This window comes from Chanodichthys erythropterus, chromosome 20 (genome assembly GCF_024489055.1).
Source record: "Chanodichthys erythropterus isolate Z2021 chromosome 20, ASM2448905v1, whole genome shotgun sequence".
NCBI classification, from domain to species: domain Eukaryota; kingdom Metazoa; phylum Chordata; class Actinopteri; order Cypriniformes; family Xenocyprididae; genus Chanodichthys; species Chanodichthys erythropterus.
Window position 1 is genome coordinate 9,276,859 of NC_090240.1, and position 144,179 is coordinate 9,421,037.

Genomic DNA, 144,179 nt, shown 5'->3' on the forward strand with positions numbered 1-144,179 from the left:
TGTAATACTACAACAACAATAGCAGCACATTATATGGTGATTAATGCTGTGAGTCACTACTTTTTAGACAGTGCTACAGTATGGCTGCCAAAAGAAGTCTTTTTGGGGTACAAAACACACCTGCTGTCAAGAGGTGAGAGAATCCAAAGATTTTTTTTTTTTTCCTTTTTAAAAATCAAGCATTTGTGGATCAGATTTCTTAAAACTTGTTTACTATGATTCACCTGATTCACTATTGCTGTTGCTACTTATAATCAGATGTGTGTGGTTGGTTGCATTGCTTATTTGCTGCAATAAACATGTTTTTCTGCATTGGGAATTAATTCAGTCAGAATGCTGTAATCAACTTTTTTTTTTCTTTTTTTTTTTTTTTTTTTTGCAATTCAGTAATTGTGGCAGCTGTAATTATAATCATAGATACATCATAAAATATGATGTTATAAACTTTATTTTTGTACAATTTGTGAGTATCTTCATTTTTAATTTTGCATAAGGAGAGCCTGATTGTGTCTAACTTCTGCCACGTTTTAGTCCAATTCAGGGAGAATATTCTGAACCCCGCTGTGTGTCCATGAAGAGCGCTGAATCAATGGATAAACCAGTTAACTTCAGGGAACCTTCTACTGATGTGAGGTGAGGACAGTTTAAGGGTTTAGAGTATTGTTTTTTTTTTATCATAATTTTAATAAAAGTTTTATACATTATGTGAAACAAATAAAAAGAATACATTTTAAGAACCTGGCACTTGTGCTACAAAAATTTTAAAACTTTTTTTTTTTTTTACCATTGAAACAATTTTTATTAGGGCTGCCCCCGACTAAAGATTTTTCTAGTCGACTAGTAGTTGTTCATTTAAGCCATTAGTTGACTAATCGCATATTTATATTAATTTAATATAAAGCTTCCTGCAAAACACTGTCAAAAGTAATAATTATGAATGTATCGTAAAAAATAGCAAATTTATATAGGTTTTTATTACAAAAATAACATTTTAATTTTTTATAAACTAGTGTTTTCTGAATCAGTGTCGGCTGCAAAGATGAAGTTGACAATACTGACTCTGCAGTAACGTGCCTATAGAGAAAATGCACATTTCATATGGATTACATAATCATTGAGCTTTTTTTTTTTCGATTCAAATTGGTTAGTTTAAAGGTGTGTTGTGTTGTGTTCTACCACTAGGTTTTTGGGGTTACGTGGGGGTTATGTTTTTGTCTGCTGTGCGTGCATGCGTTGTGGTGTGTGTGGCACAGAACTAGTAAAGTGGTTATCCATTCAGCTGTGTGTGCTTCATGTTATATAGCTAACTGAACTACTGCAACATAACATTGGCGACGAGGATGTCTGAGTTTAGCTTGCCACCGCCGGCCCCTTTTCTTCCCATGCCTGGTGAACCACCTATTCCTTCACAGTGTATCTCGAGGCCATGGACTATAATGATATACCAGATCGAAGGAAAATCGCTCTGCTTTGTCACTGCCTCAGGGCTGAGGGGCAGAGAATATATCGTGCCCTCGGGGAAGCTGAGACGTATGAGGAAGTGGTCGCTATTCTCACACACCACTTTACGGGCCAACAGCAAGTCATACTCCGCCAATATAAACTACTCAAGCGCCTTCAGTGACAGGGTAAGTCCGTGTAAGTTTATGTGACTAATCTGCGTGACATGGCGCACTCATGCAATTATGGGACACTTCAAGATCAGATTGTTTGTGATCAGTTTATTGAAGGAATACTATGTGAGAAGACTCGGGAAAAACTGTTGTTAGAACCTTACAATTTGACACTAAACCAAGCAGTTGTAATTGCACTGCAAGTGGAAGCCGCTCTCGAATGCTCCATGCTGCTCGCTGATGCACGGCCCCCTGTGGACGTTCCTATGCAACAGCTCCGATCTTCCTGCCATTTACCCACAGAAAAGACAAGATAACAGTGCAGGTTTTCCAGTGCAGTTTGCACAGTTACAGAGAAACCAACGCAGTTTGAGCTTTTGTGGCAAATGTTGCTCCAGTTCACCAAAAATTGTGGACAGACATGCAGGAAGTGTTTAAAAAAAATCACTTTGCTAAAGTTTGCCGGTCGGCTCCCGCTACACAAGCAGCACGGAGGAGACCCTCACCTGTCCGTAATGACTACATTGAGATCAGGCATGTATCAGTTGGCCAGGCAGCTTTTAGAACATGTACTGTGCTGATGGAAGAGGTGAGCCTTCCACTCCTGATGGATACGGGAGCAGCGACATCATTGCTTAATGCCAGTACATATCACAAGTTTTTCTCACATCTGCCATTACAGCAGCCCTGCACCTCCCTCTGTGGTTATGACCGCTCCAAGATTGTCCAAGACTGCCATCATTTCCTTTCTACATTACTGAGCGGGGAGCCAACCTTCTGAGACTTGATCTATTTACAAGCTTGGGATTCACACTTCGAGATGAAAAGGGCTCTGATATCCATCATGTCACCTCCACCTGGCAACAGAGATGGCCATCGCTGTTCGATGGACTGGGCTGCCTTAAAACATTCACCCATAGGCCTTTGGTTGTCCCTGGTGTGCCGCCGGTCATACAGCCCCTGCGCAGAATTCCCCTAGCCCTGTGGGAGGAAGTTACTGCGGAGCTTTAAATGATACTGGACATGGGAGTTATTGAGCCAGTCAATGCAACACTGAGGTTATCTGCAGGTGCCGCTTCGCCCTTCTAGCAGAGACCTTATAGCATTCATCACACACGCTGGGGTATTTCGATATACTCGTATGCCATTTGGCCTAAGCTCCGCCCCCAGTTGCTTTCAAAAGGTAATGACCACCATTTTGGCTGGAATTCCTGCAGTATTCCTTGATGACATAGTAGTCCATGCGCCAGATGTCCAGACCCATAACAACCATCTCAGCAGGGTGGCCAGTGCTCTTATGGCACATAACCTTACGTTGAATGGAGAGAAATGCACTTTTGCAGCCTCAGCCATAGACTTCGTGGGGTACCGCCTCACGTCTAGGGGCATCGCCCCTCTTCAGTCAAATATTGAGGTGATACACAAAATCCCAGGGCCCACCTCCACCTCCCAGGTGGCATCATTTCTGGGCATGCCGGCCTATTACCTGTATTTCCTGCCTCAGTACTCCCAAACCACGGCACCCCTTCACCAATTACTAAAGAAAGAAAAGCCATGGAACTGGACTAGTGCGTGCTCCGAGGCCGTTTGAACACTGGAGTCCCAGCTTACCACACCTCCTGTCCTAGCTCACTTCGATCCCGACAGTCAGCCTATCGCCACCTGTGATACCTCCACACAGGCACTGGGAGCAGTGCTATCGCAGATGCAGGACGGAGTGAAAAGACCTGTAGCATTTGCCGCCAGAGCTTTGACCCCCACGGAACAGCACTACTCTGTAGGTGAATGCGAGGCCCTTGCTTGTGTCTGGGCAACTGAAAGATGGCATCTCTTCCTCTATGGTCGGCATTTCACCTTCCGCATGGACCATCATGCTCTGACCACGCTCTTGTCAGCCTCTGGCTCAGGTCATAAACCCCTGCGTCTGCACAGATGGGGTGAGCGTCTAAGGCAGTATGACTACCAAACTCAAGTTCACGCCAGGGAGGGACAATGTGGTAGCTGATCTCTTATCTCGATCAATTGATGCACCCACACCAGCAGCCTCACCAGGCAATGATGACATGGAGCCAGACCTCATTCAGGTGCTCCATACACCTCTGTGAGAATCAGTCTCCCTGGAGCAGCTGCAAAGGGAGTCCAAGTGTGACCCCACACTGACAATCCAATCCACTTTATTTCTATAGCACATTTTACCAACCACAAACAGTCTCCAAAGTGCTGCACAAAATTAAAACAATACAATAAAAAGGCACATAAATGCATTAATAAAATCAATAAAATAAAACAAACCAATAAAAGACACATGAATGCATTAATAAAATCAATAAAATAAATAAAACAAACCAATAAAAGACACAGGACCACACAACTCACGCAGAGTTAAAAGCCAAGGAATAAAAGTAGGTCTTAAGACGAGACTTAAAACATTCAACTGTGGGAGCCATTCTGACCTGGGAGGCAGAGCGTTCCACAGTCTGGGGACAGCCACAGAGAAGGCCCGGTCCCCCCTGGTTTTAAGTCTGGTCTTAGGAACCATGAGTTGGTGCTGGCCCTCAGACCTCAGTGAACGCGCCGGTGTGTAAATTTGGATGAGGTCCGTGATGTACTGTGGGGCCAGTCCATTCAGAGCTTTAAAAACAAACAATAAAATCTTAAAATTTAAGTGTGCAAATTTTAACACTGCACACATATATACACTCGGGATGGCCAGCACGGGTGCCTGAGGAGCTAAAACCTTTTGCTAAGGTACAAAATGAACTGTCATGTTGGGGCAATGTTTGTGTCTCTAGAGGCCTTTGTACAAGTGGTGCCGGGCAGCCTGCGTGCACGCGTCTTATCAATGGCGCATGAGGGGCATTTGTGTATTGTAAAGCTCAAGCAAAGATGCTGGGACCTGGTCTGGTGGCCAGGCATTGATCACGACATTGAAGGACTGGTCAGAGAATGTGAACCGTGTCTACTCAGTGGAAAGACTGGACAACCGGTCTCACCCCCTTTGCAGCCTGTTCCATGGCCATCTCATTTATGGGAGCACCTTCAACTAGACATTTGTGGGGAAATTCATGGCCATGGCATTCCCCACCTTCAGCGCTTTCTGGCCTTAAGAACGGCATTCGTGCACACCAGGCCCAGGGGTAAACATTCCAAACAGCACTCAACTTAACACTGATGCATTACAGAGCTAGCCAGCACACCACCACTCAGGCCTCTCCTGCTCTGCTCATGCTTGGCCGAGAGATGGAATTGCTGTTAGACAGACTCAGACCACAAGAATTTTCAGCGGCAGGTGGCACCTGGGCAGCAGCCAAAGCTGCCATGACTTCAAACCAGAGGTGAATGAAGGCCAACTTTGGCAAAAGACATAAGGCCAACCTAGTAAGATAACAGTTCTAGACTGGGTTTGGGTCCAGAGACCCCACCGTAGCAACAAAATGGCTTCATGTTGTGTTCTACCACTATGTTTTTGGGGTTACGAGGGGGTTATGTTTTTGTCTGCTGTGCGCGAATGCATTGTGGTGTGAGTGGCATAGAACTAGTAAAGTGATTATCTGTTCAGCCATGTGTGCTTCATGTTAAATAGCTAACTGAACTACTGCAACATAACAGATGTTTCATGCTTTCTATAGATACATTTCTCATGTCTGTGAGGCAAGTAGCCTATATGTTGAGTTTTGGTTCATTTATTTTCATCTTGTTTGCTTTCTTTATTTTACAAGCACAACATTTTGTTGTTATTATGAGTTTACACTAATAAAAACAGAACCTTCACAGTTGATGTATTACTCTTATCTGTATGTCAAAAAATGCTAGAGTATATTAACTCCCTCGGGTCGGCGGTCACACTGGCGTGATCACCGCGTTTTTTTTTTTTTCTAACCAGTGTGAAAGAGACTCAAAATACTCTGTCAATGTTGCTCATACAATTAAGAGTTATACACCATTTTAATCTGTGGAATATCTTCTTTTATTTGTGTACACTCAGAGTAACAACAAAATGTTGTGCTTTTTGTAAAATAATGAAAACTAACATGATGCGTGATCTCTCGTCTCCCTCTGAACGAACTCCAATCTGATAGTTCTTAGAAAATTAACTAACTTAGTGAATACTAATCACAAAAAAATTAGACTTATGTCTAAAAAAATTTTGAAATGTCAGGTTTTAAATCGTCAAATCAAAAACAAATATTCTGTGTTTATGTAATCTGTATGAAAAGAGAGCCATGTCAGAAGTCGGTGATTCAGCTCATTATCCGCCCACGGAGGGAGCGCTATTCAGACGCAAATTCAGTCAATACATGCATACATCATCTCAATTGTGTATTTATTGTCTTGAAAAGTGTTTTGAATAGCCATAGTTAGCGATCTCTGGCCTCTGTTAGTTCGGTTAGTTCCTGGATTGCCTATTCTTCTTTAGCAGGCATTTGTGGACAAAAGGGGCAGAGCGCCCTCCGGCTGCAAGTATGAATTGAAAACACAGTATCCAGCGCTCATAGTAATGACAATAAATCCAGAATAAATATTACTCCTCTGTATAGAAAATTGACAAACATATGAGAATCCATCAATATTTTAAGCTAAAAGCCTATATGAAATGCCATAGAGGTAATATAATTGTTTAGACACTTTGCATCACAGAAAAAACATTATATTTTAAAGAATATAATAGAATATCATTGTTTTAAATTGTAATCATATTTCACAGTATTGCTGTTTTTTCTGTATGTTTGATTTACACCATGATGAGATTTGAGACATGATCAACAGAGGGTTTTTTCACAGCCTACCTGTCTGAAAGAGCTCATTATTTATGCAGGCCATTAGAGCTCTTTATGCAATTCTTTTGTCTTCTCAGGTGAGAATCATCCATTATTCATGATGATTCACGCCTCCACGCATACTGTGTTTCTTGATCAAAGATGTTTTAGAAAATTTAAATCTCTCTATTGTTTTATATGAACAAGCAGGCAGCATAATTTTTACCTCATTTTGAAGCAAAAACTCTAGTCTGCAACCTCAAATACCCAGAAGTCTTGTGAACAAAGATTTAATATATATTTTTTGGCTTTATTTCGGGTGACTTAAGTTTTTTGTTTTTTTAATAACCATGCATAAACGTTATTCCTTCAAAAACACAAACATGTACATACATGTTCCTCGCATATTATTATAGCCTAGTTTGTGCTGAATACAGTGTAATGACACTTTTTCCATTAATATGTTTATGAACAACTGAAAAAAGCACAAATGTCAGGGCATGTCAAAACTTCTCCAGGGCCCCAAAAATCCTCAGACCCCTGAGGGTTAAGGCAAGACACCCTAGGTGAATAGGGTAAAAAAAAATAACTAATAGGTATCACCATACTACCCTAGGTGATTGATTACACTAAAAATTGCAAACAGTTTTTGTATTACAAGTTTTCTAAAATGTAATGTTTAAATATGCAAATGAGCCGTTATCTAATTAAATATGCAATAATTTGCATACATTTCTAGAACAAAAATCTGAATATTGGATGACGTCAGGTTCACAGTTCTCATTTAATTTTTTGGACATATTACATTCAAAGGTTTTTACAGAGGGAATTTTGGCTATCTCTTTTTATCACTCCATAATTCAGAAAATACTATCAACAGCCAGAAAAAAAAAAAAAAAAAAAAAAAAAATTCACCATTTTTTTTAGGAATAAAATGTTGTATAAAATCAGGCAAATTATATATCAACAAATCCCTCTGTAAAAATTTTCAGAATATAGATAGGAATTAAACTGTAAAGTTTGGTGTAAATAAGTTCTGCTGAAGTGGAGATTTCTGACTTGGAGCAGGAGAAAAAACTCATTTTGAGAAAACGGCCTTGCAAAATCTCAAAATTGACTGTAAAATTTTGCCTGTAGTGTCTCCCCTTAAGTTGAAAAAATGCAAGTGTTGGGCCGGCATCTCCATGTCGTGCACTTTAGCTGCCTTCCACACTCCACACAAACACTTGGATATATAATAGAGCACATTTATCTAGGTTAGAGCAAGCAGACATGTAAAGTTGCTACTTGCATGTTTCAAATGTTAAGCCATTCTTGAGGTCGATGAATGACAGGTGAACATTTGGATTTCCTGCCCGACATACTGTAATTACCACAAGGACCCACCGTTAACCCTCTGGAGTCTGGGGCTGATTTGGGGCTTGGAGAAGTTTTGACATGCCCTGACATTTGTGCTTTTTTCAGTTGTTCATAAACATATTAATGGAAAAAGTGTCATTACACTGTATTCAGCACAAACTAGGCTACAATAATATGTGAGGAACATGTATGTACATGTTTGTATTTTTGAAGGAATAATGTTTATGTGTGGTTATTGAAAAAACAAAAAACTTAAGTCACTGAAATAAGGCCAAAAAAGGTATATTAAATCTGTGTTCACAAGACTTCTGGGTATTGGAGGTTGTAGACTAGAGTTTCTGCTTCAGAATTATGTAAAAAATTATGCTGCCTGCTCCTTCATATAAAACAATATATTGATTTAGTTTTTGTAAGACACTTTTTGTCAAGAAACACAGTATGCGTGGAGGCATGAATCTGCATGAATAATGGGCCATTTACACCCGAGAAGACAAAATAATCACATAATAATGACCTGAAATTACTTGCATATTAATGAGGTCTTTCAGTCAGGTAGGCTGTGAAAAAAAAACCTCTGTAATAATGTCTCAGCTCATCATAAACAGCAATACTGTGAAATATTATTACAATTTAAATAATGGTATTCTATTCTTTAAAATATAATGTATTTCTGTGATGCAAAGTGTCTGAACAATTATGTTACCTCTATGGCATTTCATATAGGCTTTTAGCTTAAAAGCATGCACATTTGGAGAAATATTGATGGATTCTTATATATTTATGTCAATTTTCTATACTGAGAAGTTATATTTATTGTCATCACTATGAGTGCTGGATACTGTGTTTTTAATTCATACTTGCAGCCGGAGGGCGCTCTGTGTGCACATTTAGTCAACAAATTATTCTAAAGAAGAAGAGGACATTTCAGGAATGGTGTTTTTTAGTTCATACTTGCAACCTGAGGGTGCTCTCTGTACACCTTTAGGCCACAAATTCATATAAAGAAGAAAAGGAACTAGGAACTATCGGCATGTCTTCTAGAGATTGCTAACCACTGCTTTAACATCCAAATAAACACTTTTCAAGACAATAAATACACGATTGAGACGATGAATGCACGTATTGCCTCTGAATTTGCCTCTGAATAGCGCTGGCTCCGTGGGCGTGGCCGCATTAGCGGGTAATGAACTGAATCTCGGACTTCTGACATGGCTCTCTTCTCTCTCATACAGTTTACATAAACACAGAATGTTTGTTTTCGATTTGACTTGCACGATTTAAAACCTGACATTTCAACGTTTTTTGTTATTAGTATTCATAAGTTACTGTTCATTTTCTGAGAACTATCAGATTGGACTTCGTTCAGAGGGAGAGGAGAGATCACGCATCATGTTAGTTTTCTTTATTTTACAAAAAGCACAACATTGTGTTTTTACTCTGAGTGTACACAAAAAAAGAGGACATTCTATAGTTTCAATTGATATATTACTTATGTCTCCATGACAAGAAATGACGGAGTATTTTAAGTCTGTTTTGCTGCAATGTGAAAAAAATCCCGCAAAACGCGCCGCCGCGTTTTCAGACCTAAGGGAGTTAATGATCTGTCCCTTATGGATTGTGTTATTTCTCCACTTCCATTTTTTAATGCCACTAACTGACTAATAAAATCTTGGTTGACTAAGCCTCTTGTAGTTGATTAGAGTTTAGTCGACTATTTGGGGGCAGCCATATTATTTTTATTGTGAAGCCCTGCTATGGATCAGTCCTTTCTGGCACTGAACCTCCAACTTCGGGTTATCAACCCAAATCTTGACACCAGAGTGTCTACTCTTTCAAGTTAAGAATGTTAAATACATTTTTAGTATATTGTATGATTATTATTATTATTATTATGTATAATTAACCCTGTGGTTTTAATATTGATTTTTGACTATTTATTTGAAGCATTGATTGTTTGTGGATTATTTTATTTTGGTTACACCTGGCCTTATCACTTATCGCTTGCTGTACATGTTTTCGAGAATGAGAATGGGGGAGGGGGTGTGGAGACTAAGAACAAACAAGTTTTCCATATTTACTCAAATGCACACAGGGAAAAACAGTTTTGGTTAAAACCTAACTTGCATTATCCCCTCACCATGTGGATTGGTTCATTTTTAATTTTGCATAATTTCTATTCTTTTAGTCTAATTCAGGGACAATCTCCTGAACCCAGCTGTGTGTCCATGAAGAGTGTTGAATCAATGGATAAACCAGTTAACTTCAGGGAACCTTCTGCTGATATGAGGTGAGGACAGTTTCATGGTTTAGTGTTTGTTTATCATAATTTTAATAAAAGTAGTCTACATTATATGTGGGCTTGAGACTTTTTTTTTTTTTTTTTACTTGAAGATAGACAACAAAAGCTTCCCAATTCTAATGAGATAGGAGTTTTTTGTATCAATCTTAAAAATAAAAAGTTAGAGTAATTTACATTTCTGGAATGTGGAAGAACAGTATATGTCAAATTAATCATATCAATTTAAACCACTGGAGATTTGATTCCTTTATCTTAGTTTTAATACAGTAACAGAACTTTAAAGAAAATATTAAGCATTTCTTTCTTTCAATTTTTTTTATTTTTTGCCAACGTAAATCACAGAACAAAAATGCGGACAATACGGTACGTACAATGAACAATACATAGGCCTACTTATAGTACAGAAAATACAAGTACAAACAAACCGTACATACTTACAATAAACAATACATACAAACAATAAACAGTAATAACGGTAAACAATACATATTTACAATACAGACATACATCATCTTCATTCCATGCTGGTTCCATATGCTAGTTTACTATATACGTCTTCTTTTTTTGGTTCTAAATAAAATAAAATAAATACCTATATATTCCTATTATACAACATAAGATAAGGCATACAAGATAAGCTTCAACTACTTTTATGGTTAATTTCACACAATATACACAATATATCCCACCTTACCCTCCACATGACTTACACATACCAGGCTACTCTTCACATTCTAATGTCCCATAAAATGCTTGGGCCTCCGCTGGCATGTAGGCTAGCATTTTCATAAGGTCACGGTGCTTCTCCTTCTTGATGGGCAGAGGGTCCTCGTAAGCACGAGCATACATGGTGGAGAAAAAGGGAGCTGGAGGTGGTTGATTCATCCTCTGTTTGGTGATCAGCCAATGCTTCCATCCCTCATAGAGGCTGTGGCTCCCTTTTGTGTGGACACACCATGGATCAGTAGCTGAAATCATGATTCAACAAGAAATTCAATAAAGATTCTTCCTTCACGCACATATCCCCAACACTGTTAATCTCAGAAAACCAGTTTAGTTTTAGTCTAGTTCTTTAGTTCTTTAGTTTTTTACCTGTCACTTTCAACCACATCATGGATGTGATTAGGAAGCCAGGTGGATGCCTTAATGTTGCATCAGGGAGCTGCCTGAAGTCCGCACATTTCATCTCAATTACTTTAAATGGATGCAGCTGCCTGGCTCCACGGATCATCTCGGCGACATCGCTGGGGGTGTGGAGTGTGGACACCTTACCCCTCTTGTCCAGCGTGGCAAATGAATGGTCACAGGGAAGGAAGGAGTGACCAGACACCATGAACTTCTGCTCTATCTGACTGAAGTACCCTCTAGATACGAGTAGGGCCATGAGGTTTAGGACTCGCCAGTTGTTGTTCTGCCCACAGCATCGGTCACTATAGATGATGAGCTTCCATTCCTTTGCCTGGACTAGGGGAGCGAAAGATGTTTCTGCCCACTTAAAAAGACAGCTTGCCACCTCGATGGAACCTCTGTGAGCGATGCCCTCATGCCAGAGGCACATTGTAGGAGGTTTGTCAGTGCCCATCTCCTGGATACAGAGGTTGTAGTTGGCCAGCTGCCGTTGATAGTACACGTTGGAGTGTGTCAGGTTTGGCGTGAACACTACCCCCTGCATGTCGATACAAATGACATGGCAGTCATCATTGGCTTTGAGCCACTCTGTGTCAGCCTGCAACTGGGTGTACGCTTTTTCGGCTTTCCGGTGGTGAAGCTCACTCTCAGTTGTGATCTTCAACCTTTCTCAGGTTGCATTGTTTCTGTGACAATAAAATTTAATATAATTGTAAACTTTTCTCTAAACTATAGGATTTTGTTTTTCACAAACAATCATTAAAAGGGATACTTCAGGATTTAGCATTAAGCTTTGTATTAGTAGAAAACCAGTAGTATTTTCGAATTACCATGCTTTCCTCCTTCATATCCCCCTGAGATGAGAGATTTTTGTATTTTTTTTGTCTGGAAAAAAATCCTCAGATTACACAAAAATCGTCATTGTTTACATGCACACCTTTTGTTTCAATCTAACTGAATTCATTCCGATTGGTGAATCTGAATGTAGTGTTTACATGAACGCTAAACAAGTGATCGGTTGATGTGCGTTTTAACATTGCTAAGAAAATTCCCGCTCCTCCGTGAGAGATACGAGACCGGTGCGTCTCACAGGTGTCGCTCATCAGTAATCATGCCACCGGCCTCGCGCCGTTCTCCAGCAGCCCTCAGTCTCGTCCTGCTCGCCACAGTAAACACAATGAATGGCAACTGTAGAACGCAAAAGCCGAATCCCAGACATTTTGGCCGATCTCGAAATCCCGGGATCATACATTACATTTGCATAGCACTTTACCTCTGATATTGAGCTCAAAGTGCAAAAATATGTTTCCTGACTGGGCAACAACAGTGAGCTGAATCCTAACCATTACAGTTTGTGCATGCTGGCGTTATAGGGTGGCAAGGCACCCAACGCCCTATAATGCCAGCGTCCAGTGCACCATTAGATCAGGGAATGTTGTAGGGCAACTGATACTGATATTCTCAACATATTTCCGGTGAGGGAGGACGCTGGCGCAGTTGGCTGCCGCTTCTCTACTGTGTTATTTTGTGAGTTTGTTATTTTAGTAATCTTAAGTTGATTTTATTATTTGTTATTTTATGTCTTATTTTACTAACTAATTATATACAGTTTTTGAGATTGGATGCTGGCTGCATTTTAATCTTCATCGACTTTTCTACTGCCTTGGCATGGCCGATGTCCCCGTTCATGCCTGTCTGCAGTGATCTTTGTGCGCACCTCAATGTCCCTGTTTATCTGAGGCCGGTGTCGATGTGCGAAATTGCTCCTGGCCTGGTGGTGCTATTATCTCCTGTGATTGTGAATCGCTGAATTATATCTGTCACTTGGGATTCGTCAAGGATTCTCTACTGGATTGGACATCAGTATGCTGTTTTCATTCGCGATACTCATTATCTTGGTCTACACTCTAATTGGATTCACTAGAATACAGGAATTCAAACCGTGGAACACCAGTATGATAAGGTACTCATTCTCTGAACTTTTTTCATTGGATCATCACCTGCTCCCCAGTGAGTGTACTCAAAGTGCCCTGCGAGCACATCAACTGTTGCGACGGCCAAGTTATATACATCGTGGCTCTCATCGGGGTTTATATGTGTCGTCGACTGGTATAAATGTCATTTGCTCCTATTCTCGGGGATCAGGAAAAAATACCATTCCCATGGTATTTGTATGTCCAACCAAACTTATCCACAAGTGTCTTCGGCAAATAAGCGCGATAAGAGTGAAACTTCTAAAATTAGACTCGCTCAGTTGAATGTGCGGTCCACGAACAAGAAAGCTGCACTGCTTCATGATATTATCCTTGATGGGAAACTTGACTTTCTCTGTCTTTGCGAGACATGGCATCATCAAAATGACTGTTACAACCTTAACCAGGCCTCGCCACCTGGATATACATACATTGATAAACCTAGACTTACAGCTAAAGGTGGTGGTCTTGCAATCTTATATAAATCTGAACTGTCTGTTGCTTTAATCACTACACCTGAAATGTCTTCCTTTGAGTGTTTGGTCGTGAAAATGAATGGCAAGTCTCCTGTATTACTCATACGTATCTATCGTCCTCCTAAAGATAATTCTGGGTTTTTCTCAGAACTTGCTGAATTATTGACTTTGTTGAGTTCAAATTGTTCAGATATGTTGCAAGTAGGTGACATTAACATCCATGTTGATAACCCCGATTGTTCTCAAGCAACTAATTTTATGCATGTATTGGATTGTTTTAACTTTACTCAGCATGTTGATTTTCCCACTCACAAATCTGGTCATATTTTGGACTTAGTCTGCACTGTGAACATAGATATAGATCAACTTAGAAATGAAGAAGTATATTTCAGTGATCATAAATTACTGACCTGTACATTTACCATCTCTACCTCTTTTAAATCTTCCACGGATCGTATCATAACTTTTAGGAATATAAAAAACATTGATTCTCAATTGCTCTCTAGTTCTATTGCTGAGCTTCCTGTTACTGATTCTGTGGACTGTTACAACTCTGCTCTTTCCTCTATTCTTGATGTTGTGGCACCTTTGAAAGAACAAGTTGTTTCTTTTACCAGGTCATCCCCTTGTGTTACGTCCCCAGCTAGTCTAGGGTTTAGGGGACAAGTAACAGAATAAATATGGTGTGATGTGTGGAGGCAGCAAGGTGCAATTCCCAACCCAAGGGCTTTAACAAAGACCAAAGGCAACTCAATATCAAAAACAAGTTCATTTATTATACAAGTGTGGGAGGGTTAAAGCTTCAAGAGGGGGCAAGGCCAAAATAACAAACATAAACCCTCTAACTATTTAGGAAGAAACTAACTAATCTACAAGATAAAAGAAGCCAAAATACAATAATACGCTAACTCCCTAACTAGTTTAAACGAGAAAACAAATTATAAAGAAATTGGCACCCACCTCTCTACTAACCCTTTCCCAAATGATTAACAAAATAAACTTAGATAAAGGAAAACAATAACAAAAGTATACACAAAAAAGAATAACTTACAAAACATAAGGGTTTTCTGTTAGCACCAAGATACAACAAAAAGTGTCAACACAATGACACTAAAGGGGGGAAAAAAAACAATTCAATCAACGAGATATAAATAATAAAAAATAAAAAAAACTAATATGGCTTTCTGGGTGGAAAAAGAAGCCTCACGAACAAAAACAAAAACATACGTCCTTGGACGTAACACCTTGGTACACTAAGAAATTGCGGGCTCTCAAAGCCGAGGGAAGGAGAACTGAACGCTTGTACAAAAAATCTGGTCTTACTGTCCATAAATTGATGTTCGAAGAGCAGCAAATGAAGTATCATCTTGCTCTTATATCCACCAGAGAGGCTCATTATTCACATTTGATTAATAATGGTGCAGAAAATCCAAGATTGCTGTTTAAAACAATTAACAAACTTCTTAAACCCCATAATCAAGATATTTGCTCTTCTGTTGAGATGTGTAACAAATTCCATAAATATTTTACAGAGAAAGTTCAAAATATTTATATTTATTAATATTTGTTGTATAACACAATCAATGAATGGTAAAAAACCAACAAACATTCAAGCCTAACATTAGACGCAGCTGGGCTGGTGTTAGAGGCGAACCTAAAGCGTTTCGATTCATTTCTCCATGTTTATAAGGAGTTTAAAATGTCCCCTGAATCCTAATTTTCTCAGCTTTCATTTCGACCCATTCATGACTTGAACCTTTAAACAGAGTGGGCTATATGAATGAACTGTGGTAGACGACGCCCAGTTAGCCTACACGCCCATCTGACTGTAACCGCTAACTTTATGTAGATACTTTGTATATGGTTTTTCACTCACCTCTTTTGGTGGACTTTTTCCTCATTTTTGCTCTCCTCTCCGGTTCACATATGGTTTCCCAGCATCCCTCAAAGACTTCCTTGCTCTGTCCTTCCATTCATTCATGTTCGCTCTCCTTTTTTTGCCGACGTTTTGACTATTAATGTCCGCAGCGGACATGAAAGCAACCGGCGTCTCCATTTTTCGTTAGTGGACATAAACGGTTTTTCCGCGTGAGACTATTTTAAAATTTTAAATTCAGAGGTTTGGTCCCGCGAACACCCCCCAAAGTGATTCTGTATACAAAGTGGCACACATACATTGAAGTCACATGGTTATCTCAATTTTTTGCTTTTTTGGACTTATACGGTTGTTCGTCGCATGATCACATATGAAACAAACACAAATACTTAGAGTATATTATTATAAGAACCTGGCACATGTGCTTTAAACAAGATTTGTAAAACATTTATTTATTTTCTTTAGATAGATTTAGATGTTCATTTTTAAATCACTGTGCTATGGGGAACAAAATACCCATGCTGCCATGCTGAAGGGATGAATGCCTCAATGGAGTCCTCATCCCTAAGGTATAGTCCAGCATTGCGAATAATTCCCTGCAGCCAGAGCCCGAACTACAAAGATCCTTTACAGGCAAAGCTCAAGACCTTGGTATTCCTACGAATACCTTTAAGGGAATAACGTCATAGATCAAAGTTTCTCAAGAACGGAGACATCAACAGAATCTCTAACTAACTGACTACATTCTCTATTCAGGCCAGCATCCAAGGAGGCTCACAGAGAGCCTAAACACTCTGAACTTCTATACAGACAGAGTCCTGTAGTGTACTCTAACCAAAAGGCAGCAGCCAAAAAAGCTCACAAAGAGCTAGCAATTTGATCTAACTGGCTGGCAAAGCTCTGCAGAGTGGAAGCCTCAGTAAAATTACTATCATAAGTACAGGAGTCCTAGCAACACTCCACACTAATGTCAGTAACCAATGAGGCTCACAGAGAGCCTAAAAAACCTGACATACTACCTCACCGTCTCAAGCTCTAGGAACGGAGGCATCAGCATGACGTCTCTAAATAGAGAGGAGGCATAGCAAAGCTCACAGTAGCCAAGGAGTCTCACAGAGACCATAACCACTTAGCCCATGGCTGAGCACATGGGACAGAGCACTACGTCCTACACCTGTCAAGGAGGCTACATAATAGGGCCAGCAGCTTGACACGATATCAGGCGGAGCTCAGGGGAGCGGAGGCCTCTAATAGAACAACTCTCTATAGCGAGAGGAGGCCTAGCAGCATTGCTGGTTCAAGCACAGTAGCCAAGGAAGCTCACAGAAAGCCTAGCAACTTAACCCCTGGCTGAGCTTCAAAGATGGGGGCCTTGGCATAACAGAGGCCTAGCTACATCCAACGTTGACTGTCTAAAGCTGACTCTCTAAAGAGAGAGGAGGCCTTACTATGTTCTATGCTCAGGGTAGCTTCCAAGGAATCTCAAAGAGAGCCTAAATTCGGAATTGCTTATACAATTGGAGCTGTGTTCAATAATCCTCTATAAAGGTAATAGCCAAGGAGGCTCAAAGGAAGCCTAACAACTTGGCACTACTGCCTGCCATCTTAGGGCAGAGGCCTCAACATGACGACTCTGATATGAGAGGAGGCCTAATTACACCCTATGTCTCAGAACATTTCCAAGGACGCTCACAGAGAGCCTCCTGCTGCTGCTATTGCTGCTGTTGTTAATGATTGCAAAATGCATGTTCTCTCTCTAGTTTGCTTATAAACTTAATTATTTCAATCCTTGCATCATACGCAACTTGTAAAACATTAAACATGATTTGAACATGTATTTTTGTTTCATTCATAAATGGATAAATGTAGACAAGCAACACTGTTTAGTGATTTGGAATAGTAATAGACTGTTCACTTATCTTGAGTTTGAATTTCAGATTAAATCTGATTTATCAGGACTAGCCAACAGTGAACACTGAACTGAATTTTAAAATGTAAAAAATGAATAAGCAATCTCACTGGCTGCAGGATCAGCAGAAACCACTCAGCTTGTGCCATGCAGTAATGAAATTGAATCTAAAACATTTTCAATTAAAAACAGAAACCTTATGTATTTTGGTTGTTCATTTACATGACATTAGCGTCTTTGGGAGGTTGAAAATGTGGACTTTTGAAAATGGGTTTAAAAATGCATCTTTAATGATACCGCTATCATCTCCATGTAAACTACAAAAATGTGAATTTGAAAAAATGGTGACATCATGCGCATGTGTATTACATGTTCAGGCTACTGGCCTGGAAGCATAACACTGTACAGCGTTTTTATTCGTTTCTGCAGGTCTGTGTGAACTGGGATCGTTTTGACAACGTTGTACATGAAACTTGTCAAAAAAATGCAAATGAAAAAGTTTCCCATTTTTAGTACATCTGTGTTATGTAAACGTATCCTTAAGGGATTCACTTTCAAATGAAAATTACCCCAAGTTTTACTCACCTTCAAGCCATCCTCTGTGTATATGACTTTCTTCTTTCTGATGAACACAATCTGAAAATTATGAATAAATATCCTGATGCATCCGAGCTTTATAATGGCAGTATGCGTTAGCAAACGAATATTAGCTGAAGAAAGCGTCTCCATCCACATCCATCCATCATAAACTTATTCCACATGGCCCCGGGGGGTTAATAAAGGCATTCTGAAGTGAAGCAATGCATTTGTGTAAGAAAAATATCCATATTTAACAAGTTATGAAGTAAAATATCTAGCTTCTGCCAGACAAAGTATTTAAAAAACGGAACTGGCATCGCGTCAGTTTCATAAGTTGAAGAGGGAAGGCGTAGGACGTACAGTGTAAGCTTTTTAAAGAATACAGAAGGCGGTCTGGCAGAAGCTAGATATTTTACTTCATAACTTGTTAAATACAGATTTTTTATTTTTTTTTTTTACACAAATGCAACACCACTTCAGAAGGCCTTTATCCCTCTGGAGCTGTGGGGAATAAGTTTATGATGGTTGGATGTGGATGGAAACACTTTCTTCAGCTCATATTCATTTGGTAACGCATACTGCCATTATAAAGCTTAGTATGGAGCTGTTTTATTATTTAAACCCCTTTTGTACTTATGAATTTGTTTTATGCACCATTCTATATGCTTATAAGTTGTTAGAGAAAATATATAAAATCTTACAGGTATATGTTGGAGAAAAATAAAATTACACAAATAAAACAGCTATAATATAAACTTTGACTGTGAACATAAGGTAGTTTCAAGTATCTCAACATAATAATATAGACTATGCGATTAAATCTCCCATCATCCCCCCTGGCCTTCACCTGCACTCACTCCACCATCAGTTAATCACACACATCTCTTTCCAATCAGCACCCAATCACCTCAGATACTTAAGCACACCACTCACCTCAATAATAATAATAATTAATAATAATAATTCCTTACATTTATATAGCGCTTTTCTGGACACTCAAAGCACTTTACATATTAAGGGGGAATCTCCTCAACCACCACCAATGAGCAACATCCACCTGGATGATGCGATGGCAGCCACATTGCGCCAGAAAGCCCACCACACACCCACTTATTGGTGGAGAAGTGACAGGGTGATGAAGCCAATCAGGACCTCGGTTTAATGTCTAATCCGAAGGATGGTGCTTATCCACGAAGCGGACCTGTATCGGCATCCACTTGCGTGCAGTGACGGATCTGCAATGAAGGTGGATCATAGACTGCTGTGGCTCCGCGCTGCATCCACGATTAAAACCTTACCTCCACGGCGGTTCCATTTGGGACCCGCAAATTGATACAACCATTACAGTGAAGGCGTGTGCGCGTCCACGGATCCAACATGGGGCCGCTCAGGATCCACTGATTGACAGTAGAATTTACGGCGCCACCTGGAGGTGGAGCTGATCCTCTGGGCGGCGGCAAAACGAATGTGACAGTCACGCGGGTCACGCTTCGTCTGTGTGTGAGTTTACCAATAGTTGTCATTCCTTCATCCAGCACCTCAACCAGCAATCATCCACGATCCATAATCCTGCAAAGCAAAGGACAGTATCAGTCTTCCTATTATCACTGATCAAAGACTATATCTGATATTCACTCACCTGCTTCACTGTCATTTACTGCTGTCTGTCAATAAAACACCACCTACTTGTATTCCTGTTGTCTCCGATCCTTCTGTCCGTAACAACACTTCAGTTAAGCGCAATCTGCTGTGGTATATTGTGGGATATAGAGCTGCTTGAAGTGTACATAAGAGTAGACTCGCTCCCTTTGTCAAAATCAAGGGGATGAGGGTCTGTCCATATAAACTTCCCTTGACCACTTCATGAAGTGGAACGCACTTAAAAATGACAGGGATTCCCCCCCGAGGGGAAGTGCTTAGGGAAGTTTACGAGTGCATGTCTAAAATTGGAGTGGAACACTGCCTTGGAGTCTCTGCTAATTAGCTGATCAGTTGAATCAGGTGTATTTGATCAGGAAGAGATTGAAAATGTATACTGTTGGTGTGCCTCCAGGAACAGTGTTGGGAAACACTGAAAAATACATATGCACTCACAGATGTAGTGTTCTGTATTAAAGGATTAGTCCACTTTTAAATAAACTTTTGCTGATAATTTACTCACCCCCATGTCATCCAAGATATCCATGTCTTTCTTTCTTCAGTCGAAAAGAAATTAAGGTTTTTGATGAAAACATTTCAGGATTTTTCTCCATATAATGGACTTCAATGGGCACCAAACGGTTCAAGAACAAAATGACAGTTACAGTGCAGCTTCAAAGGGCTTTAAAGGTGCCCTTGAACTTTTTTTAAAAAGATGTAATATAAGTATAAGATGTCCCCTGAATGTGTCTGTGAAGTTTCAGCTCAAAATATCCCATAGATTTTTTTAAATAAATTTAATAAAACTGCCTATTTTGGGTCATCATTATAAATGAGCCGATTCAGGGCTACTGGCCCTTTAATTCTCTTGCTCTCCGCCCACGGAGCTCGCGCTTGCTTTGAACAGTGCATAAACAAAGTTTACACAGCTAATATAACCCTCAAATGGATCTTTACAAAGTGTTCGTCATGCATGCGGCATGTATGCGTCGGATTATGTGAGTATTGTATACTGTTATATTGTTTACATTTGATTCTGAATGAATTTGTGAATCTGTGCTCTGTGGCTAACGGCTAATGCTACACTGTTGGAGAGATTTATAAAGAATGAAGTTGTGTTTATGCATTATACAGACTGCAAGTGTTTAATAATGAAAATAGCGACGGCTCTTGTCTCTGTGAATACAGTAAGAAACAATGGTAACTTTAACCACATTTAACAGTACATTAGTACATTTTACTAAAAATCACTAAAATATCATGTTCCCTTTCAGTCGGTCACGTTCGACGTACGTCAGTAGTGACCGACGAATTGGGATATCGCTTAGAGAGCCCTATCATCTTCGTGTAAACTAAAACAAGCCAATGGAATTGGCGTGCGATATTTGCATAATGCGCACCGCCCCCGACAGGTGTATATAAATAGGAAGCAGATGCAATCGCACTCTGTCTTTCGCTTCGGAGCCATTCACTGGTGTCCTGTTTTAGAAGACTCCTTTCTTCGTTTGTTTTATTCTAAAACATTGCCTCAGAAGAGGATTTACAGCGAGCTTTCAGTGCTGGTGAAAGGGCACGTTCAGCGAGGTCGCGAGTCTCCGAGGAGCTGAGCTATAAGCTCGAAAACTGCTGTTTTCACAGCAACACAAAGAGTGTGTGCGTGTGTAGCGATTTGGGCCGGTTCCTCGGTGTGTCAGGGAGTGGTGTACCTGACACATCGCGTCGCTCCCTGGGTGCTTCAGCACGAGTGAGTTGACTTCCCCTTCTAAAAGAGTTTTACAGACGAACCCTGACAGTATGTCATTTCGTCTGTGCGTTAATGGGTGCGGTCGTTCCCTGGTCCCTGCTGATGGGCACAATCGTTGCATCTCGTGTTTGGGCATTCTGCACGCTGAAGCAGCTTTTGTGGATGGTTCATGTTCCCATTGTGGGAACATGACTATCGCGATGCTGAGGTCGAGACTCTCCTTCCTGAAGTCTCAGGAAGCGGGGGTCCCCTCTCCTATGCCGCGTACGACCGTTTTTTCCGGCCCCGGGAACCGGAATGACGGTACGGCGCTGTATAGGAAGGGTGACCGGAGGATTACGGTCAGGGCTTCCCCGCCGAGCGGAAACGCTCCTCGGGCCCCTGCCGCCTCATCAGCACCGCAACCCATCGTGCCACCGTTGGTTTCCGCTGGGCCCTCTACGGACTGTCCAGCCGTTACCTTTGGTGTGCTGGCGGCGGATCGGATGTCGATCGCTGCATCGGAAGGTGAGCCTGAGTCCTCGGGGGAGGATTCGGACGCGCTGCCGCCCGGGACGGTAGCGTTGCCCGAGTCGGATCCCGAGCTCACGGCTGTGCTCTCCCGGGCCGCCTTGTGCGTCGGGCTTGAGTGGAACCCTCCACCCTGTCCCGGCCCATCTCGGTTGGACGATTGGTACTTGGCGGGGGGTCCCGCTGGTCAAATCCAGCGTCCCGCCCCAATGCCTTTCTTCCCGGAAGTACACGATGAGGTGACCAGGTCTTGGCAAGCTCCGCATGGGGCTCGTACAGGGCCTGGTCCCTCGTCCGCCTTCACCTCCCTGGACGGCGGGCTAGCCAGGGGGTACGCGAAGATCCCGCCAGTCGAGCGGTCTGTTGCGACGCAGTTGTGTCCAACGGCCGCTGGCTGGCGCGGTGAGCCGCGTCTCCCGTCCCAGGCCTGTGAATTCTCAGCCGGTCTGACTGAGAAAGCTTACAGTGCCTGTGGGCAGGCTGCCTCTGCCCTGCACGCGATGGCCCTTTTGCAGGTCTATCAGGCAAAAGCGCTGTCGCAGATGCCCCAGGAAGGTCCTGACCAACAGCTGCTTGGGGAGCTGCGCGCTGCCACTGACCTTGCCCTCCGGGCAACGAAGGTGACAGCGCGTTCTGTTGGCCAGGCGATGTCTACTCTGGTAGCCCAGCAACGCCACCTCTGGCTGACCTTGGCAGACATGAGGGAGACCGACAAACATCGGTTCCTGGATTCCCCCGTGTCTCCGGTCGGCCTTTTCGGCGACGCGGTGGAGAGCTGTGCCCAACAGTCCTCCGCTGCACAGAAGCAGGCTGAGGATATCAGACATGTCATGCCACGGCGGTCCGCTGCTGCCTCCACCCAGCCGCCCGTGGCTCAGCCTCAGCCCGCTCGTCGCCGAGGGCGCCCGCCTGCGTCTTCCTCCGCCCCTGCTAAGTTGGCAAAGCAGCAGCCTACACCAGCCAAACAGCAGGGTGCCGGGCGCGGACGTGGTGCCCAGCCCTGGATGACCTGGAGCGGAAGGTTCCTGCCCTTTGGGAGAGTATTCCATCTGCTCTCCCACCCCCGGAGGAGGGCCGGGGGGGATTTTGTGGCGGCTGTCCATCTACCGCCGCTGGCTCTCCGGAGTCCAGCGGTACCCACTTTGCCACAAAAAGAGCAGTTTCCTCAAACTCCAGGTCACAACAAGGGGTGTCTGCCAGTGTGCCAGGCTCCGCCTCGCTGCTGTCAGCTCCCTCCCCATTCGCCAGCAGGTGGCAGTGTGTTGGTGCAGACCGCGTCCCGTGCGCCGTCTCCCATGCACACTGCTGCCTCGCAGAGTCCGACCCCACTCCGGGCCGCCCTCAAGCCGTCCGAGTCGGGTCCCTCTCTGCCTTGCTGCCCCACCCCCCGTGCGTCTGTGGTGCCTTTGGTCCCGCTGGCTCAGTGTCTGGAAGCGTGGATAGCGCTCCCCAGCCTGTCCAGTTGGCTCATTCGTACTATCAGACTCGGCTATGCGATTCAGTTCGCCCGGCGTCCCCCGGTCTTCAGGGCTGTCCACTTCACTCAGGTGTCGTTGGACAGTGCTCCTGTTCTCCGGGTGGAGATTGCTGTCCTCCTGGCGAAGGGTACAATCAAGCCGGTCCCTCCAGCCGATATGAAGTCGGGGTTTTACAGCCCCTACTTCATTGTACCGTAAAAGGGCGGTGGGCTACGGCCAATCCTGGACCGTCCCCAGGATTGGTTTGCAGCAATAGACCTGAAGGACGCATACTTTCATGTCTCGATTCTGCCTCGACACAGACCCTTCCTAGGTCGGTCTGCGTTCGAGGGTCGGGCATGTCAGTACAAAGTCCTACCCGACATGGTTGTAGCTCCCAACCGGTTGGGTCTTCAGGTCAACTGGGACAAGAGCAAACTCGCCCCCGGGTAGAGGATCTCTTGTTTCGGTCTCGAGCTAGACTCGGTCGCACGGACTGCGCGTCTCACCGAGGTGCGCGTCCAGTCGGTGTTGAACTGCCTGAGCTCGCTCAAGTGCAGGACAGCGGCTCCAATGGAAGATTTTCAGAGGCTCCTGGGGCATATGGCATCTGCAGCCGCGGTAACGCCGCTCGGATTGCTTCATATGAGACCGCTTCAACACTGGCTCCGCGGCCGGGTCCCGAGATGGGCGTGGCAGTGCGGCACGCTCCGTGTCCCCATGACACCGAGCTGCCGTCGCACCCTTGTCCGGTGGTTGGACCCTTCGTTCCTGTGGGCCGGAGTACCCCTCGAACGAGTGTCCAGGCACGCTGTGGTCTCCACAGATGTCTCTGCCACGGGATGGGGGGCCACGTACAACGGGCATGCAGTGACAGGTCTTTGGACGGGGCCTCAGCTGCATTGGCATACCAATTGCCTCGAGTTGCTAGCGGTTCGTCTTGCGCTGGCCCACTTCAAGGAGCTGTTGTCAGGCAAGCACGCTCTAGTCCGCTCACTAAGCACTGCGGCCGTTGCGTACACCTACCGTCAAGGTGGTCTACGCTTCCGTCGCATGTTGCAACTCGCCCGCCATCTCTTGTTGTGGAGTCAGAAGGATCTGAGGTCCCTTCGGGCCACTCGTGTCTCAGGTGTGCTCAACCGTGCAGCCGACGAGCTGTCACGGCAGCATCTACTTGCGGGCGAGTGGCGGCTCCACCCCCAGGCGGTCCAGCTGATTTGGCAGCGTTTCGGCGAGGCCCAGGTAGTCCTGCTTGCCTCCCCAGAAACTGCCCTCCGCCAGTGGTTTTATTCCCTGACCGGCGGCACGCTCGGCACGGATGCCCTGGCACACAGCTGGCCCCCGGGTCTGCGCAAACATGCGCTTCCCCCAGTGAGCCTTCTCGCACTATTCATGTGCAAGGTCAGGGAGGACGGGGAGCAGGTTCTGTTAGTGGCTCCGTACTGGCCCACTCGGACCTGATTCTCAGACCTCATTCTCCTCGTGACAGCACCTCCCTGGCCGATTCCTCTGAGGAAGGACACCCTGACTCAGAGACGGGGCACCCTGTGGCACCCGCCTCCCGATCTGTGGAACCTCCACGTGTGGTCCCTGGACGGGATGCGGAGGTTCTGAGTGATCTCCCGCAAGCGGTCGTAGACACCATCACTTCCGCTAGAGCTCCTTCTACTAGGAATCTCTACGCGCTGAAGTGGAACCTGTTCGTCGAATGGTGCGCCTCTCGCCGAGAGGACCCCCGATCATGTTCGGTCGGATCCGTGCTTTCCTTTCTGCAAGATGGGTTGGAGCGAAGGCTGTCTCCCTCCACCCTCAAGGTGTATGTTGCCGCCATTGCCGCACATCACCATGCAGTTGAGGGTAAGTCCCTGGGGAAACACGATCTGATCGTCAGATTCCTGAGGGGGCCAGGAGACTGAATCCTCCTCGCCCTTCCTCCGTACCCTCTTGGGATTTGACCCTGGTTCTCACAGCTCTCCGGGGTCATCCCTTCGAACCTTTGCAATCAGTCGACCTGAAACTAATGTCTCTTAAGACGGTTCTTCTGGTTGCATTGGCTTCCCTGAAGAGGGTAGGGGATCTGCATGCATTTTCGGTCGACGAAACGTGCCTAGAATTCGGGCCCGGTGCTTCTCACGTCATCCTGAGACCCCGGCCTGGATACGTGCCCAAGGTTCCTACCACTCCCTTCAGAGATCAGGTAGTGAACCTGCAAGCGCTGCCCTCGGAGGAGGCAGACCCAGCCCTAGCTTTGCTCTGTCCCGTCCGCGCTCTGCGCGTTTACGTGGACAGAACGCGAAGCTTTAGGACCTCAGATCAGCTCTTCATCTGTTACGGAGGCCAGCAGAAGGGAAAGGCTGTCTCCAAGCAGAGGATGGCCCACTGGATAGTGGATGCCATCGCCTTGGCGTACGAATCCCAGGGCGTGCCTTGCCCGCTCGGGTTGAGAGCCCACTCCACCAGAGGGGTGGCCTCTTCCTGGGCGCTGGCTCATGGCGCCTCGCTGACAGATATCTGTAGAGCTGCGGGCTGGGCGACACCTAACACATTCGCTAGGTTTTATAGCCTACGTGTAGAGCCGGTATCCTCGCGTGTACTCGCATCCACTAGTCGGTAGACGTGTTGTACCCACTCTAAGTGTCGGCTTGCAATGCCATTCCCGCCACTGGCTGGATACGTGCATACTTTCACTCCAGTCGCGTTCCCCGCTTGGCGAACCCTGTCGAGTTCCTCCGCCTCCCCCTTCGGCTCGGACATTGCGGAGTGTCTGATGCCAGGCCTACATCCGTCGCTGACGCTGTCTGTTGGCTGGGGCCCATATGTCGTGACCCCTCTACGTGAGCGGTCCCATATGTGTATTTTCCACGGTTTAAAACTCCCTACGGGCCGAGTCCGTGTCTTTCCCTTAGCAGAGCCAGCTCTGCTGTCACCTGTCAGATGAGTCTCCCCCTAACCAGGTGGAGCCATCCCAGGGACTCCATATGCGTACTGCCCCCCCGGGCCAGTCCATGTGTGTATTCCCACGTAAACTCCTCCCCCATTGGGTAGGTAGTGGTTTCCGCAGCGTCCCTTACGGGTTCGCTTCCCCAGTGTGTCTAGTTTACTTAGTGGGTAGTGGTTAGACAGCAGTAGACTCTCTCGGTGTAAGCTCGCCCCCTTCACCGCCAGCCGGTGCTATGGGCGGCTGAGCTTGTGCTGGGCACTGGAAGGGGTTTCGTAACTGTGGCGCTTTAGTTGGGATCCCAATTCGTCGGTCACTACTGACGTACGTCGAACGTGACCGACTGAAAGGGAACGTCTCGGTTACGTATGTAACCCTCGTTCCCTGAAGGAGGGAACGGAGACGTACGTCCCGTCGCCACAGTTTCTGTACCCTCGCTGTAGTGCGGACACCAGTTGTCTCCTCAGCGAAAAACAGAGTGCGATTGCATCTGCTTCCTATTTATATACACCTGTCGGGGGCGGTGCGCATTATGCAAATATCGCACGCCAATTCCATTGGCTTGTTTTAGTTTACACGAAGATGATAGGGCTCTCTAAGCGATATCCCAATTCGTCGGTCACTACTGACGTACGTCTCCGTTCCCTCCTTCAGGGAACGAGGGTTACATACGTAACCGAGACGATATCATGGATCATGTCTGTTATTATTGCTCCATCTGCCATTTTTCGCTATTGTTCTTGCTTGCTTACCTAGTCTGTTGATTCACCTGTGCAGATCCAGACGTTACTGGCTGCCCTTGTGTAATATGCCTTTCATAATGTTGGGAACATGGGCTGGCATATGCAAATATTGGGGGCGTACAACCCGACTGTTACATAACAGTCGGTGTTATGTTGAGATTCGCCTGTTCTTTGGAGGTCTTTTAAACAAATGAGATTTATATAAGAAGGAGGAAACAATGGAGTTTGAGACTTACTGTATGTCATTTCCATGTACTGAACTCTTGTTATTTGACTTTGCCAAAATAAATTCAATTTTTCATTCGAGGGCACCTTTAAACGATACTAGACGATACCAGACGATGAATAAGGGTCTTATCTAGCGAAACGATCGGTCATAAAAAAAATAAATAAGGAAGTTCAAGTTTTATAAGCACAAATGTTCTGCGATGCGTGTTCGTGACGTCACGTAATACGCAATTACGTTGAAAAGGTCACGCTTGACGTAGGCAGAAGTACCGACTCAGCGTTTACAAGTTGAACATGCAAATACTAAGTCAAACGCCGTTTACAAAAAAAGGTCAAACAACTAATGGTTCTTCCATCCTGTGTTGTCAGTGCCATCAGACTGTCATACCCTTCTCCATCAGAACAAAAACACCTCTAAAGGGGGTCGCACACAGGACGCGAAGCTCAGCACCACATCTCTGACAACTCACAGGTATCGCACACCGGCCACGCACAGTATATATGCGCAAGCTAAATTTTGACTCGACTCCTGATAGAAGAGCTGCACAATGGGAGTGTTTTAGGTCAACAGGGGAACGTTACATATGCCTATGCTTTAATATTTCGCACTGAGGTTAGTGTACATGGAAAAATGGCACAACAGAGCAAAATGAAAGAAAAGGCTACGTTTATTATACATTTTTAGACTTTAGTCAAGCTGTTAATCTAAGAATGTAAAACTAACGTATCTTGCAGCACAGGGTGAAGTCAGTATGTACATTAACAATGATTTGAGCGAAATATAATATACATTTAATGTAAAACAATGTACATGGCGCTCTGTGGCGTGGCAGGATTTTGAACAATTTCCTGAGTCATAGCTGGGTGCCGCGGACAGGCACCGAATGTCGCCGCTGGTGTGTGTACACTCATAGAAAACAATGCGTTCGAATTTTAAAGACATGGCGCGGCACTGAGCTTCGCGCCTGGTGTGTGACCCCCTTAAAATGCTGTTGCTCAGTAATGGTGGAAATCCATTTTGTAATGCAGCGAGATGGAAACAAGGACTCACCGACTGATTCTAATGGCGGGATTGAAATGGTCCAGCCGTGGCAGCATTGAGATTCTTCCTCTGTTGGCAATGGTTGGCATTTGCCACATGTGCACCACCACGTCTTGTTAGATCTTCGTCTGCCCCATGCTTGAGAGGTGTATGTCGCCGCAGCAGTCTCTTCCATCTGTCTAATTTCTTCCTCTGTGTATTCCGGTTCAAAAAGGTTGGGCAGGGCGAAAAACTCATCTTCTCCTCGAAGTTCAAAATTGTCTGACATTGTTGTTTTACCTTTTTTTTGTAAATGGCGTTTGACTTAGTATTTGCACATTCAACTTGTAAACACTGAGTCGGTACGTCCGCCTACGTCAAGCGTGACCTTTTCAACGTAATTGTGTATTACGTGACATCATGAACATGCATCGCAGAACAGAGCATTTGGCTTATAAAACTTAAACTTTTTTTTTTTTTTTTAAATGACTGATCGTTTCGCTAGATAAGACCCTTATTCATCATCTGGTATAGTTTAAAGCCCTTTGAAGCTGCACTGAAACCTCATTTGGACCTCGAACCATTTGGTGCCCATTGAATTCCATTATATGGAGAAAAATCCTGGAATGGTTTAATCAGAAACCTTAATTTCTTTTCGACTAAAGAAAGAAAGACATGGACATCTTGGATGACATGGGGGTAAATTATCAGCAAAAGTTTATTTAAAAGTGAACTAATCCTTTAAATGCTTGAATAAATATTAAAATGTTCTGAAAAATAATTTCCAATGTTCTAATCAGTATTAAACAGGATGGATCAAAGAAAAGAAGCCTTGAAAATAAGCAGTTGGACTCAATTTTTAAGGTAGGAGTGTTTTTTGTTTGTTTGTTTTGTGTGTGTGTGTGTGTGTGTGTGTGTGTGTGTGTGTGTGTGTGTGTGTGTGTGTGTGTGTGTATGTGTGTGTGTGTGTGTGTGTTTTCTGGGTGGGACATTAAAATGTAATTTTATTTTATTTCAATTTATCATTATTATTATTTTTTATTTGTATATGTGTTTGTGGTGATTTCATAACAACACACAATGCATGCACATACAAACATGTATTTCTACATTATGTAGACCTCCCATCCATTCCAAATGTTCTTAAATTAAGCTAATAATGATTACTCCATCCTGCTCTTTAGGCCACTGTGGAAGCTGATTTCCACCACAGTATGATAACAGCATGAAGAACAAATAGACACAGACAATGGATTCATTTCGATTAAAGACTCAAACTTTCTCAGATACAAAGTTCTTGTATTTAATGATGATAACGAGCAAGAATGCAATTGTTCCCAAATATCCACATGACAACAGGTCAAAAAAACTAAACTAAAATTTTAAACAGAGTACTGTCAGTATTTACTCTATTTTATAATTAAATAGTTCTAAAGAAAACCACAGCAGAACTACAACACACGTCTGTGTTTTGCGAACAATTCTGTGGCTTTGAGCGATTCGTGAGATTCAATGATTCATTCACAGCCACTTGCTTCATTACTGAATGAATGACTCGCTGACTCACTCATAAAAGCTGTGACTTGCTGCCACCTACTGGCAGTTTTAGTTTAGTATTTCAAAGTTTTACTTAGTTTTACCATCATTGCATATTTCTCTATTGAACATTTTTATTTAAAACATTATTTATTTATAGTTATTCATAAAGGTAAAAATATGCACTGGAAAATCAATTTAGGGGCCAAATATTGAATCTCACGAATCTCACATTGAATCTCACGAATCCAGCTAGGCACATCCTCAATTACCCCATCAAATTCAGCCAGAAATCTTGGAGTAATCCTTGATGATCAACTGACCTTCAAAGACCACATTGCAATGACAGCTCGGTCATGCAGATTTGCACTATACAACATCAGGAAAATCAGGCCCTTTCTAACAGAACATGCAACACAACTTCTGGTCCAGGCTCTGGTCATTTCTAGGCTTGATTACTGCAATGCACTTCTGGCTGGACTGCCATCATGCACAATCAAGCCTCTACAAATGATTCAGAACGCAGCAGCACGTCTCGTCTTCAACGAGCCCAAAAGAGCCCACGTTTCGCCTCTCTTCATCTCTCTGCATTGGCTACCACTTGCTGCGCGCATCAAATTCAAGGCGCTGACGCTTGCTTACAGATCTACCACAGGCTCAGCACCCTCCTACTTCCACTCACTCTTACGAGTCTACACTCCTACCAGAAACATGCGTTCATTAAAGGAGCGAAGGCTTGTGGTACCATCACAGAGAGGCACGAAATCACTTTCTAGAACATTCTCATTCACTGTCCCTTGCTGGTGGAATGATCTTCCTGCCTTCATCCGGAATGCGGAATCCCTGGCAATATTCAAAAGACAGCTGAAATCCCATCTCTTTAACCTCATCTTAAAAAAAAAAAAAAAAAAAAAAAACTTATTCCTATCCTTTCACTTCCTCTAATCCCTCTCTATTGTATCTTAGGATAATCTGACCACTGCCTATAACTTGTATTATGAGCACTTCTTGTCTATTTGCCTCGTCATGACGACTCGCTTGTTGTATTCCTCACTTGTAAGTCGCTTTGGATAAAAGCGTCTGCCAAATGAATAAATGTAAATGTAAATGTAAATATTGCCCCTTAATGGTAAAGGTGTGACTGCAGTCTAAGTGGAAAAGAGGGGGTATGCAGAAGGATGGTAATCCCTTCAGGGGGTACTCCACACTAAAAAGTTTGGGAACCACTGCAGTACCTACAGTAGGAAATTTCAGATGCAGCTATAGTGCCCTATAGTGCTTGTCAAAATTACAAACGTCCCTCCGTCAATTTGAGGCACGCTTTCGGAGTATCCTGTGTTGACAGGACCGTTGCTAGCAATGTACTCTTTTGGTAGACTACTAAAATATAAAGTAAAATACACAAATAATAAGTTACTTCTGTTTCTAAATAAATATAGCAATATTTGATGAAAAAAATGTTTTTTTTAATACTTTGTCAGTGACTTGTGTACACTGATGATTTTGTTGAGCCAATCTGTTACTGAATGGAGATTCATTTTAAAAAATAATAATAATAAATTAAAAAAAATATGCACTGTGATTACACACTGATTTCAGGTGCTTAAGCCCAAAATCATCTCTTTGATGAAGAAAGAGCTAAAGAGGTTCAAGAGATTACTGAGCCCAGATTACCCAGCATCCTCTGAGAGCAAGCAGGAAGATGATGGTGAAGGTCAGGACAGAGTCAAAGAGGGGATTCTGAAAATCACACTGTACTTGTTGAGGGAGATGAATCAGACAGACCTCGCAAACACTCTGCAAACCAGTAAGAGCTTAATCTCATGTCTATTTCATCACATTCAATTTTGAAAATGCTTACTGTATTTAATGGTCACTTAAAAAAACAAAATCAACATTTCGATAAAGGCATATTTTTTGTGTTATACCAGTAATATAACACAAGCATTTGAAAATGAATATTAGTTTCATGAAAATAATTAGATATAATTGAGATTGAGGATTTTCTATATTTATCAATGACTTTATTTTGAGTTTTGTATTTGTATTTAAAAAGAATATACATTTTGCCATTTGCTCTTTCAGAATGTGCCCCTGTATGTCAACAAAAACTTAAATCCATACTTAAAGAAAAATTTCAGAGAATTAATGAAGGAATTTCCAATCAAATGAGCTCAACACTTCTTAATGAGATCTACACAGAGCTCTACATCACAGAAGGAGGGATTGGAGAAGTCAATAATGAGCATGAGGTGAGACAGATTGAAAAAACATCCAGGAGACCAGAGATACAGGAAACGCCAATAAAATGCAATGACATCTTTAAAGCCTTGCCTGGACAAAATAAACCCATCAGAACTGTGCTGACTAAAGGAGTTGCTGGAATTGGAAAAACAGTCTCTGTACAGAAGTTCATTCTGGACTGGTCAGAAGGAAACAATAATCAGGATTTTCACTTCATATTTCCATTTCCTTTCAGAGAGCTCAATTTGATGAAAGAGAAAAACATCAGTCTCATGGAGCTTCTTAATCTTTTTTTCAAAGACACCAAAGAACTGAGACCAAGAGACTATGAGGATTCCAAAATTTTGTTCATATTTGATGGAATGGATGAAAGTCGACTTCCATTAGATTTCACAAACAATCATAACTTGTTTGATGCAACAGAATCAGCCTCAGTGGATGTGCTTCTGACCAATCTCATCAAGGGCAACCTGCTTCCTACTGCTCTCATCTGGATCACCTCTCGACCAGCAGCAACCAGTCAGATCCCTCCTGAGTGTGTTGACCAGGTCACAGAGGTCCGAGGGTTCAATGACCCTCAGAAGGCAGAGTATTTCAAGAAGAAAATACATGATCCTAGTCTGGCAAACAGAATCATCTCACACGTGAAATCATCAAGAAGTCTGTACATCATGTGTCACATCCCAGTATTCTGCTGGATTTCAGCAACTGTTCTGAAGAGAATGTTGGGTGAAGCAGAGAGTACAGAGATTCCCAAGACTCTCACTCAAATGTTCACTCACTTCCTAATTTTTCAGACGAAACTGAAGACTGAAAAGTATGATGAGAAATGTGAAGTAGATCTTCAGCTGACACAGAATAATATTCTGTCACTAGGAAAGCTTGCTTTTGAGCAGCTAGAAAAAGGGAACCTGATCTTCTATGAGGAGGATTTAAGAGAGTGTGGCATTGATGTCAAAGAAGCATCAGTGTACTCAGGAATCTGCACTCAGATCTTCAGAGAGGAATTTGAATTGTACCTGGGGAAGGTGTACAGCTTTGTGCATTTGAGCATTCAGGAGTTTCTTGCAGCCCTATTCAAGCTCATTTCCTTTATTGGAAACAAGGAACACAACTCAAAAATAACTGAGTTTCTTAAGAGTGAAGTGAACCGGGCCATACAAAGTGAGAGTGGACACCTGGATCTTTTCCTCAGATTTCTTCTGGGTCTCTCGTCGATGTCCAGTCAGGCTCTTCTGCGAGGCCTGATGGCACAGATAGAAACCATCTCCTCCAGCCAAGAGGAAATAGTTGAGTACATCAAGATGAAGATCAGGGAGAATTCCTCTCTAGAGAAATCCATAAATCTGTTCCACTGTCTGAATGAACTGAATGATCATTCACTAGTACAGGAAGTCCAGACATACCTGAGCAGAACAGGTGCAAGCCGACTGTCTGGAGCCCAACTCTCTCCTTCTCAGTGGTCAGCTCTGGTGTTTGTGTTGCTAAACTCAGACGAGGAGCTGGATGAGTTTAATCTAAGCGAATATGATCAATCAGAGGAATGTCTTTTAAGGTTGCTGCCAGTAATGAAAACATCTAGAAAAGCAGAGTCAGTATATTACTTTTTTTGTGTAATTAAGTACAATAGACAAACACAGTACAATACAGAATACATTACAATGATCTAAATGTGGAAATATAAAGAATAGGCACTACAGGTATATAAACAATTTATAGATGTTAACACAATAACACAGTAAACAGATAAAAGTGTGTATTGCATAACACAAAGATAGTATTTATCTCCACATCACACACCACATCTCCACATCATATGATCAGAAAACTTGTATACTTCTGTGGAATGTGGTGGTGGATAATTTGCTTTAAGTATATAGTTTATTTGAAAAAAAAAAAAATCTACACAGTTTTGTGCTGCTTACATATTTAATTTGAATACATGGTTATTTCTTTCCTAGTCTGAGTGACTGTGGTCTCACAGAAAAAAGTTGTTTGGCACTGGCCTCAGCTCTCAGCTCGAACTCTGCAAGTCTGAAAGAGCTGAACCTGAGTAACAACAACCTAGAAGATTCAGGACAGAAGCACCTCTCTGCTGGACTGAAGAATCCTCAATGTAAACTGGAGACATTAAAGTAAGAGCAGTCACAATAAGTTTTACTGGCCTCAGTTAACACGAATTTAACACTTCTGGATTTACTGCCTAATATAGATAAAATAAAATATAAAGGTGTTAAATAATCATTTGTAAGAATTGTTTGACAATATTCATAAGATGTAAACACCCAAACAATAATGGAAGCAGTGATGCCGTTTATGAAGCTTAAGTGCAAAAAGACATTGCATCTGAACTACTGTACAAGTAATAACTTCCTTGGGAACAGCACAGAAACTGTATTACTCATTAGTCAAGCCAAGGGAGCTAGATGTCAAAACAGAAGTTCAATCCCAAAACTAAACTTGAGTCCTCTTCCTTCCTAGGTTATATAAAAACTCCACATTACTTTCAGGCTACTCCTTGGAGTAGTTTATTAGAATGTTTTTATTATTATTATTATTTTTTTTTTTTTGAAAGAAAAAGAACCATTTTTGCACTAGTAAAACTATTAGAGTTAGCTGTCAGGTTAAAAAAATAAGACTCAGTTGTAAAGAAAACTCAGGCAATGAAAAGAAAAAATAACCTGAAGGGTGCAGTGAGATTAACAGCTAATTACGGGCAGAGCCAGGTAGACTGTACAATTTGTCCAACAAGAGATTAGAAGTACTCAGTTACACATGTGCCTGTTTAGCAAACCAAAAATAATGCAAGGCAGGACATGCATGGTAAATTCAACACCAGATTGCTCACACGACCACATGAAACGTAAACATTAATTATCTCAAACTTAGAGGATTTTGTGTATTTTCTTTATATGATGCACCCAATTTAAGTCTTGCAGTATCTGCTAATGAGCTAATTAGTTGAATCAGGTGTGTTAAATCAGGAAGACATACAAAATGTGCATTGTTGTGGTCCTCTAGGACAGCACAAATTGTGAATGTCTCTCTAATATGGCACAACCATTTTGGGTCTTGAAGTCTCTACTAACAAGCTTATTATTTAAATCAGGTGTGTTTGATTAGGGAGACATAAAATGTGCAGAGTTGAGGATACTCCAGGTTGGCAACAACTACCTTAGATGATATGTGATCAAAACGCAAATAAATAAAAAATAAATAAATATATTTGCCTCCACACTAATCTCTCAGAAGATTTCTTTTCCCCGCTGATTATGTGTGATTGTGTGATAGATGTTTTTTTTTCTCTCAACAGGCTTTTTGAAAGCAGGCTAGTTACAAATAGCTAAGAACTGTTACTATTTTTCTCTGCAGGCTGTCTGGGTGCCTAATTAGAGAGGAAGGTTGTTCTGCTCTGGCTTCAGCTCTGAGATTAAACCCCTCACACCTGAGAGAACTGGATCTAAATTGGAACAAACCAGGAGACAGAGGAGTGAAGCTTCTTTCTGTTGTACTGAAGGATCCACAATGTAAACTGGAGAAATTGCAGTAAGGTTTTTTTTTTCTTTTTCATGTTATCAAATAACAGAGACAAAGATTACACAATTCTGTTAACACAAATGCATAAATGAAAAGTTATAAAGTAACTTTTTATGTAGCAAGTATTAAGCAACTGATTGTTTTGGGGATTCACAGACAAAGATGTATGTGGGTTGTCAGAAAAACCCAATATCACTGCATTTCAGCACTCAAAATGTAAGTTTCTTGGGAAACGCAAAAGCATTGAAATGTAATTTTTCCTCCCATCTCCTTTTTTCATCACCACGTCTCTTTAGGGGATCTATAATATCCTGTTCTGTGTTCACAGATTGCAAATGGTTTCTCTCTCATGCAGTGGGTCTGTGTGAGTGAATGTGTTTGAAAGAACTTCTAAATGTTACTTCTTGTTTCTTCTACTTTCTCTTTATTTCTGAAGCATATTGAGAGTGTGTATATATTTCTCTTTTGTTGTTTTCCTTTGTTTGTTTGTTTAGGAGAGTTTAGGTTAATTTAACTCCCTCGGGTCGGCGGTCACGCCGGCGATACAACCTCGTTTTTTTTCTTACCAGTGTGAAAGAGGCTCAAAATCCTCCTTCAATATTGCAAATACAATTAAGAGTTATACACCATTTCAGTCTGTGGAATATCTTCTTTTATTTGTGTACACTCAGAGGAAAAACAAAATTATGTGCTTTTTGCAAAATAAAGAAAACTAACATGATGCATGATCTCTTGTCTCCCTCTGAACAAAGTCCAATCTGATCGTTCTCATATGAACTATAACTCAGTGAATACTAATCACATAAAAATTATACTTATGTCTAAAGAAATGTTGAAATGTCAGGTTTTAAATCGTGTAAGTCAAATCAAAAACAAAAATTCTCTGTTTGTGTAATCTGTATGAAAAGAAACACATGTCAGATGCCCGTGATTCAGCTCATTATCCGTTAATACAGCCATGACCCCAGAGCAAGCGCTATTCAGATGCAAATTCTGAGGCAATACATGTATACATCATCTCAATCGTGTATTTATTGTCTTCAAAAGTGTCTATCTGCATGTTACAGCCATGGTTAGCGATCTCTGGAAGATTCTGTTAGTTCCTGGAAAGTCACATGGCCTGTTCTTCTTTAGATTAATTTGTGGACTAAAGGTGCACAGGGCGCCCACCAGCTGCAAGTGAAGAGTTCATTTGCAAAAACCGATAAACGGCATTTTTAAAAAAAAAAATGAACTAAGTGCTGTGCATTATTCTCCATATATAGCACGTTCTGTACCCTAAATCCATTTTGTCAGAAGAGCCGGTTTTGCCCACTTTCAGGCATCGCAAGTTCACGTTTTACAGCAGAAGCCGACAAGCGCCCTTGTTTGTGTACAGACAGAAACCAATAAGTCCGTTTTAGCGAATCAGCGCGCAGTATTCAGGTCAGGTGACAAGGCTTCTAGTCACTTCAAAAAGACGCGCTAGCTGAGGGAAGTTTTATCAAAGCTCACTAAAAGTGATCGAGGATTTATGATTTCGACTCCTGTAAGTCCTTGTACACCATACACGACTTACATGCTGAAAAATTGGTTGTCCTTTTGCTTGTGTGTGTGTGCGCGCGCGCACGTGCGTGTGTGGATTAGTGCGTGTGTGTGTACTTGTGTGCCGATCTGTGTGTGTGTGTGTGTTTGAGAGAGAGAGAGCGTGCGCGTGTGTGTGTGTGTGTATGTGTGTGCCGATCTGTTTGTGTGTGTGTGTGTGTGTGTGCGCGCGTGGGTGGGTGGGTGTGTGTGTGCGTTTGTGTGCACATGTGTGTTTGAGAGTGTTTTAAATGCAATTACTTGGGTTTTGTTTAACTATGAAACATGAAATGTGGAGTTATCTGCTTTTGCCAAAAAAACGACTGTTGGAGTTATCTGCTTTTGCTAAAAAACAAACTTTTAATATATATATATAAAACATACTTTCAATGAATTTTAATTTTTTAATTTACCTGTATTTTTTAGAGTTATCATTACTTAATCAAAACAGCCCAACTGCAGTTTGATTGTTATTACTTGGAATGCACAATAAAAAAAAAAACATGATTTGTGAGAATTCATAAAAATGGAGTTATCTGTTTTTGCAAATAAACTCTTCAAGTATTAATTGAAAACACAGTATCCAGTGCTCATAGTGATGACAATAAGTATTACTCCTCTGTATAGAAAGCTGACAAAACATATGAGAATTCATCAATATTTCTCCAAATGTGCATGCTTCCTAAGCTTTTGTAAACTAAAAGGCTATATGAAATGCCATAGAGGTAACATAATTATTCAGACACTTTGCATTACAGAAATACATTATATTTTAAAGTATATAATAGAATACTATTATTTTAAATTGGAATAATATTTCACAGTATTGCTGTTTTTTCTGTATGTTTGATGTATGTTTTTTCAGAGGGATTTTTCACAGCCTACCTGACTGAAAGAGCTAATTATTATGCAAGTCATTACAGCTCATTATGTGAATCTTTTGTCGTCTCGGGTGTGAATCACAACATTATTCATGAATATTCACTGTGTTTCTCGACAAAAAGTGTCTTGCAAAAATATATTGTTTTATATGAAAGGGTAGGCAGGATAATTTTTACATCATTTTGAAGCAACAACTCTAGTCTACAACCTCCAATACCCAGAGGTCTTGTGAATACAGATTTAATATTTTCTTTGGCCTTATTTCAGTGACTTAAGTTTTTTGTTTTTTCAATAACCACGCATAAACGTTATTCCTTGTACATACTTGTTCCTCATATATTATTGTAGCCTATTTTGTGCTGAATACAGTGTAATGACACTTTTCCCATTAATATGTTTATGAACAACTGAAAAAAGCACAAATGTCAGGGCATGTCAAAACTTCTCCAGGGCCCCAAAAATCCTCAGATCTCAGAGGGTTAAAAGAAGTCTCAAGTCTCTAACTAAATAATGGTTTTCCATTTTAATATACTTTAAAATACAATGTATTTCTGTGATGCAAAGCGTCTGAACATTCCTACCTCTATGGCATTTCATATAGGCTACTATATTTGTTATATTATATAGCCTGAATGTTAATGTGCAGTTGACAAACTATACATCTTTAAAAAGATCTAAGACTCAAGCTTCACATTTTGACCTCTGTTTTACTCTTAAATTCTTATATTAACCATAATTTCTTAATATGCTTAAAAGCATGCACATTTGGCGAAATATTGATGGATTCTCATATGTTTATGTCAGTTTTCTAAACAGATGAGTAATATTTATTCAATATTTCTTGTCATCACTATAAGTGTTGGATACTGTGTTTTCAATTCATACTTGCAGCCGGAGGGTGCTCTGTTCACATTTAGTCCACAAATGCCTCCTAATGAAGAACAGGCATACCATGTGACATTCCAGGAACTAACAGAGGCTTCCAGAGATTGCTAACCATGGCTATAACATACAGATAGACACTTTTTAATACAATAAATACACGTTTGCGATGATGTATACATGTATTGCCTCAGAATTTGTGTCTGAAGTGCTCGCTCGCTCCATGGGCGTGGCCGCATTAGCAGATAATGAGCTGAATCACGGGCGTCTGACATGGCTCTTTTTTCATACAGATTACATAAACAGAGAATTTTTGTTTTTGATTTTACTGACACGATTTAAAACCTGACATTTCAACATTTCTTTAGATGTAAGTCTAATTTTTTTGTGATTAGTATTCACTAAGTTAAACTTCATTTTCTGAGAACTCAGATTGGACTTCGTTCAGAGGGAGACGAGAGATCACGCATCATGTTAGTTTTCTTTATTTTACAAAAATCAATTTTGTTTTTACTCTGAGTGTACACAAATAAAAGAAGATATTTCACAGATGGTGTATAACTCTTAATTGTATTTTGAGTCTCTTTCACACTGGTAAGAAAAAAACGAGTTGGTATCGCTGGCGATACCTCCGACTCCAGAGTGTTAATATCCTTACAAATACCATACAAATTCATATATGTCATCTCTGTGAAAAATTAAGAAAAGAGAAATGGGTCCTAGCGATTTGTATATAATAAATAAATAAATTAATAAAAAAACCTTTCTGAACCTTACATCTCTCACATCTATCGTGTGTCATTGGGACGCTTCTGTTGAGGTTTATTTAGATTCTAATGATCCAAGTTTTCTTTTCGTTTTTAAGTAATGCATATTTGTTCCTATAGTTACTTATTTACTTTTCCATTGTTTTTGTTTACTTCCAAACTGTTTCTAGTTTAGTTTTCTCTATCCCTGCATATTTATAGACCTGTATTTGTTCATTTTTGACAGTTGTTGTCTTAGTTTTATTACTGAGCATTTGTGGTTTCTATTTTTTTAATTGTCTTATTTTGATTCCTGTGTTATTTCCATAAAGTCTTTGATGTAGATCCTTGCCACCTCAACTCCTAGCAAGCCATGACAATATATATATATATATATATATATATATATATATATATATATATATATATATATATATATATATATTTGTTTCTATAAATTGAGTATTATTTTAAGTGGTAATCAACAACATGCCAGAGATGCTGCTGACAGATCTTAGGATGTATAAAATATATTTGAATTAATATATACCTGGAATTCCATTTCATGTACAAGAAACATCTCGGTTACAAAGGTAACCCTCGTTCCCTAAAGGAGGGAATGGAAGCGTACGTCGGACACCAACATAATCTTGCTAGAGAGGCAAATCTGCTTTGAGTGTAACTAAAACGAGCTAATGCACATTGGCATGCAATTATATGCAGCAGCTGCTCTGCCTTGCAGCGCAGGTATTTAATGAGCAGCAGATGCGTTGCATCTTCAGGTTTGTGCTGAGGAGTCGATTAGGTGAGGCGGCAACTTTAGCGGGGTACAGCGACTGTGGCAATGGGATGTATATCTCCATTCCCTCCTTCAGGGAACGAGGGTTACCTTTGTAATAAAGACATTTCTTGTACATGAAATGGAATTCCAGGTATATATATTGCTGTATGTTGGACAGACTGATGAATAGGAATCCCTACCAAAGTGCTACAGACACCTGCCCCCTTCCAGTGCTCTGTGCAAGCCTTCTGCACCCCCTTGCCTAAAGGACGGTGGGACAGGGCTAACACAGAGAGTGTCGATCACTGCTGTTCCACACAACCCATTCAGTGAGACTATTGGATAACACTGGGAAAGCATGCCCTTTCAATGGGAGAGGAATGCTGCGGAAGCCACATCCTTCCCCAAAGGACTTATGTGGAGATGTACATCTGAACTAACCCCGTAGGGCTGTACTACATATGGAAGTTACTGGAGTGACTCCAGCCTGATAAGAGGTGGGTTCTCCCAAAGGGAAAGACACTGGCTTTGTTTAGGAGCAACTGTGGAATCACACATATGGTACCCAGCCTAAACCTGGTTCTCAAGAATACAACGGAATATAGGCCTGGCGCCAGATGCACGTCCGGCTGCCAAAGGGTGATTGGAGGACTCAACAGGGTCTGCCTTGTAGGGACTCTCTGGAGCAATAAGCTCATATAAGCACAGAAAGCCGACACTAAGCCAGGGCCTCTCCATTTCTCTGACCGGTTGAGGTGAGAACACAGGAGTAGACATGAAGGCTATAGAATCTAGCAAACGTGTTAGGTGTCATCCAGCCCACAACTCTACAAATATCTGTTAGCGAGGTGTCACGAGTCAGCGCCCAAGACCTTAGTGGGCTGGGCATGCCTTTTGCTTGGTGATGGCATCCACTATCCAGTGGGCTATCCTCTACTTGGAGACAGCCTTTCCCTTTTGCTTTCCGAAGGAGGCAACACCGCTGAATCATCCTTTCCCTAGAAGTTTGGCTCACCCTCTGATGCAGCCGTAGGGATACGGATGCTGCACACCTCAGAGATGTCAGATCACCAGCACCACTATCCGAAGCAACCCTCTGAGGAGGATTGGATTGACGCAGCGGCACCAGGCCTCTGCCCCTTTGCAGGAACTGAAGTCTCGATAGCAACTCCGAGATGGTCATTTCCCACAATGGGTACATGACTCATCCATGAATGCTGCCTCAGTTGCCTCAGTATGCTTTAAGCCCAGACACATGATACAGTGATCGTGACCATCCCTCAGTGCCATGTAACAACCACATCCAGAAACACACAATTAAAAAGATGCAAGCTCTACTTGCGTAAGCTCTTTTAGGGACTTGCTCTTTAAAAGTGCTGAAGCATGCAGGGGAATGGCTGAGCGACACAGACAGGGATGTGTGCAGCCTGTCATGTGCTTTCCTCTCTTAGAAGGCACTCACTTCTTATCAGCCATAAAAAAAACAGCTTTTAAGTGCTCAAAAGCGCACCATTACCAGCCATGGGAACAGCCTTTTTATAGCTTTTAAAAGAAGAGAAGTTCGTCCTGAGAGCTTAACTCGTCTTGAAGAACACTTGCTTGCAGAGAACATAGACCGCTCAGCTCTGAAGCGAAAAGCTGAATATGCAACACACCTGCTGCTCATTAAATACCTGCGCTGCAAGGCAGCTGCATATGATTGCATGCCAATGTGCATTGGCTCATTTTAGTTACAACCTAAGCAGATTGGCCTCTCTAGCGAGATTCCTATTCATCTGTCTGTCTGACATACATTGAACGTTACTGACTGATTGGGAACAATTTATACTCAAGGGCACATAAGGGGTGAGGATAATTGTAAAATAAGTGTGTGAATATTTTATCTTCCTTTCTGCAGACTGTGGGACTGTAATATTGGAGAGGAAGGCTGTACTGCTCTGGCTTCAGCTCTAAGATCAAACCCCTCACACCTGAAAGAACTCAATCTGAGCTATAATAAACCAGGATGTTCAGGAATAAAGCAACTCTCAGCTCTACTAAGGGATCAGCGTTGTAAACTGATGAAATTAATGTTAGTGCAGATGATTATATTTTCTCATCACTTTATATATGTCACTGGCATACAGCCACACATTTTATTATTTTTTTTTACTTGAACAACTATTTATTAATATTTATTACTTTGTTCTTATTCATTACTTTGGGTGGATAATGATTGATAAGAATTGTTCAGGAGTGACAGAAGTTTTTTTTTCCAGGCTGTATGACTGCAATATTAGAGAGGAAGATTGTGCTGCTCTGATTTCAGCTCTAAGATCAAACCCTTCACACCTGGTAACATTGAATCTTAACTACAATGAACTAGGGGAGTCAGGAGAAAAGCTGCTCTCTACTCTACTGAAGGATCCACAATGTAAACTAGAGAAACTAAAGTCAGTATTCATTATTTCTTTTTCTTATTTTTGCAGAATAAGACAAATGTATTTACATATACAAAAACTTGGAGACAAGGATTGCTTTTTCTGTGTATTATTTGTGTAACTAAAGCACTAAAAGTCATACTTTAATTGTGAATGAGATACAAATGAGAAAAGTGAGAAACTTTTTTTTAATATTAAAAACAAAAGAAAAGTATGCCAAATACTTTGGGCTGCCCTTGAGATGTTGGGATAGGCTCTAGCAAACCTTGGTTTGGAAAATGTATGAATAAATGTTTGATGCCACTAATGCCAAAATTACATATATTATTAGACAAATGGTTTTTGGCCCAACTGTAAGCATGCAGTTTCAAAGATTTTGTTCTATGAGGAATTTTGAAAGGTTTCGTCATTTTAATAATGGCTACTTCAATGAAAATATTAAGTGATTAGTAAATTAAATGACCAAATTTCATGATAAATGTTTGTGTTAGGCTGTATGTGTGAGATGTTTTCTCTATGCTGTAGGCTGTCTAATTGCAGTATTAAAGAGAAAGGCTGTACTGCTCTGGCTTCAGCACTGAGATCAAACCCCTCGCAAATGAGAAATCTGGATCTGAGCTGTAATAAACCAGGAGATTCAGGAGTGAAGCAACTACATGCTTTACTGAAAGATCCACACTGTAAACTGGAGAAACTCAAGTGAGTGTAATAATTTATTAATTAATAATGAGTGTATTATATATATATATATATATATATATATATATATATATATATATATATAAAATACAAATATCAGCCAGCCATTAACATGAAGCCATGGTGAGCAAAGATCATTTATGGCACAGATAAATTTATGGAATTATAAGGAATGATACAATATGATGACTCAGAAGCTAGAAGCTATTTATGTCAAAAAAGCTATGTCAAAAACAACTTATATTGTACAACAGTGTACGATCAAATTCAAAATGTTGTTGAAACAGTATGGCTGATCTTAAAGACCCCCTGTGGTGAAAATCAAGTTTTTAATGTTGTTTATATGTCTATGTAGTGTTTTAATATGCTTTAAGACAAACCATGTGCAAATTCATAAGTCAGCACCATTGCTGAGTATTTTATGTTTGAAACTGCAGTAAACCAAAGGCAGTCTAAAACCCGTGGTTTGAAATCGTTGGTGTATGTGACATCACAGTACCTTGTAATCAATCACAAAAACATGCCGGCAGGCTTTAGCATATAATTTTTTTTTAATAATAACAATTTCTTACTTTTTTTATTATAATTATTATTATTATTATTATTATTATTAGGAGTGCAAAACATACAACATAAAGTGAACACAAAACACACACAAAAAAAAAACAATAACACAGCAATGATAGTAACAGCAATGAAAAGTAAGCAAAAAATGACAAACGGGTAATAGAAGTATTTAAATAGTAATAGCATGTATAATAATAATAATAATGATAATAATATTTTGTGATGACGACAACAGTAATATCAGTAATAATAATAACAGTAATAATAATGATAGTAATACTAAAGATGGTGTTGATAATAAGTTTTGTTGATGGCAATAGTAAAATAAATAATAATAATAACAATGATAACAGTAGTGATACTAATACAAAAAATGGTGATGATAATATTCTGTGTTGACGGCAATAGTAATATCATTAATAATAATAACATTTATATCAATAATAATAGTAACAGTAATAATAATAATAACAATAGTAATACTAAATATGGTGATGATGATGATATTTTGTATTGACAGCAATAGTAATATCAATAATAATATAATAACATTAATAACAACAATAATAATAATAACAATAGTTATGCTAAAGATGATGATGATGATAATATTTTGTGATGACGGCAACAGTAATATCAATAATAATAACAGTAATAATAATAATAATAATAATAATAATGATATAATGACAGTAGTAATAATAATAAAGAAATAAGGAAATAATGACACATACCTAACACATACCACACCTCTCCTAGCTTCTGTGTCAGTGTGCATGTTTTTTTGGTTTTGTTTTGTTTTTTCTCCCCCTCCTTCTCATTCACAGTACAATTACTATTTGTATGTATGCCTAAGCTTAGCTGGTGCATTAAAAGAAGGGTGTGGTGCATTAAAATCAGCATTCGGTACATTAAAATTATGTGCGGTATATGTTAGGTGTAGATTTGATTTAGTTATATTTATATATTTTAAATATATATATATATATATATATATATATATATATATATATATATATATATATATATATATTTTTTTTTTTTTTAATTATTAAAGATATTCATTATACCGTTACTGTGTTTATATCAAGCAAAATATCATCCCATCAACATCATCCTATTACTGCTCAATGTTTCTATAATATTGATGATAATAATAATAATAATAATAATAATGTCAATAATAATAATAATGAAAATACTCATAATATTACTAAAACCTTGTATAAATATGTATGTTAATAAATGAATACATAATTAATTAGGATGAGTGTGTCAGATTTGTAATAGTTGAATGAGGTCTGATCTTGAGTGTTGTGGTTCTGATATACAGTTGTAATGAGGTGAAAAATACTCTAGGGAGATGTAGTCTGTGAGCAAATTTTTCAATGCACTATATGAATAGTGTTTCGGGATTTCCAGTTCAAGAAGTTAGTTTTTTTGGCGATGGCTAAGGCTACAAGGAGCATCCTTTTGTTTGTTATTTCCTGATTGAGAGTTGATAGATCACCTAGTAAACAGAGTAATGAGGATAATGGGATGTGGCAGCCCAGGAGGCGGGATAGGGATTCAGTAACGTCTTTCCAAAAGTGTTTAATTGGTGGGCAGTGCCATGTGGTGTGGATATATGTATCCGGACAATTTTGTGAGCAGTGTGAGCAAATTTCTGATGTGAATCCCATTTTAGACACCCTTTCCCCAGTGTAGTGTGTTCTATGAAGAGTCTTATACTGTATGAGCTGAAGGTTGGCGTTTTTAGTCATGGAAAAAAATGGACCAGAAGTGTTTATAGAACTCTGCAGGGAAGCCATCGGGTCCTGGTGCTTTATTGTTAGGCATTCAACTCAAGGTGGTATGGAGTTCTTTTTCTATGATTGGTTTGTCCAGTGCGCTGATTTGTTCTGTGTTTTGGGAGTTGAATATTATTGAAAAATGAATTAATATCATCTTGTCTTGTGTTATTATCAGATGAATAAAGTTTAGCATAGAAGTTTCAAAATAATATTGTATTTATTTCTTGTGGAGAGTTGGTAGGCTTCCCTGCTAAGTCCTTAAAGGGTTAGTTCACCCAAAAATGAAAATTATGTCAATAATGACTCACCCTCATGTCGTTCCAAACCCGTAAGACCTCCGTTCATCTTCGGAACACAGTTTAAGATATTTTAGATTTAGTCCGAGAGCTTTCTGTCCCTCCATTGAAAATATATGTACGGTAGACTGTCCATGTCCAGAAAGGTAATAAAAACATAATCAAAGTAGTCCATGTGACCTCAGTGGGTTAGTTAGAAGTTTTTGAAGCATCGAAAATACATTTTGGTCCAAAAATAACAAAAACTATGACTTTATTCAGCATTGTCCTCTCTTCCAGGTCTGTGTATATCCACAGTGACGCTGCTTCTTCTTCTTCTACGGCGGTTGGCATCCAGCTTATTGGTGCATTACCATCCCCTTCTGCTCCGGACAGTGACGCGATTAGTACATCTGCGAGATGCACACTTACGCACCATTTTTAAAAATATAGCAATACCAAAATACAGTCTCCCTCAGACTGTAAACGAAGCTCGGGCGCACTACATAACACGTCATCAGCGTTACTGTCCGGAGCAGAAGGGGGCGGTAATGCACCAATAAGATGGATGCCAACTGTTTTTATTACCTTTCTGGACATGGACAGTGCACTGTACATACACTTTCAATGGAGGGACAGAAAATTCTCGGACTAAATCTAAAATATCTTAAACTGTGTTCCGAAGACGAACGGAGGTCTTACGGGTTTGGAACGGCATGAGGATGAGTCATTAATGACATAATTTTCATTTTTGGGTGAACTAACCCTTTAATAGTTGCAAATGTTACTTTTTCTCTGTTTTCTTTAATCTGATTGGCCAAATATTTACTGGATTTGTTGCTATGATGGTAGGTTTCTTGACGGAATCTATGAAGTTTTTTTATTGATGATTTCGTTTAGCAATAATTTTTGTTTTCTTAATTCATTATATATTACTTTTGTTGGGTTATTTGCATGTAGTATTTCAAGTTCTTTTATTTTATTTTCTAGTCTGATTTCTTCTTGTTTTTCTATTTTCTTTTTATGGATGGAGAATGAAATGATTTTACCTTGTAATACTGCTTTGCCTGTTTCCCAAAGTAATGAAGCTGATAACTTTGAGTCGTTTATTTCTAGGAAGGATGTCCACTCTCTTTTAAGATAACTGTCAAAGTCTTTAAGGAGTGATATGTAAAAGCACCATCTACTGATGTGTTTATGTAAATTAGCTGGATTCCATATGAATGTTACTGGAGCATGGTCACTGATGCTGATGGAGTGGATTTTGTGCTCAGAGATATTTGGTATGATTGAATTGCTAGTTAGGAAAAAGTCTATGCGGGAGTAGCTATGATGAACTGGTGACTAAAATGTATATTCTCTGTCAGTTGGATGCTGTAGCCTCCAACTATCGCCAAGGCCAAAATCTCTCATGGACTGTATTTGTCACAGACACGCCAGGCTCTTCACTCAACCAATCACATCGCACTCCCTCTCACATGCCTCCATTGTCTTCCAAGATCCCTTGTGTTCTCTGTGTCTTCAGTGAGTTGTCTCCATGTGTCATCTGTTCCATGCCTGCCCGCATCTACGAATCCTGTAAAGAAGATCAAGACAAGTACCACTGCCTTGATAGCCATCTGCTAAGAACTTTATCTGCATTCACTTACCTGCACTCTGCTATAGCTCTCTGGTTGTTCAATAAACATCATATACTTTTTACCTGTGTTTCCGTCCCCTTCTGTGTGTAACAGAAGACCGGACCCGTTTCAAGATCTGGTCGATGCACTTCGTTGCACGCTAACCAGCACTCGCACTCCTGCATCTCCTGCACCTCCAGCGACCACTTCTGCATTCACCGCTGCATCTCCTTCACCCGTTGCGACCGCCTTCTCTGGCTTGGCGGAGGACTGCAACGGATTTCTCCTGCAGTGTTCGCTGGTCCTGGAGATGCAAACGCACTTGTATCCCGACGATAATTCCAAGGTGGCTTTCATAATCTCTCAACTCGATGGAAAAGCGCTTCGCTGGGCGGAACTGCTCTGGACATTGAAAAGTCCCGTTGTACAGTCCCTGTCAAGCTTCATTTCAAACTTCAAGGAGGTGTTCGGGAAACCAGCGTGGGACTCAACGATCGGTGAGAGATTATGTCAACTAAGACAAGGTGCTATGTCTGTTTCTGTTTATGCTCTACAGTTTTGGACTCTCGCTGCTGCAAGTGGTTGGAATGAACAAGTTTTGATCACAACCTATCGTCAGGAGTTAGATCCACATGTGCGGTTACATCTCGCTGCATACGAGGATTCCATCGGGCTCGAAAAATTCAGATTCGGCACTCGTATGCAGCTGTGTCTCGAAGAGCACCAGGGCCAGCCACTTTTTCCCATCTGTCCTCCGTCAGCCAGAATCCGTCAGCCATCCAGAACCAGCCAACGAACCCATGCAAGTCGAAAATTCACGTCTTACATCTGTTGAGCGACAGAGGAGGCTGACCCAGAATCTTTGCATCTACTGTGGCCGTGCTGGACATTATATCTCTGAATGCCCCATTCGTCCAGTTCGACCCATGGTGAGTGTAATCATGCCTACTTTGAATAAGATGAAACTACTCAGGATTGTTGTAACCCTTACTGCTGCTGATCTACGTCTTCCAGTCACTGCGCTCCTCGATTCTGTGTCAGCTGGAAACTTCATCTCCGGTGCCCTCTGTCACCAACTCAAACTCAAAGTCAATCCAACGCCGAAAATATACCAAATCCACTCAGTAACTGGAAAACCCCTCCATCAAGTTCGTCACTCTGTAGGACCTCTTCATCTTCAAACTGGTATTTTTCATAAAGAGGAGATCCATCTGCTGGTTCTGGAGGAGTCAACGGCTGACGGATTTTAGGGTGCCCATGGCTAGAGCAGCACGACCCCACCATCTTGTGGCAGACAGGAGAGATCCTGAAGTGGGGTAACAAATGCTTCAATTAATGTTTTCCTGAGTTTCCTGTTTCAGGTCATCCAAGCTTCGATGACATCCAAGTCTGTGCTACTTCCGTGGAAAGTCCACTAGAGAAACGTTCAACGGACATCCCTGCATGTTATTCCCACTTCAACCGATGTCTTCTGTCCGAAGAAAGCCTCCAAGCTGCCTCCTCTTCGGCCATGGGACTGTGCCATCGACCTCATCCCAGGTGAGCCAGTGCCCAGAGGAAAGATCTATTTACTGTCAATCCCTGAGGAGAAGGCCATGGAGGAGTATATCAACGAGGCACTATCACCACTGTGTTCACCAAGTTGAACCTCCGCAGTGCCTACAATGTCGTCAGAATACGTGAGGGGGACAAGTGGAAGACAGCTTTTGTGACACCTACTGGCCAATACGAGTACCTCGTCATGCCATATGGACTAGTCAACACCCCTTCCATGTTCCAAGACTTCATGCATGAGGTGCTCCGGGAGTTCCTGCACAAATTTGTCCTGGTCTACATCGACGACATTTTGATATACTCCCGGAGCATGGCCGACCATCGCCGCCACGTTGTGGAGGTCCTCCAATGCCTGAGGGCCTACCATCTGTTTCTCAAAGCAGAGAAACTAGACTCTCCGAGCTGGCATGAGCGAGTGGAGGTGGGGCTAATTTGCATATTCATTGATCCATGTACATAAAAGGAGGCAAGGGTGTAGAGTTATATTCAAGCAATTTTAAGGCATGAAGAATTTTTTTTTTCACTTGATTTTATTTTTTTTTTAATATGTCATTTTGGTGATCAAAAGTGAGTTTAAAGGGATAAAATAATTGACTACAGGGGGACTTTAAATTGTTAAACTCCCAATAATCCAAATAATATGAAAAAACTAAAAGAATGACTAATGGCCAAATATGGGAAAGTTATGAGAAAGAAAATCAATATTTATGATTCATAAGGACCAGATATTTAAGAGTTGGTTAGAGTGTACAGTGTAGTTTCTTCTAAATAAATGACTGTATAAAGTTATTATGAAGACCTATAGATCTATGCTTTTTTCTTATTTTTATTTCCTTTTGACACTTTTTTTATTGCAAGTATACACACAGATATTTGACTAAAAGTAGGCATAAGATATAAAGGTGTTTATTCCATTTGAAACAAATCACACACTTAAATGTAAGTGTAAAGTGTATTTTTTTTCTCTATTGAGGCTTTGGAAATGCGGAATAGGAGAACCAGGCTGTGCTGCTCTGGCTTCAGCTCTGAGATCAAACCCCTCACACCTGAAAGAACTGAATCTAAACTATAATAAACTAGGCGATTCAGCAGTGAAGCTTCTTTTTGATCTACTGAAGGATCCATATTGTAAAGTGGAGAAACTACTGTAAGTGTATTTTATTGTACTGTGTATTAAAGACACACACACACACACACACACACACACACATTTTCACTTTCAATCTGTGCATTGGTTGGTCATGCAAAGTTTTATGCTTTTGTTTCTTTTGTGACTAATTGCAATATGCAAACCCAACTGGACAGGTTTTTTTTAAACAGTTGTGCATTCAGTACAAAAGCATAAATGTGAGTGTGACTGCATATACAGTGAATTCATAAAGCATTGAGACCCCTGATATATCAAGAGTTTTTCCTCATACAGCCACAGTCACAGATATTTATGTATTTGTATAGGGACAGATACAATTAACATAGATAAAACTGAGACAATAGCCATCCAATGCATGTATCATAGTGCTTATTGATACAGTCTGTGGTTGATAAAGACTGCACAATGAAGGATCTTTGCATAAAACGTTAAATACAGTGAAGAACTTGAACAAGAGAAATTAATAACCAAACATACCTTAAAATAAAATCATCGCAAGACCAGGAACAGACAGAAACTAAGGGCTTATATACAAAGGAAACTAAAAGAGACTAATTAACAAGACACTCCTGAACTGAGGACACTAATCAAATCAGTAACCTAGGATAAAAAAACAGACAGGCAAATTAGGAGAATTCACCTAATTATACAAGAAAGCTGACTAAAAAAACTGAAGACAGAAAGGACATGAAAACTAAAAAAAAAAAAAAAAAAAAAAAAACTATAAACATGAACAAAGTAAACCAAACATGTAACATCACTCCCCCCTCCTCAAAAAGCGTGTCCTCACGCCACAAACTGGGAACTGGGGTGGGAGGGTGTGCTCCCTCAAGGCTGACTAGTAGAGTCTTTGGTAGGACAGGAAGTCTCCAGGGCGGTGCCGGCAACTCAGGGAGCCAGGGCGGCACCTGTAATTCAGGGGACCAAAGGTTGAGCTGGCTGTTGAGCTGTGCTATGGCTGTGCTCACTGGAATGGGCTCTGTGGCAGAGTCTGGAGCTGACTCAGGTGCTGGACCGGACTCTGTAGCAGTCTCAGGGGCTGGAGCAGACTCAGGGACTGGAGCCATCACTGAACTCTGGTCAGGGGCTGCAGCAGACACTGGAGCAGACTCAGGGGCTGGAGAAGACACTGGAGTGGACCTAGGGGCTGGAACCATCTCTGGGCTTCAGGCCATCCCCTCATACTCCACCAAAATTCCTAAGGGCACATGCATGGCTGCCATGATGGGACGAGGCTCTGGCATGGCGGCCATCTTAGGGCGAGACTCTGGAATGGCGGCCATCTTGGGACATGGCTCTGGAATTGCGGCCATGTCAGGACGAGACCCTGGGAGGGCGGCAGCCATCTTGGAGTGAGGTCTTCAGCGCTGAAATAAATACAACAATGTGAAAAAACAATTGGTCAGATGTCATTGATTACAAATGATATGGTAGCAGGCTTTCACAATGTGATGACAGACTGCAATGGGCAGGTAAGGCAGACCAACAGACTGGGTAAAGTCTCAGAGAAATCCAAGAATAGAGCACAGTCAATGAGTAATTCAAGCTGCAATAACATTATCCAAAACTCATAAAGTTCAACACAAACAAAACGGAAACCTCAGGACACGAGAACAATGATATGACAAAGAATGAACAAACACACTGGGGCTAATAAAGGGGTGAGTGAATGAGCTACAGGTGGGGGGGTGACCTAAGTTGCCATAGCAGAGCTGACGGCCAATCAAACCAATGACAGAAACACACAGGGGGGAAAAATGAACACACAGACCCATGAACCATGAGAGTACTCCTCCATCTGGGAGTACCTCCTGGCGCTCCCAGGACAATTTACCTGTTGATTGTAAAATAGGTTTTAATTTGGATACATAGAAGACGGGATGAATTCTCCTGTACACTGGAGGGAGTTTTAGGCAGACCGCCACTGGACTTAGGATTTTGTAGAGAGAAAATTGGCCAATGAATTTGGGAGCAAGCGTACTACAAATGGAATGGAAATTGGGGTTGGAATGGGGTTGATTGGAGGTCTTAACAGAGCAGACCAAGACAAATTAGCAAACTTCACAGGCCATGGACTGCCACCAGCATCTCTGTTTAATGAGAGACATGGTATGATTGACCCCTGGATGGCAAGCTACCTTGAAGTAATGACCCTACCAGATGACGTCGGACTGTAAACTCTCAGGCAAAAACAAATGATCTGGTGGGCAAATTAATCGAGGTGTATGGCCTTGTATGGCCATGCAGACCTTTGATTCAATCTCTCAAATCAACGTTGAAACAACAAGGTTCTTGGGCAGGATGGAAGTGGGAGCGACTGTGAGCTTAGAATGGTCAATAATGTGAGGAAAGGCATCAGGCTTGATGTTTTTGAAGCTCTGATTATAAGAAATGGAAAAATTTAAACAAATGAAAAATAATGTCCACCAGGCCTGCCTGGAGCTTAAGCATTTGGCAGATCTGATGTATTCAAGATTTTTATGATCTGTCCTCCAAGGTGAGCTTGACTGCCATCAACTTTCTGTTACCAACGTCATGCGTTCAGCAGAAGACAAACATTGAGAAAAATCAAGCAGGGATGCATCTTCCCATCTATGGAGAAGCACTAGGAGAGGACCGCACCTGCCCCAATCTTTGAACTTCGACCTCCACCACAGACTGACGAGACGGATTGGGGCAACAAGTATAATTTGTGGTTGAAAAAGGCAGCTTCAGCTGCACTGGGCCAAATTAATGCAGCTTTAGTGGAGATCAAGGCAGTCAGAGGAGCATAACTGGCTGTAATTGCAAATAAAATGCCAGTAAAAATTGGCAAAGCCCAGAAACCTCTGCAGGGCCTTGCAAGAGGTGTCCGTCAATCTACCACAGCCTGATGAGACTATGTAGCCCAAGAAAGGGACTGACTGTGCATGAAAAAAATGCATTGTTCTGCTTTGACAAAAAGCCCATTCTCTAGCAGCCTCTGAAGCACTCATCTGATGTACTAAACATGTTTCTGGAAAGGTAAAAAAACAAACAAACAACAACAACAAAAAAAACACTATGTCATCCCGGTAGACATAAATTAACTGGTCGACCATGTCTGTCAGCACATCGTTTACCATTGCTTGGAAGACTCTGGGGGTCTTGGATAACCCGAACAGCATAACTGAGTATTCAAAATGCTCCCTGGGGTACTGCATTTTTTAAATTATTATTATTATTTGCTAACAAGCATCAGTCAATCCTGAAGCGACTTAGCCATGAACTATGACAATAAGCCTTTGACATTTGGCTGTAAAATGGCATAACTACATCAGTCTAAATTGTGTTTTTGTAGTACAGAGCTTTAGAGAGATGAGGACCTTTGTCTGTCTTAACACCTTTGAAGCACTATTACAAATACAGTTGTTTTTGATTCCCTCTGCAGGTTGAAAGAATGCAGTATTACAGAAGAAGGTTGTATTTTTCTGGCTTCAGCTCTGATGTCAAACCCCTCACACCTTAGATTCCTTAATTTGGGCAATAATGAACTAGGGCACTCAGGAGTGAAGCAAATCTCTGATCTACTACAGAATCCACTCTGTAAACTGGAGAAACTATGGTGTGTGTTATCATATTATATTATGGTAATATTTATGAAGAAGTACAAATATCAATTATAGCATTGAGAAGCATGTGTCCACTAAAAACATGCACTGTGATGCATGTGCAAATATGCCTTGATTCCTCTGTCCTCATATTATCCGTGCATTATTTCCTTGCATCTTAAGAAGGAAAGGGCCAAGACACAAAGGAAACGTGGATGCACAAATTTAGAAGCACCCACAGTAGTGGAGGACAGAGGAATTCATCAGTCTCTTAAAGAAACAAATAACATATTATTTCACCTACAGATATACAAAAGCACATATGAACATAGATAATCATTCAGTATCTTTCTGAATTTACTTCTTTTTTTACTAACTAAGTAAAAGTGGAAAGAACACTATCATCTTGCTATGTAATAGAGCATATAAGAGGTACATACAAGTTTCAATATCAATGTTCAAAAGGTGAGAAAATACACACTGTAATAAAACAGCCCAGAGTTTAACACTCAAAAGCTCGGGAAATGCGCCGGGGTGTTTTGCTGGATTTTTATCACATAGCAAAATCAACTTAAAATACTCCGCCATTTTTTGTCATATAGACAAAAGTAATACATCAATTGAAACTTCATAATGTCTTCTTTTATTTGTGTACACTAAACAAAATATGCTTTTTGCAAAATAAAGAAAACTAACATGATGCGCAAGCTGCAGTCTCTCTCTGAATGAAGTCCATTCTGATAGTCCTCAGAAAATTAACTGTAACTTAGTGAATACTACCAGAATCACACAAACATGAGACATATATCTAAATAAACGTTGAAATGTCAGGTTTTAAATCATAAGTAGTAAGTCAAACTGAAAACAGATATATTCTCTATGAGAATGTCAGTCATTTGTAATCTGTTTGAAAAGAGAGAAATGTCAGTCGTTAGCGAGTCAGCAATGCGGCCATGCCTACAGAGCATGCGGAGCTTTCAAGTGTAAATTCTGAGGCAATACATGCAACAGAAAGTGAACGCCTGCATCAGCTCGGAAAAAAAGCATCAAGCTTAGTCAGATTCTTGTACATAATTTTGAGACGCAGATCTGTCGTCCCTTTCTGAACGAAGTCCAATCTGATAGTTCTCAGAAAATGAAGTGTAACTTAGTGAATACTAATCACAAAAAAATTTAACTTATGTCTAAAGAAACAGTGAAATGTCAGGTTTTAAATTGTGTAAGTGAAATCCAAAACAAAAATTCTCTGTTTATCTAATCTCTATGAAAAGAGACACATCAGACACCCATGATTCAGCTCATTGTCCACTAATGCAGCCACACCCACGGAGCTAACGCTATTCAGACGCAAATTCTGAGGCAATAAATGTATACATCATCGCAATCATGTATTTATTGTCTTGAAAAGTGTTTATCTGTATGTTATAGCAATCTCTGGAAACCTCTGTTAGTTCCTGGAATGTCACATGATATGCCTCTTCTTTTACTGACACAGTATCCAGCGCTCACATTGATGACAATAAATATAGAATAAATATTACTCCTCTAGAGAAAATAGAAAATTGACATAAACATATGAGAATCCATCAATATTTCTCCAAATGTGCATGCTCTTAAGCATATTAAGAAATTACAGTCAATATAAGATTTTAAGAGTCAAAATGTGAAGCTTAGTCTTAGATCTTTTTAATGATGTATAGTTTGTCAAATGCACATTAACATTTAGGCTATATCATGGGCGTAGGTTTGGTCTGAGCTTTGGTGGGGACACCCCACCAAATGTTATAGAATTCTTTTGTTATGGAATTCTTTTGTTGTAAGATACCAGTGATTTAATGGTGATTTCCTTTTTTATTTCATACTGTTGGCAATACAGAATATCACAATACAGAAGTGAATCTACTTCATCTCGTTATATTGTATCCTGAGTCAGGATTCCTGACCCCAATATACCATCCTGTATACTGTCCCTAAAGAGCTAGTATAACTGTATAATCTCAAAAATGCACTCTCAAAAAATAAACATAAAAACCTGAGACTGCGTAATGCTGCACAACCAAACGTTTTATTAACAGAAATTATTATGTACATTAATATTTACACTAACAAAAAATACTCTGCCACAAGGAAACAAATCTAAATAAATAAATATAATAACCTTTTTATAATAACCTTTTCAGATCCACCATTTATGTTGACTGCAAGATTCTAAGTTAAGGTACAGGCTAATTGACATTCAGTTACTTGCTAACGTAGCATTCTATCATCCTGGGTAACACATACTATCACCAGTTAAGACTATTATTTTCCACAGTAGAATCTGCATTTGAAAGCCTGGTCAGTCACTACTGCTAGTTTATTTGTGTGGCTAGCTAACGTTGCTTATTTTGCCTACTTACACTCTGACTCTGCTTTATGAAAAAGCTTCTTATGTCCCCTTTTTCTTCTTGGGTGGCATCTACAAAGTACAAAAAGGGGCAAAAAAAAAACGGAATATTAAAATGTTTTTACTCTGGCCTTTGTATGTGGCAGAGAGACAGCCCTGGTAACTTACCGTCGGCGTCGTCAACATGCGCACGTGCGCGCACACACACACCACCCGCTCGCTACTAGTGCAAGCACAAAAGTAGTCCCGGCCCACGCGTGTAGCCTGTCAGATACCCCGTCGCCAATCAAATTACGACGTTTCTTGTACTGTCGTTGTCCTGGCCGTTAGAATCGATCCAAATAGCAGTGCAAAGGAGCTTGCTAAATATTGGTGGGGACAAATTTGTCATCTCAAAATATTGATAGGGACTAGTACCTAGTGTCCCCCCCCCTAAACCTACGCCCATGGGCTATATAATATAAATATATTAGCCTATATGAAATGCCATAGAGGTAGAAATGTTTAGACGCTTTGCATCAAAGAAATACATTATATTTTAAAGTATAATAAAATAGAAAACCATTATTTGGTAGGAGACTTAAGACTTCTTTTAAAAAAATGTGTCCAATCTTTTGACTGGTACTGTAATTTAACATTGGCCTATACAAAATTTTCTTCAATTTAGAATCAAAACATCGTTTTATGTGTCCGAGTAGGCAGGATTATTTTTTCATTATTGTGAAGCAAAAAATCTAGACTAAAATATACAGTCCCCAAAAGTTTTTTTTTTTTTTTTTTTTTCAAAAACACACATATACGTAAATCTCTCAGAAATACAAACATGGCCACAATAATATATGAGCAACATGTATGTACTAGTTTGTGCTGAATACAGTGTAATGAGACTTTTGTCATTAATATATTTTTAAGCAACTGAAAAAGCACAAATGTCAGGGCATGTCAAAAGTGCACCAGGACCCCAAATCAGCCTCAGACCCCAGAGGGTTAAAAGAGGCTGGCTGTCAATTTTCTTCACTTTCTTCATATATCTTGTAGATATTTTTGTATGAAATATTTAGTCTTTAGAAGGCATATGGTTAGAAATGCCAAACAATCTTGTGCACCTGTGTTAGTTGTATTGAAGTTCATACTATACATTATTTGTGATATACTGTAGATGACTATAATCTTGTGCAACATAATGATACAACAGAGTGAGATTGTTAAACTTGAGGAATTTTTATTTATCTAAACTCTATGCAGGTTGTCTAACTGCAGTATCACAGAGCAAGATTGCATTTCCCTTGCTTCAGCTCTGAGATCAAACCCATCACACCTGAGACAACTGAATCTAAGTAAGAATAAACCAGGGGACTCCGGAGTGAAGCTGCTCAATGATCTACAGAAAAATCCACACTGTAAACTACAGTGAGTTTTATTTCATGTTTACATGTATTTGTTTAATAGACACTTCCAAATCAACTGCAGAGTTTCAGTGCCATAGCACTAAATGATTTACACTCACTGATGAGAGATAAAATTGAGGTACAGTAAGCTTGTTTCAAGTCAGATCTCAAGTCTCACAACAGATCATCAAAATTGCACTTTTTAGAAACATTGCTGCACATTTTCAATTTGTGCACAGTGCACAAAATCACAAATATATCTTTTCACTATATATGTGTTTCATTTATATATAAACTTCTCATTCACAAATTAATTGCCTTTCATAATGTTGTAACGATCTGCCTTATTGGGAGATGTTACATGAACTAAAATGGGGTCAGATCAAACTGTGAGGATGAGAGTGTTTAAGAAAGATGAGACAGACATATCAGACATTTGCATATCTTCTCATTAAGTTTGATATATTTTTATTCATTCATCTTTTAATCCAAATTGTCTTAATAGTTAATTAGTGAGTAATTTGGTGCATCTATAGATTTCTGTAGATGTAAATTCTATAGAACTGGTTGACAAACTGGCCTTACCGTGGTAGAGACTGTCAAATTATTAACTCTCTTCATCAGTAAAGGATTCAGTCATATGGTACATTGATAACATTTACTGTATTTGGCAGCAAACTTATCTAAAAAAGGTTTTAAAACACTTGGAATCATACACTTGCCAAAATTTGTACTGTAAATGGTTACAGACCAAAAATGGACCCCACACTAAAACATTGGTTCTCAACTCCAGTCCTAGAGACCCACCACTTTTTATGTCTTCTTTAATTAAAACACCAGATTCAGTTCATCAACTAATTCGAAAAGAGCTCTATGAATGAATGATGAATGATGCATTTATTTAAACATTATTGGACAGGGGTGCCCAATCCTGTTCCTGCAGATCTACGTTCCTGCAAAGTTCAGTTCCAACCCTGATCAAACACAACTGAAGCAGCTACTTAAGATCTTCAGGAGCACTTGATGATTACAGAGAGGTGTGTTGGATCAGGGTTGGATCTGAACTCTGCAGGTAGGTAGATCCTAAGTGCCCAATCCTGTTCCTAGAGATCACTTAAATCAGTGGTGTTCAAACTCTGTCCTGCAGAGTTTAGTTCCAACTTACCTTAACATACCTGCCTGGAAGTTTCCTTTATGCCTAAAAACCTTGATTAGCTGGCTCAGGTTTGTTTACTTGGGTTGGAGCTAAACTCTGCAGGACAGTGGCCCTTCAGGAGCAGGATTGGACACCCCTGACTTAAAGGCACGTCATTCTCTACGGCATGTTTCAAAATCAGCTCAAAATATAATATGTTTTTATTCATGTTTCAATTCCAGATGCTTCAACTGGTAAATTAACTGGGAGGTATAGGCATCCTGGACATCGATGAAATGTTGCTTTCTATATGTATCTACTGTCCATGTCACACCTGTCACCTGATAGCCACCAGAGGGCACTCCTCATGTCTTCTTAAACTGCATTTCCCAGGATTCATTGCCTGGACTCATTATGCTCTCATTCCTGCCACCTGTGTATGATTACCTCATTCATGTTTGCTTATTTAAAGGTGATACAGAGGATCTTTTCGTTGACTGAGAAACCAAAGACTGTTAGTGAGTTTGAAATGAGCGCACGAGTGTTTGTTTACCACCGGCATTCGCTGTGTCGTGTTAGTGGATTCATTATGTCGGACTCACCGCAGGTAACTCATAATCTGCAGTTGTTACTCCTGTCTCCTGACAAAAACATTGCATGCGGCGCCTGTGGAGTGTGGAAAGTTACTGGAGCGCGCAGTCACGCACGTCTCTCACAAGGAACGTCATGGCAGTGATTGACAAGCCAGAGGGCCAATAATCGCGGAAACGATTGGCTGATGTTTTTAAGGCCCTACCTACCTAATATTATTCCTTTCAGTGCACCTAATAATTAGTCTTTTATCAGTTAGTAAAGACAGTTTCAAGTAATAGTGCAAAAATGTATAAAACAAAACATCCTCTTTAGCACCTTTAAGCCCTGTGTGTTTTGTCAGACTTTGCAAATTCTTATTGAATGTTAGTGTTTCACTGCAATTCAGGATGTCTCCTTGGATAATCCTGTTTTCCTGTGCCTTGGACCTTTGTCGTTATCTGGATTGTTTACCCTGTAGTTTTGACCTTATGCATGTTAAATTGGCTACAATTATGGATTACACTCAAAGCTGTGTTTGGATCTCCTGGTCATGTCTCTGAACAGTACACATTACAGAGTTCACCGTTTACAGATCCAGCAGCTGAGTGAACTCCAGATCATCATGGACCTGGGGTCTCATTTATAAAACTTTGCATAGATTTCATCCTAAAAGTGTACGTATGCGCAAAAGCTAGATTTTGCGTACGCACAAAAAAAATCAGATTTATAAAACCATGCGTTCGCCACAACCTGCGCACAAATCCTTTTATAAATCCCAGTCAGCGGAATATTGTGCGTACGTGCATCTCCACACTGTCTCCTCCCTGAAATCACCATATATGGAGCTTATGATGCATAGTTTTACTATGCATAACTTCATCTGCATATCATTTCCATACATTTTCCGTTTTAGAATAAATATATCAAAATATCTATAAAAACAAAATTATATAAAATACTTAAGATAAAGGTTTTAGAATAGAGCTAATTCATTCATTTCCACTGGCCAGATAATATTTTAATAGTTTTAAACAATTCAAATGAAATTTATGCAGTTATGCTGATGAGGTGAACATATCTTTTAGGAAGTGTATAGGCTATTTTTAGTGGAAACAGACCGGCCTACTTATTTATTGCAGTGTAAATACAATCGTCTGACTCGGCGTGTCACTGACAAAGTATTTTAAAAATATACAGTGGTAACTGTTTGAAGATCCTTCACACGACATCAACACCTCCTGCAGCTGCGGTTATACAGTAAGATATTATCACTGGACCTATTCAAACTGGACAACGGACCGTTTGACCACCAGCAGTGTCTTCTATAATATCTAAGTTAAGTGTGCATCACTGATCGTCATTCTCGAAAAAATATTTTGTCATAACATCTGCAGTTTAGTTCAAAGAGGAATTATTGTGGTCCCAGCACTCCTCGCTGTCATTAAAACAGCGTGTCACTGGAAAGTGATCGAATGAAGCACATCTACTATCTCAATTCATATCACTTTTGTCTCCAGAATGTGCGCACGCACGGCTCAAAGTTTGCTTAAAGGTGCGCACATTCTCCCGTCAAGTTTGTTTTTATAGATCACAACTTTTGCATGGGAACTGGCGTACGTACGTTTCCAGCCCCATTTTGTGCGTATGCACGCTTTATAAATGAGACCCCTGGTCCATTTGATATTGTGTATTTGCTAAGAATGACAGAACACACATGGCTTATATAGGCGGAGTTAACAAGGAAATGAGACACAGCTGAATATAATCAAGCATAATGAGTCCAGGCAGTGGGTTATGGGAAATATAGTCCATGATAAAATAGCACAAGAGTTGGGAGGATTGCCTCTAGTGGAGATCATGGGCACTCTAGTAGGTGGATGTGAGTCTGAATGATTCTACAACCATTTTCCGATTGTTGGGATGATCCAGTAATGATCCAATTGGCCAAGCTTATAAAGCTTATTTGAGGAATTTCTAGGTTGTAAATCCAGAGCACTGCCCAGCCAGACACACATCTTCCCTGAGCTGATGCCACTGAAAACAATCAGGACAACGGAAAAAGATCTTCGTGGTTGACTTAAATAAAGACGATGGACTTGAAATATTAATGGCTAATAACTTTTCTTGAGCAGAATATTACAACTGGGGAAGAGAGCAACACCTCACTTCGTGCCCGCACACACTCTACTCTAGCACCTCCCCTTCACATTACCTCTTCCTCCCAGAGGACTCGACACCAAAATAAAAGTCCTTGATAGAAAATAATGTAAAACAAAACAAACAAACAAAAAAAAAAAATAGAATACAATACAATGAACATTAAACAAGCAACCTCACACTTTGTTTCTTTTCAACAGTCATATATTTAACATTTAGTACTGTTCATTGCTTACAATAATTGCTCAACACCTTTTTATGTGTACTTTTAAATATGTTTTTCTTGGTACAAACTCATTCTTGAAAATGAGGAAGAGCTGCACTTTTTTATTTGAATTTCTTAAAGTTCCTTCAAATATATGTTGATAAATGTCAAAAACAAACATCATTTTAGATAAAACTATATTAAACATTATTGAAACAAGAAAATGAAAATAGAAAACAGCAACAATATACAAGGAAATGAGAAAATGCTTAACTTTTAGAAAGAAACATTAAATCTGGATAACAGCATCTGAAGTATTAAGCATAATTCCTGCTCCCAATTGTTTTACTGATGAAAATGTTTTTACCATACATCAAAATGTGATAAAGAGGTATAAAAAAACATCAGGGCTTCACAAAAAGCATTATGCGCACAAGCACAAGATGCTGATTGGCTTAAATTCAGTCAATATTTAGTCATATCATATTAATTAATTTTGTACTCAAAATAAAATGGCTGCCATGTTTCCAGTCTGTGTTTCCCTGTCTTGTGCCATGTTTTGTAGTTCTTTGTAGTTTTTCATGTTGATTAGTTTCTCCAGGTGTTTCCTATTGGCCACTCCATCTTGTTACCTTGTTTAGCTTGTTTCCTTGTGTATATATAACCCTTGTGTTTCTCTTTTGCTTTTGTCAGTCGTTGGTGGTGTTCATGTGTTCGGTTGGGGGTTTTTGGAAAGTCTTGTTTTCTTTGCGTTTTCTGGATTTCTGCTGTCATCCTCATGTGGACTATTTGCCTGTTTCACAGTCTGGATTATCTGTTATTTGACTTTATTAAATCTGTGTGTGCACTTGGATTGGCCCTAGCCTTATCCTTGCCCATCCGTTACAATGGCATCCAATTTTAATCAACAAAAGAAGTTCAGAATTAAACCAATTATTCAGATATGTTAAAACCTAAATAACAAAAATTAATTAAAATAAAAACACATCAACCCTGCCCTTGTAAAAATGTGAGCTCTCAAAATTAGCCATATATTATTGTAATAGAAGTAGTAAATTACTAGTAGTTAATTTACCAGTTCAAGTTTATGTGTGCAGTTGTGACCTTTTGTGCAGATTTTCAATGTGTATATCTGAATAATCTCATATATTGTGTTTACTGGTGTTCATTCAGCTCAACTTCTTTTATTGAACGGCTTATAAGAAACTTATATTCTTTCTGGATTTTTTATATTCTTTCTGATCATAGTGGTGTTTTTTAATGTTTTAATTAAAATTCAAATGTTTAATTGTCATGATTCTTATTTTCTGTGTTGTCTTTACTGTTTATGAAAAAATGCAACCATTTTCCTCTGTAATTTCTTTACAAGATTAACAGTGTTTGGAGGCTGTTCAAACTTACACAGAGATAATGAGGAATCAATAAAAACCCTAAATCCAGCACAGAGGGGTTCAGTGAATGTGGAGTGAAATGTGCACAAGTGTGTGAGTGTGTGTGCATCAGAGATGCTGTAGAAGGACAGAGTGCCGACTGACCAGTCCAGATACACTCCTACTCTCTTAGAGGGGTAAGGGGCAGGAATGTCAGAGCTATTTTTGTTGTGCCAGACAGTGAAAGTGCCATCAGAGCAATCAAGACTCCAGGAATTTTCATTAAATCCAAACCTGCAATCGTCACTTCCTCCTTTCCTTCTCATTCCTTTATGTACCACTGATATAACGCCCCCCCTCCACCCACTCCATTCAGCCTCCCAGTAGCAGCGCCCTGACAGACTCTCTCTACACATAACCTGAGGAAAGTAATCAAATCTATCTGGATGATCAGGATATGGCTGTTGCTGCTCCAAACGTGTCACCTTTCTATTATCCTCAGACAGACAGAGAAGAATGTTTACTGTGTTTGGATCCAGTGTGAGATTACAGGCATCTGAACACAAGAGGAAACATTAGAGGGAACATTTTAAACAGAAAAAAGCAATGGCAAATGGTGTGTGTGTTGGTGTTCATCTAGACTTACACTTGCGTAGTCCTGCTGTAATCATGACCTCTTCAAGATGATTTACACTGTAAAAACAAAGAAATCCACTTTCTGGTTTTGTAGCTCAATAAGAACTTTATAAATATACTTTTCTATTAAAAAAACTTCCTATTCACCAAGATTTCACAAAGTCTAAGAAGCAGACACATTTAACACCGTAGCAGGAAGCCTCAGGCTAAGAACAACGCTGTTCATTGACTCAGGTGTAAATGGTTGACACCCAATAGCTCCAAGGGAAAGGCCACTTTATAATGGGAGAATGACTTATCCCAGTGCCTCTTAATTTGCCTGTAAAAGGATGGGGCTGCCGAAATAAACAGTTTGGATAGCGCAAAATGAGACGACAGCCTCCTACCATGATATAAGTCAACACGTTCTCACTCCCAACTCGTCACATACTGACTCTTAGTCAGGACCCCTCATTGTTTGGCCTCGGAAAACTTTAAATATTTGCACTTTTTGGTAACACTTTATTTTAAGGGTCCTAAATTATTCATTAGTTAATCATTAATTACTACTGTGTCCATGCTTAACATATAGTAGTGCATATTAGACATTATTTACAAAATATTAAACATTTGAAAGATCGTACTCGGTTACTAACGTAACCTCGGTTCCCTGAGATACGGAACGAGTACTGCGTATGGGGAAAGGTCTCCCTTTTTCCCCGCTGCTGAAGCCTTTTTCAATAACGCAGTGTAACTGCACCGTCATTGGTTCACTCATAGACAAGATGTTGAACCAATGACGGCGCGGCATAGCTGCGCGGCCTATGGCGACAAAGCGCGCGAATATTCCCGCCGAAATGGGCGGGGTTAAGGGCTATATAAGCAGGCGTTTCGCCATAGGATTTCAGTGTCATTCGACTGAAGCGACGACCCTGAGCCGCAGCCTCGTGGCACGGCAAGTATCGCAGTACTCGTTCCGTATCTCAGGGAACCGAGGTTACGTTAGTAACCGAGTACGTTCCCTTTCGATACTTCACTCGTACTGCGTATGGGGAACGAATTCAACCACGCCGTGCCACGGCTGGGAACGATATAGCTTGAAGTTTGGACACCTGAGAGGGGGCCAAAAAGACAAGCGAGAGGGCAAGCCCTTACCGAACCCTTGCGTTACACTTAGAGGAAATTTATTTCCATGATAGCGTGAGGCGGAGCTCATCTGAGGCCGCTAATCACACTGAAAGGACTCGAGCCTGTAAGGTCGGGACATCGAGATGGTAAAACCTGACAAAGGTGGACGGCGAAGACCAGCCGGCCGCCACACAGATGTCTTGGATGGAAACTCCGTTGGACCAAGCCCATGAGGAGGCCATCCCTCTAGTGGAGTGGGCTCTGACTCCTATGGGGCATTTGGCTCCCAGTGAGGAGTAGCACAGCGTAATAGCGTCCACTATCCACTGAGAAATGCGCTGTTTTGAGACCGGAGATCCTTTGGTGCGGCCTCCAAAACAGACAAAGAGCTGATCTGACTGTCTGAAAGACTGCGATCGCTCTATGTAGGTCCTCAATGCCCTGACAGGGCAGAGTAACTCCAGCCCTTGCTCTTCCGTCGAAGGGGGCAGAGCAGAGAGCGAGATGACCTGAGCTCTAAACGGCGTTGAGAGCACCTTAGGGACGTAGCCATGCCTGGGTTTCAGAACGACCTTAGAGTCTCCAGGCCCGAATTCGAGGCAAGCAGGGCTCACAGAGAGGGCCTGCAAATCGCCAACACGCTTAACCGAGGCCAGTGCTAACAGCAAGGCGGTTTTTAGCGTCAATGGCCTGAGGTCGACTGAGCCCATTGGTTCAAATGGGGCTCCTTTTAAAGGCCCTGAGGACCAAAGACAGGTCCCAGGAGGGAACGGTGAGGGGGCGAGGAGGATTCAATCGCCTAGCGCCCCTCAGGAAACGGATGACAAGTCCGTTTCGTCCCACTGATTGGCCAGCAATAGGAGCATGGAACGCTGCAATGGCTGCTACGTAAACCTTGAGCGTGGAAGGGGTGCGCCCCATTTCCAAGCGTTCTTGGAGGAAAGACAGTATAGAAGATACGTCACTCTCCATTGGGTCTATGTTGCGTGACGAACACCAGTCAGCAAAGACCGACCATTTCTGGTCGTAGAGGCGTCTCGTGGACGGCGCTCTAGCCTGAGAAATGGTATTTAGGACGTCCCTGGGGAGGTTAGTAGGCTCCCATCGAGGGACCAGAGGTGCAGAGCCCAGAGCTCTGGCTGTGGGTGCCAGATTGCCCTGTTCGCCTGAGAGAGGAGGTCCCGTCTCAGGGGGATCGGCCACGGGGCTCTCAGAGAGAGCTTGAACAGCTCCGAGGACCAAATCTGGTTCCTCCAGAGCGGGGCCACTAGAAGGACTCTGTGTTGGTCTTCTCTGATGCGCCTGATGACCTGAGGGATCAGGGCGATCGGAGGAAAAGCGTAAAGGAGCGTGCTGGGCCATGAATGGGCCAGAGCGTCGACCTTCTTCGAGAAAAATGTTGGGCAATGAGAGTTGTCTTCTGAGGCGAAGAGGTCTATCTTTGCCTTCCCGAAGAGCTCCCAAATCCTGAGGACAACCTGGGGATGGAGCGTCCACTCGTCGGAGGGGACGTTGCTCCGTGACAGCATATCTGCACCCAGATTGTTCCTGCCAGGAACATGAGTCGCTCTGAGCGACTGAAGCCTCGGAAGAGCCCATTCCAGTAGACGTTTCGCCAGAGCGCATAAGCGGCTGGACGAGAGACCGCCCTGGTGGTTTAAATATGACACCACTGTCATACTGTCCGATTGGACTAGAACGTGACGCCCTGTCAAATGAGCCTGAAAGAACTGAAGGGCCTTCATCACTGCTAGCATCTCTAGACAGTTGATGTGCAGAAGGCTTTGCTCTTGGCTCCATGAGCCGAAGGCCGGTCTGCCGTCGCACACAGCGCCCCAACCCGAGTCGGAGGCGTCTGTTGCTAGCACCGTCCTTCGTGAGACCGCCTGTAAGGGCACTCCGCGCTTGAACCATACAGGGTTCGTCCAAGGTTTCAGGGCTAGAAGACAGGCCTGATTGACCTTGAGGCGAAGGCGGCCGTGCCGCCAAGCGCTGGGAGGAACCCGGAAGACCCTGAGACCCAGGCATTGTAAATGGCTGAGGAGCACGGATCTGTGGTGTTCCAGCTCGACTCGCGAACGGGCTAGAATGAGCCAGTCGTCGAGATAATTCAGGACTCGGATTCCCGCCTGTCTGAGAGGGGAAAGTGCCGCGTCCATGCACTTGGTGAAAGTGCGAGGAGCCAGAGACAGCCCGAAGGGCAGGACCGTATATTGGTATGCCACTCCCTCGTATGCGAATCTCAAGAATCGTCTGTGACGAGGGGCTATCTGGATGTGAAAATACGCATCCTTCAGGTCCAGCGAGCAGAACCAGTCCTCGGGGCAGATGTGCGCGAGGATCTGTTTCAGTGTCAGCATTTTGAACTTCCGTCTCATGAGGGAATGATTCAAAAGTCTGAGATCCAGGATGGGTCTGAGACCACCATCTTTCTTGGGGACCAGAAAATAGCGGCTGTAGAAGCCTGACTCGCTTTCCGCGGGGGGAACTATTTCCACAGCTCCTTTTCTTAGCAACGTCATGACTTCGGCTCGGAGGACATGGGCGTCGTCCGGATTGACCAAAGTTTGAAGCACCCCGCCGAAGCGAGGGGGCCGGCGTGCAAACTGGAGCGAGTAACCCTGAGTTACGATCCCCATGACCCAATCTGACACATCGGGGATGGCCTGCCAAGCCTCGGCCCGAGTGGCAAGGGGTTGAATGATATCGTGTGACAGACCGCCGCTGAGGGGGTTGTACACCGAGAGTAGCGGAAGAGGAAATTTGCTCTTTTAGATGATATAAAAATTTGTTTGCCGTGAAAACGGCGTTTGGAGTGGGCACAACAGTTGTGGGCCCAGTTGTCACTTGAAACATGTTTCCCACGCCCGGATTTAAACGAGGCGGAGGGGAAAATGTTCGTGGGAGCTTTTGGGGTGGTCCGGTCGCGACGGGACGATTCCCCATCCTCTTCCTTCCTGGCAGATCAGGATGACTTCGGAGGCACCGGGTCCAGCACAATATTGGGCCGGGGTCCCTGGCGTCTCGGGAAGGGATGGCGCTTGGCAGAGCGCGAGCGCTGGCGTTGCTCCTTAGGTGGCGCTGACTGCGGTGCTGCAGGTGGAGCGGGCTTGTGCTGCTGAGCCGACGCAGTCCTGGGGCGGCTGGAAGCAGAGCTGGAGCGCTTGGGCAGGAAATGTCTCATGGCCTGAGACGATTTCTGTGCCGCTGTGAAGCGTTCAGTGAAGCCATCCACTGCAGGGCCGAAGAGACCAGAGGGAGAGACCGGGGCGTCTAAGAAGGCCGTCTTGTCATTGTCCTTGATCTCCGTCAAGTTAAGCCACAGGTGGCGCTCCAACACTACCAGGCTGGCCATGGAACGGCCGATGGCCTGAGCCGTAGCCTTCGTGGCTCGCAGGGCAAGGTCAGTAGCGCCGCGAAGGTCCTTGAAAGCCGGCGCGTCAATCCCAGACTCGTCCAGAGAGCGGAGGAGTTTGGCCTGGAAGACTTGGAATATGGCCATGGAGTGTAGCGCAGAAGCGGCCTGTCCTGCCGAAGTGTAAGCTCGACCAGCTAAGGTGGAAGTAGTCCGGCAGGGCTTGGAAGGGAGTGACCTCTTAGCTTTCCATCCCACAGCCGCGGGAGGGCAGAGGTGAGCAGCCACTGCTTCGTCAAGGGGTGGCAGGTGCTCGTATCCCTTTTCCTCGGCGCCGTCGACGGCAGTGAGGGCGGAGCGGTGCGTGGTATGAAGGCGGGCGGAGTACGGAGCGCGCCACGACTTCGTCAGCTCCTCGTGGACCTCGGGAAAAAAGGGCGCTGCTCGCTGGCGAGGGGCTTGGCGGCGGGCAGGCAGGAACCACTCGTCAAGGCGACTGCGCGACGGCTCCTCAGGTGGGGCCCAGTCGAGGTCCAGCTCTTCTACGGCTCTGGATAGGATGCGGAAGAGCTCGGCATCCATGCCCTGGCCATGTTCAATGGGCTCCAAGGGAGGCGGGGGGGCGGGATCGTCCGATTCGCCAGCCCACACTTCTGCTTCGGAAGCCGCAAGAGACATGGAGTCGTCCTGCTCGTCGTCTGTTCCACCGAATGAGACGAGGTCACTCGCTTCCGCAGAGGGACGCTGCTCAGGCCGAGAGAACAGGACGGGAGAGGGTTCCCTCGGAGGAGAGGGCGAGGCACGCGGGAGCTGGGCCGGCGTGAGCTCGCCTATCTCCTGGCGCTGGGTCGCTCTGCCCCGCTGTCTCTTCCTAGCCGGCTCGCGGGAGGAAGGAGACGGGAGGGCGCGAGCGGCGAGATCACCCTCTGTGAAGAAGGCGACCCGCGAGCGCAGGGAACTGAGACTCATGCACTCGCAGTGCGGGCATGAGTCCCCAGCGAGCACGCCGTCTGCATGGGGCTTGCCCAGGCAAGCGACGCACTCGCTGTGACCATCACAGTCGTGCAGGGGGGCCCTGCACGTGCCACACGAGTGGCGGGGCATCTGAGAAGACGCCGTTGCCGTGAAAACGGCACTTGGGTGGCTCTTTTAGAGCGGCGAGGGCCGCGGAAGCTCTAGAAGCGGTGAAAACCGCTGAAATACGCTCTTTTAGAGCGGCGTTAAGCCGCGGTGAAGCTCTCAAGACGGCGCGCCGGATGGCGGCAGGGGACACACAGGAAGCGGCCGGGAGCGGGAAGCGGGAGGCGGCGACTCGGCGACGGCGCTGACGCTGCAGTCGGAGAGGGCACCGGCGCTGTCCTCAGTCCGGCGAGTCCAGGCGAGTCCGCTGCGGGAGCCTCTTCAGACGGCGGCGAGAGCAGTCAGGAAGGCGGCGAGCTTCTCGGCTTCAGGCGGAGATCAGCGAGGAGATGATGAGGTCGTCACTGAAGGAGAAAAACACTGAAATCCTATGGCGAAACGCCTGCTTATATAGCCCTTAACCCCGCCCATTTCGGCGGGAATATTTGCGCGCTTTGTCGCCATAGGCCGCGCAGCTATGCCGCGCCGTCATTGGTTCAACAACTTGTCTATGAGTGAACCAATGACGGTGCAGTTACACTGCGTTATTGAAAAAGGCTTCAGCAGCGGGGAAAAAGGGAGACCTTTCCCCATACGCAGTACGAGTGAAGTATCGAAAGGGAAACACATTTATGCTATAAATAAACAAAAGTAACCTAGTAATTAATGATTAACTGAATTTACAGTAAACACCTTTTAGTCATTATCTACAACTTATTAAGCCATATATTATTTTTGTGTAGTGATATTTCTGTGTCATTCTATTAAGTTAACCGAACAATAAACTAGTAATTATGCTTAATTACTGGTGGTTTTGCAGCTATAAATTGCTAAAATAGTATAATAAAGACAATTTGACCCCCAAAGTGAAAGGTATATCCACATTAATTATGGCACTTATTGAGTGATATCAAAGTCCCTTTTAGCCAAGTCATTTCACTCGGCGGTCATCTTTGAAACGCCTCCCGGGCATCCAAGTGCAGCTCCTATCTCTTTGAATGGGGAAACATCAAATTCTCTAAAGCTGTTTGCCAAGCTTTCGATTAAATCATGATAAAAAACTGTATTTTTCAGGCTGGATCAAGGTAATGCACATGCGCAGTCCTAAATGCGCGTCTCTTGTGTCTCATTTCGGAGGCGCGCTTCTGACTGTTTCAATAGAAACAGGAGCTTCTAATGGCCGCTGCAGTGACGTGATGACTTTACCAATTGGCGATTGCTTCTTATTTAGAAGACGGGGCTTATTATGCCATATTGCACGTTGCACTTTCTCCTATTTATAATAATACGAGTGACGCGTCTTGTGTTATTCTATTGTCTTTGGTGATATACAAGTTTATTGACCAGAATAAGCCAATAATTAACACTCTGAGGTCTAAAAACGCGCCGGCGCGTTTTGCAGTTTTTTTTTCACATTGCAGCAAAACAGACTTAAAATACTCCGTCATTTTTTGTCATAGAGACATAAGTAATATATCAATTGAAACTATAGAATGTCTTCTTTTTTTTGTGTACACTCACAATCAAAATAAAACTTTGTGCTTTTTAAAAATAAATAAAATATACAGGGTGTGCTGTCCTGCCGTCTCCGTCTCTGCAAACATCGTTCTAAAACGTCACTAAAAGTAACTAAAATAGATGGCTTATACATGCTACATGGACATGAGAGATATGTCTTTGGAAAGCTTTAAGTGTCTACTTTTAAACAAAACAAATAAATTCTAAAACAAATATTCTCCCTTTATGTAATCAGTATAAAAGTAAAGAGAGGTACTGTTTCTCCTGTCTGACCTAATTATCTTTAATGTGTGCCCGCCCACGCGCAGAGCGCTCTATTCATAAGATAATGTGCTGAGGCGATTTATGCAAACTGTAAACGCCCCTAACAGCGTCTTAAAAAGCATCAAGTTTCATCAGATTCATTCGCTGTCCTTCGCGTTTGGAAGATGGCACACTACACAGGTGAGCAGGCTCTTCAGATGGTCCTGGACAGTGAGGAAGTTCACTCTTTCCTCGGAAGAAGAACACGACTCTGACGATGAACGTCTGCATTTTGAAGAGCGACTTGATCCAGCTGAAGATACAGTTTCTGATGAGTAAGTGATTTAGTTTTACTTAAATTATTTGACGTGTTTTTTTTTCTATATAAGCGTACATATATTTTGCCTTATATTTACATCTATCTATATAACTATATATATAACTTTATCTCATAAAAACGCTTATAAATAGAATGCTTTTCTGTTGATATAGGGCCTACTTAAATTATTTATATAAGCGTACATCTATATTTGCCTTATATTTACTTCTATCTATCTATCTATCTATCTATCTATCTATATATATATATATATATATATATATATATATATATATATATATATATATATATAACTTTATCTCATAAAAATGCTTATAAATAGAATGCTTTTCTGTTGATATACTCAAATTATTTGACGTGTTTTTTTTTTATATACAAGCGTACATCTATATTTGCCTTATATTTACATCTATCTATAAATATATATATAGCGTATCTAAGTACCGTATATGATAGGCGTGAATGTGCTAAAATATGCTTGGTTGTGAAATGCGCGAACATGTTGCTATTTGCTAAATGTGCTAACTGATATAGCAGACTGTAAACGTTTACACATTCGCACACTTTGTCCGGTAATGGCCAATTGACAGACATATACAGCATGCTTGTATACCTGTTACTTTCCTGTCAGTTATGCATAGCTAATGGTATGAGAGTATTATCTTATATGCTAATAATAACAGGGTTTTTTTTTTACATTTTTTTTTAGGAATGTGGATCCATCACTCTCACATTCACCTGCAATTCCCACTAAGGAGGGCACGCAGCAACACAGTTGAGTAAGTACACTTTTACCCACTATATGGTAGGCCTATATTGAAATCTGTAAGATTTTTCATGTTTTTAAAATAAGTTTCGTCTGCTCACCAAGGCTGCATTTATTCAATTAAAAATACAGTAAAAACAGTAATATTGTGAAATATTATTACAATTTAAAATAACTGTTTTCTATTTGAATATATTTCACAAAGTCGTTTATTCTTGTGATGTCCAGCATCATTACTCCAGTCTTCAGTGTCGCATGATCCTTCAGAAATCATTCTAATATGATGATTTGCAGCTCAAGAAACATTTATTGTTTACAATTGTTCAGAAATGTTTCATAAGTAGCAAATCATCATATTTGATGATAATATTTGATGATAATATTAATAAGATTCATATTTGATGATAATATATTTGCAGAGCTCTGTGGTGTGTCGTCACAGAAAGCAGCTCCAAAACGGACCAAAAGTGACCATGTACCGGTTCCAGGAGCAGAGCTGACATCAGATGCAAGGAATAATGCCACCGCTGGTCATCGGAACTGCATGCTTTGCAAAGTACAGCTTGGTAAAAAGGCAAGACACACCTTGGAAATGCCAGGCATGTGACATTTACTTGTGTCTTCAGTTGAACTGTTTTCAAAAATGGCGCACAGATGTGTGACTGTTCAGATTCTCTGTTCACCACCTCTCACTGACCATTGGGCTGCAAAGATTATCTATATGTGATCAAGCAGGTTATGTATAGGGTGTAAAAGTGGGCTTTTTTTTATAAACCTTACCTTTATTTGCCTGTATACACAAAAAATGTGCCTTTGACCCTAGTTTATATGTGGATTATATTGTTAACTTTATTTTAAATAAAAAAGAAAAAAAACAATGATATGTCTTGTCTTTGCATTTTCTTAGTTGACTCAGTCACATTCCTGACTGAATGGCTCATTATGCGGCTCATTAGGGGCAGGGTCTTAATCTCCCCAGGTGTAAATCACTTCATTATTCATGAAGAGTCACACCTCTTCGCATATGGCCTACCTAAACAAAAAGTGTCTTAGAAATTTAAAATCAATACAATGTTTTATGTGTCAGAGTAGGGAGGATCATTTCCACATCATTTTGAAGCAAAAACTCTACACTAAAATATACAATTCTCAAAAGTCTTGTGAAAAAACATTTAGTATGCATTTTTAGGTATTGTTTCAGTTACTTTTTTTTTTGTTTTTTCAATAACCACGCATAAACATTATTCCTTTAAAAACACAAACATGTACATACATGTTCCTCACATATTATGGTAGCCTAGTTTGTGCTGAATACAGTGTAATGACACTTTTGTCATTAATATGTTTATAACCAACTGATAAAAGCACAAATGTCAGGGCATGTCAAAACTTCTCCAGGGCCCAAAATCAGCCTCAGACTCCAGAGGGTTAAGGCTAAACTGCCATTAATACAGTACTAATAAAGGCAATTTGACCCCCTATTCTAAAATAAAAGCTAAATTCTCATTATGGCGCTTATTGAGTGATATTCAAGTTTATTGATGAGAATAAGCCAATAATTAAGGCTAAACAGCCATTACTAGACATTTTACTAGACCATTACTAGACATAGACATTTACCCCTTATTGTAAAGTAAAAGTTATATCCTCAATTAAGGCACTTATTTAATGGTCTCATTGTTATATAAGTATTAATACATAACTTTTACAGACACAAAATGTACTTTTTTTTGTACGTTTAGATCAATGGTGAAAGATAAAACATTGATGAATTGGCGACATTTAAACGCAAACATATTAGGCTTTTACAGCAGAAATGCTTAAAATATTTACAAATCTTTTATATCATAAAGATATCTGTATAATTTCCCTTTTACCATTTTATGAATAAATGTTATATCCCTAAACCCAAACATATCCATTTTATAGAGAATATAAAATGAACGTAATGGACATTAATATTTAGGAAAGTATCCCTGCTGGTAACACTTTATAATAACTGCACGCTATAAAGCATTAGTTAAGCATTAGTAAATAGTGAATTTATCACTTATAAAGCATTAATAGACATTAGTAAGCAGTTTTATTCTTGATTTATAAGCATATCTATAATGTGTTTAATAATTGTATTTTCATATTTTATTATAATCAATTTATCATTTCTAAATTAAGTATTACATTATTTACATAACAGTTATTTAGGAGTTGTCAGTGGTTCATAAGATCATTCAGGAAGTGTAAGTAAATGATTAATAAACTATTAAACATTTATTTAGACATATTATTTAGACATATCATCCCCTTGGAATTAAAAGGTTCTATCTGTGTTCTGAGCAGTTTTGAGATATTGAGCTTCAAAGATTTTGCATTCCATATAGCAAAACCTATATAGGGAACAAGTTTCTTTCAAACATGAAAAGGACAGGGATCCTAAAGCCGAGTTCAGACTGCACGATTTTAGCCCAGATTTTGGCTCGCCGACAGGTTTTGAGAAATCGCCGACAAATGCCCGAAATCACAGGCAAATCGGTGCTTGTTCACGCGAGAGACAATCACGCAGTGTGAATGAGCAAAGACGCGATGTGTGAGAGTCGCCGACCAGTCGCTGACACCCGTGAGATATTTGGCATGCTAAATATCTGGACCTGTCAGAGATTCAAAATCCTGCAGTGTGAAAAGTGTTCTGACTGAAAACTACATCGGCGATGACCGACAGCCAATGAGAGAGCAAGATACAGAGCAGCGGGAAGTTATAGACCACAATATCAGCAAGCATGGCTTCATTCACATAAACATTACAATTATATCAAACAAAAACAAAGCACAAACATTTGCTTGACCATCCAGCAGCACATTGAAAAGTTATGTATTTAGTTCCAACTGTCGTTGCAGAACACAATCCACAATCTCCCCAACCATTTCCTTCTCCATATTCTTCTTTTATTTATGTTATTTTCGCTGCAAATCAGCGCACAGGCAATTCATATTTCAAGCTTCTTGCGGGCTACTATTTTTAATAATAATCCCACCGTGTGTCTCAATCAGCTCCCTAGTTCAGTAATCAGGACACTGATCAGGGTATCGGCCACATTCACTTTCATTATATACTGATTCACGACCTAGGGAGCTAGGGAGCTGATTGAGACACAGGGCCAGTCTCACGTGAGAACTCCGGTCTTGAACGCGTGATATCGCGTTGTTTCCTTGTCACGTCTCGCGCGTGTTTGGTTGTGAAACGTAGTTTGTGCGCCAGACAGAGTTGTCGGCGATTCTTCCCATTGTAAAGTCATACAGTGTGAAACCTTCTATCGCCGATCCATCGTGCAGTTTGAACACAGCAGCGACTGAATGCTGGCCTAGATAGTCATGCAGTGTGAAAAGAACAGTGACCCGACTACTTTGAAAATCGTGCAATCTGAACTCGGCTTAAATATATTTTAAATATACAATATCAAAGTCCTCTCAAATTTGTAAATGGGGATTTTTGTAATGGGTCAAACGCAGATAGAACCTTCTAATTCTTCTTCTAAAAAAAAAACCTTTTCGCTTGGAATTATAAGGAAAATTATACATTTTCAAGAAACCACTTATAATTTAAGCAAACTAAATTAGTGTTGTAACAATGTGTTGACATGCATGAGAAAGTTCAATTTATTGGTTTTTATGACATTTATTTCATATTTCAAAAAAAAAAAAAAATATTGTTCAAGTTAAGAATAAAAGGCCATGCTAAATCTTTTGTCTAGTGCAGATATTAAATTTAGGTAGGAATATGATAGGTAATTTAACACATTATTGCAGGAACCATTTAAGTTTAAGTTTCCTTTTCTTTAGACACAAAACAGCTACCGTAATACATCTGAGCAGGACTTTATTCCACAGAAAGAGGGACAGGTAAAATGGCTTTCTCTCTAGACATTAGTATGGCTGAAATGACATGCAAACATTTATTGTTGTAATTAAGACCCCATTAATACATTATTTACTATTTACTTTAAGCCTTAATATTGTAAAATTTAAGACTTTTTAAAACTAAAAAACTGCAAGAAAACAGACAATGCTTCAGCAAAGGTGATAAACACTGAAAAATGTTTCACTGACTATATATAAATAAAAATATTTTACATTTAAAATATTTAAATTATTAAAAGTTTTTACAACTCAGTTTTTACCATCAATATAAAATTTAACATTTCATTTCACTTAATCTAGTATACACTTTGATCCAGTATGCCATAGCGTAGAGGTTTATAGCTACATACAGCTCAAGGTACACAGGATGGATCAAGGTTAAAACATAACCTAATATATACATAACTTTCCCTCGTATGACAATGACTGGAAATAAGCAAATAGACTACAAAACCCGAACCTATCCTTTTAATAGCGGTGCTGGCTGCTGGTCTTTCTTTCTTTCTCTTTCTTTCTTTCTTTCTTTCTTTCTTTCTTTCTTTCTTTCTTTCTTTCTTTCTTTCTTTCTTTCTTTCTTTCTTTCTTTCTTTCTTTCTTTCTTTCTTTCTTTCTTTCTTTCTTTCTTTTTCCTTTTTAAATTTGGACCTTGAATCTGTAATAAAAGATTGATTGATTGATTGATTGATTGATTGATTGATTGATTGATTGATTGATTGATTGACGAACGCGTGGTGTCTAACTGAAAACAACTTCTCAGCAACAGATACAACAAAACACACAAAAAGTAATGTAATTCCCTGGAATTTGGGCTGCTGTTATTGACAAGATCATAAATAAAATAGTCGATCATGAGGTTTCTAATAAACATCACATTGTGTGAAATTATTTCGTCTTCTCTTCACCATTTTAGCGTTTATCTGAACTCTCTTCTGCTATCGTGGCAATATAACAAAGAACGCTGATCCTGATTGGTCCTCATGTGTGCATCGGAAGTGCTGAGTAGGTCATGCAGATAGAACTTTATAGAACCAAGTTAGAGTGCGACTTTGTAGATAAAACCTTTTTGTTTTCTAAAAAAAAAGTACCAAAATGTACACAACTTAAAAAAAAGAAACATCACATAATGTAAATAAGTTGTCACAGAATATGAATATGTGAATAACTCAATTTTGACAAAAATGTCAGACAGAACCTAATAATTCCAAAGGGACAATATAGTAATAGTTACTTAGTGTGTTAATAAATGCTTTATTAACACATATTCCTACTACAATTCACGATTTATTCAGGTAATTATAAAACATTTAGAAGTGGTCAGTTAACTATTTTGTGAGCTTGTCTAAAGAGAGGACTATATATGCTTTGTAAAGCTTTTATAAATGAGATTTAAAGGTTCAGTGATCTTCTTCACTGCTGTTCTCGAATGTTTTAAAGACCCCCTGTGGTGAAAATCAAGTTTTTAATGTTGTTTATATGTCTATATGTCTATGTAGTAAGTTTTTTAATATGCTTTAAGACAAACCATGTGCAATTTATAAGTCAGCACCAGAGGTTGCGTCAGACTTTCGCACTGTCCGTCATTTTGATGGACAGGATAGTAAAAATTCTGTCATAACCAATTATTACCAGTCATTTTAATTTTTAGATTTTAATGATAATACGACGTTTAATAGATTATTTTTTCATCCACATTTTCATTTTTATTCACGAGCTTACAGGATAAGCAAATGGGCCCAGGTTTTGCATTTATTTATATTATGAAAAGAAAGTTGAACAAAGACTGGGAACAGTTGTTGCGGATCATGAGTGAACGTGATCATCCCTTCCTCTTTACTACTATACAGAATGAAATAAACATGAATGAACATCAGAAAATATGTAGCAACATACAGTAGCTTATCGAAAACTGTATCACATCCTAATCGATTCAATCAAGTGTTGGAAACAGTGTCACGTAACATTGAAAAGCCATTCATTGACCATAAACTTGATAGTCAGCAGAAAAATTAACAAAACAAACCATTTAGGTTATCCCGGTAAATTTTCTGTTGATATGAAAAATTGTGTAGATTTATCAATATAGCGAGTCTATTACAATGTTATGATGAACTATAAGCCTTTCTCCAGCGACGTCCTAAGTTGTTCAAAGTGTTTGTAAGGATATTGATTGTTAGAAGGCAGCTGTCTGACTCTAAGATGAAGAACAGGAACGGTGTGTGTAACATTAGTAACACATTATTAGCTGTTTGATAACGTAGTCAAGCAAAAGGCTAATCATATTAATTCATATTAATTAATGACAGAACCATTGCAAGGGCTGTGCCAAGTGTGCAAGCGCATAGGGGCTCGCGCCAAAGTAAAGTGACAGCTGACTTGAAGTAAAGCCAATGAAGTTCATGTTTTTGTCCTTCAAAATATTTTAATACTATAAAACATAGCTAAAACAATATTGCTCTGGGTGTGTGCATGTGACCGTGATTCATGTGCATATGTCAGTCAGTGTGGCCTCACATGTCAAGTTCTGAAAGAGCTTTATTCAGTCCATTATAAATTCTGATTTTGGCCGCCTCTGGAATGGATCAAACCATAGATATTAGCCTACCTGATAACTTCAAGTAAATACGCTAGAAATCCACGCTTATTCAAGGTTGTGCATTTATTTCATGTACGGATAAGGCACGGGCACCTGCAGGATCTCATCTGAATGTTTTTTTAAATCTCCAAAAAGCAACAAAATTGTCAAACATCCATTTAGCACGTTCACAGAGGAAAAAACGGCTGCTTGTTCTCTCAATACTGTCTGTTTTACTGAGAAATCTCTTCAGGCAATTTAGTGAGAGAGCAGTCCAAAAGATTGTAAGTGGATTCATAATTTAATTCATAATTAATTTATAATTTAAAACGCAATTTAGGCATCAGAAATTAAACTGAATATACGAAGTGAAGCAAGCCTTTTTTCTTAAATATCCACAACACAAACAACAAATTGCTTGTCACTATAGCAACACTAGACTCTCTGAGTTGGCGTGAGCGAGTGGAGATGGGGCTAATTTGCATATTCATTGATCTGTGTATATTAAATGAGGCACGGTTGTACAGTTACATTCAAGCTATTTTAAGGCATAAAGACATTTTTTTCACTTGATTTTTTTTTTTAAATATGTCATTTTGGTGATCAAAGATGAGTTTCAAGGGGTAAAATAATTGACTACAGGGAGACTTCAAAGTTAGTACTGAGGTAGTTTTGACACTAGGAATATAGCTTTATTAACACACTAAGTAACTAATGCTATATGTCTAAATAATTAGATGCATAAATGTACATTACATTTTTTTATTAATCATTTACTTACACTTCCTAAATGATCTTATGAACCACTGACAACTCCTAAATAACTGGTTTGTGAATAATGTAATACATAATTTAGAAATGATAAATTCATCATTAATAAAGTATGAAAATACAATTATTAAACTCATTATAGATATGCTTATTATATATATATATTATATATATATATATATATATATATATATATATATATATATATATATATTATATATATATATATATATATATATATATATATATATATATAAAGCATTTATAGCTTTATTTATAAATGGCTTACTAATGTCTATTAATGTTATATAAATGATGAATTGACTGTTAACTAATGCTTAACTAATGTTTAACTAATGCTTCATAGCATGAGTTATTATAAAGTGTTTCCAATTTGGGTTGCGTTTTGGTGTATTTTCTATTCCTATGTCTGAGAAAACGCCTTTTGTGTCCCACAACGAACAAAAAAAGTATTGTATAACAAATAATGGTTAGATGATTACAGAAATGTTATTCATTTTAAGGGTTTAAAGTGTAGTTTTGTTTAACGTTATTCTCTGAAACCATTTTGCAGTGAAAGTCCCGAACAGAGCAAAATGTTTTTACATTTAATAATTTTTAGTGCTGTCAATATTGTACATTTCAGTGTATGAAAGCATAAGTAAATATATGTTGTAGAACCACACTTTGCGTAAAAATACATTCTCGTGCGATCACGTTGCAGAATAACTAAAACCAATAGTGTAAATGAGAACCTATATCTAAAATAAGGGATCAAAATGGCAGTTTATTCATAATTATTGGCATATTCTGGTCAGTAAACTTGAATATCACTCAATAAGTGCAATAATTAATGAGGATTTAACTTTCACTTTAGAATAGGGGGTCATATTGCCTTTATTATTACTGTATTAATGGCAGTTTAGCCTTAATTATTGGCTTATTCTGGTCAATAAACTTGAATATCACTCAATAAGTGCCATAATTAATGTGGATATACATTTCACTTTGGGGGTCAAATTGTCTTTATTATATTAAAATAATATATGGCTTATTAAATTGTAGAAATATACACTCCAGTATGTTTTTCCTGTATTTCACGGTGTCCCTTCAGGACATAAACTTGTTGCAATGAAGAAGACAAAGTAAACCGTAACACCATATCTGAAATGTAAGAGTGTTACAAAATAAAAAATAAAAAAAATCCACTGTCAGACATTCTGCTCAACCAACGCTTGCAAAGTTGGTTACACTGACACATCTGCTTGATCGTCCAAATTTTCAGAACCTTAGTTTTAAATATGGATATTTTTCTTACACAAATGCAGCGCTTCGCTTCAGAAGGCCTTTACTAACCCCCCTGGAACCGTGTGGTTATCTTTTATGATGGATGGTTGCACTTTTTTGGGCTTCAAAATCTCATCCTCTATTCACTACCATTATAAAGATTGGAAGAGCCAGGACATTATTTAATATAACTCTCATTGTATTCATCTATAAGAAGAAAGTCATATAGGATGACTTGAGGGTGAGTAAATCATGTGGTAATTTTCATTTTTGGGTGAACTATCCCTTTAAATGTAACACTAGAGATTGTGTGCTGCATGTATTTCATATCTGCTACACAAATGTGCACCCTTTGGTTTGCTTAAAAATGCAGGCTCAACACCATAAGTGTTGAAGTGTTTCCTTGTAAGCAAAGAGTATGACAGCTCTCTCTTCTGTATGTTGTTTGTTTGCCTTAGCAAATGGCTTCTTTGTGTCTGCTATGTGCCTTGTTTGTTTCCTTCCACCATTAATTGTACTTTGTTCTTATCATTCCCAGCAGGCCTTCCAGCTGCTTTTCCACTCCTTTATCCCTCTCAAGACACAGTCCTACTAGGGCACATGTCAAACTCTGCTCCTGGAGGGACACTCTCCAGCAGAGTTTAGCTCCAACCAGCTCCAAAACAACTGCCTGGAAGTTTCTAGTAATCATGAAGACCTTGATTAGCTGGTTCAGGTGTGTTTAATTAGGGTTGGAACTAAACTCTGCAGGACAGTGGCCCTCCAGGACCGGAGTTTGACACCCCTTTCCAAGGGTTTCCATTGCTTTTCCTGACCCCACTTAGTCTTTGAGTCCAGTCAGCTCTACTCCTCCCAGCAGAGGAACTCTTTGTTAACCCTGGCGTACAGATGGTTTCTGTTCTCTGGGCTTACAGTGCAATCTTCTAATAAACCTGTCAAATTTATCGCTCACCTTTCTGGGTCCTACAACCTCTCTCCAACTAAAAGTCTATCCAGATTTTATTCCCATCAATCCTCTTTTACAAACTGACATTTGTTTAAATGATGCACATGACCACATAAAGAAAAATGTGAATATTAATGGCCAACATACTTGAGTTTCTCTAGTTTATAGTGTGGATCCTTCAGTAGAGTACAAAGCAGCTTCACTCCTGAGACTTCTGGGTGATTGTAGCTCAGATCCAGCTCTCTCAGGTGTGAAGGGTTTGACCTTAGAGCTGAAGCAAGATCAACACAGCCTTCCTCTGTCACCATACAGCCAGATAATCTACAAAGACACACATCAACAATAAAGACCATGGGAATTGCTCGAAGATGGAAATAAAACAGTTATTAGTTCTCAGCTTTTCATTTCACTGTTCTATGGACTTCCATAGACTTCAAGAGTGGAAGAAGATGATGACGTAACTAATGTTATGAAATACCTCAGTATCTCTAGTGTACAGTTTGTACTCTTCAGTCCAGCACAGAGAAGTTTCACTCCTGAATTCTGCAGGTCATTGTTACTCAGGTCCAGCTCTCTCAGTGAGGAGTTTGAAGACTTGAGAACTGAGGCCAAGCCTTTGCAGGATTGATCGGTGAGATTACAGATGGCCAGTCTACAGAGAATAAACAATTTTCAGAATAATCACACACAACTATAGTTACTTTCCCTGGTAATTAGTTACTTTTATAATGATGTAACTCAGTTACTAACTCATTTACTATTTGTGAGAAGTAACTAATAACTATAACTAATTACTTTTTTAAAGTAATGTGCCAAACACTGCTAGAGAGTACTGCGAATGTGCAAAGATGTAGAAATGTCATAGTGACATATGACCTGAGGACCGAGCTGTTGTTGTTGAATGTTGTTCTAAAATTTTTAAAACACACTAGTCCTTGTTTCAGACTTTCACCAACAGAAGCCTTGTTTTAGGCGAAGGAAGGGGCGTTTTTACTGTTTGATTAATATAAGCAGCATGGCACAATGGTTCATGTGCACTTTGTCATCTAATTAGATCTAAAATAAATCAAGTCCACTCTTTAAAACAAAGAAAATAAGCAAAAAGAAGCAAAACTCGGTATATTCATGCAGTGTGCGCATGTCAAAAAATAAATTCCATTTGAAGCTTGTGACATATAATCACACACATCAACCGGATCCCTTTATTTAGCGTTCATGTAAACTCAAACTTTGGATTCATCAATCGGAATTAACTAATTGTAAATGTAGCTAGTGTTATGCATGTCTTCAGATAAATACCTCAGAATCTGCAGTTTGCAGTAAGGACTCATCAGGCCAGCAAAAAGCAGCTCCATTCCTGAATACTTCTGATCATTGTAATATGGCTCTAGTTCTCTCAGGAGGTCACTGGATGGTTGTGAAGCTAAATTGAAATCTTTAAAGGATTGACCTAAGAGTTTTAAGGGAGCCAATCTAAACAGAACAAAGTGCAAAAATCATCATTCAGCTTCACAAAACAAATAATACTCATTTTTTTACTTGATTTCTGATACCTGACCTGACTGATCACAAACCTCAGTTTCCCCAGTTGACACTGTGGTATGTTCTCTCCTAATTCCTGCAGGTTAGTTGAGTCTTGCTCTCTCAGAAGGGGATCTGATGATTGTAGAACTGATGACATACTTGCAACAGGGAAAGGGAGAAAATAACAACACATTTGGCACTGTCAAATTGTAAAATTTACCAATATTCTGACAGAAAACATTTATTATGATTGATGACACTTATGGGGTCTGTGTCACCACTAATCCCATTGGCCACTTAAAAATGATGACAAAAGCACATTCCATGGTGAACTTGCAAAACTTACAAAATTTTGTATAGATTTATAATAGTTTTATAACTCCCTTTGTTTGAACGAACATCTCAAAATGATCACATTTGAAATTGTTTAAATTAATCTCCTATAGAAAACTTAGCACATATTGTTATCAAATAGTTAAATAGTTTGTGAGCAGTGCTTCGACTTATGGTGCAGCAGCACAGTGGGCGACTTGAGTTTTAGTCCTTGCTTGAGATACTTTCCTGATCCTGTTCAACCTCTCTCCTATTCACACAATCCAAAAAATATCTTTAAAAAATAGTTCTCTCAGTATCATTTAAGTTCTGTGGCAAAGCGTCAGATCCCTTAAACAGGAGTTGCAGTGTAACCAGGAACTCCAGGAGCATATTATTTTCTGCTGCCTCCGTGATACCTTGAGGTATCACAAGTTGATGTACAATTGCTGCATCTTTACCAAAGTTTAGGCTGCCTTGCTCATCTCAGGTTCCGTCTAGACAGCCCAAAAATGTACAGAGCATAAAAAGGTTAGTCATGGTTGCACTCTTCCATGCCCTTCCTTGCACTGTAACAAATTGGTGTCATTTTTACAGCAAAATTCTACAGAAACTTACTGTTTTACCATTTTAAAATTTATTACTGTAATTTGTAATGCATTATGGGTCAAACAGAGTATTACAGTTGTTAACAGTATATTTCCCATTCAGCAGTAAATTAATTTACAAGTAGGAGGTGTTGTCACAGTAGCTCATTTGTTTTTACAACTTACTGTGATGTGGAATTATGGTATTGCATGGGCTGAACTCAGGTTTGAAAACTGGTGGACTGCAGCAGGGCAAGAAAGGTCGAAGATAAAAGGAATTATTCAATCAATTTTTGTTAAGTTAATTTAAATTTACATCCATATATTAAAATCTAATGTATTACATTTAATGTTAAGCGATTCATATTTTGAACAGAATAGACCTAATGTCAGATGTAATTAGGGATGCATCGATACCAAACTCATGTACTTGTACTCGTAAAAATACCCGATACCAGGACCGATATCTCACGTGATGTAACTGACAGAATTTTCCATGCACAGAGACACCGGCGGCAACAGAAACATTGTCAGCCTTAGGGGTGTGGAAATACTTCTAAATTAATGATGACAACATATAACATTGCGAACTGCATGCTTTCAATCACAATTTGTTATTAATTAGTGGGATTGGCGGAATTGCAGTGAATGACACAGACCAGAAGCGCTCTCTCGCAAGCACTCTCTCTCTTTCTTGCGCGCGATCCCAGTTCTCTCAGACAGCACGTGATCAGTTCTCCTCACACCTGAATGGTCAAATGCACAAATATTTGTCAAAATGAACCATCGTGTGGAGTATCTCACGTAAATACAGTTGGTCAAGGCTTAAGTGGACGTAAACATTTGGGTGAAAACAGGATACGTGTCAGTATCCATGGATTCGGTCTTAAAGGGACCTGTAACACAGTTCGTATGTACGGGAAGGAGGCGGGAACCGGCAAAAGTTTAACAAAACTTTAATTCCAAAATAAACAAAGAACAAAACGAAAGTAATGCCGGCAGACCCTCGCAGACGTCTGCCGGCCACACAAACATAATAAAACATAAAATAAAGTCCAGGCCTGGTCCTCTGTCATCCTTCACTGTCGTCGCTCCTCCTTTTATGCTCCCGGAGCTCCTCCGCGAGAGACTCAAGGCCGGTGCGCCTCCCAGGTGATGCTCGTTATCGCTTGCGTCACTGGCCTTGTGCCGTTCCCTCACGGCTCTCGCCCACCCTGCTCGTCACAGGACAGTAGACTATATTTGCCATTAATGTTAATAAAAAAAAACTTAATATGTTAAATAAATGTATACATGGTAAATAAACCTTCTGTATCTGAAAAACAAGTTTATTTAATTTGTATCTCTATAGTATTTGTTGTATTGTTTGTAATTTGTTTGTAAAGTCATTATTGTGTAAAGCATCAAATAGACATTACAAAAAGTAGATTCAGTAAGAAACATTTTATATGATTCAACACAGACTTTATTACACATACTATTTTGGATGATAAATGATAACTGACTTTTTGGGATAACTACACCTTTCATTTGTATTTTTTTATTTTTATAATATTTTATTTATTTTTTTATTACTATGGAAATATTAAATTATTTTTTAATTAAATTAAATGCTGCTGTGTGTTGCTTGGAGATTAACAGTTTTGCTTTGTCTATATTTTTGTTGGCAAAACAGACAATATTGTGTCTAAAATAGCACAATATTAACTTCTTGTTCCCTTTCAGTTGGTCACGTTCGACGTACGTCAGTAGTGACCGACGAATTGGGATATCACTAGAGAGCTCTATCAGCTTCGAGAGAACTAAAACAAGCCAATGGAATTGGCGTGCGATATTTGCATAATGCGCACCGCCTCCGACAGGTGTATATAAATAGGAAACCGATGCAATCGCACTCGGTCTTTCGCTTTGGAACCAAACATTGGTGTCCTGCTTCAGACTTCACTAAAGTGAAACTAAAAGAGCCTGAGATTCAGCATCTTTTTTGTGTTGGTGTCAAGGCACTACAGCGAGGTCGCAAGCTTCCCGAGGAGCCTGAGCTTAAAGCTCTCAACTGCTGTTTTCACAGCAAAGTGAATTTCCCATATAACACGCAGTTTGTTGTTGCGATTTGGGCCGGTTCCTCTTGGTGTGTTCGGGGAGTGACAAACCAATTCGTCGGTCACTACTGACGTACGTCGAACGTGACCGACTGAAAGGGAACATCTCGGTTACGTATGTAACCCTTGTTCCCTGAATGAGGGAACGGAGACGTACGTCCCGTCGCCACAGTTTCTGTACCCTCGCTGTTGTGCGGACACCAGTTGTCTCCTCAGCGAAAAACAGAGTGCGATTGTATCTGCTTCCTATTTATATACACCTGTTGGAGGCGGTGCGCATTATGCAAATATCGCACACCAATTCCATTGGCTTGTTTTAGTTCTCTCGAAGCTGATAGGGCTCTCTAGCGAAATCCCAATTCGTCGGTCACTACTGACGTACGTCTCTGTTCCCTCCTTCAGGGAACGAGGGTTACATACGTAACCAAGAATTTATTGAACTATTGTATAAAATCAGTATCACATATCTGTAAGCTTAAATCTACTAAACAATATTTTAGCAGATTCACTCTGTATTTAAACGTGATTGTCTCTTCTGAATGTCAACTGTGTTTACCTGGCCACTGGTACTCTTTAGCAGCATGAAAAATAGGCTAAAAACAAATTATTCAAATTGTGAATAGAATAAATATAGAAAGTGAGCAAAGCACGCTCCCCTTAATATAATAAAATAATAATAATAATAATAATAAATTTTATTTAAAGGCCCGTTTCAAAACACTCAAGGACACCATACATTTGAGTGATAGTCATAAAAATCAAGATAGCAATACAACAAAACAACAGCTGTTTAACCCTTAAATACATGAATGTTTTGCCAATCATTCTTACATATTCGGGTCTTTAGCGACCCGGATCTATATCTAACATGGATCGATCTCCACCTGTCGCAATAATATAAAACTCCCCTAATATTAGAATAACCATTACAGAAGAATAAAATACACCATATTTTGTTACCTTTTGGAGCTTGGAGGGGTTCATTTTGAGCAGAAGTTTTATGCCATCATCACTGTCCTCATCAGTACATTCAGCAAATTATAGATTTGAGAATATTTTTGAGATCGCGAATATGAGCCCATTTGTGATCTCAAACATATTCTCAAAACTATCATTTTCAACATCTTCAAAATCAATATTTTGATCGCTGAAAGCTTCACCAGATCCTCCATCAAGTGAAAGTGACACTCATATTCGATTGCATTCAGTATTTGCTCTACAGTAAATCCCTGAGCCATTTCATGTTTTGCCTGTTCTTTCGTTTTCTGTCTGAATGAAACAACACTTCATCATTGTGTATCAGACTTGTGGAGAGTAACAAAGTACATTTACTTCATTACATTTACTTGAGTAGTTTTTTGGAAAATTTGTACTTTTTAGAGTAGATTTAAATGTGGATATTTTTACTTTAACTTGGTACATTTGTAATGAAAAATATGTACGGGCTACATTCCTCGTTACTTTATTTTAATGCAATACCGTATACATGTTAAGAAATGCATAGTTTACTCCACGTGCGCTGTCTCTTTTTTTCATAACCGATGCCCCATTCACAAATGAATCGCTCTTTTGAATCGATTCTGGTCAAAGACTTGATCAAACAAGTTGGCAAAACTGTCTAAATTGTTTTGCAAATCAGTTTGAATGATTTGTTCAGTTCCCTGCACGCACTGAATTGTCTGAAGCAGTTTCTCATTCTCACTCAGAGCGTTGGATGAAGTGGGAGTGGATCTACAGTCAATTAATAGCAAATCTGCAAATGCATCCTATTGTTTGCCAGCAATGAAGATCTTTATTTGTTGAACTGCGTATGCTGCCAGTGAACAATTCCTCAGGTATCGATTTCATTCGATTTCAATTTATACAGCCAATAGCCAACATTTTACAACCAAACAGATTATTACACCACAATAGCAAAGTATTTAGCATTTCTTTACCATTTTTAATGGACATATTTTTTCAGGTTATATTCTCTATAATGAATTGATTGAGGAATATCAAGATGGTTGATGTCTAACTTTGAAAAATTAATGAGGAAGAGGGTAGTAAATGTCCCGAGTCGATAAAGACCCGAGGTATGGATTTAAGGGTTAACATTAGAGCATTTAAAATTGATGAGACCAACTGAAGTATATAAAGAAGTTTGTGAGGTAACCCAAATAGAAGAGAGTTACAATAATCAATGCGTGAAGTGACTAGAGTGTGTACAAGCATGGCTGTGGAATTGTGTGTGAGAAATGGGCGAAGATGGCTGATGTTCCATAGATGGAAATATGCAGAACGAGTAATATTGTTCATGTGTGTTTCAAAAGTCAAAGTACTATCAAGGACGACACCAAGACTCTTAACCTGAGAAGATGAGAGATCATAGAATTATCAATTGAGATTGAAAAGCTAATGGATTTTGCCAAATTGGATTTAGTGCCAACAAGAAGAACCTTTGAGGAAAACCAGGAGGAAACCAGGATTTAATCTCTTCTAGACAATTTAAGAGAGAAGAAGAAAGAAAGAAGAGTAGAATTTGGGTGGGTGGGTGTTCTACCAGGGTGGCATCTGCCCTAAGAAAAAGCTTTGCCACCCCAAAATTATCACAGAATAAAATAACCAGTGTTTCAAGTACTGCTTTTCAGGAGCGGCACTTCAATAAGATGACTAAAAAAAAATTGCATAACGCAAAGTAATGGCAAGAAAGCGCGTCTTTCAGTAAACTGTGCATGATGGTTTCACGCACACGCAGCGCGCCCAGTGTGATTCATTAACAAAGGACTCTTATGAACTGATTCTTTGAAAGTCAAAAACACAACGCAGCCAAGTTCACTTTTCCATATTTGTACATGAATCGGAAAATTACTGCTTCCCGGCTATACTCATAAGTCCTGTGAGAAATGTAGTCTCATCCGAATATGTCTGAGATTAATTTTCGTAATTTTTTGGCGAGCTGATTCAGCGACCGCCCGCTCCACTTTCATCATGGATAAAGGTATTTTTGCCATCCGACGAACCAATAACATGAAATCAATACGGAGATCCCGATCACAGAAAATAATAGCAGATGTAAGAATCTATATGTATTTTAGCTTTTCTCGATTGCTAACACATTATAAGTGATTCAGTTGGCCCAGTTTCCCAAACCATTCGTTCAGTTATCAAAACAAAGACACATTTCTCAAAACGTTTAACAATGACAACATTAGGTAGCAAAACTGATGACACACACCAGTCAAAATCTGAGAGAGCTGAATGAATAATTTACAGGGGTTTTAAACTTACACAGTACCAGTAGGCTACTTTAAATGAGGGACATTTCACGTTGTACACCCTCAATGTTGTGATTGTCAACTTTCTTTGTAGCCATTTGTTATATGTATACTGTATTTTTTTTGCAGCACTGAGAAATGATTGCCTTGGGATATAGTCTTGTGTCAGAAGACCAATACACTGCTATAGTACTGTACTGTAATGAAATTTAGCCAAATGTGCAGAGGATGCTGAATTTACTTTTACTGCAATTGACAGTCTACTGTATTGTGGTGCATACCAAGTTCATACTTATTTTTATCATGCTTTTCATCTACTGCAAGATCAATGTATAATAGTAAAATGAAAGAGGTATTTTTGTTACAGTGTTATATGAATTGATCTCACTAGTGTTCACCAGGCAGTGCAGTAGTCTGTGTATTTATGTTTTGTGTATCATCTGATGCCAAAGTTTGATTTTGTCAGACAAGAATACATTTTTGACTAGAACGTTTTGACCTGGACGTCTGAGGTTTGTGCAAGTTGGTGTATAGTTTTGATATATTGTGTTTGGTTGTGAGAAAATGTTGAATTGTTTCATGAATTGTGCGTTAGCAATCAAGAAAAACAATATGACTGAAAAGTTTGAAGGACAAATTTATGTTGGCTTGTCATAACCCAACTTCAAGTCTTGTTTAAAAAATGTAAATACTTTGGTCAGTTAGTCCAAAATATAGATGTTCTGGGTGATTGCTAAAGTGTTGCTAGGTGCTTGCTAAGAGATTCTGGGTGGTTGCTGGGGTGTTGCTAGAGTATGTGGTTGATAGGGTGTTCTGGGTGAACACACACAGACATTCCCACCTCAGCTAATAACAGAAACTCAAATTGTTTTGTTGATCTTTTACTTGCACTAAAATGTGATTTATACCATTGAAGTAGCCTGTGTAATATTAATAAAACTGCTCATCTCCTTTAGTGATACAAGCTCAGACTCATTTAGAAGTTTTTCATATATTGTATTTACTTGGTGCCATGATGGATATTGAAATTTTGTTATTTATTAATTTTAAACAGATTCTTTCTGGTAATGCAATGTTTGTGAACACAATTGTGTAAGGCTATAAATGTCCAAAAAACTATGCATGAGCGCTTGTTTTGGTGTTGCCACCCCTCATAGACCTCATGCCACCCTATAAATAATTTTCTAGATTCGCCCCTTTGGATAAATTGCAATATGAGAGGGCGCCAAAAAAAAAAATCTTGCCTAGGGCGCCAAAGACGCTAGGGCCGGCACTGTCAAGTAGGACAAATATAGTTAAGAGTCCAGAATCAGCTGCCATCAGCAGATCATTAACAACTTTTACCATGGCAGTCTCTGTACTATGCAGTGGACGAAACTGGACTGAAATTTTTCAAACAGACTATTTTTAAAAGGTGAGCATAAACCTAAAATGCAACAACCCTTTACAAGATTTTTGAAAGAAAAGGTAGATTGGAAATTGGGCGAGAGTTGGAAAAATTAGTAGGGTTATTACAACAACCTTAAAAGATGAAGGAACAACCCCAGAGGTGAGAGAAGAATGTATAATATTAGTTACTATACCAGATAAAGAAGATAAAACGGGCTTTGACCAAGTGAGTAGGGAGCAAATCTAACTGACAGGTGGAAGACTTAGATTGTCAGATAAGACCTGATATTTCATCAACAGTTGGATGTTCAAAACTATAAAATAAAGAAATAAGAGAATCATGGGAAGGCAGATACAACAGATTACATGCCAAGTTATTCTGATGAGTTCATTGTTGATGAATATTGTCAATTCTAGTGTTAAAAAAGGTCATACATTTGCTACATAAATCACTAGAATATAGGTGAGATTTCATATTCGCTAATCTGACCTAATTATAGTAGAATAGTTATCAGATTTAGCTGTTAACTGTTTAGCTGAGCATACTTGTAATAAAGCATGTGATCTGTACACCTATCTTTATGAACAGTAACTCCAGTTTTATTCCAAGTTCCAGTTTTAGTCAAAATTTTTAAAGCTGCATGTCAAGCACAGGAAACCAAGGAAACCAAGTCATCCGGAATATAAAAGTATGAAGAAATTCCATCAGAAAGAGCAGATTGATTAATGTTCTTAATATTCTGAAATGAGATGGAACGACTTGTGTTGATTTTCTCTACCATTAAGATAACACTGAATGATATTCTTCACTTATTCCACTTATTAACTGATATATTAACTGATCTGATATGGCCAAATTCAATGCAAGACAATTACACCAAAGCAACAAATAAGGTCAAGAATGTGACCTTTACAGTGAGTTGGAAAATAAATAAATTGTTGTATTCCAAAACTATCAAGGCATGATATTAAATCCCTGGTGAGAGTGTTATTGACATTGTCCATGTGTATATTAAAATCACCCAATATAATAACATTGCAAGATGTAGAACACAGTAAAAAAAAAAAAAAAAAAAAAAATCATTTAAAAAAAAAAAAAAAAATTGTATTGTTCCTGGGTGGACGATAAACAGTGGCTACAACAGTAGGAACAGGTCTGTTCATTTGTAAAATAATGGACTCAAATGATTCATACAAAGGCACGGTTATGGGAAAGACTTTCCACTTCTCATTATAAAGTATCGCAAGCCCTCCTCCTCGGCCAGAGGCACGAGGGTTGACAGGTGTAAACAAAGCCCGGAGGAACAGTTTGATTAAGCTGTGAGAAATCATGCCATGTTTCAGTCAAACAGAGGGAATCAAGCTTTTCATTCAGAAGACTGAGTGAATATTGAATAAACCAAAAGTAAGATTTAAAGCTAGCTGTTCTATGTTGGCTAACACACTGTGATGAACTGTCCATCTTAACTTCTTTGAAGGACATGGAGTGGACGACCAGAACAATCTTATTGGATTGTCATTGTAAATATAATTCCATCATGACCCGCAATGGATGTACTTCTACCGAGGATAGTAAATAATATCCTGGTGAGACTGAAGAGTTGTCGGTTGTTCAGTGACGCAGAATCACAATGAGAACAATTCTGCCGTAATATATTGAAGTGTCGATGTCACTGGATGATAGATTAAATAAAATATAAACAAACTCTGGGATAGCTCTGTAAGAAGGGAGCGTTGCCAGAGACCTTTATCAAAAGCGTCAGAATAATCAGTCAGGTACAAGTTTAAAAGACACTGAATTGTTGATGTTTTTCTTTTTGGGTAAAACAGTCCTTTGATCAGTTTAGTTAAAACAACCAGGAAAGGCAACAGTAATCAAACAATAAATACAAAACAAAATAAAGCCGTTAGAGAACAGCAGAAGCAGTTCGCACTAGCGTTCACTCCCAGTCACTCATGTCAGTATATAATCATCATAGCTGTCAATCAGGCACGGCACAATTGGCTACAATGCTTAACGCTGCCTTTAACAGTTTTCAGACAGAGCGTAAACACAAACGAGCAAGGGACCATTTGAAATCAGCTGTCAAATGTACCGAATTGAGTCTAAATAGTCTTGGGTATTGAACCCGCAGTCCGCCCATTAAAGGGGTGGTTCGTTGCGATTTCACTTTTTTAACTTAGTGTTTAATGTTGCTGCTTGAGCATAAACAGTATCTGCAAAGTTACAGCGCTGAAAGTTCAATGCAAACAGAGATATTGTCTTTTAAAGTTATCGTACTTTAATGCCTACAAAAACGACCGGTTTGGACTACAACAAGCTTCTTCCTGGGTTGGTCACATCATAAACCCTGCAAAACACTGCCCCCAGGAACATGCAACAAAGTGGGCGATGCCATGTCGCGTGGCATAATGGAAGTGGAAGAGTTGTGTACACCAGACGCGAGTGGCACGACGCGTCAAAAGATAATAGAACCCATTATAATCTGTGATATTTTACTGAAAGATGGAGCAGTTCCCATTTTAAAAGCAGAAGCTGCTTTTTATTGGCTTCAAACTGTAAGTATGTTTTATTGTTTGTACATGTCTTTTAAATGTGTAAGTTCTGTTGCTATTTTTTGGTTGCATCAAGGACGTAAACAAAGACCAATGCATTTTTGCTTCGCTAGCCAGTTAGCTAAATTCTACAAATTCTACAAACAGCAACAAGAGCAACAACAAACTTCTATGTTCATAGACAAACAGTTGTTCATGCTATAAATTAAACAATACCTTTACAAAAATGCTACTACTCAGTCATGTATTCGGCTACAGTAAATCTTTAATCAGGATAAAACTTTATATTGAAAGCTATCAAACAGCAGTGACGTAAATCCTTAAAGGACTGTAAACCATTGTTCCCCCCCAACATTGGCCAAAACATTGATCCCACTATCACTCCAGTCAGAGAAAACAAAAGGTTTATTATATGAAAGAAGTTTATGATTACAGAATAATGGGGAATTGGAATGCCAAATATGATCATTATGGGAAAACACTGAGGTAGCCCACCAGGTAGAAAGATTCAGTCAGACTGTGACAGGTTGCAAAGTAAACGTCCAATGATAAAGCTTAAAGTCAGATAATGCAAGTCCGCTGGCATCCTTGCAACACTGCAGTGTTGAATATTTTATACAGGGAGGCTTGCCGTTCCATATGAATTTAGAAGTTAATCTTTGCAATTTAGACCAATAATCTAAATGTGGTGACAAAAAAATATATATAATGCACAGTAAAATATCAATTTTAATGACAGAAACCCGGGCTTGTAAAGATAAAGATAATGTTGACCAATAATATATATCCTGGAAATTTTTCAAAGCTATAGTGTGCAGAGAAGGAGAGATGTCCACACCCAAATATCTAAAACTGGTAACATTCAGAATAAAACATGATAAAACCGAATTAACAGATAAATTATTTAAGTGCATCAATGCAGATTTAGTCCAATTAATCTAAAAATTAATTAATCTTAAAGACTAAATATGATGAATAGACTTAGCTGTCATCTGCATATTGTGAAATTCTATGGGAAGTATTACTAAAAGTGATATGACTAATTTTCTGAGCAAGAGGCTCAAGAGAGGGGTAAAATGTCTCAGGTTACGTATGTAACCATGGTTCCCTGAGAACAGGGAACTCAACACTGCGTTTATGAGGACAAGAGATGGCTGTTGACGAGGAAGCAGGTGAGCCTGCTTCCTCTTCAACAGCCATCTCGTGTCCTCATATGCGGTAAACGCAGTGTTGAGTTCCCTGTCGAAAGGGATCAAGAGTGCCGAGAGGGGGCAGCCCTGACACGTCCAGGCTCATCTGCTTCCTCTTCAACAGCCATCTCCTGTCCTCATATGCGGTAAACACAATGTTGAGTTCCCTTTCGAAAGGGAACAAGAGTGGCGAGAGGGGGCAGCCCTGACGTAATATAGAACAGTGGTTCTCAACTCCAGTCCTCGGGAGCCACTGCTCTGCACATTTTGTATGTCTCTCTTATCTGACACACTCAATTCAGTTCATGCAGACTCTCCTAATGAGCTGATGATTAAATCAGGTGTGTTAAATAAGGGATACATACAAAATGTGCAGAGCAGTGGGTCCCGAGGACTGGAGTTGAGAAACACTGATATAGAAAACTTTGGAGAGGGGATGCTACCTGTCATGACCACCACAGAAGGACTGGTATATAGTACTTTAACCATACCAATGCTGACCAAAGGGAATGCCATTCAAGCCTATTGAAGGCTTTCTCAGAATCCAAGGACATAGTGCACAATATGTCCATTCCACTAGCCGTGTATATAATATGCAATAACCGACAAACATTATCAGCTGCAAGGTGAGATTTAATAAAACTGATTGTTATGCACCAGTATATTCATTAATGCTTCTAAATGTGAGGCCAAAACTTTAGCGAACAATTTCACGTCACAGTTTAAAAGAGACAACAATCTACAATAACCACACTGAATCAGATCTTTGTTAGGCGTACAGATGGTACTCAGCCCGAATGCTTTTTTGTTGCCGCAGGTACCGTTGCGGATTTCGGCGGGAAATTCATTTCTGCTCTTGACTGCTAAGTGGTGCTATACCCATAGACTTTCACATGTTATTGAGTGGACGGATCACAGCTCGTTTTCGCAAGTAGCAGTCAACTGCGCCATGTGGAGATTAAAAAAATACTATCAATAAGATTTTTTAAAAATAACTTTTTTTTTTACTTTATCTAAATTATCTTTCTTCTGTTGAACATAAAAGAATATATTTTGAAGAATGTTGGTAATCAGACAGTTGATGGAAGCCATTGACTTCCATATTAGGAAAAAATTCTCTGGAAGTGATCGGCTACCATCAACTGTCTGGTTACCAACATTCTTCAAAATATCTTCTTTTGTGTTCAACAGAAGAAAGAAACTCATACAGGTTTGGAATAACATGAGGGTGAGTAAATGTTGACAGAATTTAAGAGTGAACTATCCCTTTAAATTTTATTGAACCCAGAATATTGTTTTAAAGTTTTAAGCATTGTTTGTAGTTATTTTGTGACTGTGATTTTGTTAAGATTTTCTGTAGTTGAAAAAGTAAAATTGTTGTTACCAGTGAAAGTCAGTAATTTGCTCTCAATTTCAATAAATATTTTTTTACAGGACTTTAACTGACAACTTTTTTGCTAGTAAATTCAGTCACTTTCACCAGCTGTAAATTTCAAACTGGTGAAAGTGACTGAGCTTGTAGAAAGAGAGGTGACTTGCGGTGGGCACCCCACTGGCACCAGGCAATGTTAGCTTCATTCCTCTTAATTCACCTTGCAAAAAACTTGATGCCAGTGGTACCCCAAGGAGACCATCATAACCACTGACTCAATATTGCTTCACTGGATATCAAGACAGGCTTCAATGGCCTGAGCTAGATATATTGGTTTTGTCAGTGCTGTACACAGTGTGTACAACATTTTGAAAAAGAAGATGATTTGTAAAGTTATTGCATCATCAGTACTATAATCAGTACTTTTTAAATGAAAATCTCAAACCTTGGTTTCTCCAGTTGACACTGTGGACTGTTCTTTCTGTCCTGCAGGTTATTGTTACTCAGATCCAGCTCTCTCAGAAGAGAGTCTGATGATTGCAGAACTAAGGCCGCACTTTCACAGCATTCATCACTGAGATTACAGCCTGCAAGTCTGTAACAGTGGAAGAACAGAAATATTACAATAAAATTCTCTACAACTGTCTTATGTTGTTCAAGATTAATGATCTGTGACTTCAAAGCATATGTGCTCTAATTATCATTGATCCAGAACACCTGAAGGAAGCTGCATCACTGCCAAGGACACATGACTCTTTTTTTTTTTAAGGAAATGTGGCAAGCTAGCATCAGCTTCATAGCATGAGTTGTATGAGTGCATGTACACTGCATCATCATCACATTAAGAAAAAAAAAAAGTGATTTTTGTTCACAAAATGAAAGTCAGTGGGGACCAATTTTGTTGTCCCCATTGGACTTTCACTGCATTGACAAAAACAGATTAAACATTTTTCAAAATATCATATTTTGTGTTCTACAGGAGAAATGCATAGAGATTTTAAATGACGTAAGGATGTGTAAATGATGACATAATATTCATTTAAGGTGAACTTTGCTTTTAACATTGATGTAGCAATCAAATCTAAAGTATAAAGCCATCAAAATAGATTAACATTAGAGTGCTGTGATTTGTTAAAAATATCCAAATCTATCTATAAGATATCAACATGGAGTTCTACTGCTTGTGGATAGAATGTTCAGGTTGAAATGGTATGTCGAAATTGCTACACAAGACAAAGTACTCTGGCAATAGTCAGTTGTACCAGAAAGAGTAAATATTAATAGAATAATAGAATAAGAAAGAAAGAAAGAAAGAAAGAAAGAAAGAAAGAAAGAAAGAAAGAAAGAAAGAAAGAAAGAAAGAAAGAAAGAAAGAAAGAAAGAAAGAAATAGTAGGGTTATTTCTGAAAGAACTATCACTTATGCTGTCATTTATATGCATGACCTTCTGGTATCCTTTTATTTTAATTTCTCTGAAGTTGCAAAAATGTGCAAAAGCAACATTGCTTTGGACAACAAAATACTGCAGACATTATCTCACCAGTGCTTAGAATGGCTAAAGAATTAAAAGTAGCGGCAATTTAGGGTGAATTACTTTGGCCCTTTTGTGCACTGCTTGATTGTGTTATGTCATGATTTTTGGGATACTTGAGATAATTGTGATACTTGTTACAACACAGTTTTTCTGAATATCAAGTCATGTGTTCCCATGCATAATATTACTGAATCATGTGAACACTCACATAACTTTTCTGCAGTTGTTCACAGCGGGTAAAAGTCTTTCTCTACCCACATCTGATGTGTTGTATTTCCTGAGGTCCAACTCATCCAGCGGCTCCTCCGACATCTGAAGCATGTAGGCAATTGCTGAGCAGTGAGCAGGAGAGAGTTTCTCTTCTGAGTGTTTGTCTGATTTCACAAACTCCTGAATCTCTGTGAACAGAGTCTGATCCTTCATTTCTAGCAAACAGAGGAACAGATTGATGGATCTGCTATCTAAGAGAAAACGACTATCTTTGATTTTGTCTTTAATGTAACACATGGTTTTCTTAATGCTCTCTGAGCTGTTCTCTGTTCTTATCAGTAGATCCTCTAAAAGTCTCTGGTTGGACTCCAGTGAGAGACCCAGCAGGAACCTGAGAAAAAGATCTAGGTGTCCGTTTTCACTGTTAAGAGTTTTATAAACTGCTGGTTTTAGTAGTTCACACAGAGAATTGTCCTCAGACCTGTACATCTCATATGAACTGCCCAGAAACAACTGTAGTGATTCTTTGTTCTTAATTACATGGGAGTAAAACACATAGAAAGCAGCAAGAAACTCCTGAAAACTCAGATGTATGAAGCTGTAGACTTTCCTCTGAAAAATCACAGATTCCTCCTTAAAGATCTGGGTGCAAATCCCAGAATACACTGAGGCATCAGTGACGTCTATGCCGCTCTCTCTCAGGTCCTCCTCATAGAACATCACATTGCCCTTCATCAGCTGATTGAAAGCCACTTCAGAAAGTTTCACAATCACTTTTCTGTTGGACTGCAAGAGTTTCTCTGGATCTCTCTCTTCATACTTCTGATTCCTCATGTTAATCTGAATCAGCAGGAAGTGGATGTACATTTCAGTCAGAGTTTGAGGAATTTCTGCACTCAGATCTTCTTTCAGGAGCTTTTGAAGCACAGTGGCTGAGATCCAGCAGAAGACTGGTATGTGACACATGATGTGGATGCTTCGTGCTCTTCTGATGTGTGAGATGATTCTGCTGGCTTGATGCTCATCACTGATTCTCTTCCTTAAATATTCCTCCTTCTGAGGGTCATTGAATCCCTGTATCTCTGTCAGACGGTTGATGTATTTGGAGGGGATCTGATTGGCTGCTGCTGGTCTGGAGGTGATCCAGATGTGAGCGGAGGGAAGCAGCTCTCCTTTCATGAGCTTTGACATCAACACACCCACTGATGAAATCTCAGTCACATCAGAAACTTTCTGAGCATCTGAAAACATCAGTGTGATTCTGCTTTCATCCAGACCATCAAAGATGAACACAACTTTACACTCCTCATAAATATTTGAGTTCAGATCTTGAAGTTCAGGATGAAAGTCCAGCAGAAGCCTGTGAAGACTGTACTGGTGATCTCGGATCAAGTTCAGCTCTCGAAATGGAAGCACAAACATGAAATCTACATCCTGATTGGCTTTTCCCTCTGCCCAGTCCAAAATGAACTTCTGCACAGAGACGGTTTTTCCGATTCCAGCAATGCCTTTAGTAAGAACAGTCTTGATCTGGTCTTTCTCCTCACATCCTGGTTTAGGTGAGGGTTTAAAGATGCAATTACAGTAGATTAGAGTTTCTTGTGAGCATTTTGTTCTGGTTGGTTTCTCCATTTGTACAACCTCATGTTCTTCATTCACTCCTTCACTCTCTCCCTCTATGATGTAGAGCTGTGTGTAGATCCTGTTCAGCAGGGTTTGATTCTCTTGCAGTTTGATTCCTTCAAATAAAGTCTCATACTTGTTCTTCATTCTGGTTTTGTGAGTCTCTTTTACTCTGCGCAGGACATCATCTGCTGGTGGGTAAGAATCCCGCAGCAGTGTGTGTGTCTGCAGAGCTGCTGCTTTGTTGTGCTGCCTGATGTGGCTCTGACAGGAGGAAGAAGTGCAGGTCAGATCTTCTCCTTCGCCACTGCAGAGACAGGAACAAGAAATAAGACGAATAGACAAATAATTATAATAAAAAAAAAAAAAAAGATTCATATAGAGAAAATACCTAATATTAAAGGTACAATTTGTGATATTTTTTTCCGCTAGAAGTCGCTAGAAGCCTATTCAAAACAAAGGCGTAGTTTGATGACGCCAAGTTTTAGAGCGGAAACTTGGGACATGTGGTCTCCATCTCAACGGACGGTGCAAAAGAATGGGGATTGGAGTCTGGAAGAACTCATGTTCGTGGATGCGATTTTTAACGTTACTGTAATATGAAGCAGAGCAGAACCGAGGGTTGCGGGAGCTGAACAAGGAGCTGAAGCGATTGATCAACACACGCCTCACGAGCAGCGGGGCTTTTATTATGACACAGTCGCCGGCGCCGCTTGCGCTTTTCCGGTCATGAGTTTACGGGAGCGGTCCTTGTCGGCAGAACCAGCGGCAGATGGTAAACAGTAATTATGTTCCATAAATAAGTAACACAATCCACCATAAAACGTGCAAGAAGTAAATAAGGAACTGCTTGAAGCGAGCTAGTGGTTTGCTGGACGTTAGACACTACTTCCGCATTTGTCCACGGTACTGTTGTCATGTGGTTTCTACGTCAGTAAAGGCGGTAACAAAGGTAACTGACGTCATTGACAGGCGACTGCACTGCCCCGTGTCACTGTTTAGAATGGGAATTTTCTCATGATTTACAAGTAGTTGAAAACATTAGAGATATTGTTAGTAATAAACTGGACAAAATATATAACACTAGCTTAGTGGTTTTTGGATATTTTACTGCAAAAATTTTACATATTGTACCTTTAAATGAGATTTTTATTGTTGGTAAGATAACCAGCCCATTGAAAGCCATCAAAACATGACATTGAGTGTTAAGGTGCATAAAACATACATTAGATTTTCTAGTTTCTTTCTTCTCAGCACAATAGTATTTCAATCATAGAAAAAAAAAAGTTTATACTCACACAGGGTAAGAAGTTGTAATTCCATTACTGAGATCAGGAGGCTGACAAATGGAGTCATTACTCTTCATAGACACAAAGCTGGATATTTGAGATGTTGTTTTCTGTTTCATTCTGGTGGCATAATTAGCAAAGTCATAGAAAAGTTGATTCAGGTATTATATACTTGTCATGGTGTAGGCAAGGGAGATAAAAAAAACAACAACACAAAAAGACAATCTAAAAGGAGAGGAAGATGACAAATACTCCAAATGGAGAACACAAACATAGGGAATCAATGAAATTGAAGGCTATTTATACACTCATGATGACAAAAGCAATAAACAGGTGAGGAATAATCACACACTATGGCAACAAATCAAACTAGGAAGTATCCATAAGAATGTGAAAACAGACACTACATGATCTTGAATAGAAACAATGTGTAAGTACTACAGAAAATAATCTGCTACATCATTATTGAGCTTAGTTTCTGATACTAAGGATATCGCACCTGGTGTTAGAGGTCACTGTTCCATTACTGAGATCAGGAGGCTGACAAATTGAGTCGTTACTCTTCATAGACACATGGCTGGATACTGGAGATGCTGCTCTCCGTCTCATTCTGGTCATATAATTAGTAAAACGAAGGGACTACAGGGACTACCTGCAAAATGAAACCATTTAATATGTTATTATAATTCAGTTTCTTGTTTACAGTAGAGCACAACACTGAGCACTCACTTACTCAGCAGCATAGGTTCTGGAATTATTCACTAGTTGCATTTACAAAATCAAGCATGCTAGTGCATGCCAGGGAAATTGTCAACTCACAACTCACTAGAAAGTAAGGCTTGTGGCGGTCAGTTTTGAATATCTTATGTAATTTTACTTATATAGTAAAATCATCTGGATTTAAGAATTTTTTTATATTTAGACTGGAAACAAGACAAAATACTAAATAAGAAAAGCATTTTTTTTTCATGCTTTTCACGCATTAGAAAATGAAGACTTCACATAATCTTATCAGCATGATGAATAAATTATATTAACTGGAATAAAACGAGTTTAAGAACTTGGGAATAGCACGAGTTTAAGCACTCTCACAAACACCTCTGTTAAAATCACGAAAACTGACTACACTGCAACATGAATCTCATTTTGTTGTTTATGATGGGAGAATTTGTGAGCTTCAGGCAGAATTCGGTCAGAAAGCTTGCACTGAACAAAACTTTTCATTTCAGCAATGACTAATCTGACTGCCTCTGATTGACCATCACATTCATAAGCTCAACAGAAACGTATGTGATTGGTTATAATGCTCAACGCTGCAAAATGAAATCTGATGGAATGCCGCAGCCGTAGGGATGGACGATTAATCGAAGCGAAACCAAAATTTAGAACCTCTATCTGATGTAATTTTCCCTGACTGTTGCACTTTATAATGACAAGAATCATACCGATGATATTCTTCAACAACACAACTGGCTCTGGACATGGTGCTCTCTGGTAATGAACAACACCCTCCTTTTTCTCCTCAGAGAGACTAATTTCAGAACTGCATGGGGAAAGACAGAGGAAAAGAATTTACATTACATTTACTTTCATTATTAATGGAACTGTAAAAATAAATAAATAAATAAATAAATAAAAATACTTTCTTTCTGCTACAGTTCTTAAATTTTATTCTCCATATTCAAACTCGCTCACCCACATTTGGTAACATCACCGACAAGAATTGTGTCAATGGGGTGAGAATTTCAGACATGCAGTGGAAGGGACTTTTTTTTTTTCACTGACTAATGACTTATATCTGCTGTGAGAAGTTGCTATCATAAATGTTCCTTGCTTAAATCTTAAAATCTTATTGCTTATATGTGCTTTTGTACAGTTAATGTACTGTATTTTTATTCTTTTAAAAGACATAACACAAATATGGTAGTTTCATAAGAAATGCATGGAAAATACTCAGAGTTCATACTGCAAAAAGCAAAAACTGATCAGAAATGAAACTCATGAGGGCTGCGTCCAACATCTTAAAAATTCTTTGGTAAATGCATTGCAAGGCAGAAAGGCATCAGAGCATGTCTGAATTCAATGTAAGCTTCCCTTCCTGTCTGATGAGATACCTTCATCTGATCGTTTTTTAAAGGCAGCACAGATGTATCCTTCGCTGCCTTTGTTTTCCAACAATCCTGTGCTTTCCATTCTGACAGTTGAGCTAAAAAATAAAGATGGTGTCTGTATGTTGTCAGTGTGTATGTAAATGTACGTTTTTGACCAACATTTTCTACTTCTGATGTTATTTCTAGTTAAAAATTGTAGTAATTAAATATCTATTGTAGTAATTAAATATCTGCTTAGTTTTCACCAAAGCTTGCTCTATTTTGTTGTAGATTAATAAACCGTTACGCTGCCTCAGAAGTCTGTCTGAAAATCAGTTTCGTGAGGGACCTTCATGTGCAAACGCTGCCTGCAGTCATTTGCCTGATAAGTAGACGCAGCAGAAGTGACCTTGTTAAAACGAGTGTGAAATTGCCGTCTTAACCAAGTATGTCGTTGTTGAAGTGTACTATTTATGCAAATGGGCCCCTGGAAGAAGAATGCAGCCTTCCGTTTGAGAAACACCTGTAGCAAAGAGCTAGAACCCAAGAGGCAACACAGCCACTAGATGGCGCTCCGGTAGCACGGCCGCCATTATGGGGTGAAAATACTAACTGGCCCATGGAATCCTTCACATCTTACGCACCCAAAATGTGCGAATTTCACTGCCAAATCAAAAGTGCAAAAGAACAGTTTTTTTTAAATTAAGACACCAGTAAATTGTATGCCTCCTACAGTAAATGTTGTATTGTCTTATATATGTTTTATTTTACCAGTCGTGGAATCTAACCATTCATCCATCTGAGGTAATGTAGTTAGCCTACTTTATTGAGTATTTCCATTTTATGCAACTTCATTTATTAATAGTAAATTAATAATTAATAAATTTAAGATCACCATGTTTGCAGCGAACAATATATTTTAAACCTAGTGGAGTATAAATAACATCTAGGTCTGAATTGAAATATATATATATTGTACGTTTTAATGGATCACGCTACAAACATAATGATCTTATAATACATGATGCATTGCTGTCTGTTATTGCATGATTCCCACTTTTGTACACTTTTGCTTTAACGGACATTAGACAACACTGCAAAATCAATCTGTTATATTCATATATTTATTGTCCAACATTCCCAATTTTTCTGATGCATGTCCTTAATTTAATTTCATACGTTGGTAATAATTCAGTGTTTTTAAGCCTTTTAAAGAATTTTAACCCAAACTGACTGGGTTTCTATTGAGCAAAGGTTTTGTGAAAAAAGTGGAAGACTTAAACACAAAATCTGTAAAATAAACTGTAAAAAGGATTTGATTATCACTAGTGATAGTATTTTATTCTGTGTTGTCATCATTCAGATTTGATTTCAGCTTTAATGTATGTTTTTTAACAAATCAGCTGATATTGGCATAGAAACTAGTGGACTGCCGACTCGCTTTCACCCCAATGGTGGAAACGCAGGGCGCCGGTGTTTCAGGAACGTACTATTGAGTGTCGCTTCTTGTTAGTGTATATTCTTTGCCTATAGTTGCAACAGGGAGGGGTCGGAAGTTATTTAGGTTATTTTGGTTTTACTAGGGCACATGAATTGTCTGTGGTAAACTAAGGATACTTGAATGTTTTGAATGAATCTACAACTTACATGGCACACATTCACACCCCAAACTGTCAAAATGTATCATTAATACATTATTTTGTAATCTTCATTTTAAATGCCCTATAGGTTCAATCCCATAGATACAAGGTTAAATTGTTGATATTTTACCCATTTTCTATGTAGCAAAACCAACGCATATTAAATATCATCAACCACTATTCAAATTTATTTATTTAGGCTATTTATTTATCATCACGTACTTCCCTCAGGTAGATTACATGTTTTATTGCGTGGCTGGATGTTGGACTCATGAACAATAGTCACTTTGTTTGCATTCGCCAAAACCGATTTGCCCAAATCAAAACGTGGACAGTTGGCGCGAGTCCCGCGACCAGCCGGCAGAGGATTCTGCTTGGTCAAACCCTTTCGCGATCGGCTATGTTCATACAACGATTTGTCCCAAAGGAATACTGTTATGGTCTAGAGTCTAGACTCTATAGCGTACGGGACAAACTGCGTTCCGACTTTCACATGGATCGCTTATGCCTTAAATACGGGAAGATTCCGTGTTAAAGAACGGTTGGCAACTCGAGACCATTAAACAAACTTACCGTGAGTTATGAGCTTTTTTCTGTCTGTTGGTGAGTGTAGCGAGTGATTTGGTCCATCCAAAAATCTACTGTTTTGGCAGATGTCGGCGCTTGTAGCATAAGTAAACTCCACACCCACACACACCTGAAATAGGGTGTGTGGAATGTGCCATGGATCCACCACATACGCATAACACCAACGTCATTATGTTTCCACCCACCTATTTTTTATGCGCATTTTGGGATATCGCATAAAAAAATGCTGGATGGAAACGCCAAGATGCGAAAATGCGCAGAAAAAAACTTATGCACTCAAATGAGTAGGATAATATTTTTATGCCACACAAAAACATGTGCATAAACTACGATGGAAACACTTTTACCGAATAAATTCCTTGATGCGCATCAACAAATACATGACTTTGCAATTTATAGCATAACTGGATAAACCAGCGGACCGAGCTCTTTACACAGCATCTGAAATGCTGTTTTTGGTCATTCTGTAATGCCTGAGCAAAGTCTGTCCTTAAAGTGGTTCGGTTTAATTTCCTCACTGAAGCACCTCACGATTCACAAATACCAGGCATTTGAATGCAAGAAAAACATGACAGCTTTATTGCGTTTCGTCTGCACACTCTGAGGCGCAAATAATTTATTATAGGCCTATATGAAAATTATATATATATATATTATATATGGCCCAGTTCAGGGCCAGTTAAGGGTGATTAACTGGCTGAGATTCGGGCCGGTTATGGCCCATGTGTGACCCCTGTCTTTAATCCAGTTCTGGGCCACTTCAGGGCCGTCATTCTTTGTGGTACTTGGGCCGAGGGAAACGTGATCGTGTGGCCCGGAGCTGGGCCAGAAAACATTTGCTATGTGGGTTAAAGTGGTTCGGTTTAATTTCCTCACTGAAGCGCCTCACGATTCACAAATACCAGGCATTTGAATGCAAGAAAAACATGACAGCGTTATTGCGTTTCGTCTGCACGCTCTGAGGCGCAAATAATTTCACGTGAGAAGTACGTTGCCACCACAATAAATTAATATCTTACCCTCATGTTTTTTGTTTTTTTTTCTCTCTAGCTTTTCTTCCCCATTTGTTCTGATGACACTGAATATGAAGAGTTTGGTTCCAAAATGCTATAAATCCATTTTGATTAGTAAAAATAAAAAAAAGTAAAAATGTGAAAGTGGCAAGATGAAAACTAGGATGCCAGGTGTATTACTGTTTACAGTGTATTGAATGATGCGCTGTGATTGGTTGAGTGGATATATCGCATTCTTCAGAGAAGGGAGACTGGCCTTTGTCGCGGATTGGAAAGAAAGGGAGAAAACATGACAGAATAACACGGCGGATATCACATTTTGATTAAAATTAAAAATTGACTTTTCAATACCGACCAATACTGATTTTGTCAAGAACTATTTTTTTGGAACAAACTCTTCATATAGTCTTGACACATATTTTGTATTATATACAAAGTTGGGTAACACTTTAGAATACCGATCCTTAACAGATAACAGAATATCTGATACTCAGAAAATGAACTAACTTAGTGAATACTTACACTAATTATCCACTAATGCAGCCAAGTCCACGGAGCGCAAGCTCTATTCAAACACAAATTCTGAGGCCATACATGCAACAGAGAGAGAACGCCTGTGTGTGTGTGTGTGTGTGTGTGTGTGTGTGTGTGTGTGTGTGTGTGTGTGTGTGTGTGTGTGTGTGTGTGTGTGCGCGCGCACGCGCGCGTATGAGGACACAAATTTGCTTAATGACAGTGGCGTAGCAAGTCAGCTCCGGGCCCATATGCAATTTTTTTACGGCCCCCTTGTTTTTTGTTTGTTTGTTTGTTTTTTGGGGGGGTGGGGCGTCTTATGCGAAAGAGTCCCAGGACTTTCATATAAATAAGATATTATCACTAACATGCAGACAGAAACGGCTTTTCAACACAGTCCATGTTTGAATTCGACCATGACTCTTGCTTTGAAGTTTCAGAATGTTATAGCATCATTTCAGATGCGATGAGCCCGAAGATTATTCTAGTTATGAATTAATTATTCTGTCTTTTTTAATGCACGTTTTATTCCTAATAAATGTACTATAAGTTTCTTCTCTAAATATTTTTCCATCACGTTTTATGTGCATTTTATTTCGTTGAATAAAGAGCATCCACCCCAACAAGTGTACGAGTTACATTTATTCACATCTTGTGCAGTATCTTAAAATGTGCAGACTTAGTCGTTTTTTCAGAAAACCAATATCATTTAAAATTCTGTACTTGCATTACTGCATGCATAAGTTTTCAGAAAGCGAATACTGGTCAAATAAAACTAAGACATGGCATAGACCATTTATGGTCAATTTATTAAGATTCTTAATGATTTTCAGTACATTTAACATAGATAGACTATAGAAAGTTATTGACAACATTATTTCTATTATACTTTTTTCTGAACATGTACATGGGTTCTCTCTCGCGCACAGACGCGCATGCGAGCCTTTGAAAGTATTTAGCTGCAGAAAGATGCGTTCGGCGTGTGTGCTGCGCACTATCTAGTGGACTTCTGTTTTCAAACACTCAACTCACTCTGTTGTACAGCATGGGCTGTTGTACAGTACACACACATTGTCCATGCCATCACAAAAATTGGGCTGCACGTGAATGGGTAGTGCGGTCATCCGCGAACACTCCTAATGACGAAAATTTCACGATGCGGACGGTGCGCATAGCCTACTTCGAGGTAGGCCGTATCGGGCCCCTAATCCGCCCGGGCCCATATGCACGTGCATACCTTGCATGCCCAGACGCTACGCCACTGCATGGTATTACACTGGTATTATGAAATAAACATGAAATATAGCTTTAAAAACATACTAAATGTTTTATTAAAAATGTAAAAATGCAGAATGTTTTCTGTGATGGGTAGGTTTAGGAGTAGGGGTAGTGTAGGGGGATAGAATGTACAGTCTGTACAGTATAAAAACCACCTATGAAATGTCCTCACTTTGATATCAAAACAAACCTGTCTGTGTGTGTGTGTGTGTGTGTGTGTGTGTGTGTGTGTGTGTGTGTGTGTGTGTGTGTGTGTGTGTGTGTGTGTGTGTGTGTGTGTGTGTGAGAGAGAGAGAGAGAGAGAGAGAGAGAGAGTGTCCTTTATGTCACACCATTCTTTTGTGTAGAATAGTTGCCTTCAGGCTGTTTATTGACCTGATTTTCTTTTTATATTTTGATATTATAATATGATATAAAGATGTTCTTTTCATATGAGCACCTACACATTAAATAATATGGTCACATTTGTGTCTTTCTTTGTGGTTTTCATGCAATTGGTAGACACTTTTATCCAAAGTGACTTACATTGTATTTAGATACACTGCAAAAAAATGCTATTTTTGTTTATTTTTGAGTATTTGTCAGATTGTCATAGTATTTTTGTCTTATTTCAAGTACAGTATATAAAAATTCTTAAATCAAGATACATTTTCAAAACAAGAAAATGACATAAAATCATCCACCAGTGGGGTAAGAAAAATATTCTTAATGCAAATGGAAAACAAGATTTTTTTTCTTACCCCATTGGCAGATAATAGATATTACATATTAGATATTTTGACTGGAAACAAAACAAAAATACCAAGAAAGCAGTGTATTTTATTAGTTCATGCAACAAAACTGCACCAATAGTTGTTTCCCTGGCTTTTAAAAACACATCTAGGCTAATCAACATTTATTTCAGTAACATTTATTTTAATGCTTAGAAAATCAAGCAAGAACTCTGAAGCCCTAGGCATGTTTTGAAATGAAGAGGGTGGTTCAGGCTATGCCAAGCATGTGAAAAATTACTCAACTACAACACTGACCAAGCTGGTTTGCTGATACATTTCATAAGAGCACAAATATGACATTTTAATTTTGAGAACTCCTTTCATCTGACATCACACACATCGTTTTCTTATTACATAATTTATGAACTTTAACTTTATGAACAGAACAGAACAGAACTGAATCAACATTGAACTGACTTCAGCTGAACAATGACACTATAGTCTTTTTAGAGCTGCTTTACAGCAGAAGTGAATTCTGTTTGCATCATTGATCATTCTCCTTCCATAGTGTTTTTACAAGAATGATTTTCCTCACCAATCATTATTTGTGGAGATTTTAAAACTGTGATAGTTTTAAAACTAACCTAAAACAGTCACATGGCCTGTGAACACTGAACATTATAAATAATAAGAAACAACAACAACAACAATAAAAGAATCTTACATATAAGGAAAATCACAAGCATTTTGTAATAGAGCCAACAATATTAATAGCACACAATAGCAGGTTTAGTATAAAGTGAGATTATGGAAATAAATAAATAAAATTAAAATATTAAAAAAATCTCCTCAACTAGTGTACTTGTATCAATGCATTGAGGCTTCCAGTGAATCAAAGCTTCAGTATGTTTTAAGTGGATTGAAATCAAGAGAGGTCTGACGGGGATCCACCTGCAGAGGGTTAAAGGGTTGGTTCAACTGAAAATTACAATTCTGTCTTCATTCACTCTCATAAGACTTTGGTTCATCTTCAAACACAAATGATTTCTGTCCCTCCATTGACAGTCTGTTCACCCAAAACTCGGATGCTTCAAAAAAGTTCATAAAGAGATGGTAAAACTAATCCATATGAATCGAGCGGTTTAGTCTAAATTTTCCAAAGAGTCCCGGTCACTTTATATGGTGAACAGATTTAATCTAGGCTTTTATTCACATTGATCAGTGAATCAGTGAAGTTCATTCTCTAGTTTTATGTCAGCAATAAGGTTTGTTCTCATGCATCAGGCAAGTATGGTTGAGGTTCTGTTTATGCTCGCTGAGCGGTGTTATGTGAATAAAAGCCTAAATTAAATTTGAAAAGTGAAAATGATGAATGTTTTGAAGCGTCAGAGTTTTGGATGAATAGACTGTCAAAGGAGGGACAGAAATCTCTCAGATTTAAATTAAAAATATATTCATTTGTGTTTTGAAGACGAACAAAAGTCTTACGGGTTTGGGACGACATGAGAGTGAGTAAATGATCACAGAATTTTCATTTTGGAGTGAATTAACCCTTTAACGGCTGTTTATACAAAACACATTTTGCCCATTTATACGGCTGTCAAAATTAACACATTAATTTTGTGACTGTTCATTTTTGTGACTGTTTAATGCAGTAAAAATATTTAACAAAAAATGCAAAAAAAAAAAACATCTGACAGACAACAAAAAGCTCAATGAAGGTGCTCAACTACTGCAACCCCCCCCCACACCCCCCCCCCCACACACACACACCCCAAATATGTGACATTTACATAATACAAATGTGACATTCAAATATGTCACATATTTGTGAGAACATGAAATAAAAAGTCTTTTATACATTTGGAGCTGGGGTGTGCCAACTTTTTCTTAGTTTTAAAAATATTTAACAATTAACACAGCATTTTTTCCCCCTTGGCATTCTTTGGCTAGCATTTCAGTATATGATACATTTGGCGATAAGATGCAAAAGTGAACTCAAATCTGTACTTTATTGCATAACAACTGAGGAATCTGCATGAAAAAAACTGCTCATCCAGTTTGTTCTTTTACCTTCAGGGTAAATCAGCAATAGAAACACTAGGCATTTATCAGAATACCTTCTTTTGTGTCATACAGAAAACAGAAAATAATCAAGTTTTGAAACGAGAGTAAATTATGCCAGAATGATCATATTTAGGTGGTCCCTTTAAGGTTTTGGTTTGCCGGAGGGTCATACAGAAGATAATGTCGGCATCCCTTCCTTTTATCGACTCTCATTAGGCACAAAATCAACCATCAGACTTTCTGAATACAGATGATCTGGCAGATTACAGCACTTTCACAGTTCACATTAGCTTTATTTAATGGAAGACTCAAAGTTCATCAAACTTCATTACTGAGCATGAAGAGAATGACAGATGTAAAAAAAAATGAGGTACACAATCCCACGGAATCTGATTTCTGCATTCCTGTCATTTCAGAGAACCGATCACACATCGCACTACAGCAATACCTTTGCTACTGAATATTTAACCAGTGGTGCCTGCAGGTCAGACTCTATACCTTAAAAACTCTTGAGAAGACAAACACACACACACAATACAACACACAGTGGCTACGGAGTAGAGCTCTTGCCTGCAGTTCATTCAGATTATTGGCTAAGACTCAATCTAATATTCCTTCACAGAGAGAGATTTTCCGCTTTGTGAAGATAAAACTCTTTCTAAGAACAAAGATCTGTGGTACGTACAGGATTATATTTACAACAAATGAACTTTTGTCACTGTTTATTTGCATATGATATTTCAAAAACAGGATTTCAGGAAACCTCTGAAATAAATCAGAGGTTTCCTACAGAGAGCAGAAATTGAACTGACTGAGTTATAACCATCTGCAGATATTGATTTAGTTTTTGTCTATAGGTCTTTTTTCATCAGACATTAATTTTCTTGCTTTGTCTTAGGAAAAAGATCTGGTTTGTCTTGAAAGAGCTGTTTATTCCCTGGTTTTAATTTTCTTTAGCAGGCAGAAGAGTTTCACTTGTTTAGGTTTTTGTCTACCTGACAAATAACACAGATGTTTCTGTAATATGATGTTCACTAGCGATCATCATTTTGGGGTCAGGAAGATTATTGAAGTTTTTAAAAGAGGGTTATTAGGTTCACCAAGGGTGTGTTTCTTTGATTAGAAATGCAAATATTGTTCTATTATTAACTTAAAATAACGGTTTTCTATTTGAATACATTTTTTAATAGATGAGTAGTGTTCAAAAGAACAGCAGATATTTGAAATATAAATCTATTGTAACATAATTAATGTCTTTACGGAATAATTTCTTTAAAAATTAGTGAATCCAAAATTTTGAACTGTAGTATAGTAGTCTAAAAGTGGTAACACTTTACAGTAAAGTCTCATTTGTTAACATTATACTGCATTAACTAACATGAACTAAAAATGAGCAATACATTCGTTACAGTATTCATTCATCTTTGTTAATGTTAAATTAATAATACAAAAAAAAATACAGTGATTCATTGTTTGCTCATGTTAGTTCACAGCACATTAACCAATGTTAACAAATACAACTTTTGATTTTAAGAATGTATTAGTAAATGTTGAAATTAATATTAACTAACAGTTTCCACAAAAATCTGAAGCAGCACAACTGAAAAAAAATCATAAATGTTTCTTGAGCAGCAAATCATAATTTCTGAAGGATCATGTGACACTGAAGACTGGTGTATTGATGCTGAAAATTCAACTTTGATCACAGGAATAAATTACACTTTACTATATATTAACATAGAAATCAGCTAGTTTGACTTTACTATATATTAACATAGAAATCAGCTAGTTTTCATTGGAATAATATTTCACAGTTTTTACTGTATTTTTGATCACATTAAAAGTGCATATTTCTAGATACTTTAAATGGTCGCCCTAACCTTAATTGTATTTTACTTAAATTTGACAGATAATAATTTTCAAAAGTACAAATCACCCTCTCAATTAATATGAACTCTCGAAAGTTCAGTGTATGATAATATATTATACAAGCATTAGTAAATTGCTGCATACAAAAGTTTGCATATTAGGACAGTAAGTATTGTTGTGTCAGCTAGCCATTGATATTTAATCTCTGCTGCTGTCATTCTAGATATAAACGCAATGAATTGACATGATGAGACCAACAAGAAGAAAAAAACTGCTCAGCAACAAAGTTCTTATCCTGTTTCTTCTCTTCTGCGGTGAGTTACACACACAATCTGACTCAGATTAAATTCAAAAGCTGTATTGTCTATCTCCACAGAGTAGAAAAATTGTCTTTAGAAAAAGGCTCAACAAACAACACAAGCAACAATTAAATATACTAAAATATTGCATGAACCTCACACACCTCCAGTAGCATTCATCATAATGTCCTATCAAAATGTCAATAGCAGTTGGGTGCCAACTGAGACTGACCACAAGGCATTTTGGGACAGCATACTCAGCTACCTAAAATTGCTTCATGGTATAGGCCTAGGGGTAAACAAAGTTGCCAGAGCTGTTTGACTGAATACCTGAATGCAATCAAAACTTAAGGCTGGACTGTTATTTAAAGGGTTAGTTCACCCAAAAATGAAAATTATGTAATTAATGACTCACCCTCATGTCGTTCCAAACCCGTAAGACATCCGTTCATCTTCGGAACACAGTTTAAGATATTTTAGCTTTCTGTCCCTCCATTGAAAATGTCCATGTCCAGAAAGGTAATAAAAACATCATCAAAGTAGTCCATGTGACATCAGTGGGTTAGTTAGAAGTTTTTGAAGCATCGAAAATACATTTTGATCCCAAAATAACAAAAACTATGACTTTATTCAGCATTGTATTCTCTTCCGGAATCCTTTCCATTGAATTGATTCCATTGAATCCTTTCATCTGTCGGCGTTGGTAATGCACTTTTACGTCATTGTTTTTGGCGAATAGGACATCCACGACATGCACACTTACGCACCATTTTAAAAAATATAGCAATACCAAAATACAAACAATGAAGAATAGCTTGAATACAGCGTGCGTCTCCCTCAGACTGTAAACGAAGCTCTGGCGCACCAGATAACACGTCAGCAGCATCACTGCGGAGTCGTGAACCCGGATTGACAACAGACCTGGAAGAGAATACAATGCTGAATAAAGTCTTAGTTTTTGTTATTTTTGGACAAAATGTATTTTCGATGCTTCAAAAACACCTAACTAACCCATTGATGTCACATGGACTACTTTGATGATGTTTTATTACCTTTCTGGACATGGACAGTCTACCGTACATATATTTTCAATGGAGGGACAGAAAGCTCTCGGACTAAATCTAAAATATCTTAAACTGTGTTCTGAAGAAGAATGGAGGTCTTATGGGTTTGGAACGACATGAGGGTGAGTCATTAATGACTTAATTTTCATTTTTGTTGAACTAACCCTTTAAGCCTGTGTAGTTTGAAAACACCTGTAAATTACATCTGGATTTCTATGCATTGGTTCATTTAGGATGGGTCTCAAACTCTTCATAAGGCATCTACGTGGTGGATAAAAAGCTGGGTCAAAACCTGCAAAACATTTGACATTAAACAAACAAACTGACAACTGTGAATATATATAAGATATACATATTTTAGTCAGTGAGGTCTTTCTCAAATTCTCAACAGGTAATTAAACAGTTTGTTGGCAATAAAAATGCATTGTAACAGATCTATCATGGGTGAACTGTTCTTAGTATGGAGATGTCTTTTCGTCCACATGTACAACAATGTGACTATGACAAGTCTGTGACATCAACACTCTATTCAGAAGCTGCTGTCACACATACTCAACCCCAGCCTTTCAGCTTCAGCCACTCCTATCATTTACTTGCCCCTACAATCTTTCATTGTTTTTTGACATTTGACATTTGTGCGAAACACAGTTAAGACACATGGAATGGCCATGGTTGCTAAACTGATAATAAAATTCTAGAGTTAGCACTTGATAATTCTGTAGTACTCTGTAGCACAGGAAATAAGGGAACATTGATATAAGTGGAGATGGTAATTCAGCCATTCAGCCAGTCACCTACCTTCGTCAGGTGTCTGTCTGTAAGATTATGTTCACAAGGAATCTGATCTAAATTCATTGACTGAACACATTGTGTAACGTAACTTTTCAGATCAGATTTGTGTGTCCATGGCGCTCTTTCATTTTGCAGAATATCTGTATTGGTTTCTATTCGGTTGTTAAGTCTGACATCACGTGGCAGCGCTCATACCACAAGAAAAACAACAAACAGTGCTAATATAAACACACAATGTGGTGTATTACTACAAAAAAAATTATAATCATAACCTTTTTCTCCATATCAAAATTCCAGATGGCTAGACAGTGATTCATTTTTTATAAATCGTTAAAATATTAATGTCTGTGACGCTGTGAGCACGGAGAATGTTGTGTAAATTGTAAGTATTTAAAATGTTTAATGGTGCGTTCACACCGGACGCGAATGAAGCGGTAAGCGCGAGTGATTTACATGTTAAGTCAATGCAAAGACGCGAATTGACATCCTGCGGCGCGATTCGCGCGAATGAAGCGGCGCGAATGACGCGATTCGCGCGAATCGCGCAAGTTGAAAAATCTGAACTTTGGCGAATTTCCGCGCCGCGTTAACCAATCAGGAGCTTGCTCTAGTAGTGACGTGACATAGCGAGCTGAGGCAGAAATTCGAAACAACAATGGAGGACAAAATCATCGTCGCTGTACATCTTCATACATTTATAGAAACAGAAATAAAAAGGATCGTGTTTGAAAGAAAGTGAGTGAGGAGGTCGGACTATCTGATAAGTTGTAAAAAACGGTCTTTACTCAATTTGAGCTATATATATACATATATATAAATACATATTAAGACTACAAGCCAACTAAAGACGACCAATTGAGCTTATTCGCTGTAATTTACAATTATTTCCCCACTGACAATTGTGTTTATTCAGAGGAAGTGTGCAGAAAGCAGTGGGAGAGTCTGGGACACATAAAGGAGCGGGAGAGCCCCTCTCATGACGCGAATTCGCGTCTGTTGTGAAGGGATTTTCACGCGCGAATGAAGCGAATGTCACGCGCGAATGAAGCAAGTAAACTCAAAATGTTCAAGCGTCCAACTACGCGCGAATAGCGCGATTTATTCGCGCAAGTCGCGTCTGGTGTGAACACAGCATAACTTTTTAAAATGTTTGAATTTTCCATTACATCAAAGAGCTTAGAACCCAAGAGGCGACACTTTGATACTTTTTGGCTAACAGCCACTAGATGGCGCTCCGGTAGCGAGGCCATTATGGGGTGAAAATACTAACTGGACCATAGAATCTTTCACATCTTATGCACCCAAAATCGGTGAATTTTTCTGCCAAATCAGAAGCATTTTTTTATTATTATTAAGTCACCAGTAAATTGTATGGCTCCTACAGTAAATGTTGTATTTTCTTATATATGTTTTATTTTACCAGCTGTGGAATCCAACCATTCATCCATCTGAGGTAACGTAGTTAGCCTACTGTAGTAGCAATAATCTTCGTTGTTCTCTGGCAAGGAATTGACTCGGGTCTTCGTTCAGATTTCAATGGTTTACTGAATGTTCTTGTACAATAAACAGAAATAAAATAAACTCTGGTCAAAAAACTGTGTAGCTCGGTCTTTCTTTCTTTCTCACTAAGGGGCGCCGAAAACAAAATGCGCCAAGGCAGTCCAATAATAAAAGCATTATTATTTGTCAAACCCATTCTATTTAGTCTAAGAGGTGTCAGATAAAACCTGTGTATAATTTTGTACTGTGTAAGTTGCCCTCTTGCTTCTCTTACGTATTTACCTGCATTTGACAAAATATTTTTTCCAATCTTCGTCCCCAATAACAGCCCCAGTGTCCTTTTCCCATATTGTCTTTAAATTTGTCCAAACATTGCTGAGCACATGGTTGGTCGTCCTGTAGAATATAGAGGCTTTTTGTTAGTAAAAGCGTCAAGAACGCGCGTTTTTGTGTACCTAAACTTGACGTGCGCGTTCTTGACGTGCGCGTTCTCGACGTGTTATTTGCTATTAAAACGCGCGTTCTTGACGTGCGCTTTGGAGTGACAAAAAATGCGCGTTTTTGATGTGCGTTTATCATAACGAAAATGGGCATCGAATACGTGCGTTTTGAGTCAGACAAAACGCTCGTTATGAACGTGTAAACAGGTAAACCAAACAGACAGTGCAAACTTGTGTTTGAAGTGTCCATCAGGCGAAGAGAACGCGCTCTTTCCTTAGTGTTCTCAAAAGTGCACGTCGAAAGCTTGTGCTCTCTCTTTAGGGCTTGAGTCTGTTATAGGTTTAGGACAGCATTATCATTAAACTCAACCAAAACAACATGGAATTATCAAGGATAAATTTGGCAGATGATTATAATTGTTGAGTTATAATCCAGTATAAAATATGAAATATGCATTTGAACATGTAAAACTATTATTTAAAATAGCCGTGGGGGATGACAGGATACCTTCGATCAAGGCCAAAACTTTGTAAGTTTGTAAGGAGCCAATAAAATACTACACCACATGTATGATCATCTTGGCTATATATTACGGTGGCATATTGCCTCATACATAATGTTTTCCACTCAATTATGTCGTTAAGACATCTTTTTCTCATAATAAAACGACATATTTTGTAGGCATATGTGACGTGAACATATAGGCTACCTTTATCTGATCTATAATAGAGAATTTATCCTAGATAAGTGCCTTTATCACACTTCCGCACTCGAAAAGCATAAGCAAATATAGTGTAAAATACATTTCGATGCCTGTATCGATGGCAATGCCCATAGAATAATGAACACAATATTATAGCCTATGCAGTTTCTAGCCTAATAAAAGAGAAAAAAATTATCATTGGTGTTTCAGTCGCATTTTATTATAGGCCTATTCAAAAATAATATAGCTAAAATACCGGTAAACAGGCCTGACATTACGGATACAACAATAATGCTATATTGTCATTGACCTATTTATCAAAATAAAACTGATAAATGAAAGTGGAGACAATAGCCTACCTCCAAAAATATCTACATTACTTTTCCAACATTTGTGTCATTATTCTTAAAAGGTTTATTGGCCTCGATGAGTCTGAGACTCCCGGTCAGAGATTGTGTCTCAGACAGCATTAAATAATTCGTGAATATTTGTAAATATTCGTGGCTCAAACAGCTGGAAAAAATGACTGTGGCTATACTGCAGTTCTGTGGGTGTTTTGTCTAGGCAAGGATATTAGCCTATAGTTAACTAAAAAAAAAAAACTATTCAAAACATTTATGCTAATCGAAATAAACCTGAAATTTAAGAAAATATAGCCTAAATATTAGTTGAAAATTTCAATATAATTTCCTTTCTCCCCCCTGAGGCGATCCTTTCATTAACCGACAAGATTATGTTAAATTAGAATTAAACGAAATTAGAATGAGGAAAAAATCCCAGGGGTTTTAGCCTAGGCTATATAGAAGAAACAACAAAACAGGAGGATTCATTGCATCGCATGCAGCGCTTCTGTGAACGGAGAAGAAACGAGATAAAATCTTATAAAAGGAATAAATAGCTTCTTTCTATATAGCTAGGCATACACAAAATATATTAAACCTAAATAATTAACATATTAAGAAAATGAAAGAAAAAAAGTACAAGTACAAAGTTTCGACAAGTAGACCATCTAATATGCTGAGTTTCCATTCATTTTTGAGAAGTTCACGGAAAGGCATTGCTTCACTTATTTTTCAAGCAATGTTTTATTGTGTGAGTAATATAGTTATCATTATAGTTATCGTCCTCTGGTGTGAACACTAATATAGTTATCATTATAGTTATCGTTCGCTGGTGTGAACACTAATATAGTTATGGTCCGCTTGTGTGAACACTAATATAGTTATCGTCTGCTGGTGTGAACACTAATATAGTTATCGTCCACTGGTGTGAACACTAATATAGTTATCATTATAGTTATCGTTCGCTGGTGTGAACACTAATATAGTTATCGTCCGCTTGTGTGAACACTAATATAGTTATCGTCCGCTGGTGTGAACACTAATATAGTTATCGTCCACTGGTGTGAACACTAATATAGTTATCATTATAGTTATCGTTCGCTGGTGTGAACACTAATATAGTTATCGTTATAGTTATCGTCTGCTGGTGTGAACACTATTATAGTTATCGTTATAGTTATCGTCCGCTGGTGTGAACACTAATATAGTTATCGTCCGCTGGTGTGAACACTAATATAGTTATCGTTATAGTTATCGTCCGCTGGTGTGAACACTAATATAGTTATCGTCCGCTGGTGTGAACACTAATATAGTTATCGTCTGCTGGTGTGAACACTAATATAGTTATCGTCCACTGGTGTGAACACTAATATAGTTATCATTATAGTTATCGTCTGCTGGTGTGAACACTATTATAGTTATCGTTATAGTTATCGTCCGCTGGTGTGAACACTAATAGTTATCGTTATAGTTATCGTCCGCTGGTGTGAACACTAATATAGTTATCGTTATAGTTATCGTCCGCTGGTGTGAACACTAATATAGTTATCGTCTACTGGTGTGAACACTAATATAGTTAGCGTTATAGTTATCGTCCGCTGGTGTGAACACTAATATAGTTATCGTTATAGTTATCCTTATAGTTATCGTCTGAACAAATAATAGTTACAATAATAGTTATACCTACACAGATTGGAATGGTATTACTCTTATGACCATAAATGTCTGAGTATTTTAAGTTGTTTACGCTTTTATAAAAAAAAATAAAAAATCAAGTGAACGCGCCAGCGCCATAGACTATCAGTTTTAGTAGCTAGCCTACTATAACTTGACTTCACAGCCTGTTTATTGTCAAAACAAAATACAGTCAACCAAATACAGAAAAGGTTCCACTGCTCATTTTAAATATCTGTGTACAATCAGAGAGTTTGAATAATAAATAGGCTATAGGCTATAGCATCTAAATACTAGTGCATATGGAAAATATATATTATATTTTTCATTATTGTTCTGTTTTTCTGAATACAAATTGAAAAGATTTGTAGGGGAACTAAAAATACCTAAGTAGTGGTGCCCCCCTATGGGATTAAATGCCCCTATGCCAACCTGAAGCCGGGATAGCCGGTAAAAACGAAATTTTTACAAAAAAATACGATAAACATGTATTTTAAGCTATTTTCACAACAAATCCTTTAAATTGTTCTATACAAAATATAAGTATTAATTAAGTATTGTCATTCGTTACCTACAAACAATATTTTAAAGCCTAAACTACTAAATTTTGTTATACATCCAAGTTAATTTGCACAAAGGCAGAGTTTAAAAAAATAATAATAGTGTTTAAAAGATTACATGTATTGGAAAAGATATTAAAAAGAAAATAATAGCCACTAGACCAATCTAGACAAATACAAAATAGCCTAAAGTTTGTCGATATTCTTATTGAATATTCATGAATAATACCAGGTTATTTAGAATGATTATAATTCATATTTCATTCCCCTAATATTGAAATAATCGGCCCTGTTCCAAACATGTTTTTGCGCATCTGAAGGGTGTGGTTTTGGGACATGAAAGCATTGTTTAACAACAGAATAGGCGTAAATATATTTTAACATCCAAGTGCTAAAAAACAATTGGATTTGTGCCGAATGAGAGCCCAACAGTGTCGATTTAAATAATATTTTAGGCTTTAAAATAAATATTGTTTGTAATGAATGCTATAATTTGTTTATGATTATTTTATACTTTTTATAACTATTTTCATTATGAATACCATTATGGATTTGTTGTGGAAATAGCCTAAAATACATGTTTGAAGCTTAATGCTTGTGTAATGTGTGACATAGAAGACCAAACTCAGTATGGTTTAGTATGGTGTTTACTATGTACAGCTGTAATGATGGGTCAGTGGAGAGTGGATCCATTTGCAGTCTTTATTAAAACACAGTATAACCAAACAAGGCAAAGACAATACCGTAGTCGGGGACAGGCAAGGTTCAGGGCTGGCAGCGAGAATCTTAAACGGGTCACAGGCAATGGTCGAGACAGGCGGCAAGCAAACACAGAGCAGAGTCCAGGCAAGGTTCAAGGTAGGCGGCAGAGGTTCTCAGGAGATAAACAGTCCAGGTAGCAACGGGTAAACAGTCCACAGAAATAACACTCAGAAATGATCACCTTAGCAAAACAAGACTTCGCGATGCAAAGCAGTGTGTGAAGCTCTTAAATAGTGTGTGTGATGTGGTGCAGGTGCATGTGTAATCAGTCCCAGGAATGAGGGCCTATGGGAAATGTAGTCCGAATGAGAAACAGGCAATATTCCGGTGATGGCTCCCTCCGATGGTCCGGAGGACGAGTCGAGGGAGCCTCATTCATGACAGAGCCCCCACCCTGCGAGCGGCTCCTGACGTGAGGAGGTGGACGCCGGGGTCTACCACGCGGTCGAGGGGCCGGCCTTCCCGGATGCGTCCGATGGAATTCCTCCAGTAGAGCAGGGTCCAGAATATCATCTGCATCGACCCAGGATCGCTCCTCAGGTCCGTACCCCTCCCAATCGACCAGATACTGTAGCTTCCGACCCCGGCGCCTGGAATCGAGCAGATCCCGGACATGATAAGCCTCCTCGCCCTCGATCTGTAGCGGTGGGGGATGACGGTCCTCGGCTCCCCCCGGCTCTCCTCCCGGACCCTCGGAGGGTTTCAGCAGTGACACATGAAAAGTAGGGGAAACACGATAGTTAGCAGGTAAATTTAAACGGTATGATACAGGGGTGATTTGTTTGACAATTTGGAAAGGCCCTACAAACCTGGGACTGAGTTTTCTGCATGGAAGTCTGAGGCGTAGATCTCTGGTCGACAACCAGACCCATTGTCCCTCCGTGTAAGCAGGATGAGGCCGCCGATGACGATCCGCTTGTTCGGTTTGCCTCCGAACCGCCCGTTGCAGATGGTGGTGAGCTATATCCCAGGTTTCCTCGCTTCTCTGTAGCCAGTTGTTCACAGCAGGTAATTCTGATGGTTCGCCAGACCAGGGGAACAACGGTGGTTGATAGCCCAGAACGCATTGAAATGGGGTGACTCCGGTAGAGGGTTTTCTAAGAGAATTCTGCGCGTACTCAGCCCAAATGAGGAAGCGGCTCCATTCAGCTTGGTGGCGTTGACAGTATGTACGTAGGAATCGGGTGAGCTCTTGGTTGAGACGCTCGGTCTGTCCATTAGATTCAGGGTGGTACCCGGAGGTGAGACTGATGTTAATGTTGAGCGCTTTGAAGAATGCCGCCCACACTCGGGAGGTGAATTGGGGCCCCCTGTCGGAGATGAGGTCCTCCGGGAGACCGTACAGACGGAATACGTAGTTACATAGAAATTCGGCTGTTTCCATGGCTGTGGGGAGTTTGGGAAGTGGTATGAGACGACATGCTTTGGAAAAGCGATCAACAACTGTGAGGATGGTGGTGTGGTTCTGTGACGGAGGCAAGTCAGTTACAAAGTCTATGGCAATATGGGACCAGGGTCGGCGAGGAATGGGTAGTGGCTGAAGTAGTCCTGCAGGTGCTTGATGGGATGATTTGGAAGTCTGACAGGCAGTACAGTTGCGTATGAATTGGGTGGTGTCTGATAACATGTTCTCCCACCAGAAGCGATTTTGTAACAAGTTGTGTGTGGCTGTGATACCTGGATGACCGGAGCTGGGCAGATCGTGGACGTGATGGAGTACTGTGTTACGCAGTGGTGCTGGAACATAAGTGCGATCGGCTGGGCAAGTTGCTGGAGGAGGGGATTGTTCATTAGCTTGTGCGATCTCGGTCATTATGTCCCACTGGACTGGGGCTACAAGCAGAGATTCAGGAATGATAGGTTCGGGAGCGATGGGTTGTCCTAAGCTTTCGGTCTGTCGTGATAAGACGTCAGCTTTTGTGTTCTTTGACCCAGGCCTGTATGTGACTTTAAAGCTGAATCGTGTGAAAAACATGGCCCACCTGGCTTGTCTTGGATTCAGACGTTTGGCTGCACGGAGGTACTCTAAGTTTTTATGGTCGGTGAGTACAGTGAATTGATGCTGAGCCCCCTCTAGCCAGTGCCGCCACTCCTCCAACGCAGCTTTCATGGCGAGTAACTCCCGGTCCCCCACGTCATAGTTGCATTCAGCAGCAGACAGTTTACGCGAATAAAAGGCACATGGATACATCTTTTCAGGGTCACCTTGGCGTTGTGACAGGATCGCACCTATGCCTGTGTTGGATGCGTCGACCTCGACAATGAAGGGAAGTTCTGGGTTAGGATGGCGGAGAATGGGTGCTGTCGTGAAACGTTCTTTCAACTCACAGAATGCTTGATCGGCTGCCGGTGTCCAGCTTAAGCGGGTGGATGTACGTTTGGTCATGGCTGTGAGAGGTGCGGCCACGCTGCTGAAGCCTCTAATGAATCGTCGATAAAAGTTAGCGAAACCCAGGAGACGTTGTAACTCCTTTAGCGTACGGGGTTTTGACCACTCGAGCACAGTTTTCACCTTTCCGTCATCCATAGCCACTCCGTCTTGACTAATGATGTACCCCAGGAAGGACGTGGAAATTTGATGAAATTCGCATTTCTCAGCCTTGGCATATAATTGGTGCTGAACGAGTCGTTGAAGGACTGCTCTGACGTGTTGAACGTGCTCAGCGAAGGAGGTAGAGTATATTAGAATATCATCGATGTATACAATGACCCAGCGGTTCAGCATGTCCCGGAAAACATCATTGATATACGACTGGAAGACAGCTGGACTGTTGGACAGGCCGAACGGCATCACAAGGGTCTCGTAGTGGCCGGAGGTGGTAGAGAATGCTGTCTTCCATTCGTCCCCCTCACGGATGCGTATGAGATTGTAAGCACAGCGGAGATCGAGTTTGGTGAAGTATGTAGCTCGTCTTAATTGTTCCAGGGCGGCAGGTACAAGGGGCAATGGATAACGGAACTTAACGGTGATATCATTCAGAGCCCGATAGTCAATGCAAGGTCTTAGTCCCCCATCTTTCTTTTTTACGAAGAAGAAGCCTGCAGACGCGGGTGAGGTTGATGGCCGGATGAAGCCCTTAGCTAGCTCCTCCTCTATGTAGGCTTTCATCGAGGCGGTCTCAGGCTGTGACAAGGGGAAAATTCTGCCCTTGGGGGGCGTAGCTCCAGGTAACAGGTCGATAGCGCAGTCATTGGGGCGATGTGGAGGTAATTCCGTGGCTTTTCTTTTACTGAAGGCGATGGCCAGGTCGGCATATTCAACGGGAATGTTGAGTTTTTCGGACTCACCCTCCGTGAATTCCACTGTTCGGACGGGCATGGGAATTATGGGCTGAAGACAGTGCTCATGGCAGTGATCGTCCCAGTGCAGAATTTCTCCCTCTTTCCAGGATACATGAGGATTGTGGGTGCGAAGCCAGGGTAAGCCCAGAATGATGGGGTTGTTAGGTGCAGGTATGATGTAGAAGTGGATTATCTCTTGATGCAGTGCTCCGACTTGCAGTGTGAGTTCTTGGGTGATGTGAGCCACTTTGCCCCTGCCTATGGGTTTTCCGTCTAGTGCTTCCACTGTTAACGGAGAATGATATTTGGTTAGCTCAATGTGATGGGCTTGTGCAAAAGAGTCTGACATGAAGTTCCCAGCGGCCCCTGAGTCCAGCAGAGCATGAGTGGAAATGACTTGATTGTCAATGATAACTTGAACGGGGATTTTCAGCGAATTGAATGGGTAATCATAGTGAGGGGAAGAACTCACCGATCTGGAGCTTGAGGCGTTGGGGCGAATGGGACAGTTGCTCTTGTAATGTCCAGCCTGACCACAGTATAAACACAGATGTAACTGTCTCCGTCGTTCTCTCTCCTCGGGTTGTAATGGAGTATAACCCAGCTGCATTGGTTCTGAACTGGAACTGGCAGTCGTGATGTTTCGGGTAGTGCGGCGAGAACGGAGCAAATTGTCGATATGGATAGCCAGCTCGATGAAGCGAGAGCTCAGTGACTGACCCTCGTCACGGCAAGCAAGCTACGCCTGTAATTCCAAGGAGATACCCCGACGAAAGAGTAACTTTAACGTATCCTCAACCCAGGTGGTTTGAGCTGCAAGTGTGCGAAACTGAAGTGCGTATTCCACAGCCGTGGATTTGCCTTGACTCAAGGAAAGCAATTGTTCTCCTGGATTCTGACCTCCCGCTGAGTGTTCGAACACCTCTCTGAATCGTAGCATTTTGCTGTCGAGCCGTCAAACTTTTCAGGGAGAGCTAATCGTGGATTCACAGCAGGTGGACTGGGCGTTGGCGTGGTAACTGGTGCTGCGGCCTGCAGCGTGGCAGCCTCGGTGGGGGTGAGGTGCAGGCTCTGTAACGTCTTCACCAGCTCTTCGGTCAACGAGTTGAGTCGTGATAGTTGATGGTGATGCATGGCTAGTTGGTTGGCCTGTACAGATAATTCAGTGGAAATCTGTGCAAGAGCTGCTGGATCACAGAGTGGCGAAGTCTTCTGTAATGATGGGTCAGTGGAGAGTGGATCCATTTGCAGTCTTTATTAAAACACAGTATAACCAAACAAGGCAAAGACAATACCGTAGTCGGGGACAGGCAAGGGTCAGGGCTGGCAGCGAGAATCTTAAACGGGTCACAGGCAATGGTCGAGACAGGCGGCAAGCAAACACAGAGCAGAGTCCAGGCAAGGTTCAAGGTAGGCGGCAGAGGTTCTCAGGAGATAAACAGTCCAGGTAGCAACGGGTAAACAGTCCACAGAAATAACGCTCAGAAATGATCACCTTAGCAAAACAAGACTTCGCGATGCAAAGCAGTGTGTGAAGCTCTTAAATAGTGTGTGTGTGATGTGGTGCAGGTGCATGTGTAATCAGTCCCAGGAATGAGGGCCTATGGGAAATGTAGTCCGAATGAGAAACAGTCAATATTCCGGTGATGGCTCCCTCCGATGGTCCGGAGGACGAGTCGAGGGAGCCTCATTCATGACAACAGCAAAGCAGATGAGCCTAATATGAACGCAGTTCGTTTAATTAAGTGTTTTTCTCTTATAGAAAACAGTTATAAAGAAAAAGCTTAAGGTCTCTTAATGTAGCCTACTAAGTGATAGGCTATTAAAATATAGGACTGAGTATTGTGAAAAGCGCTAAACAAAATAAATGTAAATTGAACTGATATAGGCTATGAGCTCTATAGATCAGATAAAGGTATAAAGGTATTTTTCATACACTTACAAAATATGTCGTTTTAACGACATAACATCTCATTATGAGAAAAAGATGTAAAGATGTCTTAACGACATAATTGAGTGGAAAACATTATGTATGAGGCAATACGCCACTGTAATATATAGCCAAGATGATCATACATGTGGTGTAGTATTTTATTGGCTCCTTACAAACTTACAAAGTTTTGGCCTTGATCGAAGGTATATTTATCCTGTCATCCCCCACGGCTATTTTAAATAATAGTTTTACATTTTTATATGCATATTTCATATTAATTATACTGGATTTAACTCAACAATTATAATCATCTGCCAAATTTATCCTTGATAATTCCATGTTGTTTTGGTTGAGTTTAATGATAATGCTGTCCTAAACCTATAACAGACTCAAAGCCCTAAAGAGAGAGCACATGCTTTCGACGTGCACTTTTGAGAACACCAAGGAAAGAGTGTGTTCTCTTCGCCTGATGGACACTTCAAACACACGTTTGCACTGTCTGTTTGGTTTACCTGTTTTCACGTTCATAACGAGCGTTTTGTCTGACTCAAAACGCACGTATTCGACGCCCATTTTCGTTATGATAAACGCACGTCAAAAACACGCGTTTTTTGTCACTCCAAAGCGCACGTCAAGAACGCGCGTTTTAATAGCAAATCACACGTCTTCTTGACGGTTCTTGACGCGCGTTTTCCATGATACCAAAGCGCATTCTTAACGCAAATCGCACGTCGAGGACGCGTCAGTGTGCAATCAGACGTCCGACCAGGCGTTTGTGAGTACTTTGGCTTGCCATATTTATGTTCCTCACCGTCCGTACGCATTACGGTCTAAAAAGGGCATACCTGCTTATGTCTCATTATTGCACAATGTGCTGATGAAACGCTCCGCTTCCTCGGTGCTGGTAAAACTACGGTTTCTACCTTTCCAAGTAAATCTCAGGATAGCGGGAAAAGCAAGCGTGTACCTCACATTTAGCTGTTGGAGCGTTTTCTTGGCAGGTAAAAACATCTTTCTTTTTTCAGCCAGCTCTCTCGTCATGTCGGGAAAAACAGATAGCTTAGCATCTTCCCATTCAATTCTACGGCGCTCCCGCGCTGACTGTCTCAGAAACCTGATCAGCACTGGTCTCGGCGGTTGATCCTCACTCGGCATGGGGGCCAATATACGATGAGCCCTCTCAATTTCGAATTCCCCCTCCATGTCGATCCCCAGGCCTTCACTCAAAACTTTCTTCACACATCTCTCCAGGGTGCCGTTCGTCCCGTACTTCTCTTTCAGCCCCACAAGTCTTACATTGTTCCGCTTACTATGGTTCTCAAGCATTTTAACACGATCCCACAACACTTGTATCTTCTTTTCTTTAGCATCTTTATCTGTCGCCAGTCCCCCTGTCACGTCCTCCAGTTGTGAAATACGGCCCTCCGCCTCATCCATCCTGACTTGCAGCCCGTTCACCATATCTTTTAACTCGGTCATTGTCTCTTTGATAGCGATTGTGTCCGCTGCAACTACCTGAAGGGTCTTACTCATTTTGGTAACTTCAGCGAAAACTTTCTCCAGGCTCACTTTCGCGTCAGTCTGTTTTTCGGGCGGGCTCAGATCTGTTTTGGCCTCCATCAGAGGTGGAGTACGCCTGGTCGCCATGCGGTTTGCTTCCTTGAAATATCTGGATGCCGTCGTCATCGTAATACCGACGGAAACATGATTAAAATCCTAGAATCCGGATCATGGACGTTTTCAAAGTATTTTTCAACAAGATGTCAACTATTTCTTCATAAATTATATATTAATTGGCGAGTGGATAAGAGCTTATCTAGAGAGCCGCCATCTTGCATGAGGTACTCACGTGACTCTCCAGCTTTACACATTAATAGTAAATTAATACATTTAAGATCATCATGTTTGCAGCAAACAATAAATTTTAGACCTAACGTTAGTGGAGTAATAGTAATAATAGTATCTAGAAATGGAATAGGCTATATTGTAATATATATATATATATTGTAATAGCAATAGTTCATTCGAAGTTTACTCAAGTGGAAAAATGTGACTAATAAACTTAGGCCACTATGCATTATATTGTTAAAAAGCAGATTATCTTAATATAAAAATCTTACATTTTCTCTGGACTCAATGATAAATACAAGTCTGACCGTTGGAATGAACCAAAAAAAAAAAAAAAACTAGAAAATCGCATTCATGACGATTTATGGTGATTTTAGGCTTGTTTGAGATGAGCAAATTCTGCGCAGAACCGATCACCGGTGATCACCGCGAGATGCATGCCGGTTAGAAATGTGTCCGAGGGTGGTCCGCCTTGCTCTGATGTCATGCTGACGTGTGTCAAAAACCTCTCGCGAGGGCGAGGCGGACGTGTCAGATTCTGCAGTCGAGCGCAGTTGCTCTCCACCATAGACAGTAAAAGAAATCGACACAGCAACCCCATTGGAACTCAACTGAGTCAAGTGGAGCCCATTTTTAGCGATTTTAGTACGTCCGCTTCTGACGCGCAGACTCACACTAAGCTTGATGACGTCCGCAACCTGTCTGACAGATGTAAATCTTCTAGTAGCTGTGCGTGCAAACTGCCATCGTAAATCTTGCAGAGACAGCGAGCTTGAGCGGGGAGTTCTTTGGCGTGAGTGAGCAGGAGAAAGTATTCTGATTAATTATTTTGTATAGTATTTTAAAATGTAACGCCAGTACGCCATATTAAGATAATCTCCCCGATTGCCTGCGAGCTTCTCCTCCTGTCTGTACGGTAATTTCGCTACTGTGCGACAGAGAGTCGAGTGGTTATGAAGCAATTGTTAGCTTATTTTTACAAAAACTTTCTACGGGGCCATAATGTAAAATAGAAGGTAATGGAGCCCTTTATACATTGTTGTGTATCTTTGGAAATAAATAATGGACAAATTGAGTCTTTAAACGCCTCAGATGTAAAGTTATTCACTGTCAAAGTGACGCCAAAAATGAATGGGATTCAATGGGGATGCTAACGCAAGTGAAGTTCTGCTACAAGATGGCGGCACCCGGCCGACTTCAACTTCCGGTCGACTTCCTTGGGCACTGCTCTCCACCGACTGCGCTGACCAAAAGCATGATGGGAAACGACTTGATGACGACACAGGATAAAGCTTATTGGTTTAAACAACCGTGATGTATTGATCTCTTTTAAAATGTTTGATTTTAAAACACTAATACCATGATTTTATGCGTATAAATTATGTGTGAATATTCCAAAAGTCTCTGACAGTGTGATCTCTCTATGGGTTATGTGATTGTTATCATATTTATAAAAATATATAAAAACATGTCTGTAATTAAAATAAAATTGACTGATACACACATCCTTCGAATGGAAATAAATATCAAGTACTTTGGGTGTCATGTTCATTATGTTTGCACTTTTTTCACTCCTCCCCTCACTGCAGCCGCCTACTCTCGGCTGAACTTAAGGCGAGGCCAGGCGCATCTCAAACAAGCCTAATGCATCTCGACTCAAACCTGTTGCACACCGTTTCCAGGAAACGTGTCGTTCAACCCGGAAAACGTAGCAAAACGTTGCACACCGGTGTGAGCTTGAACGTGCCCCAGATATTTCAACTTTATGCAAATCAGGAGCAAATTTCGCGAGCGACTGCCAATAGGAATGAAGCTCTCTGGAGTTCACGTCACCGTCTCGAGTGCAGGCAAGACAGACAGGAATAGATCCGGAGGATTTCACTGTTTTATATGATTTGACTGTACATACATGGATATAATAAAATGATGCGTGGAAAAGAAACGGTCGGCAGTCTTGTGAGTTTGATTCATACATTTTGTGTTGTTATTATATGATGCTGTGAGCAATTTAGCACTGCTGCAGTTCATATTACAGTTTCCCCTGCATTGTGTTGATTATTAGGGACAAGAAAATTGATTATTTGTCAAATTCGAATGACGTATAGTATTTTTAACAGTATGAGTGAGTTTAATTTGTTGATAGACCGATCATTAATCTAGTTAATTATTTAATGCACTGAGCTCTGCAGTCACAACACTCTGCAACAGCAGAATATTTCTTATAATTATTTTAAACCTAATTCCTTGTCAAATTAGAATGATTTCTTAGTTTTATATATCATTTGTGATTGCATTTTCTATAGATATGATCAGATGTGCAGTCTACCAATGACATTAGAGCGACAGCATTAGGAACGCCCACAAGCGACTTCACAACAATCGGTCTTTGTCAGGTGACGTCACACTCGTGAAAACCGAAATGCATTATGGCTGTCGCCGCCATTTGTGAGGTATCCATCCAAACACCCCGGGTTACTTCACTGTAACCCTGTTCCCTGAAAAGGCGGGAACGAGAAGCTGCGCTTTATTTAGCGCTATGGGAACGTCTTTAGTCGTGACCAGATGTGAATATGTGTGTAAAACAACGTCAATGACATTGACCTATATTTATAGCCTTGCGTGACGTCATTGGAATGCGTCGTAGCGAGGCTATAATTAGATGATCCACCTGTGCATCAGCAGATATTCTGTCTGAAGAGCAGTCCAGGGACATCTCAGTGCGGCAAAGAAGCGCAGCTTCTCGTTCCCGCCTTTTCAGGGAACAGGGTTACAGTGAAGTAACCCGGGGCGTTCCTTTCAAAGGCTACACTCTAAGCTGCGCTTTATTTAGCGCTATGGGAACGAGAATACCCACGCCGCCGCACTGTGTGTCCGGACCCCCTGGCTGTGAAGTGTGTCACAAGCACAGAGTCTCAGACACTAGCTTGTGATGTAGACTCAAGGACATGAGAGCCCGGAGTGACATGAACATCCAAACTATAAAACCTTATGAATGTGTGCGGAGAGGACCAACCTGCCGCATCACAAACATTTTGTAAGGGGCGCCCCCCGCCAAAGCTCTAGAAGAGGCAACCCCCTGGTGGAATAGGCCCTGATGCCCGTTGGCGAAGTATGACCACGCGCCTCATAGGCAAGGGCAATAGCATCTCTCACCCAATGTGACATGGTCTGTTTCGTGGCGGCCGCACCCCTGTTATGGCCGCCATGACAAACAAACAGTTGCTCTGACTTATGTCCACCGCATAAGCCAGTGGCGTAAGTCTGAAGAGCAAGGACTGGACACAGTCTGTGAAGTCTCTCCTGATCCGGCGTTGTGAACGGCGGAGGGCAGAAGGCTTCAAGGGTGACCGGATGCAAGTTCAAAAAAGGAACTTCAGGTAGATAGTCAGGATAAGGATGCAAAATAGCTTTCACCATACCTGGGGCAAAGTCTAAGCAGGATAGCACAATGGACAGAGCCTGCAGATCCCCAATTCTTTTCAAAGAAGTTATAGCCATAAGAAAGACCATTTTCAGAGTTAACAGTTTGTCAGAAACTGACTGTAATGGTTCAAAGGGGGTCTCAACCAGGCCCTCTAGGACTACTGCTAGGTCCCATGAAGGGATCCTGGTTCTAGAAGGGGGCTTAAGCCGCCTAGCTCCTCGAACGAAGCGAGAGAGCAGGACATGCTTGCCCAAAGGTACCCCGTCGATCAGAGCGTGGCAAGCCGAGAGAGCGGCCACATAAACCCTGAGAGTGGTGGGGCATGTACCGGTCGAGAACTTTTCCTGCAGGAAGTCCAGAACTGTAGCAACTTGGCAGTTTACTGGATCTGCATTGTGTGCAATACACCATCTTTCAAAGACACCCCATTTGTTCGCATAACTTGCTCTAGTAGAGGGAGCTCTAGCATTTAAAATAGTCTCGATAACTTCAGGTGAAAGCCCTGTGTTCCTCAGTTGGTTCCCCTCAGGGCCAAACATGAAGATTCCACATCTCTGGCCGGGGATGAAATATTGTCCCCTGCGCCTGAGACAGAAGGTCCCTCCTGCTCGGAATCGCCCAAGGCGAGCCGTCGAGGAGAGATATTATCTCTGAGAACCATATTCAATTCTGCCAACGTGGTGCTATCAGAAAGAGGCAAGTCACTTGTTGGCGAAATTTAGCTAGAACTCCTGGGAGCACAGAAACCGGAGTAAACACATACAGGCACATTCTAGGCCACATTTGCTCATCACATCCAGACCCAGGGGAAGCTGGGTGACTCCAAAAGAAATAGAGTGGACATTGTGCTGCCTATTGGGGCGAAGAGGTCCATCTGTTTCATAAAATCTTTACCAGATTTGACTACCTCAAGTGGAGTTTCTACTCCCCCGTCGGTATGCTCTGTCTGGACAGATATCTGGGGATATAAATCGCCATGAGGGACAGGAACTTGTCCTGAGCCTAGAGTAGAACGCGCTGCACCAGCTTGTCTAGACGTTGCAACGCAGGCCACCCTGGCGATTCATATTAGAGGCTACCGCAGTAATGTCCACCCGCACTAGGACATGGTAACCCCTTAACTGGTGGAGGAAGTACTTCAGGGCCAGAAATACAGCCATCAATTCGAGGCAATTGATGTGCCAATCGAGATGATGACCTCACCATATCCCTTTGGACTGGACAGCCACCTAAGACCGCTCCCCAGCCCGTACAGGGAGCGTCTGTTGTTGGCATCTTGCAACATCAACGCACCTAGAGTGGGACCCAGGGTGAAGAACCGAGGTCTGAGCCACATAGAAAGGGAACGAAGCCGCAGCGCGTAACCCTTACCATAAACATGGATTTTAGAAAGTGCACGAAGCATTAGCGCGGGACTTACCATAAACATGGATTTTAGAAAGGGCACGAAGAACTCAGCTCATGCCCTTGCCCTTATTTACCGTAGAGCATTGCCTAGACAATACCTCTCGGCTCTGAGCCACAACTGAAACGTCTCATGTGCAAGAGGCCCATAGGAATCACCGAGGACACTGATGCCATGAGACTTACATTTGATACTGCAGAACAGTGCAATCTTGGCCTAGCCTGACATTGTTCAGGGTGGTTAGAATGGTCTCGACTCGAGCGGGAGACAATCATGCCCGCATCATGGTCGAATCCTATATGACCTCTAAATATGTCGTTCTCTGGGTAGGACAGAGACACTTCCTCTCATTAATCTCAAAACTAGAGAAACTAGATGGGCTAGTACAACACCTGTGTTGTAACACCATCTCTTGTGACTGTGCTAGTATTAGTCAGTCGTCTATGTAGTTCAAAGGCTAGGCCGAATGGAAGAACCCGATATTGGTAAGCTTTGCCCCTCAGGAACCTCCTGTGTTGTGGCAATATTTCTATGTGAAAATATGCGTCCTTGTGATCGATCGTGACAAACCAATCGTCATGTTGGATTTACGACACAATCATTTTTCTGGTTAACATCTTGAACTCGAGAGCTTTGACTGAACGGTTAAGCCTCGAAGATCTAAGATTGGACGCGTGGCGGGGAAGGAGGGTTTATGTGAAGATATTGAGAAGGGGCGGTGTTAGATATTATGAGGCTGCTGAACATGACGAGCTGGTCCCTAGATTTATAAGGGGAAGCACAAATCGCCACAGCCTTCTTAGCAGGTCAGCCTGGTCCACCTGCAACACTGCCATAGTGTGCAGCAGTACCAGTCTGATACACGGATCAAAACCATCACCTTCCCACCAGTATGGATGTTAATATGCATAGCTTGGTGGGGAGTGCTGTCTCTTTAAGTGACTACGAGCTCCAGAGAAGAGATAGCTCGCAAGCGTCTGCTCAAACTGGAGCATCATTGTTTAAATCACACGCCCTTGCACCCACGATAGTCAAATAAGTTGATATTGAAGGCACAAGAAAAATAAGGTTTCCCCATAACGAGTTAACGTCATGGAGAACCTATTTATTTTGCTTATATATGCATATATATATATATATATATATATATATATATATATATCATATGTATATATATATAAATATATATATATATATATATCATATCATTAAATATATAAATATAAACATATATTATAAAGGCCATTTCACTTAATAAATTCCTCCGAATTAAATGCAGCCAATTACCAGACAAGTAAACACGGTCTGAATGAAAGGCTGTGCTTAAAACTTCCATAGATCAGTCTGAAATGCCTGAAACACAGCCTTTGTGTACAGCGCAGTAACAGCCTGACTCGTTGTGAAACGCCTCTGATGATGCGCCCCCAGGGGAGAGATAGCATGCAAGCGTCTCTCCGATCTGAGGCAGCATCGTATAAACGCGTGCCTTTGCACCCGCGATAGTCGATCGGGTCGACGTCACGGGTACAAAACACATTTATATTAGAAATGTTTGGGGTCTACTTGTATCACTGCTTGAATGACCGTCCAGAGCAGTTCACTTTATCACAGGAGGAACGCTCAGAGACGGACAAACTCATATTCCATTCCAATGGAAAACACTTAATCGTCCTCTGCCCGAGCCGAAGAAGCGCCGGAGCACGCTTCGGTCTCGGTAAAAGACATTGCGATCGGGAGAGAGAGTGAGAGCAATAAGTACAACCCCGTCTCTCGCTCCTCAGCCAGATCGCGCGAGCCCCACGATCACATTGTGGGTGCTGCCCCTTAAATAAGCAAAGCGAACGCGAAGCACTTTAACTGTGAACATTCACAATGCTCGCAACTCGCCCCGTTACAACGCAAGGGCAGCGTGCTCTCCCCAAACAAACAAAACAATATTGGCGTGTGTCCGATTCGGAGATGGACCACGAACACGGAGACACACGCCGTTTGCTTTGTTCAGCGATGACTTTCTCTCAAATATATAATATATCATATATGTGTGTTCACTTTCACTTGTCAGACAGAGTTGAAAAAGGAACAAAGGGAGAGAAAGTTCTGCGCACTGCCTGTCAAATCTAACTCCTAACAAAGTAATGAAGGAAAGAAAGAGTTTGAGCAGAGCTGCTTCACACACACACTTCACAGTATGGTCTCTGAAGACAAAAGACCTGCTGATGCACAGGTGGATCATCTAATTATAGCCTCGCTACGACGCATTCCAATGACGTCACGCAAGGCTATAAATATAGGTCAATGTCATTGACGTTGTTTTACACATATATTCACAGCTGGTCACGACTAAAGACGTTCCCATAGCGCTACATAAAGCGCAGCTTAGAGTGTAGCCTTTGAAAGGGAACAATCTCTGTATCGGTGCAGAGTTGTTTCTTCTTTGGCTTCTTTTCATTGTAAAAATGGCACAATTTTGTTGTGTGAAAAGCTGCAAAAATATGTCCCACGATAGAAAATGTCAAAAACTTTACTACGAGATTAGATTTAGTCGGTTTCCTACTTGGAAAAAAGGCTGTACGGAGAGTATGTAGAGGCAGTAACAGAGGCGCCGGATCGCATGGGTTGCCGCGGTGAGACGCAAAACATCACTTTTGTCAAGATATCTCCATTCACGTATGCTACATTTTCTACATTTTCACAAAGGTGAGTTAGAGATTTCTGTTTTCTAAAGTAGCAAACGTTATAGCAACGCATTGTTTTGGATTGTATGTGCTATGAAACAATAGTCAATTTAAACTGAATCCCTTTACTTGAATATGTCTAGGCCTAAATTTTTTTTTTTTTTTTAATTTTGCTAAGGCATTTTTATTTTATATACTTAAGGTACGACATTTTTGCTCTGTATCCATATGCTGATTCTAATTTTCTGACTACTTTTTACAGCTGTGGTCTTATGTTATGTAGCTAAAAACCTTCTGATTTCATTGCAGATCGGCCTGCTTAAAGATTATGGAGACTGACCCCAACTGGACACCATCCCTCCCTACATTAAGGCCACATCAGCATTAAACACAGGCTGTGTCTCAATCAGCTCCCTAGTTCAGTAGTTAGGGAACTGATCAGGAGAGCTCAGAGCTGATTGAGATGCACACACAGACAAGTAAGGAAAAACAATGCAGTCAGCTACTTGGGTAAAGTTGGTTTTATATTTGCACATTCAGACTTCTGATAAATTCAGACTTTCCAATAAATATGCAATAAATTAACGTTTGCGAATTTTAAGCAGCGATGTGATATTGACAACCGACGATTGTCAACTTACAACATTTTTCACAGTCGATCAAAATAGGCAAGTATTGTTTAATGGCATATTTACTTGTGAATGTCCACAGAATGTCCAATGTGTGATTAACAAGGCTATTGAATACGGATGTCCGAATGTGCGAATATAAAACCAACTTTACCCAAGTCAGTCAGCTGACACTATGGTCCATCAGGCTGGAGAAAGTGATCATCTTCACACTGAGAAGATGCAGGAGGCTGGAGGAGATGGTGATCTGCATGTGCAGAAGTAAACCGACTTGATATGTACAGGATGTCTGATGTTTGTTTTGGAGATGATGATGTTAATGTACTATACGTGTCTGCCAAACCTGGGAACCTTTATGGCGTTATTACAATTTTTTTTTATTTTTTTTTGGTGCCTCTGATTCCAGACGCAACAAATACAAATTTCAAATGCTTCTGTGAACCTTAATGTACCTCAGATTTGATCTGCCTACACAACACTTGTTTCCCCTGAGACAGTATACAGAACATTCAATGAAACTGTTGTTTCATATGTGTCATATCTATATGCAAACCTGAAGCTTTCAGCTGTATGGGCAGGCAGATGATTTGCACAGAAATATGTCTCCTTTGTTTAAATACAGAGTAGATTATTGACTGTTTTGAGATTTTCACAGAGAAACCATCCAATCTGACAACGCATGTTTGAATCTTTTGTAGAATTGTAGTGTAAAAATGTGCTGATGCTTTATCCAGTCTTTCATGAACAAGAAAGCATGTATAATTAAATTTTTCATGGTGATTTGAAGATTTATTTTATGAGTTCACAGGTATATGCACTTATAGTATTAACAGGATAATTACTAATATACACAATCTGTAAACCAGATATTTAACTTGCACAACATATCTTTGTTTTTATTATTATTAAGGCCTTTTGAAAAAAAAAAAAAAAAAAGACCCATAATGTCATTGACCAAGACAGCACAGAGGTAGATGGAGGACATAATTTACAAATTATTTTGGCTCTAAAAGGTATACTATATCAGAATGTACTATAATAAAATACACTTAAATTCTACATACATCTCTGATGATGCCTTGTTTATTGGAACAATGTTTATTGTGTTATACATTGGTTTTATACAATGGTTTAATGCAATAAAGAAAAAAATGCATGAAAAAAGGGGTAGTATTAGTTCAAAATTCTTCCTGATCACAACACTAAACCATCCTTAATCAGGCACTTATGATATACAGTTAACACGACATCATCATCATTATCGTTTACTACTGTGTTATCGCAGTCCTTCCTTCAGAATATAAATAAATCCTGCACCAAGCCATTAGTGAAATGTTGTGGGTTTCGAGATATTTATAGTTTTTAAATTGTTCACTAGTATATGCGTTTATACCATAAACAAGATAGTTTACAATATTTAAGTATGATGATTTAGGTAGCAATGCGGGGTCAGCAGCACTCCAACTTACTGCAGTCAGTTCGTACTGATCTATGTTATGAATGGATGAAAATTTCTCCAAATAACGGTCTCTGGCATCTTTGGTGAGTTTATCGCGATATGACATTTTAACTTTTTTCTTGTACTTCTTCATTTTTGCGAGTTATTTGCTTGTTATCTCAACTTGCGTAATCTCTTTCATTCTCACAGTCTGCAGGGATACCACAAATATGGCGCCGCGGTGACGTCACACACAACAAAATCACGTGTCTGACAAAGACCGATAGCGACATGCAGCGAAAAAGTCGCTGGCGGTGTGAATGGGGCTTAACAGTTTAATGATCTACCGCAAAATAGCGAGAGCTTTGGTGAGAACTAAACAAATATTTAATTACTAAAGTAGTAATTTCTTGCTAGAAATGACATCAAAAGTGGAAAAAGTTGGTCAAAAACATAAATTTACATACAAACTGACTCCAAACGCAACTTTCAGGTGCCATCTTTATTTTTTAGCTCCACTGTCACAGAATGGAATGCACAGGATTGTGAGAAATCAAAGGCAGTGAAGGATACATCTTTTGTAGCGATAGACATCTCTGCAGCAGTCACTCGCGTCCACACTCACCAAAGTGATTAACTTATTCACAGGAGAAAAATCAGATAGACCACCATCATCTCTTGAACTCACAGCATCAACACCTTTTATTATGTGCATGCTCATAACATACACAGTGCATAGACACTATCTATCATAACATAGACATGCACGTTTCAATGACGTCACTGCGTAGACTATAACATGACTTTGCCACTTATACTTATTCAAATATGCTTAACACTCCCAGTATCCCAAAAATTTGGTATACTGGCAGTAATCTAAAAACCTCTCAAAAATAAAAACACCTGCCAGTTCACATTATTCTCCAAACAAATACCTCTTGAAGTTCTCAAACTTAGCCTTTGTCACCGGCTTGGTAAGGACATCAGCTATCATGTCCGCAGTAGGGCAATATTCTATAGATATTTTCCCTTCCGTGTGTGCAGACCGTACAAAGTGATATTTTATATCAACGTGTTTACTTCTCTGTCTGCATACTGGGTTCTTAGACAAAGCTATCGCCCCCTGGTTTTCCTCATATATCTTGACTGGTACATGCTGGTTACTACTATCAATTCCTTTAAGTAGTTGTGCAAGATACATACTCTCTTGAGTAGTGGCAGCTAGTGCCATATACTCGGCTTCACATGTGGATAAAGCCACCGTTGGCTGTTTCCTACTCTTCCACGATATGACTGGACCATTCTCAGTTAAGCTGAAACAATATCCAGTGGGCTCCTCCTATCATTTTTATCGGCTGCCCAATCAGCATCACTGTATCCCTCAAGCTGTAGGCTTTCCTCACATTTTTTTGAAGTGTAGTTCTTGATCTGCCCTACAAAGCAAAAAGGCAGTAACTACGCAGAGTGCAGAACTGAGAAAAATGACTTAAAAGTTATCCTGTCATCCAGCCTAAGTAGTTGTAGGTAGATTATTGGACATGTTGCTGTTATGTTACTTTATATTAGCTTATTCTTTGTACATATCAATCCTCATATTTAATTTGATATTTTACCCCTATTTTGCAGTTACTGTATTATTGCTTTGTATTACTTACCAAAAACGTGACACCATACCAAGAAAAAAGGCAGTAACTACAGATTCTCCAAAAACTATTTTGCCACAACTTGGGCTATGGGTGTCTTAGATACACTGTATTTGAAATAATTGGAACCATTTGTTTTCCTGAACATGGATATACCAAACCCAAACTAATTTGACCATTTTAGGTCAATCTTTTCCACCCGGAAGCTGTTCTGGTGCTGAAACGGCTGCTTAAAGTCTCACATTGCTAAGCTGTATCAAGGTCCAAATGGGGACCATTTATTTTAGGACCACATTATTATTTGTGAGTATTAGATTAATGTGTGTCTGGGTATCTGTAATGTAGTATTTGCTATACCTACAAATCACATTAATGTTAAAGCACTCCAAAACAACTTTTCTTTGGAGCAATATAGGCAAGTTAAACTCCAATTCAACAGAGCAAAACAAAATAATTGTGTCTAAGTGTTTCTAAGGCTTTTTAAACTCTTAGGATGATAAATAAGATAAACAAGTTAATTTTATACGGTGACAAAATAATGCATGAATTAGGCTAACACAATAATAAATTAATAATTTTGCACCCTCAATGAAAATGAAGAACGAAATAAAGCCAACACACAAAAACGCAACCTGGCTTCATATTTACATTAGGCCTACAATAATAGGATAAAACATAGAAGCTTGCAGTCATGCAGAGGGACAACATTTTAATATAATTTAGGGGAATCCAAATTAAACATATAATTTTATATTCAGAAGAAGAAGCCGTGCAATAAATAAATGCTTAGGAACAGGAACCAATGTGTTTGAGTCTGAGAGCTAAGGGGGGAGAGGGAGGGGGCGTAAATACCTGCGGAAGTTTGTTTTTTGTTGAAAGCATGGATGCTAAAGAGAAAGATGTCAGTTTTGCTCACAACTCGCTAACTGCTCTAAACAGCGGACATAGTCTTCAAACAGCGGCTGTGAAGAGAGTGTGTTTTAAGTTGAACACCTGTCACGTTACACTGATAGCTGTGTTTATGGACAGTTATATTCTCCTGCTGGACAGTAACGCAGGTAAACAAAGCTATTTAAAACATCGCCTGTTAATTAGCATAATGCTATCAGAATGGACCTCTGAGTGGAAGTCCCGCCCTGGCAGCTGACAAGTGCTTATATTGTGATAGTCTACTCTAGCCTCTTAATGTTTAATCTGTCACTGTTACTTACCATTCTCCGGATATTTTCTTTTCAACGCCAGTTCGACCATCTTCTTTCCTCGGCTTTGTGCCATCTCAAACAAAATTTGTGTGAAGTTAGAAGAATGAAATCGCAAATGTAAAAACCGTCCCGCGACTCGCGAGGATGCCGAGAAATCAGCTGTGTGTGTTCACCATGGAAACAGTAACTTCACTGCGCAGCAACACGGTTATTTTTTTGTTAGGTAAAACATAACAAGAATACAGTAATGGATGTTACTGTACTCGTTTTGTTTCACTAGGGCTTTTTGCAGTTACTGTACAAACAACTAACTTACCATTTTTCTCCAAAACGATACACATTTCAGATAAGATGTTTTGTCACATAACAAAGGATGCCTTGAATGTCATGAAAATGACAATAACTAATTTTTGACCAAAAATGCAGTTACTGCCTTTTTGCTTTGTAGGGCAATATAGTACCCTTTAAGTACCTCAGTAGGTGTTTTGCTATAGCCCAATACTGTTATTTTGGTTCTGCTAGGTGTTGTGAAAGTTTACTAACAACCCAGCTCAGGTCAGGTCGAGTACATGTCATAATATCAAACTACCTACTATCTCTCTATATCCTGTTGAGTCAATGACTTCACCCTCATTGTCAAAGTTTAACTTTTGTTCACATGGTGTGGATCTCGGTTTACATTCAGACATTCCAAATTTCGCTGACATCTTCTTTATGTGTCTCTTTTGAGTCATTTTGATCTCTCCATCACTCTGTATAAAATCAATACCCAGGAAATGTTTAAGTGGACCCATATCTTTCATCTTAAACCTTCTCTTCAACATTTCTTTTACCTCACTGAGTAAGGTGTTGTTACTCGCTGCTATGATCATCTACCCATACTAACAAAATCACTTTTTCGTTCTCAAATTCTCTTCTGTAGACACAATGATCAGCATAATTTTGTACAAAACCATTCTCTGTAAGGTGATCATGCAGTAACATGTTCCAGTTACGTCCGGACTGTTTTAAGCCATATAATGACTTATTGAGTTTACACATTAAGTGTTCTCCTGTTTTAGATTTGATCTCAAAACCTTCAGGTTGCTCCATATATACCTCACTGGCTTAACAAGTCTCAGATCCATCTGGGCTCTCTTTTACTGTATATACCAGCAACCTCCCACTGCTTGTTTGCCTTTTGGCAGTGGCGTCAGAGTGAAAGTTTCATTCTCTGTCAAAGAGTTCATCTCCTCTTTCATCGCATCAGTCCACATTTTTGACTTCTTAGAGTCCATAGCCTCTCTAAATGTTTTAGGTACATCATAAGCCACTCTATAGAAATAATCTACATTTTCACTTTCATCATTATTACACTCAGCTTTACACTGGTAATCATTAAGGTATTCTGGAGCTTTTCTCTGTCTTGTAGGATACCTTCTTTCTCTCTGTTCACTCTGAGTACTATCTGTCTGGGTCAGACCCTCCTCAGTACTGGACTCTTTACTCTCTTTGGGCTGTTCCTGACCTTGGTTGACTATTTTTGGTGATGTATCTCCATAACTCTCAATTTCATCCCCCATGTCACAATCTGTCTGAGTCTGGTTATCTGCGCTACCTTTGGTGATGAATTTGACCAGCCTGTGTTTTAGGACTTTTCCTGTCTCTGGATAATACACATTATATGCTGGGCTATATTTATCATAGCCTACGAAGATCCCTTTTTCGCATCTAGAATCTAGCTTTTTCTTATCCTGCTTATATACGTAGCATTCAGATCCAAAAATCCTCATGTTAGACAGGTTAGGTGTTTTTCCTGTGAAAACACGGAAAGGTGTCTGCTCTAGCCACTTACTGTAACACCTGTTGCGGATTTGAGCTGCTGTCTGTACAGCATATGTCCATAATTGCTTTGGGAGGTTACTCTCCAATAGCATGCATCGTGACATCTTAAATAAGGTTCTCCAACCTCTTTCGGCAGTTCCGTTCTGATGAGATGAGTAGGGTGCACTGGTCTCGTGCCTTATCCCGTTACTCCTAATTAGAGACTGGAATTCCTGCCCAGTAAATTCTGTACAGTTATCAGATCTTATACACTTTATTTTTCCATATGGAGCTACGTCTGCTATGAATTTTTCTGTAGCCTTTGTCGTGTCACTCTTTGCTTTGATTAAAGTATGGAAAAATCATTCCAGTGTAACCATCAGTAAATTATATCGCATACTTGTATCCATCTTTATCTGCTGGTTCTATAGGGCCGCATAGGTCTGTGTGTACTAGCTCTAGTACGGTTGTAGTTTTAGCGTCTGCTTGTCTGTTTCTACTTTCTGTAAATTTGCCCTGTATGCATATTTCACAGTTTTGATTGGACCTGTCATGTTTCCCTCTTATCGTCATCCCTTCAACTACCTTTTCTAATTTTGCAACATCATCAAAATTACAGTGACCAATTATCCTATGCCACGTTTGAATGTCATGTCTACCATACACTTCATCAACATTTTCATTTTCTACTGTGTTAAGGTATAAAATAATTTGGTACCATCCTTGTGAATCAGCCAGTTATTGCCATCTTTGAAGTGCATCTCGGCTCCGTTAGCTGTAGCTGATTTGACTGAAAAGATGTTTTGTGGAAACGATGGGATGTATAGTGCTTGCTTTAGCCTGTCGGCAAGCTTGATCGTGTGATCCTCGGGCCTGAAGCTCTTGTCAACTGTTATGAACTTTGTGGCATCGTTGATCATGTGTGATGTGGCACCGCAGTCGACCATGAGACCCTTCTTGTTTCCTCTTTGAATAGGACAGTCACTCATCTTGAAGAAACAGAAAGATGTAGGTTCTGCCTCTGTCTCTCTATCTGCTTTCTTCACGTGATCACGGCCTCGTCCTCGGCCGCGTCCCTTTCCTCGCTGTGGTGTGTCCCATTTTCGATCATCTCTTCTCGCCTGGGATTCGTCAGGACATGTCCTGGCCATATGACCTGGCCATATGTCCCTTTTTACTGCAGGTGTAACACTCAATATCAGTCAAATCCATTTTCTTTTCTCTCCCTCTTCCACGTGATCTAGTTGTCCCGCTACTCTTCATCACGATGTCTTTTACATTCATGTCACTTTTCCCGTATTTTTCAGTACTCTCGTAACTTCGTAGTTTTTTTTTAAACTCGCCGAACGTTACAGCATCATTAGTCTGGGTGATGTGCACAACAAACGGCTTGTATGAATCAGGTAGCCCCTTTACTAGCATAGCTATCTGAAGTCCATCACTAATATGCTCGTCTGCTCTTCTCAGTGACGTAAAGATAGTCTCTGCTCGAATAATGTAGTCAGTGACCGTTTCATTGCTAGCCTTATGGAGTGAGGAAAGTTCACAATACAAACTCACAACGTGGGGTTTGTCCTTTCCGGCGTAATGCTCGAGAAGAATCTCCAGTGCTTTTCTTCCATCATGTTTCGCATCCCTCATTATCAACGACAAACTTTTGTTATCTAGGCATTGTACCAGCTCTGCATATGCCTCTCCATTCTTTGCCTCATCATCCGCAAGAGCTTCTTCGTCTCCCTCGTCTATCTGCGGGTCCTCCAAAATAACTTCTCTGAGGCCACGCAACTCCATGTGCGCAAGGAATCTCGTTTCCCAGAGTTCATAATTTTTCTCATCACTGTCGAATAAAAGTCTGAACCACCTTTGGCCTGAATGACTGGGCCCATAACCTGTAGCGATAGACATCTCTGCAGCAGTCACTCACATCCACAGTCACCAAAGTGATTAACTTATTCACGGGAGAAAAATCAGATAGAACACCATCGTCTCTTGAACTCACAGCATCAACACCTTTTATTATGTGCATGCTCATAACATACACAGTGCGCGGGACATGCACGTTTCAATGACGTCACTGCATAGACTATAACAGGGGTACTCAACAGGCGGCCCGCCTTTTTTACACGTGTAAAAAAACGAAGTAATATTCACGCTAATTTTGAACGCAAATTATAATAAAAATACATTTATATGTAGC

The 144,179-nt window shown here is 40.1% G+C and overlaps 2 protein-coding genes across 2 annotated transcripts; one reads left to right on the forward strand and one right to left on the reverse strand.

The window, feature by feature from the left end:
• Positions 1-31,410: 31,410 nt before the first annotated feature.
• LOC137009727 (NLR family CARD domain-containing protein 3-like) lies at positions 31,411-57,865 on the forward strand. Its single transcript, XM_067372181.1, has 10 exons — positions 31,411-31,591; positions 31,870-33,619; positions 33,990-34,163; positions 35,401-35,574; positions 42,317-42,490; positions 42,678-42,851; positions 43,365-43,538; positions 50,320-50,493; positions 53,906-54,079; positions 57,697-57,865. The coding sequence occupies exons 1-10, from the start codon at positions 31,411-31,413 to the stop codon at positions 57,863-57,865; spliced, it is 3,318 nt and encodes a 1,105-aa protein (XP_067228282.1).
• A 4,381-nt stretch (positions 57,866-62,246) lies between these two features.
• On the reverse strand, positions 62,247-102,330 carry LOC137009725 (protein NLRC3-like). The gene is made up of 11 exons (XM_067372179.1): positions 102,239-102,330; positions 101,293-101,445; positions 100,803-100,913; positions 97,880-99,811; positions 96,583-96,732; positions 83,426-83,533; positions 83,151-83,324; positions 82,330-82,503; positions 81,999-82,172; positions 63,926-63,972; positions 62,247-63,835 (listed from the first exon to the last, which is right to left on the reverse strand). The coding sequence occupies exons 2-11, from the start codon at positions 101,409-101,411 to the stop codon at positions 63,228-63,230; spliced, it is 3,597 nt and encodes a 1,198-aa protein (XP_067228280.1). The 5' UTR covers positions 101,412-101,445; positions 102,239-102,330; the 3' UTR covers positions 62,247-63,227.
• Between the last annotated feature and the right edge of the window lie 41,849 nt (positions 102,331-144,179).

What these genes read in the sequence shown, in the direction of transcription:
- LOC137009727 (XM_067372181.1), top strand. Translation starts at nt 31,411, where the DNA reads ATGAAGAAAGAGCTAAAGAGGTTCAAGAGATTACTGAGCCCAGATTAC. An exon ending in CGCAAACACTCTGCAAACCA is followed by an intron (nt 31,592 to 31,869) that starts GTAAGAGCTTAA and finishes TTGCTCTTTCAG; the next exon opens with AATGTGCCCCTGTATGTCAA. An exon ending in TGTAAACTGGAGACATTAAA is followed by an intron (nt 34,164 to 35,400) that starts GTAAGAGCAGTC and finishes TTTTCTCTGCAG; the next exon opens with GCTGTCTGGGTGCCTAATTA.
- LOC137009725 (XM_067372179.1), bottom strand. Translation starts at nt 101,411, where the DNA reads ATGACCAGAATGAGACGGAGAGCAGCATCTCCAGTATCCAGCCATGTG. An exon ending in ACAGTGACCTCTAACACCAG is followed by an intron (nt 100,914 to 101,292) that starts GTGCGATATCCT and finishes TTATGCCACCAG; the next exon opens with AATGAAACAGAAAACAACAT. An exon ending in TGTCAACTGGAGAAACCAAG is followed by an intron (nt 83,534 to 96,582) that starts GTTTGAGATTTT and finishes CCCTGTTGCAAG; the next exon opens with TATGTCATCAGTTCTACAAT.